Source organism: Amblyomma americanum, chromosome 6 (genome assembly GCF_052857255.1).
Source record: "Amblyomma americanum isolate KBUSLIRL-KWMA chromosome 6, ASM5285725v1, whole genome shotgun sequence".
NCBI classification, from domain to species: Eukaryota; Metazoa; Arthropoda; class Arachnida; order Ixodida; family Ixodidae; genus Amblyomma; species Amblyomma americanum.
In genome coordinates this window covers 48,028,500-48,172,678 of record NC_135502.1, presented here as the reverse complement: position 1 = coordinate 48,172,678, position 144,179 = coordinate 48,028,500, and the positions used below count along the sequence as shown (strand labels likewise).

General features: G+C 45.8%; 1 protein-coding gene across 1 annotated transcript; it reads left to right on the top strand.

Moving 5' to 3' along the window:
- Positions 1-43,465: 43,465 nt before the first annotated feature.
- Positions 43,466-134,806, top strand: LOC144136762 (uncharacterized). The gene is made up of 8 exons (XM_077669362.1): positions 43,466-43,678; positions 89,618-89,826; positions 112,180-112,315; positions 124,130-124,263; positions 125,450-125,651; positions 129,678-129,811; positions 131,525-131,798; positions 133,089-134,806. Exons 1-8 carry the CDS (start codon positions 43,594-43,596, stop codon positions 133,187-133,189), a joined length of 1,275 nt encoding a protein of 424 aa, XP_077525488.1. The 5' UTR covers positions 43,466-43,593; the 3' UTR covers positions 133,190-134,806.
- Positions 134,807-144,179: the final 9,373 nt, after the last annotated feature.

Genomic DNA, 144,179 nt, shown 5'->3' with positions numbered 1-144,179 from the left:
GTAACAAATGCTTGCTTCAATAATTCACGGTGCATTAATTTATTACAGCAAGTGTCTTGATGCGTTCATTAATTTTTTTCTGTGGCGGCGACAAGTGTATAAATTACTTTATTCTGGATTGTTTCTCGTATTATTTTTCACCATGTTGGCGCAGTTGAACAACAGCAAAAGCGTAAGCGAATAAACATTTAATAAGGTGACAGCTATTCGCTATGCTATGCCATATTCGTACTTTAACGTATTAAATCTGCATATGGGCTATAAGAGACGCCGTACTGGACGGCCCCGGACTAATCTGGAACACCGTGGAATTTTTAGTCTACAATGACATCGCACAGCACACGGAGGTTTTTGCATTTCACCTGCAAGGAAGTGCAGCCATGAACACGATGATGACGACTATTTAAAAAAAAACACGAAACAATAATGGCTCTCACGGAGTCTTGACGCTAAACGAAGGTCGGCGGAAAAAAGGTTTAACAAAAGCTGAGAAAGCATAAAGCTTCGAAAAGGGGATCAAAGTCAAGGAATTTTCATAAGAACTGCTAAAACGAAGATTTATTGATAGGATTAAGAAAGTTTAATGCGTGTTAAATGCTTTGAAAAAAATGCTATAGCGAGGCCTCTTTGGCAGAACGCCTGCTATGCAAGGGGCGTATTTTTTTTTTTGGCACAAAGCTCGCCTCTAAAAATTTGTGACAGCACCAACTCAGTGCGGCGCATTGTTAGAGTATTTGAGTAAAAGCACTCCACTATGCGACCGCATGTGTCGACTACTCCGGCCAACCATGACGTCTCGCAAACAGTGCCTTAGCACTCTCATCTGAGCCACTCGGTATATGACGCGACTCCCCGGAATCAAGCCCCGTTTCCACCTTAGCGCGCACTCAGTCCCAGCACTTTGCTCGGTCTCAGACGTCCACCCTCGTCGCACGTGGCTCCCTTTTTCACCGGGGACCTAAAAATCTCGCTCACGCATTCTGGCCACTGCTTTCGGGCAGATGGCGGGGAGACCCCAGGAAAGCGAGAAGCCAGGCTCTCTCGCATCGGGTTATGCGCAGAAAACGGAAGAGGGCATGAATTTGCGAACGGCTTTCCAAGAGCCTCTTCGCATTCCGCTCCGTAACAGCACTGCACGGGCATTACTTTCCCGCATGCACCTCTTTGAGTTTCGACGATTTGTTTCCACCAAGCCACTTTTTCTTTTGCAATGCTGCACTTAGAAAACTCCGCCATGAACACTATAGGTTGGAAGTATGCGTGTGCTTTGATATTATCTACTTCGGGGCTTTATTTTTCAGCTTCCCCTTTTAGGGAGGGGCCTTTTTTCGCTCTACTTTGTCTCGTCGCGCTCCCGTTAAGTTCGAGAGTGTACGCAGGTGGGAGCATGCAAACGATGGCAGCGGAGACGGTGCTTGATGTGCGGCCCCACGTCCTTTTCCGAGATATTCCGTATTATTGCGCAAAGGTAGGGGGTTCCGCGGGAAAACTTTGGTATTAGCATTTGAGGAACAAGAGAAAACTTCCCCGCAGGAAATGTGGGAAACGAAGCCGCTTGCATCAACGAAACGCACCAAGTGCTCCCTCTCGGATACATAGGCTGCCCATAGGAGCTATGAGAAACGCCGTGTTGCATACAAAAGTGGGTGAGAAAGTGCAGACGCCCACTGCGGCGAAGTGCAGGTGCAGTTGAAAGAGTTGGGAAGCATACGAAATTCGCACTGACCGCAGCTCAGCTGATACGCAGCCACTTCGGTGCGGGCCACGCATTCCGTGCAGGGAAAACTCGGATAACGGTGCCCGCTGGCGTCCGCTTCTATTTTTGCGATATATTCCAACTCGCCGAAAGTCCGGCGTGAAAATAGTCATTCGTGCGCCAGGATGTTCTCCGAAGTGATGCTCTACTTGCATATGGTACGTGTGTCTGTCTGAACCTTTTAGCTACCCGTGTGGTTTCAGAAACGGTGAGGTGTTGCAGCAACGCCGTCTAGATTCCCTATTTTAGCAGGCACCTCGATCGCGCCGTGATGACTTTCACTACCATGCTCTCTGAGAACGCTTAAACTGTGGGAAAAAAATATGCGAAGAAAAAGCAAAATAAATTGATCTAAAGCTGAGGACTTAGCGAAGAGGCCAAAATAGAAGGTAAAGTTACACATACAAAAATGATATACTTGTAGAGAAAAAACTTAGCACGCAAATTTTAATAATAATAATAATCGTTTTTGTGGGAAACGAAATGACGCAGTATCTGTCTCATATATCGTTGGACACCTGAACCCGAGAACTCGAACCCGGGAACTCCGGATGAGTAGCCGAACACGAGTTCGCGGGTTCGAACCCGACCGCGGCGGCTGGGTTTTTTGGAGGCAAAACGCTAAAGCGCCCGTGTGCTGTGCAATGTCAGCGCACGTTAAAGATCCCCAGGTGGTCGAAACTAATCCGGAGCCCTCCACTACGGCACCTCTCGCTTCCTTTCTTCTTTCACTCCCTCCTTTATCCCTTCCCTTACAGCGCGGTTCAGGTGTCCGATGTATTTTACTTCAATTTCACGCAAAACCTATGGTTGGACTCTGCCAGTAAGTGTCAGAACAAGCACCAATGATTTGGCGCATACATCATTGACTGTTTACAGAAAACTTCTCTCACGTAAGACTGTTTCGTATTGATCGGACAGGAGCCCTGGAAAACGAGGGCCAAAAACATGCACACCGGCTCATAACAAAACGCACAGGAGTAAGTTCACTGGGTATAATCGGTCGTACTAGGTACGTTCTTGGATCAAAAACTTCCTAGTGACTACAGATGGCTCCTAAAAATAATTTACACCTGCTATTACACGCCACAAAAACAGATATTAGTGTATAAAAACACCCATGCATGATTAGCAGATCAGTAGACATCGGCGTGAACTGCCTCAAGTTGGCGCTCTTATAGCCGGGCAGGCACGAGGTCATTAGGGTATTGAAGAGAGAAAGTTGACTATTTAAATTTTAGCGGAAAGCGTATACGGTGGATTACCAGCTAGAAATTTTGAGAGGAATGATTGCGTCACGTCGAGAACAGCTTAATAATATAATAATTGGTTTTTCGGGAAAAGGAAATGGCGCAGTATCTGTCTCGTATATCGTTGTACACCTGAACCGCTCCGTAAGGGAAGGGATAAAGTAGGGAGTGAAAAAGGAAATGAAGAAAGAGGTGCCGTAGTAGAGGGCTCCGGAATAATTTCGACCACCTGGGGATCTTTATTATTATTATTATTATTATTATTATTATATTTAACGTGCACTGACATCGCACAGCACACGGGCGCATTAGAGTTTTTCCTCCATAAAAACGCAGTCGCCGCGGTCGGGTTCGAGCCCAGGAACTCCGGATCAGTAGCCGAGCGCCCTAACCACTGAGCCACCGCGGCGGGTAACGTCCAACGATATTTGAGACAGATACTGCGTCATTTCCTTTCCGAAAAACCAATTATTATGTAATAATTATTATTACACCCGTACCGCGCCGTAAGGGAAGGAAAATCTCTCCCATTACGGCGCGGTTCCGGTGTCCACCGAGATGCGCCATTTTTCGCTCACGGCCGAAGACGACACCGGCTTTTCTACGACACGAGCTCCTTAACGCTATCGCGTTAAAAGCGGAGAAATCAATCAGACTGATATATCGGAGCTCTTAAAAGCAACTAGCCATAATTACAAATGATGCCCCTCGTTTAAACTGCCAATAGCTTTAGAGCGAAACATTAGAGGTACTGACGCGTCTTTTTGTGTTCTTTTTTGTGTGCTTTGAAACAAGTTTACTTGCGTAGCAGTTATGAAAATTCGCTCAAAGCACTCGTGCGCAATGGGAAAAAATTTATTGCAAACGACTTCGTGCCAGCAGTTTCGGTCTCTGTCGGTTCCAGCTTTTTGCTACCCCCGGAATCTGCTATCGATACTGAAGCACCTGAGCTGGGGCAGCGGAAATAAAGGATAGCAGGCAGAATGAAAAAATGTAATGAAAGAGGTGAGAGGACAGGAAGAAAGGATAGGGGGAGAGGTAATATACACAAACTATTGACACTTTAAGAAATGTGTCCAGGTTGTGCGCGTGATTAGTTCATGATGGCGCACAAGCGCACAGCACTATGTTGGCTACAACTGGAGTACGGCGTCCAGTTGTTAATCGTCCAAGGTAGAATTCGCGGAGCGTTCGGTCACTGCTTGTAACTACCTGGCGGAGAACAGACGGGACCGAGTGCACTTTTACTTCACTCGATTCGGGTGGAATGTTTAGCGGCTGGGCGGACAACATTCAAAACAACATTGAAATATGGCGGTTCTTTTTTAACGCGGCATCGTTAAGGAGCTCGTTTCGCAGAAAAGCCCGCGTTGGCGGCGTTGGCAGTGAGCGAAAAATGGCGCATCTCGGTGGACACCATGAACCGCACCGTAAGAGAAGGGATTTTCCTTCCCCTACCGCGCGGTACTGGTGTCCAGCGAGAATTGTGAGGCAGGCGTCATTTCCTTTCCTTAAAACCAATTTTCATTTCATTTTCCTTCCCTTACAGCCCAGTTCGGGTGTCCACCGAGATATGTGTGACGGGACACGCGCGGTACGGGTGTCCAGCGAGAATTGTAAGACAGGCGTCATTTTCTTTCCTTAAAACCAATTTTCATTTCATTTTCCTTTCCTTACGGCCTGGTTCGGGTGTCCACCGAGATATGTGAGACAGGCGTCCTTTCCTTAAATTGTCCAACGGGCCACGCGTCGCGCCGTACGGGCGATGGCGTTCGGTGCACCTCTTGGCGACTCTGCAACACGCTGTAGCGTCTCACTCTTAAAGACGAAGCTTAAGCGTCCTCCAAATTGTTCTCTCTTCTTTCACTCCAACATTCCTCACTTCCCATAGGTACGGTTCGAGTGTCCACCTTGATGCGAGGCAATAACTGAGTCATTTCCTTTCCTGAAATACAAAATTTCCAATTTTCGCCGCGGAGTTACCATGACTTCCTTTCCTGGTGGTGGTGGTAGTGGTTTTATTAAGAATAATAGTAAAAAGGAAGGAAAAGATTTTTGCTAGCCCTTGCATCTGCCATCGATACCGAAGCACCTGAGCTGGGGCAGCGGAAATAAAGGACAGCAGGCAGAATGGAGAAATGAAATGAAAGAGGTGAGGGGACAGGAATAGAGGATAGAGGGAGAAGTAGTATGTACAAACTATTTACACAATAAGAAATGTGTCCAGGTTGTGCGCGTGATTAGTTCATTTTAGAGGAATTAAATCACACACGCGCACAGCACTGTGTTGGTTACAACTGGAGTGGGGCGTCCAGTTATTAATCGTTCAAGGTAGAACTCGCGATGCGTTCGGTCACTGCGTGTAACTACCTGACGGAGAACAGACGGGACGTCAAGCCCGTGTGTTCGAGGAATGCACAGAGGCTCACCAAAGTTCGCTCACGAGTGCGCGCACTGCCCTGCGGCCACAATAGCGTCTTGATGGAGTCTGGTAGTATGCCCCGCGCCCTATGGACCTCCTTCACCCCGCGACGTCACGAAGATGCGGTGGCGCTGATGTTAGCAGCGACTTTCGCATGGTAGGCAAAACAGGTTCCGCTTTCCCGTGCCTACCGCAGCTGCCGCAGTTACCGGCGGCTGCTACAAGCCTGTGCACTGCAGAAGCAGCATATATTGACCAGCTGCGTCACTGCTGGATTCGCGTAGTGGCATAAAAAATATTAAATTAGCCTCGATAGGTTTCTTGCGCATAAATGCCGCATTCGGAAACTGGCTAGCAGGCATTGGGCCACGGTAGTAAAGCGCGAAGTCTGGGAGTCGATAGGCACTGCCACTCAATGCACTTAATAGCATGCAAGTTACTGCGTTCATTCACCTGAACTTCAGGATAGTAGGCTGATAATTGCTCAAGGAAAAAAAGAGACATATGTAGCTGCACACGTACTTATCACCTTGAGCCGGAGTGCACGGGGCGCCGAAAGGTTCACTCGCCCCCAAGGAATGCGTTTTTTTTTGTTAATAGCACACCATGTTTTAATGGCGCGTTTTATGAAAGTTAATATTTACTTGAAACTGTTTCTTGATATGACGACGTAATTATTTCATTCGAGTAGAAAGAAGTCTGGTAAGTTGTGTCAATCTTGCGCGGTCGCGTTGGTGTGCTTAGAATAGCGTACCTTAAGTGTGCTAAACGCCATTTTTTCATTGCATAATGCATGTATCATGTTTCATGAGGTAATACGTGATCGCGAAGCTTGTTTGGAAAGAAGCAGCCGCAGGCGTGCTACTAACAGACACGTGGCGAGATTGAGAGGGGACGCGGCATGAAAAGTGTTTTCGTTATTCATGCATGCGATATGTAACTAAACTTGGCGCAAATATGAAATTCCTACGCTAGTTTCAGTCATTGCTTTTATTTATAGCTATACCTGGTGGAGTTCTGGGTAATTATAATTAACACCGTCGTCAAGTTCCCCCAAGCTAGGTCTCAAATAACTGAGTAGATAGTGCGCAGTTTTTTATGCCAGCATGTGCATAAAGCCCTGTTCTGTACGATGATGCGATTAGTTCTTTTTCTATATGATCAGTGCTTATGCATGCATAGTTACATGAAAATGTTTCTTACAAAAAATAACTAACACAATAATGCACGTGTAGGGAAAAAAATCGAGAGATTTATTACGCTCCTCAACGTCTCAGGAATAGTTTGCGACAAATGGAATCATTTGATTTTCATGCGAATTACGAAGGTGAGTGATCCAGTCGCAGAAAATGTGAGAGGTCAGAAAACGAACCTCGTTTATGGCATCTTCGCTTTCGCTTTGGTCAAAGAAATGCGGCACTGAAATCAAAGAAATTACCTCACAATTTTTGACGACCACACTTCTAAAAAGCGTAATTTATAAATTTGTACTCAATATTTTGCTATAATTTTTCGTCACAAAACTAGATTTCAGGGCTAGGAAAGAAAATAATTCTAGAAATCAAAAATTTTCATCAAATCGACCAGCTTTACAAGTGCACAAGTCGACCTGGCTGGTTCGTGGTCATGCGGCTAAAAACAGCGCTAAGCGAGACAGGGGATCAGGGACACGACGCTGTCCCCACTTTTCGCACAGCGCGACACGTTACGTATGTCAGCAGACGATGAGCGCATGTCTGCTCCGACGAAACAACGCCAGCACTTCCCCTCACTACTGTCCCGAAGTAAAATCATTCCGGCTAGTGCAGAGTGTCAAAACTTGTTTTATTCAATGCCTAGCGCATAAATAAACGGCAGGAACGCTTTCTACATGTTTACTACTAACCATATATACAATACACAGTGGCAAACTATTTCTCTTTATAGGCCGTACGTGGACAACGCGAGCTCGTGTACTTCGACAAATTACTAAGTTGGAAGCATCGACCATTGCTATGATTCGCAGAAACTGGAAATGCGCCTACAAGCCTTGAAAACCCGCGCACAACACCTATTCGCGACACCACTCCCCGACCTTTTGCCTACCACGAGCTCGCTAGCGACTGCAGCGCCACCTCGTTTGTTTACAAACATGCAGGAGGTCCATAGGCCGCGAGAATATCGCGACGAGCATCGGCGTACGCGGAACAGCGAAGGAGCAGGTGTTCTAGTGTTTCCACTGCACCGCATCCGTCACACACATCACTCGTCGCGATTCCGTGACGCACCCGTCGTTCCCCGGGCCACACGCAGCCAATGCGCGCGCGGAGGATCATTGCACGTTGTGACCGTGTAAGTGCGCGACAGCCGGTGACACTGTCGATGCGCTCACCTCCCGCGATGCGTTCCGGTCAACAACCACTACGTTCGGTGGCGTCACAACAATTCGAACGAGTGCACATTTACTTCACTCGAATCGGGTCGAATGTTGAGCGGCTGCGCGGAACACATTCAAAACAATATTGAAATATGACGGTTCTTTTTTCCCTCTTCTTTCACTCTCTCCTTCCCCACTTCCTATAGGCACGGTTCGGGTGTCCACCTAGTTGTGAGACAATAACTGTGCCATTTCCTTTCCGCAAATACAAAATTTCCTATTTTCGGCGCGGAGTTACCATGACTTTCTTTCCTGTTAAGCTCCTGCTTCCCAACCTGCACTACAAGCCATGAATCCGCACTCGGTGTTGCGCCTACAGATCCGGAGTTCCCGGTTTCGAACCCGACCGCGGCGGCTGCGTTTTTATGGAGGAAAAACGCTAAGCCGCCCGTGTGCTGTGCGATGTCAGTGCACGTTAAAGATCCCCAGGTGGTCGAAATTATTCCGGAGCCCTCCACTACAGCACCTAATTCTTCCTTACTTCTTTCACTCCCTCTCTTATCCTTTCCCTTACGGCGTGGTTCAGGTGTCCAACGATATATGAGACAGATACTGCGCCATTTCCTTTCCCCAAAAACCAATTATTAATTATTATTATTGCGCCTACAGGTTTTCATAAACACGTGTTGAAGTTTCAATGCATTTTATTCAAGATTTAAAAAAGAAGCCTTACGCAATGGCCGTATCTCTCAAACAGAAGGAGATTTTGCCAAAAGGTCTAAAAATCCAGTCTAATATTTTAGTTCAAAAAAAGAAAAAAGCTAGTACGTCTACGGTGGTTTCATGCATATGCCTAGGATTGACACAACATTACCGTCGGCTACAATTGCATTACGTGACGAGGTCTGTGTAGATTTGATGATCTCTTTTGCATTGACAGATACATGATCAGAGTGAAGCTTAACCGAAAACAATTGCTGATGACCTGTTCTTCCAGGATTATATGAGGATAGCGCAGAGACTCGACTACTGATCCGGAGTTCTCGGGTTCGAACCCGACCGCGGCGGCTGCGTTTTTATGGAGGAAAAACGCTAAGGTGCCCGTGTGCTGTGTGATGTCAGTGCACGTTAAAGATCCCCAGGTGGTCGAAATTATTCCGGAGCCCTCCACTAGGGCACCTTTCTTTCTTCCTTTCTTTCTTTCTTTCTTTCTTTCTTTCTTTCTTTCTTTCTTTCTTTCTTTCTTTCTTTCTTTCTTTCTTTCTTTCTTCACTCCCTCCTTTACTCTTCCCTTACGGCGCGGTTCAGGTGTCTAACGATATACGAGACAGATACTGCGCCATTTGCTTTCCCCCCAAAACCAATTATTATTATTAAAGCGCAGAGACCTGCATCGGAAGAGTGCATCCACTAAATGCGCCTTTATTCATGATTAAACCTTGAGCCCTCGTGGCGGAGTGATATCGTCTCCCCTCAAACGCAAAAGGCCCTGCTTCAATTCCGAGCCTCGTCGACACAGGTTCTTTATTTTTTTTTTATTCTGTGGGTGTGCGGGGGTCTCACCGAATGCGTTTGGTAGAGGTGAAGCGCAGTCTCTGAGAAGGCGCGTTTATACGCCGGCGTAACGCGCCCGCGCGCTGCACGGCGACGTCACGTCGGCCAAAGCGCGACCCTCTATACTCCAAATGCGATTGACCGTCGACGCGTTCGGCGGCTTCGGCGTACTCTGACTGCACTGGCGGAGACTTGGAGCACGTCTCTATTTCGCACCGACTGCGCCAGCCGCCGCCGGTCCGGCCACACCGGTTCGGCTCCGCGGCGAGGTGCACGTTGCGACGTCATATGCCTCCTCGGAGAACCGCCAAGGCGAAATCGCAAGTTCGCGGCCAGTAGTTTTCGCCTTAAAAATTGTGGCTCTAATTCACGCTGTGAAGGTGGTTGGTCAACGAAGCTGTAAAACCACACACAATTTTACCCATTGCGACGTCACTTGAAAATACTCACACGTGTCTCTACAAAGTACATATTACCCTTTATTACATCCCAACGACATTCGTGACTGCTTTATGATCAGTATGATATACACAGATTTTAAGTTCTAACCGACAAGCACTGCTTGTTCCTATCAACATCACTGCGTTCGATCACGTCAAAGTAATTGAAACGAGTTGGTTGGTTGGTTGTGAAACTTTATTTCCAGCGGATATAGAGGAGCGACACGAAGTCGCCCCCCGCTTAAACGGCGGCCGCTATCCCTTGGGCAGCGGCGGCGTCTTCAGCCAGCTGGAGGAGCTTGATCTGTATCCCCGGCTCGGGGCTGAGCAATAGAGCCTCCCAATGAGCCGAGTCGGTAATGAAGTGACTCGCGGGTAGGGACTGCGGGCAGTTCCAGATCATATGATTTAGATCGGCTTTCGCATCTCAATTTTTGCATTTGTTTGAGTAGAGTCCTTCCGAATAGAAGCTACACAATTGGGGATTTGGATAAGTGTTAGTTTGAAGTTTACGCCAGGCTTTGGCCTGTTGCTTGGAGAGCGTTTTATCTGCTGGAGGGAATCTGCAAGCCTGTAGTGCTGCAGGATTTCTCTGTAAGAAAACAACCTGTCCTTGCCAGAGTTTAGGGCGGGTGGGCTGCACGACCCAGCTCGGCGGTACAGTTCTCGAGCTAGGTTATGAGCCGCCTCATTACCAGCAAGGGAAGCATGAGCAGGCGTCCAGTTTAGGCGAATGCGCCGCGTGGGCTGATACTTTAGCAGAATCCGTGCTGCTTGTGGGGAGATTCTTCCAAACGTGTAGTTACGTATAGCCAATTTTGAGTCGCTGACAATGGTTTCTGCCGAGGATCCCACAATGGCTAGAGCGATGGCTGTTTCTTCTCCAACATGTGTGTGCTGAGTGCGTATAGTGCCCCCAGTTATGAGTGTACCACGTTCCGTGGTGACTGGCAAGTTTCTTTCTCAATTTGTGCGTAGCGTTGCAGCACCTGTGTTAGTGAGCGTGACGAGAAAGCGACGGGGCGGCCGTCTTGGATAAGCACTGCACCAACTCCCATTTGGAACGAGTGCACCTTCACTCGATTCGGATGGAATGTTGAGCGGCTGCGTTGACAACATTCAAAGCAATATTGAAATATGGCGGTTCTCTTTTCTCTCTTCTTTCACTCCAACCTTCCTCGCTTCCCATAGGTACGACTGGGATGTCCTCATAGATTTGAGACAATAACTAAGCTGTTTGCTTTCCACAAATACCAAATTTCCAATTTGCGCCGCGGAGTTACCATGACTTTCTTTCCTATTAAGCTCCAGCTTCCCAACCTGCACAAGAAGCCATGAATGCGCACTTAGTTTTGCACCTCCAGGTTTTCATAAACCCGTGTTCAGGTTGCAATGCATTTTATTACAGATTTAAATAAAAAGCATCACGCAATGGCTTTACCTCACAAATAGGAGGAGATTTTGCTAAATGTTCGAAGGATCCAATCTAAAATTTTGAGTTCAAAAATAAAAAAACTAGTTCGCCTACGGTGGTTTCATGCGATTGCTTGGGATTCACACAATAATACAGTCGACTGCAATGGCATTACATGGTGGAGGCTGTACAGCGATACAAGATTAGAGCGGAGCTCCACGCTGTTAAGGTGGTTGTACAGCGGAGCAGTAAAACGACACCCAATTTTACCCAGTGAAAGTGGTTGGACAGCGGATAACCCTTTATTACTTCACGAGATTCACGCCTGCGTTTTACTTAGTATGATATACATTGATATTTTAAGTTTTAACTGTAGAGATATTCTTTGCTAAGGTTAAATCAATGCCTGAACCATAAGTGGTGGTTGGTGTTCCCATTGTTCACACGTGCCTTATCATCCATCATGGGGCCTTGATGCTTGTTTTGAGCTTTTTCTTAATGAAAACGAGTACTGAGCTCTATGCGCGAGGCTCGGAAGAACTCGCTCTGGCAAAATGAAATAGTGCCTTCTCAAGGACAACAACAAGAAGATTCCCTTCACACAAAGATATAAGCAATTGAAAATATTAAGCACTCAACGTTAACATTGTTTCCGAGATCCGTATGCAGCACGCTAAGCGGAAAAGCAAAAGCTTGAAAAAGACGAGAATGTGTCATCGATTCTGTAATCCCGAAATGCGAAGACACCCGCATTTAAATGCGAGAAAAAAGGAATGAGTGCGTCCCATATATTTGCCTATAAAAAAATTCAGAGGGCCATCTAATTATCTTACGTGTTGACAATGCCATAGGACTGAAAGCTATTGACGCCTTTACCAGAAGTAACGTTCCTTCACTTCTAGCGACGTCACTTACCTCCCGCCGGTGGGAATTATCCGCCCTAGTTAGGGCTCCTCCCTCCAGCCAATGGTAAATTTTATGACCTACACTTTTTTTTCCCGATGAGGCTTTTAACGCGACAAAAATGTACTTACGCGCCACAAATTATAAGCAAAATAAACTATTTCTGCAATATTTTAGAGAACGGCTTTTGAAGTCGCATACGGCAGCATGTGCCTCATCTGTCTTTACACCTCACGAAGGGGCGCGTTGCAATTTAGTGAAAGTGTCACTGGCCCCCGTTTTTTCCATTATTTAGCCACCACGCGAAAATAACAGGATGAACAGAGTAGAAAATTAGGCCAAGCCATGAAAAAGGGTATAACAGGCATGCGTGGGCAGGCGCTACCTTCAAGGCCGTACGGATTGCTGGCGCTGTGGTAGCGGCGTGAACGAGGTCAGTGGGACGCAAGCTTCAGCGCCCAAAAGCCCTATCCATACTATTTTGAATTTTCCGCTTCAAACCCACCCGGAACGCGTAGTAAAGAACTAAGACTGCAAATAACTAAGACGAGGAAACAAAGAAAAACAACCTTCTCTGAAGTTTCTCCAGCGCGCTGGATCAAGCGCGACGTCTGAGTCCCGCAGATAGTAAAGCTGCCTGCCGCCTAAATGGTCTTCTTTTCGCATCGGGCGCTAATGTTATGACGGCGCCTAGCCCCACGCGTTTCAGAAGCCCCAGAGCCTTCCTGGATGCTGCAGCAGCGCCCCCACATAGAAGGTCTCACTGACTTATTTGACTTTGCTTTTAAGGCGTCCATATCTCGAAAGCCTTGCGTGAGCCCAGTGCTCAGCGAAAGTAGAAAAGATGGATTATCTCTGTCTCTTCGTATTCCCTTTTATTTCTTTGTCTTCTTCCTTCTAAGTGATGGAGTTGCCCCAACGCGCCGCAGAAGCGGTGAAAGCACATGAGAAGGACAGCCTATATATAAAAGGCGGAAACTTCCATTCTCCCCTCGCATACATATTTCTTCTTTCTTCGCAACTTTTGTCTTTCGCTCTGCAGAACGAACTTTGCGCACGAACTTCTGCGCACGCGCGACTATGACGGAAAAGAATAAAACAAACGTGCGAGACAAACTGAAAGACGCTGTGACGTATAATATTAAAGCCCGAGACAAGATGAATTGCTTTCGTCGGCAGGGGGATGCTCCTCGAGAACTTCCGTATTCAAATCGACAGCGTAGCGTGGACCCCGGCGGCGTTTTGATGCCTGCGCGGCTCCCTCGGCGCTGCCTGTGGGGCCCGTGCGGGATGCGAGCGTTTTTAACAACACTCTGCTCTTGCCTACACCCAGGAGGCATCTGCTATGACTCTGAAGAAACGCCTTTCCTGCTTTTTCCTTCGCTGCTGAAGCTCGCCGCGCTTCGTTTTATAAGCTTCGCTGTCTTTCTTCTATTCGTCCTACGTTTGATGCCGGACTGTTGTATGCTTTCATTATTGTTTTGAGTTTTTGTTAATCTGTCTTCCTGACAGTCAGCGGGAAGTAAATAGTGCGGCGCCGAATGGTATCTCGAAATTTGTAGAAAGTCAGATTAAATCGTGGCCTCAGAAGTCGCTCGATAAATTGCAGTATTGATGGTCGGGCTAACTACAAACAGTTTCGGCAATAACTGCTCCTCTCGCGAAGTGGGGATGCGGGCGGGGCCTGGTAGCAGCTACAGCATGGCGGCGGACTCAAACCGACTCACAGCATACAGCCCCTAGTGTACAGCGGGCGTACATAGGACGACCTGCCAGGGATTAGGCGCTAGAGAAGTTAGCTGGACGCCAAACATAAGCCCCGGACATGCCTTTACATCATGCACCAAACTCCTTCACAATTGCCCGTTTCACATCCTCTTCACGCTTATTCACATAAGGAAGCTAGCTCAGCGTTCATCCCTAGCACAATGAAGCCGAAGAAATGAAGAAATGAAGAAATCACAACAGTATTTCTGCTGCTTCCTTGCCACGAGGAGGAGCAAGAAATTTGCTGCTTTCTTTCTTTATAATGAGCTGAACAACCACAAATAGTCTCCGTGTTTGTGTTGCTCTTAGGTGTTGGCCTCGTGCTTGAAAAATTCTTGACAATTATCGAAGTGCCAGATACAAACTTGAGAATAAGTGCTATTTACGGCCTTGGTGTGAAAAAAAAATCTGCAGCGTTGCACTGTGCAGAAAATATCTCTATTTGTACGAAAACAACACTATTTGGATTTACGCAAAAACCCCGGTGATGAAGCCAGAGAAGAACGATTAAGAGCGTTCTAAAAATGGGACCGTGAGTCCTATAATTGAACTCTGACTTGAACAGCAGTCGATGGTGAACGAAGGAAAGAAGAGGCAAAAGGACTTCATTTTAAGGAGAGAATATGTTGAAAAATTATGAGTACTGTAGAGTCCGAAAATTCGTGTTAAAAGAAGCTAATTATTCTGCTGGTATAGTTCAAGCAGTACAGAACACAAAAACACACACTCACAATGCCGAAAACGGAAAAGCTTTCAGGTGCCATGGACATGACGCGCGAAACTAAAGCAAGAAAACAGGTGAAGATAATCAGGATTTGCTGAAAAATGTTAAAAACCCACGCCGGGGTCCTTGCAAAGCAAGTCTGCCACAAATAGAACGCCATCCACATCTGAAATAGCTAGAGCTCTAATTCAGAGCTGTTGGTAGTTTTAAAAGCGGATGCACTTTACAAGAGTTTTCACGACAATTAGAGCTTGTTTACAGCACTACTGTGAGGAAGCGTGCTAGGCGAGTTCTGTAGTTGTAAAGTTGGCTGGCTTCGCCCTATGGCCAAACCCCCTGCCAACGGTAGCGCATGTCGTTTTGAAGTGGAAATTCAAGACAATTGTTAGATATTCTAGCGCTGAAAATGGGAGCTTACTCTGTGAATGAGAGGCGCACTCACGCCATGCAATCGGGCACCTTAGTGAGGAGGAGAAAAAAAATCTTTATTCGAGTTCAGTTCTAAAGCCCAGTGAAAAGGACCGCTTGCTCCACTATGCGAAGGGCAAAACATCTGCGTCAGAATCGGCCTGTTGTGGCGGTGTGTAGGAAGTGGCGTAGAGCACTGAATGCAGCTTCAAAAACACGCATAGAACACACCTGCTTCTGAGGCTTTTCACTAATCGTTTCAGTTGCAGCCTTACAACATACTCTCGCCCGCGCTTGTAAGATGTCAGCCCAGGTTTTGACAGCTTATCGTTGCCGTCACTGGTAAATAATCGAAAGGATCCAGAATCAGTGGATGGCTGTAAACGAATTTTTCCAAAGCTAGTTAGTTTTAAACTTTCTTTTTCGTTTGACGACTTCAAGTGTTTTCAGCACTAACAAGCGGCGCAAACTATATTGAAACGAAACGTATCTGACCTCCTGGAAGCAGCAATGAGTGTGAACATCATGCGATTACGGGTGTCACGCAGGTTAGCAGCCAAGCTCTCGCAGAAACTCGAAAATCTCATACAGTCTTTCGTTATAAATCGATCTATGAAGAGCCGCCAGGTAACAAAGCGCGAAGAATCATGTACCACTGGTCAAGCGACCGATCGAACCTCGATTCTTAGCTCGAACGGTTCGTAGACATGAGTTTTAACGATTAAGCTGAGTCACCGGCGCAGCCCGCATTATAAAAGGAATAAAAAAGAAAGATAATAAGGGCAAATGCGCTCGCCGATCATGATGCGAATTAGAGTTCATGGCACTAGTATTGGTGTCTGAGGTTTAATGTCCTAAAGCGACACATGGATCATAAGAGACGGCGTAGTGCAGGGCTCAGGGTTAATGTAGACCACCTGGGGCTCTGTAATATGCGCTTATATCGCATAGTACAGGGGCGTGTTCGCATTTTCACTCCATTTAAATGCGGCTGCCACGTTCCGATCCCACGGCTTTGGAATCATCAGCTGAACACCAAACCAACTGAGACACCACGGCGGGCGAATGGGAATTTCTGTGCCTCCAGCCATTTACTGCACTGCTGTAACCGGTTTTCTTGTTTGTGTACCTAGTGACAAGGTGGGAAAAAGCGCGGTAAAATCTTGCGACGGAGAGAGTACAAGCTATACCGCTTTGAAGAAAAAAGATGCCATGCGCCCTTTAGAATATTCTAGAATTGTCAAAGCTTTTCCAGATTTATTTTACCTTCAAGTTGAACCACGTATGTCGCTTAACGATAAGACATATCAGCTCGGGCGGTGGTGGTGGTAGTTGTTTGTTATTAAAATAACAGTAAAAAGGAAGGAAAAGATTTTTGCTAGCCCCGGCATCTGCTATCCATACTGAAGCACCTGAGCTGGGGCAGCGGAAATAAAGGACAGCAGGCAGAATGGAGAAATGAAATGAAAGAGGTGAAGGGACAGAAAGAGAGAATAGGGGGAGAAGTAATATATACAAACTATTTACACAATAAGAAATGTGTCCAGGTTGTGCGCGTGATTAGTTCATGTTAGAGGAATTAAAAAACACGCGCACAGCACTGTGTTGGCTACAGCTGGAGTGGAATGTGCAGTTATTAATCGTTCAAGGTAGAACTCGCGGAGCGTTCGGTCACTGCGCGTAACTACCTGACGGAGAACAGACGGGACGTCAAGCCCGTGTGTTCGAGGAATGCACAGAGGCTCACCAAAGTTCGCTCACGAGTGCGCGCACTGCCCTGCGGCCACAATAGCGTCTTGATTGGAGTCTGGTAGTATGCCCTCGGGCAAGGAACTAAGAAAGACACAGAGCTACCTCTTACACAAACACAGGAGAGGTAGCACGCTGGAGAAGCGCGCTTCAAGTCCCAATGCCGAATTCTTTCACGTTGATGGGCATACGTAATCGAATTATCAGTGACGCGGGAAATGATTATTAAAACTTCTGCAACATATCCACTGAGTTGCGCATACGCTTTTTATAAAGTGCATACCCGCATCTCTAACGATAAAGAGCGTGGAACCTCGCATATATATTTTCTTTTTTAGGGTGGCGGTGAGCGTGCAGGTTGAATGAGGGGCAACCGTTTTTTTCTTTTTTGTGTGTCGGTGAGGGGCTGACACTTCCTGGACGTTCCGAACGGGCAATCATTTATGCGAACCGTCGCCATTTCGGGACGGAGAATCATCGCTCTTTCCAACAGCGCACACTACAGATGTGTCCCCATGCATGCAAGCGCGGTTGGCGTGTACTAGCTGCCATCTGTTTAGAAACATTCGAGCCAATTATGAAGGTGCTAACCATGGCTGGCGTACAGCTTCCAGGAGTGAAAGAAATAAGTGTCGTAACTGCACGAAGTAGTAATCAGCCTCATTAATATATATCTCCCTGAGTAATTTGCCAGCAGCAATTAAGAGTATATAGGGGACTTTTTGCATCCAGAGTACCGAACGCACTCATCACCATTCGACCGCTGCCTCAGTAATCGTATAGACTCCGCCTCATAGTCATCTGATTGATACACCATTATTATCTCCTTGACATGGACATACTCATTAAATTAGCGTAATTGTATTCCTAATGAGTGCCTGAAATAAAGCTTTCTTTCAAGGTGAGGTATTGAGACAAACGAAAAAACAACCTGCTGAAGCCATCGACCGCTTAGTGATTTGATTTCAGTCTGGCGAGTTCAATAAAAGGGCCATATGTGGAAACTTCCCCAGTGGAGCTGAATATCTTTTCAGAATGAACTTAGCCTACTTCGGCGCAACGAAGCCCCTTGCACCTTCAGTCTTAGTGTCTTTAAGTAAGCGTAAGGAGCTGGAAGGAGGTAGCACTACCGCACTGCGGGGATAACTATATTGGGGGTTTCTCTGTTGGTGGAGTACCGCATGTACCGTATTTTCCGGTGTATAAGACGCGGTTTTTTTCCAAAAATCTTGCTGGTGCGTCCTATACAAGGGTGCGTCTTATATGCGAATTTTTCGTTTTTTTTTTGCGGGTTCAGAAATTACTCAGGTTCATGCTCAAGCTTTTTTCACCGAAAAAATGTCACTACCAATGATGCGGTAGTAGCACGGTTAATACTTCAATACGGGGACCGCCGTGCGCAACTTTTTTTAGGTGAACTTTATCATGAAACGGCGGGGATGACGACTTCCAGAATCGCAAACACGCGGTCGTTTCGGAGGCGCAAGCAAAAGTAATGTGAAATTCCCAAAGATGGCGACAGTCGCGCTTCTCGACATTGTCAAGACAAGCCAAGCCGGCGTTCTTTTTTAGTCATTCTTTGCAACTTCGCAACCGTGTACGTATTACGTCTGTGTTGGTGACTTAGGCGTGTGTTTTCCACTACCTACACCTGTCGTGCTCGGTCTTACTACAGTATGCCACCGAAGTTGCGCAAGAGCTACACCGCAAAGTTCAAATTATCTGCGGTCGAGTATGCTACCGAAAACGGAAATCGGGCTGCGGGCCGCCATTTCGACGTCACCGAGAAGATGATTCGCACGTGGCGACAGTCGTCCGCCAAACTGCAGGCGATGAAGAGCGGAAAGAAGGCTGACCGCGGGAAGAAGGCGCGGTGGCCTGAACTTGAAGACCGGCTCCTCAAGTGGGCTCTTGAACAACGGGCTCAAGGTAGGGCTCTGTCAACCGTGCAGTTGCGCTTGAAAGCACGCACTTTGGCGAGTGAAATCGGTGCCGCTGATTTTGTTGGTGGGCCGTCATGGTGCTATAGATTTATGCAGCGCAAAGCCTTGTCAATAAGAGCGCGAATGGCAATGTCTCAACAAGTACCAGACGATTTCGGAGAGAAAGTGGAGAAGTTCCATGAATTTGTGAAGAAGGAAGTCGAAAAGAATAACATCATCGACAGCCACATCGTAAACATGGACGAAGTGCCTCTAACATTTGACATCCCTATGTCAAAAAGTGTCGCTCATAAAGGTGATAAGACTGTCACAGTACGAACAACTGGGCACGAAAAGTCTCACTTCACTGTCGTACTTGCGTGCTGTGCTGACGGAACAAAGCTGCCGCCGATGATAATTTTTAAAAGGAAAACGATGCCAAAAGAAAGCTTTCCGCCTGGTGTTATTGTCACAACTAACCAGAAGGGCTGGATGGATGAGCAAATGATGGGAGTTTGGCTCGAAAAGTGCTTTTCGAAGCGCCCGGATGGATTTTTTCACTCCCGGAAAGGCCTTCTGGTTATGGATAGCATGCGGGCGCACATTACTGACTTGACACTGAGGCAAATCAAGGCGAAGAACTGTACCCCTACAATAATACCCGGTGGTTTGACGAAGGTTCTACAGCCTTTGGATATTTCCGTCAACCGCAGCTTTAAATCTGTTTTGCGACGTATTTGGGAGGCGTGGATGACGGAAGGCGAGCACAGCTACACCGCAACTGGACGCATGAGGCGCGCTTCTTACAGCGAAGTTGCGAAGTGGGTCCATGAGGCCTGGAGTGCTGTTAGAGTGGCAACCATAACTGCAGGGTTCCGGAAGGCTGGCCTGCTAGCTTCATCGCCAACCGAGCACGACGACAATCAGACCAGCGGTTCTGAGTATGAAGAGAATGCTTCAGCCGCGTTGCCTCCAGAAATGGGCGAGCTTTTTGAGAGCGCATCCGAAGATGAAGACTTCGATGGTTTTAAGTAAAAATAAAATGTTGTTATGGACATATGGGAGAGTTCTTTCGTCGTATTTTTCTTTCTTTTTTGCTAAAACGTGGGCGGGTATGGCGTGAGTGTTGCCATTTGCGATCACTTAGCGTTGCTTAAGAACTTCTTACAGGCCGCCGCGGTGGCTCAGTGGTTATGGTGCTCGACTGCTGACCCAAACGACGCGGGTTCAATCCCGGCCGCGGCGGCTAGAATTTCTTTGAAGGAGAAATTCTTGAGGCCCGTGTACTGTGCGATGTCAGTGCCCGTTAAAGAACCTCAGGTGGTCGAAATTTCCTGGGCTTTTCACTACGGCGTCTCTCATAGCCTGAGTCGCTTTGGGACGTTAAACCCCATAAACCATAAACCAAGAACTTCTCACAGATAGGTAGGTAGGTGGGTAGGATAACTTTATTTAGCTCTACGGAGCTTTTATGCGATCAGATGAGTCCACCCATGGTTCATTTCGCGATGGTCGATCAAGCGTGTTTAATTAACCCTGACTAGCCTAAGTGGGTAAATTGGGGTGCGTCTTATACACGGGTGCGTCTTATATACCAACTTTTTCAATGAGAGCCTTCATATATGGCGGGTGCGTCTTATACACCGGAAAATACGGTACTACAAGCAGGTGTAACGTGACGGAGCCTTTCCGCAATGAATGACCGTCCAGAGACCTGTCTCGTTGCTGTGTTTAAAATTGTGCCCTAGCAGAAACAGGATTGTTGATCATAATGCCCCGCCGCGGTGGGTCAGTGGTTAGAGCGCTCGGATACTGATCCAGAGTTCCCGGGTTCGAACCCGACCGCAGCGCCCACATTTCGATGGAGGCGAAACGCAAAGGCGCCCGTGTGCTGTGCGATGTCAGGCACGTTAAATATTCCCAGGTGGTCGAAATTATTCTGGAGCCCTCCACTACGGCACCTCTTTCTTCCTTTCTTCTCTCAGTCCCTCCTTCATTCCTTCCCTTACGGCGCGGTACAGGTGCCCGCCGAGATGTGAGACAGATACTGCGCCATATCTGTTCGAAAACCGATTTAAATTTAAATTTAAACGCAAAAGGCACCCATGTGCTGTGCGATGTCAGTGCACGTTAAAGATCACCAGATGGTCGAAATTATTCCGGAGCCCTCCACTACGGCACCTCTTTCCTCCTTTCCTCTCTCAGTCCCTCGTTCATTCCTTCCCTTACAGAGCGGTGCAGGTGTCCAACGATATATCTGTCTCACATCTCGGCGGACACCTGAACCGCACCGTAAGGGAAGACATAAAGGAGGGACTGAGAGAAGAAGAAAGGAAGAAAGAGGTGCCGTAGTGCAGGGCTCCGGAATAATTACGACCGCCTGGGGAGCTTTAACGTGCACTGACATCGCACAGCACAAGGGCACCTTAGCGTTTCGCCTCCATCGAAACGCAGCCGCCGCGGTCGGGTTCGTACCAGGGAACTCCGAATTAGTAGCCGAGCGCGCTAACCACTGGCCACCGCGGCGAGTATTAAGCGGTCCTCTAGCGCTGTCCTCTAGCGATAAAAGGGAGTGCTCTAGAGGACAGCTTACTCCATTTTTACTCCTTTCTGTTTAGTGTGTACCTTAATAACATGGACAGCGCACTGAAAACAAAAGGCGTTGGCGAAGTAGTACAAAACAATGCGTCTCATACGAGTACGTGAGATCACGCTGCATACTGCATAAATGACGTGAGTATAAGGTTGGGCAAGCGCAGGCGTTGTGTATTTGCGTAGTATACATTCGTTCTTTGTAGTGGGAGCGTCTTTTACTGCGAACAAACATGGGACATAACCGACCTGCGAAAATCACCGTGTGTGAGCTGAAGTCCTCATTTCTGAAACGCGGCACTCTGCATTCAAGCCTGAAAGGTGGCAGTTAGTGAACGTTTCAGTCATCGTGGTTCGCTCTCTCTCTCTCTCTCTCTCTCTCTCCCCTGCCCCCTCCCCGCCTTTCTTATATTAAAAGAGAGAGCCAATATACTGTGTTTCTATCCAGGATTCGCTGTACAGGTATCACAGCCAAGCACAAGTCCTCCTCCTCCTCAAACTCGAAACTATTGATGTAAAGGACGGCAACGCCGAACGCGAAGCGCGCCACGCAAAGGACTACCGCGCAAGTGATTCACCTGCCCCATTGAAATGAGCTGGTTTTCTGTCTGGCAGCCTTTGTTTTCTGTTTTCTTTCTATTACAAATATTAAAAAGAAAAACAAGAAAGAAAGAATAGTTTAGATCGCTTACGGGATTTTATTGCGCCATACTAAAGAAAAACTCGAGCAAAGTGGCCGCTTTTGCTTTGTTGTTTTTGTTTTCATAGATGCGAATTCGTCGAGATTAAGCGTGCAGTGATTGCGCAGTTTTTTGTAGAATAAAATTCGCTGCGATCGATGGCGGCCTGTGTGCACTGGCCTACCGAGTCCGCAGCCTTGCGTTGCGAAATCATCTCCGTTACTAAGAGCGGGACGTTCAATAAGAATTCAGACGTAGGCGAAGGCCCCATTATCTGGAACTATAATTGGTACAAATTAAAAAAAACGAAAAAGAAGTACTTTATGCTGCAGGACGCATCCACAGTCATTGTCGAGCGAAGTATGTACATGTGACGCGACAGACCGCGGCAGGCGCACAGCATTTAGGGACTTCTCGATCGATGCACTCGACGCGGTGGCTTAGCGACTTTGGCGTTAGGTTGTTGAGTCTAAGGTCGCGGATTGGAATGCCGACCGCGGGAGAGCATTTTGATGCAGGTCGAACGCAAAATCGCTGGAGTGCTGTGAGATGTGAGCGTTCGTTAGTAATAATAATAATAATTATAATTGGTTTTGGGGGAAAGGAAATGGCGCAGTATCTGTCTCATATATCGTTGGACACCTGAACCGCGCCGTAAGGGAAGGGATAAAATTCGTTAGTAATCTCAGGTGGTTGAATTTAATCCGAAACCATTGACTACGGCGTCCTTGATAGTACAGGAGTTCCTTTGGGACGGTAAACCCCATGTACACCAGCCGGCAGGGTGGTTCAGTGGCTATTGGACTCGGCTGCTGACCCGAAAGACGAGGGTTCGATCCCGGCCACATTGGTCGAATTTCGATGGAGGGGAAATGCTAGAAGCCCGTGTACCGCTCGATGTCAGAGCACATTAAAGAACCCCAAGTGGTCGAAATTATCCGCGGCCTACAACTACGGTGATCTTCATAGCCGGAGTCATTTTGGGATGTTAAACCCTATAAACGACGGGAAAAACCCCATGTACCACCACGACCGCATACCGCCAGATCGCCGCAAAACAGCGTTCCTGGTCCAGCTTTGCGTAACCGTTGCTCAAAGAGGTAAGAACACCCAAAGTGGAAAGTAGAGCCAGTCGTATACGTTATCATGTGATTCAATACCTGGGCATCCTTGTAGTACACCCAGGAAGGCGCCAGGAGCGTGAGGTTCCGGAAATGTATGCAATGCGAGAGCATTGGGGCGCGGTTGGTTTCACCGCGGCAACAATCGAACCAAGGTGCGGTAACCCAGCTGGAATGAATGCGTTGCATAGCTGATGCCAAAGTAAAACCAAAACAAAAATAAAACAAACACAATGAACGAGGACTGCTCGTGAGCAGTCTTTTTACTGCTAACGCTCTCTACTGTTTTTACTTACGACGGCGTTAGATAACGTGTAAGACAAACTGCGTCGATGCCGCTGCTGTCGTGTCTGCATATACGTGCAGACATCGGGCGCGCAGGCCTGAAAGAAGCGAGTACCACCAGACTTATTTCGAAGTTGTGCAACCCCCATGGTGCCGCACAAGAGCTAATATTTCAGACAACAGGTGCAGAAGGCACACGGCGGCGCAAGGAGCACTGAAGAACGAGGTAACCTCGAAAGGCAGAAAGAATGAAAAAGAACGACAAAAGAAAATGGTACGAGGCCTTTATGTAACCTCCTCGCAACAGTTCCAACTCCTTTTCTTATTTCTTTCTTTTCGGAAAAGTGCGCTGCAGCGTCTTCACCAGCTGCCACCGTTTAAAGGCAGGCGTGCGAAGGCAGCTCAAAGGGGAGCATTTATTCTTCTTACGGAGGAAAGTTCCAAAGCAGAACGGATACAACTTGCCGAGGAGCTTCGAAGGGACTACGTTTTCGGGAATCGATGGGAGTGCTCCATTACGACCTCTCGAACATGAAAATGCCAAGATGTATTTGCTGCCCTACGAGCGCAGCGGATGTCATTTGTAAATTGCAATAGATAGTGGCTCTTAGAGGGCCAGCCACGTGGAGAAGGCCGTGCTTTTTAGCCTCAGTCTGGGAGATAGAAGTCAGAGAGTCCACGTTCGCAGAGCATATAGCGTTGCCGAAACGTCGAGCAGGTTGTTCAGTGTTCAACGGGGCGCTTCTCTTCTGTTTTCTTCAATGCTGACAAGAGAGGCGGTACTTTCAACTGGATGTGGTACTTCGTGGAACACGTTTTTCAATTTCAAGGCACACTGTACTGCTCGTTGTTGGTAACGCATGTTATCAAGAAGCTTCCGTGGGGAGCGGATACTCTTACATTTTTTCCCCGGTGAATACAAATAGGAGGCAGTTTATTAGAATAGAAAGAGGGGCTAGTTGGTCTTGGTAAATGGAATGCATTTTTTCAGCGCAAAATAGACAGGACGTAGCACTGCGCCTGTATCTTTCCCATCCAAGGAGTTGCGTTTTCTAAAGAACCGCACAGCATGGTTTCCTTCAGAATGAGCGTCATCCAACCAGCCCACCTTGTCCTCCTACTGGAGCAAATTCCTATAATTATTTTTTTGTTTCCGTTTCTAAAAGCGAAGTGCGGGGCAAGCGTTTGTGATCTGGCAGTTTCAAGTTTTTTGTTTGTGCATATACATTTGTGGTCATGTAATTGAACTATCAGTTTGAAGTTCAGAGTTTGTCCTGTGTGTGTCTCTTTTGTACGTCCTTTCTATTTTGCGCTGCAAAGTGCATTTGAAGGCAATTTATTTTTGCCTCAGCTAACATTTCAGCTTGGAAAGCAATTCTTTTGTATTTAATTAGTGCATGAAGCTCTGAAGGAAAGAAATGCGGTATAAGGGCTACCTTTTTCCGGTACCCGCCGAGGTGGCCCAGTGCCTTGTAGCATGTTCTATCTCCGGCCTCAGCGTACCATTGCTTGCTTGTTTATTTATTTAACGCAGTTTTATTAATGTAGCACATTAATACGCAGCGCCTGCTAGCCTTCTTCATAAAAATAATATACGAGAAAACTTTTCATACGGTCACACCTGACCGGATTGCGTTTCACTTAACGCGGCACCTTGGTCAGCTAATCGCAACCACCACCACAAAATTGAGACTTCATTGTACTTGGTAGAGCTGTACTTCTGTTTCCGTCATCAAGTATTATCAGTCAATTTTGTAAACTAATACCGACGGGATGTATATTTCGACTCTCGACATGTAGATGCTGTGCTGGTTGAGCTCGTGAATGGCATGGCAATTTAACAGCGTAATTTCACCCCAGACACATGCGCCAGCACGATTGCAGCCGTCTTGAGCGATTCGCAGAAACTTGCATAAACCTTTTTTTCTTTCTTCCTTATTTTAACATAATTATTTTATCCTCTTTAAAAAGTATTGCCCGCTTCTTCGCGGAAAACAGTCGCCTTCCCAGTAGCAGGAATCAGCATCACGGCATCGCAATTGAGTTTAATACTAGCAGTTCCTGCGGTATACGCATACACCATTCATGCCCGTCTAATACTAACACCGCTGACATTGTAGAAAATTATTACTCGACCGCCGACTCAAAACAAATCTACATAAATGCGCGTAAGGACCGAAAAAAAAGGTACCAAAAGATTGGGGAATCTAACTGCGCAGCCTACATTGCTTGGAAGGTGCAAGCAATCGCTGCCGAGCAGTCGAACTAATGAGCAGCATACGAGCTCTGTCGACGATGCGGCGAGAATGGCGATGCGCACGCACAGATAGCGGAGAAAAGTCGTTTTTCACGTAAATGATAATGCCGCCCAACTTCCTCCGTTCCCTCCGTAGGCTATACGGTCTTTGCGTGTTCGCCGAAGCGTTCGTACAGCGGGCGCAGCCATTTACAGAAGCAGAATGACTCGGCAGTGAAGCGAATTCCCCGCAGCCACCGACGATTTAAGCGACTGCGCCGCTTTCCCGCCACTCGGTTACACTTTTCATTCGGAGCCGCCCGTTTTCTTGTCATTGCATAGTCCGAAAAAAACAAGAAACGACAAAATCTTAGTCAAACTACGACAGACTGTCTGGTCGTTTTGTCGTAACGACAAATTTTCTGTACGATTGTATTTTTCTGTCGTATGTCTACACACCAAGGAGCAGCACAATAGTACAGAAAATTGTGTTGGTACTACAAATACTTCTGTTGTTACTAAATGTCCGTGGCAAAAAAAAATCTTGATGAGTACAGAAAATTTTGTTGGATTTTTCGACAGGGTGGTGGCGTTTACGCCTCCTCCGCCGTCCACGTATAAGATCGAAACGGCGTTAGCTCAACCTTGCAATTTGCGTTATGATTCCAGTATATATTTATATTTTAAAACCGATTTTGAAAAAAAAAGAAATTTGCAAATTATTTCATATACAGATACTAGGCATACGATTTTATTGGTTTGATTTATAGGGTTTAACGTCCCTAGATGCCAGGTTATGACGGACAGCTTTGTGGAGGGCTGCGGAACATTTCGACCACCTGGGGTTCTTTAACGTGCACTGATATCGCACAGTACACGGGCCCCTAGCATTTCGCCTCCATCGATATGCGACCGCCGCAGCTGGGCTCGAACCCGCGTCTTTAAGGTCAGCAGTCGAGCAACATAACCTCTGAGCCTCCACGGCAGCCTGTATCCTTATCTTACTCATTATATCTTTGTCTATGTCCTGTATGCCGCTTCCGCTCCTATTTTTGGAATTGAATGTCGTACGCCTACGGAGACACCTGCTAGCTGCGGTCGCAAGGAAGTTGCACTCGGAGCAATATCTTCTTTTTGTCTGATAATTTATGTTCCCTGCTGTACGGGTTAGAACCAGCAGCTCGACAATAGAGAAGAATCAGCCGTTTTATCGCCTTTTCGTGACTTGTAATCTTTAGGTGGTGGAACTGAATCTGTCGTGCATTTAACGGGCAGCCATAATACATCAAATGCTACCTTTCTCGCTGAACGTCGCGTGGAGGTAACTAAAGACTCGCCGTTGAATGACCGAACTTTATATCAGTCTACATCTAAGCAAAAACTAAGCATGATACACGGGTAAGTTCTTGTAGAATTAATACTTTGCCACTACTATTAGTCGCATAAAATACCAGCCATTTCGCCTTCTGATACTAACTGCAAAATTATCACCGTCCGCACTTAGTTTCCGCACGAGCTAAATGGTCGTTGCTAGAATTAAACGCTGTAGGTGTATTTCCACCTTACCCGGGTCTGGCTTACAGTCCCATTTCTGGGCAAACTTAGTGCCCGCAAAAAGAAGGTCAGTTAAAAAAAAAAGAACTTCTTTAGTAAATGGCACATTAGTGCAAACTATTCAGCCAGACTGAATACAACTGCTGAGTAAGTCATTATTCTTGAAGCAAATAATTAAAAATTTAGTGAATTAATCTTCAATAATTAAGGGAGAAAATACTGCTGACTAGGCCACGCGGCTCTTAGAAGGCTTCAGTTAGTTTCGTTGGGATAGGACACTCTGTATTCTTTAGGAGCTTGGTTACTCTTAGATGGGACATCTGGCATATAGGAAAGAGGTCACCGAGCTATGGTGGCCACAACATGGCAGCTGGTCACCGTTTAGCTGTGCTTTCAGTTTTACAACACAGCCTACGGCAATCATGACGTAGTATGATAGGTAGTGTCTGCTACGAGCTTATGTTCATGCAGTAGTAGACAGAGCATTGAGTGAAGTACTACAGAGAGATCTATACAATACACCTAGCACAGGTCTTGCATATGCATAGGTCAGGTGAAGACTTGCACTGGTGAGTGGTTACTGCAGACTAATACATGTGTTACACAGACGTTTTCAACGACAGTTCAGTTAACCGCCAGTTGAGGGTTTCAACTGCCGTTGAACTCAACTAGAATCGCCAGCTGTTACACGAGCACTTCGCGTTCAGTTCAGTTAGCACTCTAACCACATGACCTCGCGTCTAGAGCGAAGTGCAAATAAGAAAAAGAGCAGTGTGTGCATTTTTTTCTTGTTGTAAATGATCGTAGTCTATATATTCTTTAATATAGTGGCAATTCTTTTTGTGTATTTTTTTGCTTTGCGGTAGAAATTTGCGGGTGCGAAGCACACTGAGCTAAGACAATCCAGTAAGAGGGCAAGTTTTTCGGTCCGTAGGTCACCATCTTGTCAGTTGGCCGTTCAACTGGGATCCCCAATCTCCGTCGAACTCAACTGCCGTTGAGATTTCAACGGCAGTTAGCACTGCCGTGTAACACCGCGAACTGCCGTTCAGTTCAACTGAGAATCAACTGAACTGCCGTTGAAAACGCCCATGTAACACGGGTATAAGCCACCTAGCGGCTCCGAAAGTAGTCGAGAAACATCATGCGCACAGTGGCGACCAAGATTTGCTATTGCTTCGCAGGAGGCATAAGTCGGTGTAGTAGTACACTTTGGGCCAATTTATACAATATCCCAGGATGCGTATGCCGCATACCTGGGATATATAGCTGGCCACTAATACCAACTGGAGGTGAATACACGCGCAGTGTTAAGCGGAAACCGTATAAATTGATCCACATTGAAGAATGACACACTCTCCAGACACACTGTATCCACAATGGCGATGTGAATCGAGTATCCGCCTCACGAGCGCACCGAATGTGCAGGGCATGCGGGATAATTGCACGAAACGTAGGGGCGTAACGGCGAACGGCAGCTACTGCTGCTCGGGTTTCCCGAACGACGCGAGGTCACGCGCTACCGGAAGGAAACTTTCTTGCGCCCGCAAAATGTTCCGGCGATCAAACGGCCATCAGAACGGCTAGTCGAGCCATCGATCCGCGGCTGCACTTCGGAAGCCGAGGGCCCGTACCGCGCCACTCGGCTGCCGTGGCGTGCGCATGTCGGCTGTAATTACATAGGCGGCCGCCGCCGCGCTGCTCTGCTCCCATTCTTAACGATGGACCTCGCGCACGACAAGTCGCTTGGTTTATATTGATGACGTTATTGCCGATACGCTGTACGCGCCGTGCGATGTGATCGCGCGTCCTTTCGAGCGCGTCCGAGAAATTGAACGATGCAAAAGCCGTGCACGTTGAACGCATGATTCGCGCGCTTCCAACAGCTCAATAGTCGGCAAAGCATTGGTTGTGATTCCAGCGGTACAATGGAGCTACGGGGAGAGAACGGAATAGAGGATATGCCGATGTATCTATAGAGCGTTACGATTATGCGAGGTAAATTGTCAGGAGCAGATCTCGTACCGCACCGTACGGCTTTTCCTTTTTTGCGCATGCTCAAACAGCTTGCTTAGTGGAAAAGAGCTTATTTCGTGGTTATCGGTGGGAAAGCGCACTTCGTGCCGCGAAATGCTAAGAAAATGGTCCAAATAATTCGCACGCCAACTTTACAGCTCTGATGATGACTGCAGCGCTTGCTATTCTGATTTACGCTTGCCACTCTTCCACGTCAAGACCAATAACCGTATGAATAACGAAATGAGAAGCTTGTATGCAGAAGGTTACGGCCTAAAGCTGAAGTAGAAAATGAACTACTTTGGTAGGAAATACTGCAAGAAGAAGCGGAGACCTTTATTCATAATTTCTTGCTTTAAGCACAATTTCCTTATAAGTGGAAAACAAAATGACACTGTTATTTTGTTCAGCTTAATAATCTTTTAAAGGAGGTATAAAACTGGCGTTATAATTAACTTTAATTAAAAGAAAAACTTAGCGCAGCGCACGTCATCGAAGTGTACATGGAAGCCAGGTTGGTATCTTTGCTCCTGAAACCTGTCAAGGTTTTTCGAAGTACTGTAGCAGCCATGATATAATGGTGAAAAAGAGGCAGGAGGGGATTATTCTCGCAATAATGACACCATTTACCACGAAAAATGTTGCCATTTGCCTAGCGGTTGGAAAAAATTTCGCACCACCAAAATAACAGTCTCTGAGAGCGTATTCCTTGAAACCGACCACCCAACAGCCTCACGTCACCATTTTCTTCCGAGACGGACTTAGTGACAACTGAATTAGGACCGGTAATGCTGCCTTAGTGTGACCCGTGTCCCGCATGCATCCAAAAAGTCGCGAACCTTCCGAGCCTGCTCACCTCTTATATATTTCTTCTAGGTTCCGGAAGAAACGTCCCCGGATAAAATGTCTCCGGAAAGGATGCCTCTGGAAAAAAAGCACCCAAGGGAAAAATATGCCCATTTTCGAAGCGAGGAAAAATGTCCCCAGACGTGTGCCACCAAACGACCTTTAAGCTCCCTGTGATTTGAGCACTCGCCTCGCATGCGAGAAGGTGCATATTCAATCCCCGGTGCCTCCGGGTACCCACCGGTTATTTAATGAGTACAAGCTTTCCCTCGGCCTGGCGCGGAACTTAAGTTACGTGCAGTACCCGTACGCAGTGCTTTCGAAACCGGGTAGTTGTCCCCGTTTGTGCTCTGCTAAAACATAATGGCTGCAGAGGTGCTTTAATTGTGCACCGTTTCCCAGTAGACTAATGCCAGAAGCTTCCCAAGAAATACTAGACTTCTTTGATACACGATGTGCTTCCTGTGCCCACAGGCGGATAAGCAGAGCAAAACGTGGTAAAATCCTCCAACTTATCTGCATGCGATGTGCAGCGCCCACTCGGTTACTCTTGATGGGGGACACAAGTTCAACATTCATGCAACGTTGTACTCTAGAACGACTGCACCTATCGGCATGGGTGTGATTAAACAAAGAACCGATTCCAGGTGTTCATCCCTCCACTGGTGCTGTGCCAAACGTAATGGACGTCATCGTGTACTCTGAGGGCTCCCAGATAGAGCAGCGATTAGAGTCGCCATTAGTCTTGAAGTTTTTAGAGGACACATACCCAACAATTCTGGACAAAAAGATTTTTGAGCGGGAAACCATTTTTGAACGTAATTTTTTTATATAATATAAAATTTTGCTATAACAATCAATGTATCCGCTATAACCCGACGGCAGTCTTTCATTTTTTTCTGTATTAATGTTATTGCAAACGTCAAAAGTGCTCCCCATTGGTTTCCTATGGCAGTCTTAACTGTTTAATGCGGTCAATGGAAACACTTGAGAAGAAAAATTTTGCGACAAATCAAAAGAGTAGACCAGTACTCACAATATTTTGATAACAGTATCTTAAAATTTTCAATTTTCAAAAATTTTTTTCTGAGAATGTTGAACATGTGGACTTTTGGAACAGTGGCACAGCCACTATCATTTAAATCACTGACTCAGGCGGATCGGTTGACGACAGGCTACTTTAAGTCTAATCCCGCCTGTACACTCACAACGCCAACACCACCCACCTCGGGGATTCCATAAAAAAAAAAGAGATGGTGGTGGCGGAAAGGAAGCGGCCGAGGGCGAGGGCATCTCTGGATCGTTCGGCGCTTCAGCGAAATCACCGGCGGAAGGGCTTTGTGGCGTGGCTTTTCTTGGTATGACATGCACCACGTGATCATAGCGTGATCTAATGCTGCAAACTACTTTATGCTTACATCTAATCTCAAAGTCGAAGGGTCTAATAAAGGCAATTTTTTGTCTAGTGCATTCCCGAAGAAATAATTTTTTGGGTAATTTTTGACGTGGGGACTATTTTTTCAAGTGGGTGCTTTTTCCGAGGACTTTTTTTCAGGAGACGTTTTCACGCGGACATTTTTTCTTACACGCATTTATTCTGTTTCTGATACTACTGACTGCCTCATCCTGTCGAAATTTGAATGCAGAGTGTGTGGACGAAAGATTACGACCTGTAGTTTGGTGCTCGGTATTGAATAATATTTGAGATGTTTTTACTGCAATTCCCTTTAGCAAAAGCCACCTTTGAAACAGTGCACACGAGTCGTAATAGTCGATGTGAAATATTTCGGGCTGTTATAAGACGGTTCCCCGCTTACGCGTTGAGGGAGGTCGTCCTCAAATGTAGGCGAGCGCAGGTGTCCCTGAGAAGGGCAATGCCCATGCGTGACTCGGAAGGAGGCGGAGGAGGAGAAAGATGCAAGGAATATTTTGGAGGAGGTCGTGTGCGCCGGAGCAGTGCAATAGAGGGCACTACCGTACATAAAAAGAACCTAGGCATTTAATAGCGGCCGCCTGTGGATCATGAAACACGACGACTTTCGCACTTTGTGTGATTATTTGCACACAACAGTGCTGTATGCTCACATCTGATCTTTTCTTTTACAGCGTTAGCACATAGTCTTGTAGTTGCATGCGCAATGGTATGCGCCTAGCATCTGTATTACAATGGCCGTAATCGTCGTTTTATTTTGCGTTCTTGGATATTTAACAGGTAGTTGCGACATCCGCGAGCGCGAATTTAGTTTGCGGCATTCTTGTCATGCTTTGTATAATTTATATAACTGAACAGCTGTAAAGAACAAACGATTGTCGATACTCCAGCAGCTCCCACGGATAGCAAGAAAAAACAAGAAACGCGGCAGATCTAGCCGTGCTAATTCGAAATTGTGTCTTCATGAATTCGCTGACCTGTGGTTTCTTTTAGACGCAAAAATATGAATTAGGCAAGCTATAATATGACTATCAGATATCAACACAAAAAGTATCGTCGGATACAACTCAAGAATGAACCGACTTTCCCCCGTCAAATGACCTCCCCCCCCCCCTTCCAGTCAATGGCGTCGGCCGATTCTCATGACTCTGACAGCGTGACAATGCCGGGAGTGGCGTAACAGTGCGGGGAGGGGACTGTCCCTGGCAACAGAAGGAGAGTCTGCCACTCCCTGCATTGTCACGCTGGCAGGCTCTTGAGAAACGGCCGACGCCATTGGCTGGAAGAGGGGGGGGGGAGGTCCTTTGACGGGGGAAAGTTGGTTCGTTCTTGAATTGTATCCGGCTATAGAAAAGATGTATGGACAATAACGGGTAGATACCTAAATATACACTTGATCCCATAATGTCCAGCTTGCGCGCTTCATTTTGAACTCACGACCGGGACTACTCAAAGAAGAGGATTTCTGCACAACGTGCATATAACAGGCCGAACAAGGCCAAGGAAAAAACAAAGAAGCTACTATCCATGCATTCCGTTATCTAGAAATAACTCGATTAGACAATTTTTTGTTTGTGCTGAAAGACGAGGTGTCGTCGCAAGTACCTTAAAGGCTGGACAAATCTTTTCAGCTCTTCTTCCTCCTTTAATGCCCGTGAGCAACTGTGAACTGCTGTAGTGGCAGCAATGATAACCGCCGGCATCGAGAACACGCTGATGCGAATCATAGACGAGGCAGCGAGTGCCATCGCAAATGCTTCGAAATCCCCGCGCCTGTACTCTTACGGCATGAAACGACCGAAAGCTACCTTAATGCACAGAGGCAATACAGGACCGTGTATAGAGTGTCGGTCGAAATTCGAACACTCAGTGATTCATCTCGCCATCAGCGCTTTCACGTGCGCTGATCTCAAGAGGTTCCGCATTTGAACTAGGCGCACGCGCGAATGCAGCGCAGAGAGGGCTTGAAGATCGTTCTCTGTCCGTGGCGTTGTTGCTTTATGCTCCGTGTTATGTTCGCCGGCCAGTTTCAGTTCCGATTCACTTTCGAGTTTAAAGCCCCATTTTTCTTTGGAACTGAACATTGAAACCAGCCCGGCGTGCCGCTAATAACCGGGACTACCGAGAATCCGGCACCAGGAACTGCGAATTCTAAAGCCGGGCAGAATTTTCGCGGCTGCTTGTTCTCGCACGCGCGCGACTCCCAGGGAAGTTGAGAGCAGTCCCCGTGTTTGGGAAAACACTCGAAGCCCGGAACACTTGGATGCAGAAGAGCGCGCTGCTCGCTTTACTCACTGGCGCTCCCACTTTGCGCGCGTTGGCGGAGCCGCGTAGATTCCATTATGAGCGTGAGGAAAGGAAAGAAGGAACGAAGGCTTCAACGATGTGAAGAAGTGAAAGAGGCGGGTTGCTCTCTTTCGTTGTTTCGCCTTGTCTCACCCGCTTTTGTGGGGAGTAGTTTGAGAATATTAAAGCCACGCTATGTGAGAGCTCTCCTCTTTGCCCAAAAGAAGTTCCAAATGCTGAATGCGGCAACGAAGGAGGAAAACAGGACTTATATAGATCAGCAATACCTCACGTATTGGAAGAAATATCGTCTCTACGGTTAATGCTGCAGAATGACGATCTATTCCCGTACTATTTCCGCATTATAAAAGCCTCGTCGGGATAAAGTCTGACGTCGGTCATAAGATTCGCTCATTTCCTTGAGGAAAGTGACGTCACCAGACCGGAAGTGACATCACTTCCGGCAAATGCATCAACAGCTTCTTATGCTTCCGCATTGCCAACACATAAGGTAATTACGTGTCCTAGTCGATGTTATTATATCGATAAGTACTCAACTTTATCGCTTTCAATTTGTTGAATTTATTCCTCTTAAATAACAAAAACTGCTTCTGTTATGCTTTATGGATTATGGGCGTTTAACGTCCCAAAGCGACTGGGGCTATTTAGACCATCTGTGGTTCTTTAACGAGCACTGACAACGTACAGTACACGGGCCTCTAGAATTTCGCCTCTATCGAAATTTGGCCGCCATGCCCAAACATTTTTGTGAGGGCTGAAAAAACTTCTAGGTGTCTGAAGATTGCCTGTCCACATTCTTTATTATAGAGAAGAGTTGAGAAATAAACTTTCTCAAGTACAATAAAAGCGAGAATAGAAGATGAAACCTGTACCGGCACGTAAGTTATATGCGACCAGGCGGGCACAAAGGAAGGAGGTATAGTGGCCGTTGTCAATCGCGCATTTAAAAGAAACGAATTTACAAACTTTTCAGTTACGGCACTTAGTGCGGGCGGCGTTCACACTGGAAATTACAGGTGGTCTTGTTGCTTGGCTGTTGCATTTGGTATAGCTTTCTTTGCCTGAACGCTTTCAAAGATATCTGCCTTCAAAGTTCAGCTGAATCTGTATAATTATGTATGCCACGGAGTTACGAACGCATTGTGAGGACCACGGCACTTCAAGTATCTTGTTTTGCGTAGCGTTTATAAACGTACGCATCATTTTGACCGATATGGGAGCTGTAGAATTTTATCGCAGTATTTATTATTCGATGCTTAGTAGTATTAGCTAAGTCTTGATACATATTGTATTCTGCGCTTTAAGCGGCAATTGGATGCCAATGAGAAAACAGCGGCCTGCGTATGTGCGGTTTGTCGTCCCGAAGCGGTATGGGGCCTTACTCGGGCGCCGTAGTGAAGGGCACCGAGTGCTCTCTGGAGTATCCAGTTAGCTGCGACGAACGGCCTACAATTTTAACGATTGCATGACATTGAAGTGCTCCGTATGGCTTGGCAAATACGACTTCCTGCCACTTTCAGAGTAGCCCCACAGTAAACTCAAGGAGAGGATTTTGCACGCTCAAACTGTGTGGGTTGAATTTTGTAGTTTTTTAAATTTTGAGTTCGTAGTTGTTCACAAGGAAAACAACGAACTATCACTACATTGCTCTGTTGAATTGCCACACGCATATAAAGCTGAATTTTACCGAAATTGACGCAGCGTTTAAGTTAAACTGAAAAAAAATTTGCATTCGCTTGCCCTCTAGCACAAGAATTGTGTGGGCATTGTCTAAACACACTTTAAAATGATCCTTTGGACTTGCCCAGTTCAATGCGGCACAGCCAAGCGCATCGTAATTTTTACGCTTCGCAGATATCAGCAGTTCGCGCTTTAATGTGTTATTAGTCGCCGTTCTCCCTCACGTAGACCTTGAGTCTACAGCTCACGTCGACACCTCACATTGAACATCCTTTTGGATATGAACTTGCATAATATCCGCCTTGATGTAACACACAACGGTAAAGTTCCTACGTCGACCATATTTTGCGGATGGATCCAAGTTACGGAGGCGTTCAACAGGCGAGGAACAAACCAGCAGTCCTGTCAGAACGCGTCTCGATCGGACATCAGTTTTGCCATTATCTCTACGAGACCTCGGACCATGCGACGTCTTACACGCAGAATTTAAAACTTTCCTTGCTGTTAAAATATTAGCCTTCAGACAACAAGCGAATCAGACGCTAGCACTGTTAGGATGAGTTATAAAGTATTACACAAGAAATTAATTTCAAAACGGGCTATGCAACAGAGAGATGTCGACCGTTCGGCTCATTTTGCGAGCAGCAGATATAAAATTTCATAAAGACGATTTAACGGTGCAAGGGTATTATAGTCAAAGAGCGCCAATGATAGCGTGTTCTTCGTCTGAACGAGGTAAAGTCGAGGACTGCATTTTTAAAGCTTTGAATTTAATAGAATCTGAGCATAAGGCCCGAAAAAGCGTATATCCAACAGAAAACCAGCGATTTAAAAATTAAAGCCACGGAAGGCGGCCAGGTTGTTCGAAAGAAAGAGCGGAAACTAGGTTGTGAAAGCGACGTGAAAGCGTCGAATTTTCGCCTGGAAAAGATTGAACCGCAAGCCATCCTTCGATCAGTTTTTTTTTAAAAAACTCAATCCATGTATGTCTTGTAAGCTTATTTCGGGTTCATCGTGACAAATGGCTCAACCCCAGACGCGATTATCTTGGCCGATGAAACACACAAAACATTCTCTGGTCAGAAACAACCGCAATAAAGAAAATGGCTCTTTCGTACAACTTTACGGGCTCAGCGACAGATGGCAAACTTTTCTGCGGAGAAAACCACCGTGAACGTAGTAGCTTCCCGTAAAAACTTACCACGATGATCCTCGGAAAACTTGGCCTTTCTTTTACGATCATCTGACTCGCCGTTTGCCTAGCAGTTCCCTCTTCAATCACTACTTTCGTGTTTTTCTCGCTTAATGCGGTGGTCTTTTCTGTTTTAGTCAATAAGGCCGGTTGGACTCTCCCTCGATGACCGTCTGGCCGGTGTCTCTTAGGAACATGGGGTGAGGAAGACGGATCAAAAAATCGATCGCCCGCAGCGGGTATCTGAAAACGCTCCGAGTCCCAAATGTCGTTGTTCCATCACGTACGTAGAACTTTTGTTTTCTCGCTTGTGCAATAACCTTGGTCGCTTGAAGACGCCGTTCCTGATAAGGTCCGAGTCGCTGCGGTCCTGTAATAAAATATTGCAGACCTCTCATGAACCAGCGCACAGTTGTCAGGTGATGTTTGATGTATCGGTGCAATTCGAAAAAAATGGGACTGCGGGTCCCCCGATGTGTTCGTTATGCGAGCACTTGAATGTCAGCTTAGTACGATCTGGTGGTATTCGGTCACCGCAATGAATTTAAGCAAGCGCACAGCTCGCAATAGTGCGCGTCCCTAAAAGACTCAGTGAGTAAGGTACAGTGATGAGCACCCAGGCTTGCGCAGCTGCACATCAAATCCATGTTTCAGTATATTTACGCTCAGAGGTCTTTTCTAGACCACACTTCGCCTCTTCACCCACCAAAAGCTCGCTTAGAAATTGCGTTGGGGTTGCTGAACTTATAGAACAGCATAGAAGCCTCACTGGAGCAAAAAATCGGCAGCGAAGGTGTGGTGTTCTCTAGAAAAATCTTGATTAGCTGGTGGGCAGTGACGTCATCAGAAGCGTCACCCCTGCAGAGAAAAACCAGTGGCTGGCGGGACATGACGTCACCAATCAGAGAGTGACGTCACCAGCCTGGAACATGCTTTCTGACTGGAGAAAAACTACGTCACTAGACTGGCAGTTACGTCACCAGAATAGGTTTGTCTGTGTGACGCCTTCACCGGGACAATAGTCCTCTCCTGTATTTAGAGCCTCCACCTCTTTTTAATACTGGCCTCGCTGTTTGCGACGGCGCATTCCACGACGTTTATATATAGCCATATTTTAACGTGTTCGCACCACTAGAAGTACAACTTCTTGCGGCAGCCAGGAGCGAACTGTGTCTGCCTTGTCATTAACTGCATGTGAAGCGCTTGGCATGCCACCGATGCTTTGTCGTTGCTTAACAACATTGCATTTGTATTCTTTAATATAGTGCAGGTACCTGCGCAAGCAGAACAAATGAGAGAGAGAGAGAGAGAGAGAGAGAGAGAGAGTGAAAAGCGTACTTTTTGGCTATCGCTATGAGCGTTAGAGCTTTTAATTTTCCTGCAAAGTCGCTCCCTCTTATTCCCTTTTTTCTTTCACAAATTTTCGAGCAGTAAAAACGTACCCACCTTTTGAAGTTAAAAACATGGGCGTATTTTCTTTCAGGTGTGGCAATGCGCGCATAGAAGCTGTGTAATATCAGCCCCAGTCATCTCTAAGTTAAGGTTTGGTCAGTGCTTGGCCGTGCGCAACTTTGCTGCACGAGAAGTCACGAAGAGGTAAAAACGAAGTAGAGATATGCGTTGAAATGAACCAGCAAGCCCGAGTAGTCTTCAGACAACGACAGTGATGATGTCTGCGAAATAAAAAAAGTTACAGACAAACAATGCGACTCATGCAGCGGTCTATGCGTTAGCATTAGACCTCGCCCTGGCCTTTGCGTCTCTACCACTGCTAGACGACATTTGCGTTTTGTATTGAATTTCACAATGGATTCTTCGTATCAGCAGGCTTCTCGTGCTGCTGGGTGGGTGGTGGTTGGACGTGGAAGACGCATTTTTGCTTGTGGACGCCTTGACGTGCACCCCCCCCCCCCCTTTTTTTTTCCGAGAGGAGGCCCCATCCGAGCCCTAAGGATGTCGGAAGGTGGAGGCTTCACACGGACGGACGGACGGACAGACAGACAGACAGACAGACACAGACAGACAGACGGACGGACGGACGGACGGACAGACAGAGTAGGCACCGCTGCTGGTGTGTATGGAGCGTGCGGCTGGCGGGGTTTGCAATGCTAACGCATTAAAGAACAACCACAATGGTCTTCTTTATCACCTCATCGTTTTGTGTTGCGTTGGCTATTACTTTTTGACAAATAAGCTATTCAGTTAGGCGCCAATACAACGAATTTTCGCAATTGCACGCAAAGTGGCCTATATACGCTTGAGTCCAGCTTTAATCTTGAGGGTCATGAAAAACACCTGCTTGTCAGTGCGCCAATGCGCACGCTATGCTAGCGCATATGCCATTCAAAAATCGTCACAAATCCAGTGTCCACTAGACTCAGGCATGCAGACCACTGAATAGTTTCTGGAGCTGGCCGCAATGCTCGCCGCGCTGTGGAATTCTTTTCCTCTTACTTGGGGATTCTAAAATGCTGCTCGGTCGGTACTTAAGTCACGACTACCATGATCCATCTAGTTGGACCTGCGGCTAAACAATAAAAGAGTACTCGTCTAAAACATAACTTGCGAAATAGTTCCAACTCTACCAACTCTGAAAGAAGTCTATTAGCACGCGTCGAAAAAAAAAAAACCTGTCCCCAGGCGAAATATGAGAAAAAACCTCGCCCCTAAGAGCAGCAGAATGCGAAAGTATCGTCTTTGACAGGAATCATACCCAGAAATTGTGTACCAAAGCATTTTTCAATGAAAAGAAGTTTATGAGAGTAATGTTTCCAAATATTGTAAGATATCACTATAAAAGGTCATTATAACCGCAGATTGACCATCGACAGGCTGGCATTTTTTTGCTATTAACATTTTTGCTATCGTGAAAAACGTTCCCCATTGGTTCTCTATGGCAGTTGACTGCTTAATGCAAACGACGGAAAAACTTCAAAAGGAAGATTTTGGTATGCATCGGAAGAATGGACCACTACCTTCAATATTTCCGTAACTGTGCCTCACAATCTTTCGATATCCAATGTTTTTGTCTATGAGTGCTGGTCATATAGATTATGCTGGTTTTTCGCATTTAGTGTTTGATTCGGGCTTTTTCGCATCGGTGGCGGTTGTAAGACTCGATACACCTTTAATAATAATAATAAAAAGTGTTTAGAGCCAAGTCTTCCAACCTCATTCTTTGCAACCCGGAATGGAACTTGCTCGCAAAATATTCAGGTTCAACTCCAGCAACGAATGCTCGATGGCAGGGGTTCAAAAAAAAAAACACGAGAGAATGCATTCGAAAATATAATTTTCAGATTTGTAGGCGAGCGCTTAAACCACTTGGCCGTGCCGAATGGAGTCGAAGAACACTTACTTGTGTGCCTTTTTTTTTTTGCGAAACTGTGAATGTGAGGCTTATAGCAAACAGTGTAGTACAAAAATTGGCCTTTGAACACGATCAAGCTGGCAGATTTATAACTGTGCAGTGTCGTCGCTGATGAAGGTTTGCAGCGCTGGGCAATGAGTTTCGGTGTCTCTGCCACGATGACAGTTTTAGAGACAGCATCGCCTCACCCAAACGCAGACTCCATTTGAGGACGCGCAATGGGTACTTACCAGCGGCAGCCACGCGCATAGAGGTTTGAAGGCTACCGAAACTTAAAGCATCTCTTAGAGTGAGGCGTGCACTTTGAACGCATAAATAGCATAATTGAAGCAGCGCCAGTTGCGGATTTTCACACCTGTACAGGCTATCTTCGATGGATATCCATACGCGCGTTCGTCGTGCATGAATGTTCACACTTTACTCTTTTAAGCAATAGCATAGATGCCTCATTGGAACGAAGATCCGATGACCGCCGTCGTCACACCAGGCAGAAGGCTGCACCTGCCACATTCAACTGCCTTCCTCTCCAACCCGCCGCCTCTTTCCTCCTGCTCCCTCTCTGTCTCCCCTCTCTCTCCACCCTCTCCTTCTCCACTTTTTAGGGAAAGGAGCGAGACGCAGGGCTTAGAATGACTCAGCTAATATAAAAATGACTAAGAATGACGCAGCAAAAAAATGATAAAGGAAGCGGTCAAAACAAGAAGGTAATCAGAAGTGTAATATAATCAGATATGAAATGGAATCAAGAGTGGAATAGAATTAGAATGGGAATGCATTCGCATGTTCTCCGCATCAATCCAATTGATCACCCCTAAACTCATTCTGTACCGTATAGTTTAAGATTTACGGCACCCTTAAAGATCGAAAGGTGTCAAAATGTGAGGACAATGGTTCACCTTACTTTACACAGATTCAGTTACTTTTCGGTTACTTTTGGTAAAGACTAGATTAAAGACTGTTAAACGAGTAAACTTTGCGTCTCAGCGGTTGGCTCATGCCTTTGTTGACGCACTCTTTCTCCTTCCTTGTTCACACTGCCAAAGGTCTTCACCGGCTTAACCCATTTCACGAAATGAATAGAGTACGGTGGGCCAGCAATGTACTCATCAAACGCCGACCTACGCTGCGGCTGAGTGCGACGCTCCGAAACTGGTGGGCGGTGCGCAACGCTCTCATTTCCCGATGGCTCCGACTCCGCTGCGAAGCGCTTTGGAAACGCGTCGTTGAGCAAGCGATGGGGCGCAGTGCACATGTGAGCCGGCGCTTTTGACAATAATGAATTCAAACGAAGCGACGCCCCCGAATCGCTCCACGATAGGTAGACAGTTTCGGTGTCGAGGCGGCATTATTCGGGGCACGTCTCTCGAAGGAGTGAACAGATCGCTCAGGGCCAGAGAGTGATGTCCCGTTATTACGGGCTAATAACTTACCCTGCGCTTTCACCTATCCCGACTATCTTCTTCGTACGTTTCTTTTTTTCTGCCTGTCATGATGGGAGCGTGCTTTAGAACAATTACTGAGCCACGTTCTAAAACATACGGGACGGGAACGCTAAGCGACAATTAAATTGCCAGGGTCGCCCGCAAACATAATTCACTTAGTGGAATAGATAGCAAAAAAACAAACAAATGAAGCATCGCTTTTTCTTTTGGGAACGCTAGACAAACCCTGGAGTGTGTAGAAAAAATGCCGCCTGGAGTGTGCCCTATGTTGTAATGAATAAAATTTCTTGAGACAGTCTATACACTGTCTATAAACTTTTGACTATTACGTATATAGACTTTCTAGGGACCACTCCTATAGACTAGTCTATAAGCAATGTAAATCGTATAGACAGTCTGCAGACAATACGAAGATTTATGGTCATACAGTTTTAGTAGATATTTTTCCGTGTAAATTCTTCAAGCTATGAATAGACAAAAGAAAATGTCTATAGGAAGGCAACAGAGTCTGTAAGAACAATATAGACAGTCTCTAGACCATTTTTATAAGGGTAACGCAGGCGAAATTCGAATGACGCTACGAAGAGGCAAAGGTCCACAAGAACCAGAACTTCCGGACTCGCAAGAAAAAGACTGCGCCGTTCTCAGCATGTTGCGGCTAAGACGAGGGGCCAATAAACCACAACTGCACGCTGTTGGGTGATGTCTCATGCCCAGCTTTCCGTAACATTTGACATCTAGCGCCATCTGTTGGCAGTCAGTAGCGAACGCCGCAAAACTCAACGGGGATATTTTAAGCGCGTAATCTCGAGAAAACAAGAGAGTACCCAGAGATGTTTTGCGAACATGGCAGTTATCATGACCGATTCTTCCTGCTCGCTGCAAAATCATACGTATAAAATGCTCTCTGCGCTTCTGGGGCCTCCCGAAATTCCGTGGATTAGAAATGAATGTTATGACAAGGTGGGTGCCGAGTGTGTTTAGAAGGACTGTTTTCTTAACGACATTTTTAGCTTCGGTACCGTCCTTGTTGTGCACTTATGCTCTGTCTCGCTTAGAGAACATTGATGAATGACGATCGACAGACACATGTGTGAAAAATGCGACGCTCATCGCGCATATAAATGTGCTACATTGTTTTTCGAGCTCGATCCAATTTACGTCATCTAACGATCACAGGCGTCGTCAACCCAGTTCCAGCCAAGTCTTTATTGGAGCAATAGATGACAGATGATTAGGTAACAAAGGAACACAAAAGCATGCATCGCTGCTGAAACGGGGCGTAAATCTCTATACATCAAGCATAAAGTCATAAGTTCTAGCATGTTTTGGAGCAGTTCGTGTTCCATGCGCTCACGGTGTTTGCCAAGGGGCGACGAAAAGTACTCGGACCCCTCACAAAACTAAGAACTGTGCACTAGTCTTCGCTCTTTGTACTGCCTCCCTTTCTAAGCGCTGCTGATGACCTGCGTTTGAGATGGCGGGGATGCCAATGCAATGAAGATCCAGGGGGCTATCATGACAGCCGGTGATTGTTCTTACCAGCGACATTCATTTTGTGCATAGTTTTCTTCATGTACGGAACAGAGCCGAGACCTTTTAATAATGTAATAAGAAAGCAGAAAAGAAAGAAATAAAGAAAGAAAGGAAGAAAGAGAGAAAGAAAGAAAGAAATAAAGAAATAAAGGAAGAAAGAGAAGAAGAAAGAAAGGAAGGAAGGAAGGAAGGAAGGAAGGAAGGAAGGAAGGAAGGAAGGAAGAATAAAGAAAGAGGAACATGATCCATCGTGCTCTTAGCGCTCTAGAAAATCGATCAATATCATCTGGTCCAGCTAACCATGTTGCTGCATAACATGCCCCCGAGTTGAGTGGCTGATGCGGGCAAAAGCTCTCGCGTTCAGCTTTTTTCCTACCTCGGCCAGCGGCGGTCCGAGCCGGGAGCGCAGTTCCCGTGCTCGCCGCATGGGGCTCGGCGGCGGCGCACCGGGCGGCCCGAGTGTGACCCGGAGTTTTTCGCGCACGCGGTCGGCGCCTTCGCTGCGCGCATCACACTCGGCCATAGGGTGCGCGCCCGCGGTTCGACCAGTGGCGCGGCGCACTCGTCGTCGGACTACTGTCCTCGCGGATATTCGGAGGCCGGCCGCGAGCGTGCGCGCCCCTCCGCTCGCATCGTGCCATGGGCCTCCGGACCTGCTTCGCCTCCGCTGCGCGCTGCCCATGCTGGGCGCTGTTGGCGCTCTGCCATGTCATCGGCCTCGCCGGTGAGTGAACGACGGCGCTTCCTGGGCCGATGCGCTGAAAAGTGCGCGCGGATGCGCGCTTCTTTACTTTGTTTCGACATTTTTTTTTTGTCCGTGCCCGAGGCAACACAAGTGGAACGTGCGTTTGGCCTAGTTACTCACGGCTGTTTCAATACTTGATTTTTTTTTATCGCTCTTAATACAGGACGAGCGTAGACAAATAGGACAAGGCATCAGTGGAAGCTCTGTGTGTCTCCTGTTTCTGTGCAATTGTTTTGTTGTGAAATAGCGATAACAATAACTTTATGAAAATTCATTAGCAACTGAAGGCGTTCGTGAAAAAAACGCTTCTAATGTCTAGAGATAAAGTATAACCTGTCAGTAAAAATGCTCGTTAGCTGCCTGTCGTGCTTAAGTAGCTGGCAGCTTCCTTATATCACGAGTCGTATGGAGAAAGAACGGCATCAGTAAGCGTTACCAGTGTGGTCAGGTTTCGCTTCTCCGTGGTAGCTACTTAGAATTATGTGCAATGCTGTCACAGAAGACTGCCTAACTTTAAACCCCAAAGACACTTCAGTCCATAATGAAAGACGGTAATGTCTTCGAGGTGGTCGAGACGATGCTTCATTAATATATGCGCTTCATTAATATATGTGGTATACATGCCTGCAAGAGTACTGCTGTGGGAGAGGTAGCGTGTTGGAAATTGTTTAGAGTAAAGCTAATGACTGGTGCCTTCAGACATGACAAAGGAACAATCTGCATGTGTGCCCCTCCATACGTGTAGGGCAGCCTACTGGGCATCGCCTGGTTAACCCCCTGTCTTTGCGTTCTTCTGTTTCTCTCTCTTGATAAGGAGAGGTTTTTGGGAAATACAATGGCTAGGAATGCATGTGTGTGCGTGTGTGTGCGTTTGGGCATGAGCGTGCGCGCTTGTGTGTGTGTGTGTGTGTGTGTGAGAGAAAGAGAGAGAGAGAACTACCTTTGCAGCAGCACAAATTCTCTATGACGTCCTTACGAATGAAGGGAGTTCTGAATCAAGGATACAAATGCGCTCAAGTTGAAACGGCTGGGTAATGAGTTATTTTTGTTAAATTGATTAAGCATTTCAAGTGACTTAGTTTTGTGAATTAACGATCTTCATACTGTCTAGAAATAACGAAACTCAAACAAAGACGAAAATAAAGGACTGGGAATATTTTCCAGGCTATAAAAGTTAAATAGTTTGCTTCACGGGCACTTGGAATGCTTTTGAATAACGCGAAATTTCAGAATTGCCATTCACACAAACTGCTTCATTTTAAGGGTGATCAGAAATGCACACAAGGTTCTCAACCCCGACCTCTCTGCGTATACTTAATGTAGCTCCGTAGGAAAGCGCACTTACCTAAGTGTTTATCAAGGCTGTTCCTAGCGTGTGCTGAAAATTGATTATTTCCCGTGCGCGGCGAAGGGTCGACTTCCGACCGCGATATATACCGTTTTTCGCTTGATTGTCATTCATGCATTTTATGTTCTTTATTTATCTTTCTGCACACCACAATTATTGTCCACAGTAAGTTAGGAATTTCATCATTGTTCCCGAGGCTCTGGAACCACCGGGACTGGAAACCTCTATTATGCTTTTGCACTTATCATGCATTGTAATGTTTCTTATTCCGTCAGATTTATCTCCAACATTAGCGGACGGCCACACCAACGGCGTGCGTAGATGTCATTAGGACCTAAATTCCAGAATTGGACAGAGAAGGAGACAGGACTAAAAGCTCGTAAGCTTGACAGAGGTCCTGCCCCCTTTATCAACTTGGCAGTACAGTACACAGGCAGAGATTTTCAATTTTCCAAATAAACACTGAAACAAAATAACAATACAATTTGTAAAAAAGCAGCGCTATGCATTGCAGCACAAACATAGGTATTAGAAAAACAAATAACTGGTCATGGGGAAACGAAAAAAAATAATAACAGGTCTGCAGGTCTGAATTTTCGCTGATAAAGTAATTTTTTTTACTAGATTATACACAACCCGTAGGTGCAAAGCGTGCTATCAGCACGTAAGCGTAAGCATCACAAAACTTCGTGGTAGAACAGGCTTTGGGAATTTAATTCCATATACGGCGCTATTGAAAAACAAATGTTGTATAGTCCGCACCTATAAATAGTCTGCAAAAGCGCAGAATTTCAACTTTTAAGCATCTATAGTCCGCGGACTGCACATCGAAAATCGCGGTAGTTTTTTTTTTTGTGACAAAAGGATGGCGCATAAAAAGAGCCGTATATATGTACTGAACTCACAATGTCCGCTGCAGATCATACGTGAGTATGTTGCTTGTCATTTTATGTAACTGCAATTTTTCCGTACGCAGATCGCGAAAGCTTATATAGAACATAGTGCCTTTTAAAAACACGGTGAAGAAATTCACAGAGGTTATCGCTCTAAATTGCGAGTTCATCTCCTTATGTACTATTTCTGACCATATAAATTTCAGTGAATCGTTATCCTTCTTTTTTTGTGATAAAGTCACAAATTTTATGTGCTTTTTGTCTGTTTCTTTTCACGAAGCTTATCAAAACTGCGCTATACTTTATGAAGGCAACTTCAGCTTCAACGGCACGTGGGCCACGGAAGCAATGCAAGGTGATCCAAGCGAACTATTTCACCTTCAAACTTTACCAGCTAACGTAGTACGTAATCTGCTGTAGATCGTTCATTTTATCTCTCGGTTTATATCTTCAGATGCACTTAGCAATAACAAGCGCAGTTTATTAAACGGAAAAGCACAAGCCTATTAAGAGAAAATACATTACCTTTTTTCTACGCCACACACTGTAAGCTACAAATTAAAAAGAACTGAATATTTCTGATTATAAATTTCTTTTTTCGACTTAGAGGCGTGTTGACAACAAGCGTCTGCAGATTTTTTTTTTTTTACTGCTGAGGTGAATACGTGGGTTTCTCTTTCATCGCTTCCGTTTTAAACAAACAAGTTGAGCCTTTATATGCTTTGCAAATGCACTCCAAAAGCTCTTCTTAGTGCTGTCATGGGCCTCGCCAGCACTACAGAACCGCACGCTTAATGTTGCTCCACTGTGGAAAAAAAAAGCGTTATGTATCGTACCTGTCTAGGGGAAATGGGAGACATGTGCAGAATGGATTGCGGTCTCTACCTTACTGCTTCTCGCGCAACGCACACCGCTGTCCCGGTAGTTGCCCCGACAACAGTGCTTTTCTAAAAAAAAAAAAAAACAACAATCGGAGTAGAGTCACCTAAGTGTTGGAACTCGTTTAGCATAGAGTTGCTAATTACCCTACGCACTTCCGTGCGGGATGCGCAGTACAAGGAAGTTTCGATCTCTGCCACGTGATGGAAAACCATGGAGGATTGAGGTGTCCCCACGGAACTATGCATCTAATTATTTGCGCTTCTCACTTTCAACTGCGGTGTGAGTGTGACTAGTAATTAGATTCGCACCACACATTTATGTTGTTTGTGCCCGTTCTCGTATGCGCTGAAGGAAATGGCGGAAAAGAAAAACAAGCCATCAAATTAACTGCAGTGCCGGAACGACACGGACGAAGAATATGTACTGAAAAAAAAAAAGTACAACCCATCCTCTTTGTGTAAAAGAAATCCAGCTTGCGTCAGAAAGCGAACTTGATTTGCAACGTGTAATTTTGCTTTCATCGATTGCCATTGTTCTAGAGATAGAATGAAAGTAACGCAAGGAACATCGGTTTCGTCCTTTGTCGTTTTGATGTATAGTACGTTTCGATTTCAAACACAATGAAACTATCATTGAGTAGTTTAGAAACCACCTTCTAAAAATACTGGTCGATTTCAGGATCTGCCCCGCAGCCGCATGGACTGCACCTTGAAATAGAAAAAAAACGTCCAGCAATTAAAAATGCTTGAAAGAATTACCACGACCAAATGCGCCTTTCAAATGCACCGTTACCATAAAGCGTTCTGGCGAGAATATAAAATTACGAAGCAAAAAGCATTTAAGCTTGTGCCCTGTGCGCTACACTCCCTTCATGCAGCTATCGAGTTTAGTGAAAAATACAAAGAGCTAGATTAATGTCCCGCTACTAAACAGCGACGCTTGAGAGGTGACAAGATTAAAGTGGGGTGCCTCTTGCGGAACTTTAGTCTCGCGAAAGAGGTCATAACTTGGCGTATTATGCAACGCCGGTGGTAATAAAGCAGCCCCTAGCGGGCTAAAGCGCCGACACGCAATTTTATGATTTGCAAATGTTAACTCGGCTTAACAAAGGAAAAACAGGAAGCGTAACAAGCATGCACAGCGCACTGGTTAGACAATGCCTTGGCGCCGGCGAAATTGCGGTGCCCGAAAAAAAAAAATAACAAGGTGTCCTTGCGGGCAGGAGTGCCCCTGAGTCGTGGCATTAAAAAAAATACAGGAAGTGCTGCAGTGAGAAGACCTGGAGTGGCTATTCATTAAGAGCGACGCAAACAAAGAAATAGGTGGTAGAAATGGAACGGTGGCTTTTCTGTTTCCACGAGGCCCCGTGCTAGTACTTGAAGGGCATCTTTATAGCGCTCAGCTAAGCAAGAAAGCTTATTTCAACCGAACAGAAAGAATGTGCCTCTCTGCGAAGTGATTAACGCAGAAGAAGGGGTTTAATATGACAGCAACAATACCAGGCGATGCTTATTTTGAGGCGTTGCTGTTCTTTTCGCAGCAATCAGTGCAGTTTTGTACACGCTGCCGGCTGGTTCACTCTCAGCGAGCAAGCTTCAAGATGCTTTGTTCGGAATCAAAATTATAAATCTAGACGCTTTGTTGCACACTCAAGGTGGTTTTTTCTATGGAGTGCACACCTTTCGAACTGACAATTTATGCTGCTAGGTAAGACGGTCTGTTCAAGGATTTAAATACAGGGCATTTTTTCCACTCTACTTCAAACAAGAGGAAAAAGAACAAAGGACAAAAGACGCAGTGAGCGGTGAGGCATGAAGAAAAAAAGTACATTGTTCATAAGAAAAGCACTTTTATCTTTTTTCCTTGCAGCTTTCAGGAGGTGTATAATAGAACAAAACGTTAAGGTGCGGACGAATACTACAGCAGCAATTTGCAAAGAAAACGCCGTCTTGAAGCCACCGACGTACTATTTGCGGGCAGTGAACGCATGAGGCATTTACTGGACAATGCGACTGCTTTGCCATCTAGTACTCCTGTGATAGAGGCCTCGATTTAAACACGATTATACTGAAACTTCGCAAGGCTGTGTACATTAGTCCTCTGCCACGCCAAAGCGCCTCAGTTCACTCTCAGTTATTTTTCCTGCATCTAGTGATATAAGAATTCATTAATTTCTGATAAATGATAAGATAACACAATGTAGGAATTGGGTTATTTTGTTTAGGCGTCTTTGATTGAGCTGTAATTATCATTCCGCGACAGTTTCGACCGCTTTTAGAACGTTGCCTTCTGTTGCGCGGAAATTCTGTGCGACGAGAAAATGTGGCACAAAGAGCCATAGCGCGAAGTTCGGCACAGAATCTCCAAGGTCATCGACTTCAGTACTTCGTGCTATAATCCGCTCATCGTATATTAATCCTTCGAGTGTTTCGCATGGAGATCGAAGTCCCGTCATCAAGCGAGGCATTCACTGCGGTGAGGAAGATCTCCATATTTGCCACACGCGCGCTCGCACTAAACTTAACGCGAGTGTACGATTCCACACAGCTCGGTTTTTATACGGATTTTCTGGCGCTTTCCAGAAGGCTGGCAGCCTTCCCCCCCCCCCCCCCCCCCCTTTTTTTTTTTGAAATAGACCTGGCTCAATTTCTTTGCAGTGTTTCGCAAAGTTGATTTTTCGAATTTAATAACCGCCCACAATTTTATGCTGATGCATACTCAGTATGGGAGGGTTGTTATGCTTTTGTTCGGCAAGCTAAGTCAAAACGAAGCAGGTACCGGCGTAGGTTCATCTTAAAAGCGCGTCTGTTTATAGCTGACAGACGCGGGGACTGCTGTCCAAATTTAAAGAAAGATTCGTACCAGAAATTGCACCAAGCCGGCAACTAAGCAGGGTTATCCAGACTGCCCTAAATGGCTCTTTAATTGGGTTCTGCATAAAAATAGCCGAATGTCGGAAAGTAATACAGTACACCAAGAGCTACACTTGTCATCGATGACTCAGTTGTTAGTGAGCTCTTAGAAATAGATTGACAGACACTCAATGTAAGAAAAACAACAACAATCAGCGCTGCTGTAACTATGAGCCTTGACTTGTGTGCGCTACACTATTAAAAAATCCTTTTACACTAACTATTTCAGCCCAATTTTCTGTAATCTTACAAATACATACCTCGTACTTGGTTCACCACGTAATTACACTTTCACTGTGCCATTTCCCGCTTGGCAAAAGTCACGGAAAAGCCCACCAACCCCCTGGCAGTGCTACATTTTATGGCGCAGTCTCCCTTGTCCTCGTGTAGCTATATATGTCTACAGCCCTACTGGGAGCGCAACAGCCCGCACCATAAACTCAGTTATAGAGAAGGTAAAGTCGCGAGCGGTGAGCAGCGACTCAGTGGAAACAAAGATGGCGGAGGGGGGGGGGGGGGGAAGCGGGGAAAGTGCGTGTCTCTGTAGCCGGTTATGTCCTCTGCCAGCCAGTAAGGGCCTGCGGATGCGGCTTCCGGTCGTAAAAATAAAACCTTTATTACGCACGGCTTGCAACGGTGATAATGACCTGCGTAGAAAAGCCGGTAGGCGCACAGCGACTTGCGCTTGCAATGAACCAATGGGAGCGAGAGGCGACACAGGAGTGCCTCTCTCGCGGCCCCAAGTAGTGCGCTGCTGAGCTCGAGATCGCCGCTTCAGAGGTGGTGAGCGAAGAAGTGTGTTTTATGCAGACGCTACTCGGGAGCAGCGTTTGGAAGGTGGAATACGCCAAGTTCTAGGGCAACCCTATTTTCAGCGGCTCGATCTTGTGCTTAACCAGGACGCTGCACAATGGTTATCCGATGCTTTCGGGTGGTTTCTTTACTTCGCGAAATGGGCTAACCAGCTAACCTGCCTTTGGTGTGCGTAATTTTATACTAGAGCTCTTTTTTTTTCACTTAGAAGCGAATGATCTGGCAACGTCAATTTCCGGAGCACTACAACAAAGCTACTTTTTTTCGCTTGGAAGCCAATGTTATTATTACGTCCATTTTCGAAAATTTGACCGTTTTGCTCAGAAACCACAAGAAACATTTACCTAACAAACACATATCTAATCTAACCAGCGCTAGCGTGCAACCTGACATACGCTCACCTTTGATGTTCCGAACTTTTTTGGCAAACAGTATGAAGTAGAAAAAAAGGTTGAAATCGAGGAAGAGACGCGCAAAACAGCTACGCTTCCCACTGCCTTGGGGAACTCCACCATTACAGCAGCATCTGCAGCGCTGCACCGTACTGCGCTGCGCTGTTCTGTCGTCGTGCTGCTTTGTCGCTGTGCCGTTTTGTCCGGCGTGCTGTTTTGACGCGTGCTGTTTTTCCCTGTGCTATTTTGTCGCCATGCTGTTTTTCCAGTGTGCTGCTTTGTCGCTGTGCCATTATTTCCTTGTGCTGTTTTGTCGCTGTGCTGTTTTATGTGCCATGTTTTGTTGCATGCTGTTTTATGTGCCATGTTTTGTTGCATGCTGTTTTGACGTGTGCTGTCCTTTCGTGTCCCCGCTTGAAATGACTGAAAAAGTCTGATGTTGAGCGCGATAAAAGAAATTTATTAATGTTTTTTTTTCATGATTATGCATGTCTCATTATGACCTGAAACCATTAAAGTCAGGAGCGTTATTGGTTACTTATTAACGCTCTCCGTAGAATAGAAACTCATCACTTGCCACACAGAGGGGACAATAATAATAATAATCGGTATTAGATTAAACTTCCGGCTACCATAGTTCTGCACTATAACTAGAAGAATAAGAAAGGGGTGGAGCGCATTTGGCAGGTTCTCTCAGAACATGAATGTCAATTTACCAGTATCCCTCAAGACAAAAGCATACAACAGCTGTATCTTACCGGCGCTCACCTATGGGGCAAAAAGGAGGCTAACGAGAATAGTTCAACGTATATTAAGGACAACGCCGCGAGCTATGGAAAAAAAAAAAGTGATAGGTTTAACGCTAAGAGAAGGAAGGGGGCAGAGTGGGTGAGAGAACAAACAAGGGTTAATTATATCCTAGTCGAATTTAGGAGGAAGAAATGGGCTTGGGCAGGGCATGTAATGCGAAGGCAAGGAAGCTGACGGTCCCTAAGGGTAACAGACTGGATTATAAGAGAAGGCATGCGTAGCAGGGTGCCAGAAAGTTAGGTGGCCGGATGAGATAAAGGCGTTTCCGGGGATAGAGTGGCCGCAGCTGGCACAGGACTGTGTTAATCGGAGAAATACAGGACGGGCCTTTGCCCTGCAGTGGGCGCATTCAGGCTGATGATGGTAGTCCTGCCGGAAGCTTGGTGTTTCAGATCTGTAATGCGCTAGCCTTAGAACCCTCTTGTCGGAAAAATCCGTCCGTCCTTCCACTGTTCTGTCCGAAGCCTCTGTTAGCAGGCTGCAAAGTGGAAAGAGGGAAATCCGCCTGTAAACTTTCATATGTGAGGGGAGGGAGAGAGAAGACGAAGAGAGCGTGGGAGGTGACGGATGGGGGTGGTGGAGAGTGTCGCGGGGTACGGTGTGTCACATGGGGATTGGCGGACTGAATCGAGGCCCCCGCTCGCACAGTCTGAACTCTTCCGTGGCAGCGGCAGCTCCGTCCGGGGCGAATACTAAACCTATATCAAACTCTGCCGCATCAATCGCATTGATTGTTATAATTAATTACTACAGTAGGCATCACTGTGATTACCTTCGCCAACACAACTGCCACCATCATGACAATTATCCCCAGCATGTGATAATTAGGCGGGTTCACTGCAGTATACAGGAACCTCCAAACGGCACCTAATTTATACCTGACATCAAACGTTTACGGGGCACGCGAGTTGCGGAAAACGTAAATTTTGTGGAAGCCATTGCATGTACGATGAAATGAAAACTTGTAGCGTGTGCATTACGAGAGAGAATCTGCAGAGCCCCGGCCATTTTCAGACCATCTGTCCAGGCTACAAGGCAATATTACTGTGTGACGACACTTGTGCCCCACAAAAGTTTTGACTCCGGGTGTACCTGTTCCTGGTTCGCCGCTGCCACGTTATTTGAGCAAACACTGAGGCAGTTAATTGCCCTGGGCTGGATAATGAAATAAAAGTTTGCAATGCGGATCTTTGGCTAGTTGGTATTGCACTTTTCAGAGACACTCAGCTCTGGTCCTGTCCTGTTTTTCTTCGTCCTGTGTTGTCTTGCTTAGACAACGTTAATAATCACTGACTGCAGACGCGATTTTTCGCAAACTTCATCTCTCGTTGTTAATGTAGTCCTCTTAAAGATGCGCCGCATACATTAAATATCTTCCGCAGTACGTCGGCAAACATTTCATAACATTTGTGTTTGTCGCGTTAATATCAAAACTAAAAGAAATTTTGTGTAGCATGCTTGTACCTTATATGATAGTAAGTCTGAATGACTGCGATCAGCTTTTTGCCTAAGATAGGCTCACAAACTTCACAAAGACGCCCAATTTCATTATTTGTTGGTAAGGCGATAGCATAAACAACTGTCGATTCCTTCACCGGAACTGACGTCACTTCCGGTCTGCTAACGTCACTTACGTCCAGCCAATACGAATGTTCTCGTCTGCTGACGTCTCTTGCCTCCAGACAAGTGGCGAAGTTTGTGACCTACAGCTTATTTTTGCACCATGGTGCTTCTAATACTATCGCAATATTAATGTATCTCCTCCTCTCCTTCCTTCTTCCGCATTTTTTGTGTGTCTTGAACGATGAAAGAGTGAACGACTGCCTCAGAAAGAAATTACGCTGATAAACAGCGCACAGTTCCGTGCTGCGATCGTTCTTAGCGTGTTCAACACGGACACTGCTCTGTCTTCTACTCGACCTTCTTCATAACGATAGTTAAGACAACTCTACTCGCATTTACTAGGCATATATGTTAAGATTTTCAGAAGAAAAAATCGAGAATGCAGCCCGCTGGATTTTGTTACACGTGTTAACCTAATAAGAACTTGGTCGACCGGTAGCTCATGGGTATCAAATATTTTACTAAACCTAACGAGTTCTGTCAAACACACGCCCTGTTTTCCGTCCGAAACCCTAGATAGTGTTATATTTGCCTGGAACATAAAACTGCTTGTCTATACTGAACTTAATACATGGCGCTGACTGTGGAGCGGAACTGTTTTCGAGACGAGAGCATTTACATATTCCATTAAAACGTTGCTCATGTACATTGCTCTGAATGCCTGGTAAGTCGATGCGTTAGCCCATTAAAACGTTAATGCGGATATTTATATGGCAATTCGCCTCCATTCAAAAATGCACCCACCACGGCATGAAGGACCGCTGTGGCGTTGTGGCAGTGGCTGGGCTTCGGACAGCTTAAAAGTAGAGAGTTAGCCGTCCCTACAAAGTTCGGTCTTCGGTATCAACGTTCGCTTTTTCCAGAGCTGCATAACCGTACGAAACGAGTAAGGGGAAAAACACATAAGAAAAAGCCGCGGAACAGAGAAACGGCTTTAGGAAGCAGTAAAGTTTTCATTTCAAGCAGGCTGCATGAAGTACACGTGCAGGGGCTCCGTGAGCGTGTTCTAAATAGGCCACACGGAATGTCGCGCGTGGCGGGTTTAACTTATAGCTGCTCAAGCCGCTGTTGTGCACAGGAAGCATTAATTAGGTAGAGTTCGCAATTTCGCCCATTGGGTTTCACCCTCATTAAAAATTAGACAAACTGCCAAGGTGCGAGGAGAACGGCAAAGCCATCGAGTCATTTAGGATTAAAATGGTTACCAACATAGTCAACCAGTCTTCAAGAAAATTTTTTAATACCTTCACTTCACTTCTATAGTCTCGAGCATAGGCATCCTATTATCCAGAAATAAGGAAACGATTACTGTCACCAATGTTCACTTGCTTCCGACTCGGGTTCACTCCCGACTCAGCCATCACCACATCAAAGCTAGCGCAAGTTCCGAACAGTTACCGTTGGCGGTCTGTTATGGGCTGTGCATATTAAGGAAACCACAAATTTGCAGGGGTGTGCGGTATGTAAAGTGCAGCAGTAGAACTTTCTGACGGGCTAGTTGGTACATCTCTGTTAAACAGCGTGCGCTAACAGGACGTACACAGGAAACTTGGAGACAGAGGAAAAAGCGCTAGGAGGAAAGATGCGCTTCTTTCCTCTGTCTCCAAGTTTCCTGTGTATGTCCTGTTAGCGCACGCTGTTTAATAGTAAAGTCCAGCGTGCCAAAGCAGCATATGAGCTACGAGGAGCAAAGTATTCGAAGGATCTGAAACAATCTCGAGTACCTCGGGTTGTTTTAGCACGCACTGAATTCGCACAACTGAGGGACGATTTTGCATTTTGCCCCATTCAACTGCGGCCGCTGCGGCAAACATTCGGTCCCGGGACCTGAGGATCAGCAGCCGAACTTCAAAGCTACTGAGCCATCGGGGCGGGTAATGATAATATAAATTCTTAACCATCGACCTTCAGCTATCTAAAAAAACGATGAGCCCGCAGCGAGCCTTATCAATTGTTGAGTTTTTATTGGAGATGTGGGAATGGCTACAATTGTGCGGACTGAAATTATGACTATTATAATTCCAGTGATATAGACTGCTTCCAGTAGCACCTGACGCTGATGAGCTCGCAGCTAAGGAGACCGAATCACCAATTGCAAGCTGGACCGGCTGTCCTTGGCTTTCGTTGGCTCACAACCTGATGACTCGAATGTGGGAAATGACTCACAAACATTTGTTGCTGTCACTCGCTGGATTTGTGTTCGAAAGAATTGCACGCGGCAGTGAATCGACCATTGTCACGGAGTTGAACGTATGGAGCATACTGATTCATAGTAAGGAGCTTGCAGCTGTGAAAAGCGCGTATTTTCAGGCTTAAGGGCCTAGCATTTAGCTCTCGCCCAAGACGGCAACATAGATAAAGTAAACAAAAATCATTGGGATATACCATATACCTTTACACACTTTAACACTGAGCAACGTTTTCCGTCAAAACTGTAAGGTCAATGCAGTTTATAGGGCCAGCGGTTATCTGCGGAGCGCAAGAAGTAGATGGTGTTGCAGCCACCATATACCATCATTAGCGGGCTTTTTTTGCAGCTGTTTTGAATTCTTTCTCATAATGCTTTCTCAGATAGAAATTTCAGCAAAAGCATTTAGAGTAAAAAAAAAAAAAACCCGCCACCAAATCGTAGACGCGACCAGCTTCTCGAACTGCCCTACTCGAGACTCGCCGCTGATGGAGTTGGCGCAGTTTTTTCGGTTTTCACCAATGCTGAAATATTAATTTGCTGCAGTACTACTCTCGTGTTTTCTGTTCGACGTCGACTGAAGCATACATTTATACTCCAAGGATTGTAGTAGGACAGAGAGCAGGGAAAAAGGAGGTGAAAGGCAAATTTTATATTTAACACAAATTTTAAGTGAAAAATCGATAACACCGGCCTTTGACGCCAGGCTAGATAGCATAGACAACAAAATGGGCGAGTTGGTCTTGCAATGAAAAGCTGACTAAAGAAGCATGGCTAATTGGGCTAGCCGGTAATTCAAAGCAGAAAAGTCGGAAAAGAGCTCAAATATTTAGACTGCTGCGCAGTGGTACTTGTCCTTATTTTCCTTGGCCTAAAAGGTGCTGTCTGCTCGAGCCCTTGAAAAAAAAATTTGTGCTCGTTCTTCCTCCAGACCTTGTCTAAAGATGTGTTGTTTGCTTGAGTCTTCAAAAAAAAAAAATTGGTGTTTATCTTTCCTCTAGTCCTTTTAGAAAATTGTCTAAAATTTGTTGTTTGCTCTAGTCTTCGAAAAATTTTGGTGTTTGTCCTTCCTTTAATCCTTGTAAAAAAATATGCTCTTTGCACTACTCCATAAAATTTTGGTGTTTTTCTTTTCTCTCTTCCTTTTCTAAATATTTTGCTGTTTGCTCTACTCTTCGAAAAAAATAATTAGTGTTTATCTTTCCTCTCTTCTTGGTCTGAAAATTTGCTATTTACTATAGTCATTGAAAAAATTAGGTATTTTCTTTCGTTTAGTCTTTGCTGGAAATCTGCTCTCCGTTTTTGGTTTTGCTGCCTTGACTGAAAGACACGGCCGAAAGCAGAAGGATTCCATTTCACGCCGACTGAAAACTATTGATTTATTCAAGCGGCTTCTGTATGCATGTTGTAGGAGGTAGTGTTAAAAAAACCCCATAAAAACAATAACAAAAAAGGAACAGGACGAATCTCTAGCACAGGGAATCACTCAACCTAATTTAGGAACTGCTTTTTTTTTTTTTTACGGAAAGAGAGGCCGATTACCGCCTTGCGCATCCGTCACCAAGATATTTGATTCCACACGACTTTAAAATGCCAGCGCACAACATAATGTTGTTGTGTTTTGTAATTCTGGAATCTTAACTTAGGATAGCAGCCGCAATCTCTTAGTGAATTCAAAGGTTATCTGAAGTGACTTTTCTTATACTTTAGGACTGCTTGAAAAATCGTTCATTTAAAAAGAAGCTTGTCTATCCGAACGTTGAGGTGGTAATAATATTTAATAGGCAGCGCCTTCGTAACAGTTTGAAAGGATTCCTGACGCTTCTTTTGGCACGTACAGGTTGTCTTCTAACCGTTCAATTTAAAATGCAGATATGTAAGGTAAAATCTGGCTGAGATCATTGTGCTTGCTTGCAATTATTTTTAGGCTGTGCGATATACTGCTAATATTTAAAATAACTGCTAAATTTTTGTTTATTTTTTGATGCATTCGATCATTGTCAGATTGTTGCATTTTGATTTTCTCAATACACTTCCGGCTAGTGAACGAAAAACTCTACAGGAATAAACACTTGCTGACAGCCGTCCAACTCAATATTTGAAACTAGTGAATCTCGTGAGAAAAAGATTTACTGCTGTATTGTTGAAGCCATAAGGGACAATGTTTTTTTTAATTATCTTCGAGTGCGATTAATTAAACTCTATTTACTGCTTATTGTTTACAGGTTGAAAAGATCACTCAAATTTAGTAGGCTTGAAATGAAGGCCAATAATAATAATAGCAATAATAATAATAATAATAATAATAATAATAATAATAATAATAATAATAATAATAATAATAATAATAATAATAATAATAATAATAATAATAATAATAATAATAATAATAATAATAACTGGTTTTTGGGGAAAGGAAATGGCGCAGTATCTATCTCACATATCGGCGGACACTTGAAGCGCGCCGTAAGGGAAGCGATAAAGGAGGGAGTGAAAGAGAAAGAGATGCCGTAGTGGAGGGCTCCGGAATAATTTCGACCAACTGGCGATATTTAACGTGCACTGAAATCGCACAGCACACGGGCGCCTTAGCGTTTTGCCTCCATAAAAACGCAGCCGCCGCGGTCGGGTTCGAGCCCGGGAACTCCGGATCAGTAGCCGAGCGCCCTAACGACTGAGCCACCGCGGCGGGTCCAATATCAAGAAAAGAAAGCAATCTTCAACAAAAATTTCATGCGCCATACATGCCCAGTTTTTCTGAATATCCAGCTACTTGCGTCTCCTGTTGGCTACCAGTGGAGAACTCCTCCCAAATTGACTGGAAATATTTAAAACCTGTAACTGTGAAAAAAAAAAGTTTAGTGTGTCCCGAGAGATTCTGCGCGAACATGATTATAATAGCCGGCTCTTGCTTCTCGCTGCCACATGTGGCCCTACATAAAACGTTTCCCGTGATCACATCGAATATTTCCGACAGACACAGAAAATCAATGAGATGTAGAGAATAGAGTCTTGCTGGACTAGCCCGTGACAAAGACGAAGGAGTGTTCTAGATTGCGGTGCGCGGCCGCAACAAGGCGTCGTCATGCACAAGGGCACCCGCGTGCCGGAATGCCGCTGTCTCGTACGCTGGAGAGAGTTAAGGTTTCAAGCACCGGGTACACCGTGAGCGTGGTTTGCCTGTTCACGTCAGAGTGGTGATCGTGGAGAGCATCCGGCTTCTGAAACGGAAGCTTCGGTGGACGGCCCTGGCTGTGCCGTAGTGGTTGAGCTTCCGGCTGCCAGAGAAGTACACGTAACGGCAGGTAAGAGAACTAGGGCTTGCTGGTATCTGCGCTGAGCGAATGTTGCACTGGCGCCCCGCTTAACAGCTGGCTCCGGAGGGGTGACCTACACGTGCGGCTGGAGGGAGGGCGCGTATGTAGTGCAGTGAACAGTACGAGGCAAGGCTGGAGGCTGACAACGGAAGGACCTCTGCGCACACCGGCAGAACGCGGTCGCAAATAAAGGAGCAGAGGGCTTGCGCCGGAAAAATCGGGGAACGCGGTGGCGCTGGATGTGTTAGGCAGCGACAGCAAGTCGCCATCGGTTGCGTCGAAGACGCGATCGGGCAGCAGCGACACTGGCTTGCTTGATGGCTTGCTCAGAAACCTTGAGGCAGGGGGGGGGGGGGGGGGTTTGTCAGAGGAGGCACAGGGACGGGAGGAACGAAGTCATCGGATGGCCGCTTCGGATGCCGATGCGTGCATGTTGTGCATGCTGGGAGCGGGGAGCGAGGCTTTGACGAGGAAGGTCGCAGAGGAGCCAGGTTGGTGTTGAGCGATCGGTGTTGGAGGCAAGGTCTCCAGGTGTGATGGCACAACAGTGAGCAACCAGGGAAGGATAGCGCCACGTGAACTGGTGGGATGCTGGGAAGAGGAGACATGGGAAACTAGAATGGACTGAGCTGGAAGCATGAGCACCTCAGCCGGCGAAGAAGTCAGGCGGTTGATTCCAGGGTGCTGCACATGGTACAGATGTCCCAGAAAACGGGGATGATATGATGGTCGGTACAGGAGGAGGGACTGGTTGCGACAATAGCGGGTCTGAAGAGCGTGGCCGTGTGTGGTGGTTGCAGTGCGGCCAAAGAGATAGCAACCGCCGTTTGAGGAAGCGAGGGATCCGTACAGAGATGTGCGGCCGGATTCATCCGGACGGAGACGTCTTGCAATTTGTCCGGTTGCTCTGATGAGGGCACACGAAGGACCTGGAACGACGCTACTGACGCCGCAGGAATCTGAGCCTGGAGGTGGTGCGGATTTCCGAGACTGCCTTTGCACAGCGGAGGAGATGAAAGTGTGCTCGACCGAAAATCGACCTGGGTGAAACGCAGCGATGCCGACGTGCCGCTGTTCGGTGCCGGCGAAGGCTAACTCGGTATTTCTAGGGAGGCTAAAATCAAAAGTTGCAGATATAATAAAATCTCGGTCTACGTTAAAAAAGTCGCTGTGTGGGCGAAATTCATATCGAGCTCTCTACTACTGGATGCCTCATAGCTAAAAATGTTTTGACACACGAGAGACAGAAAGGGGGAAGTGCAGGTCAGCCAGACTATGGTTACTCTAGGCTACCCCCCACTGGATGGCAGAAAAACGAATGTTAAGGATACTTAGGAGGATACAGCAATCATAGCAGACATAATTTAAAGACAAGCATGAGGTTTCCTGACGTGTTGCAGTGACTGGTAAGCCTTCTTCTTTGCTGACGATCGATGCATTTGGCACAGGAAATCCACTCACCATCAATCATTTATCATTACTCCACGAAGCGCGGCTCTGTAGATATTGCGTAGTGGGTAACTATATGGAGATTACCTTCTCAAATCTTCGCTTGGGCTATGAGGTAAGCTGTAGCAGATGACTGCACACACTGCACATCATGGGAGTCATTGCACTTCGCTTCCATTGAAATGCAGTCACTGCCGCTGAGCTTTGATCCTGCGACCTTGCTATCAGCATCCAAACGCCAAAGCCGCTGAGCCACTGCAGTGGATTTTTTAGTTTTAACCTTTCGTAGGACAGAGCGAAAGATGTCCCATTTGCGACTAGTGCGGAAAACGCACAACGGTGCACCTACGTAAATTTTTTTTTCTGAATACTACTGAACTATCAGACAAACCGCTGAGCCTGTTTTTTTTTTTTTTCGCTGATAGGCTTATTTGATGTTCTGTGTGTTTTTACGAGCGCGGGTGTGCAGTTCGACGCGGCATATTTTGCCGGGAGGAAAAGAATGTTTTGAGCCTTTTCTATCTGTGAACAACCTCATATAACTCTCATGAAGCGATTTTGAATTCTAATGGACGCTTTCTTGTACGTTGAAAGAACTGAGGTATGGATACGTACCACATCAGAGGTCTTTTACGATGTCATTGGTACGAATGTGCGCCACTATTTTCTAGAAAACTAGTTGTAGAAATAGCTTGAAAATTATGCCGTGCAAATTCTAGAGACATTTTGAACTCAATTTTACCACGCATGTGAGACATGTATACAGCTTGCGAGGGTTAAACAATGATATGAATGGCGCGTGAAATCTTCTGCGACCGCAACGGTTGTCACCGGAGCCAGGGTGTGCGGTACGGGTGAGGTTTTTGTGGCACTTCCTGTGAGAAGCTAAGGCTATGATTTTCTACCTCTTTGGATGTTTGCTCGCTACGACCAGAGCTGGAGCGACAGGGGATGATACGCGTGAATTGGCGTGCATACCTGGTTTCGTGTCAAGGATACAAGTCATCAATGACCTCTAGTTTAACTAGAGAAAACGCATTTTAAAGAGCCAAAATAAATATCGCATGCGTATGCTTTCCTGGAGAGCACCATGCTGAAGAGTATGTAGGATGCATATATTTCGGAATTGTTTTTTTAAACATGCAGCAAAACTACAGCTACGGGCTTGAACCTACCTATAACCATAACGCTAACGCCGACTGTCTACTGAAAAACTTTATTCACAACCGTAAGCCACACGTCTCCCCCAACTTCGACAGAGGACTATGCAAACTTCCATCGTCCTCTGGTTGCCCGTTTTTTATTTTGTCTTTGTTTTACTAGGAGGTACTTACGTTACTTAGAGAAGCGTCACATATACATTCGCAATAAAGGTGTCCTACAAATGGCACACGAAAAAAAGGAAGTCGTTTCTATGCAGCTACAAGAAAGCAGTGTCAGAATAACTAACAGCCAACAACGACTTGAAATCAGCAAGCGCCTGCTTCTCTTTTGTGGAAGTGCTGCAGGAATTAAAGCCTGTATAGCAGCAAGTATGGGGACTGAGCCGATATATTCACTGATTTCACATCGCAGAACGCGAGTTACAAAGGCCGTAGGCAAATCCTCGTTTAAAACAATACGTTGAACTGATATCAGTATTCGAAATTGACTATTATTTTGCATAAATCGCATTCCCGGCGGTGGTTGCAGTTTACGAATTAGGAGGTAGGATGCGCCTAATGTGTGCACAGTCCTGTAACCTAGCACAGTAGATGTGCAATAGAAGGTCAATAAATATAAGTAAGGTGGAGCAATATTTTAGAAATGCATAAGTGGCTCAGTGGAGTTGAGTTGAGTTGTTGTATGCTGCAGGTGGGATTCTTATTCTGCCGGCAATTGCTCCACCGTAGCGTCACTTCTATGCTAATAATGTCCTAAAACCTGTCGGATCTACCCCGCTGTGCGCACAGTCACTCATAATAGCACATATTAGACTCTCGCAGTCACCAGCTATGCACACATTCACTCCACACAGTCAGTATCACATTTATCTTGTTATGGTAGTTTATTGGTGAACTTCAGCTGGTTCTTTGTTGCTGATGAAAGGCGGTAAACTATTCTATCCTATGTAGTCAATAAATCACGACATACGCAGCATTGTGGTTCCCAACAAGTTTTTTTACAGGTAAAGTATGCTGGAATTACTTGGCCCACAAAATGTTTGACAAAAACAGAAAATTAGCTAGCAGATGCGTGGCAGACAGCCTTGATTAATACGTAGGTTAGGACTAGGTATCAATAAAGAAAATAATTTGTGTGTAGTTTTTCGTTTTATTTCACATAGGACACCGTCTGAATCTTTTCTACGCTCATAACACAAAATGAAGGATGACGAAAAAAAAACAACCGCGCCAATCAATGAGCTCCCTTGTAGCCGTATGAACTGTTTCAGAGCAAAAACAGCTCATAGTGTTTTTTTCTCTGCAAAGTATTTCTACTATAAAAAAAAGCACAATCTGAATTATGGTCCAAACTGGCTGCAGCTTGAATACGAAGCGACCAATGAAGACATAAAACGCGTTGAGATCGGGACGACCTTGTTAGTAGACACCATGTCATAAAAAAAAAGAAAACAGCCGCCCACCTTAGCTTAGTTGGACACGTGCACAGCAATTGTTGCTTTTGCTTCAGCAAGACTTTATCGATCGCCTTCTAAAAGGTAGATCTCATAGAGATGCGCTTATGTGCAGTACATTTTCGTAGATAGGTTGTGCGTGTTGTTACTGGCTAAAACCTCTCTTGGGGAAGCCACAAGATAAAAGGTGCCCGCGATATTCCTGAACTTGCAAGCAATTATTAGCTTGTACTGAAGCGGCCTTTTCGTTTATAGAAGGAACGGCTTCTTCTCTCTAGTCGACTAAAACTGTGCAGTGCAATGGACGCTACAATTGGCGGTGTGATTAGGGGCAGAAGCGAACAAGCTCTAAAAAGGTAAAAACTGCTTGGATGTGAGGTAGCGGGGAAACTTGGTTATCGTATCATTGTTAAATGCGAGTGTCTGTCACTCGGGCTGTACTCTTGTAATTCAAGAGCTCGCAATTCACCCGCAAACTTTCGGTCGCCAATCGTGTCTTTAAAAACGGTGCACAGTTTAAGGAGAAAAAGATGTGCACGTGTCGGATTGTCGGCCAGTGACCAGTTTTTGCTCGCGGCGTGATAAATGACTTAGAGAACGGACATGAGCGACGTACCGACCGTGCATTTATTGGGGAGAAGCGAGTTATTTTGGAGTTATGTTTGAGAGAGGTCAGCCTCGTGTACTAGATTGATTGACCCTTTACGCACGAAACCAAAGCTGTGCGCTATGTGACACAGTGCAGCGGAGAGCTTTGTATAATTTCGGCTTTATACCTTTGCATTTCATTTTAACAGGCACAAAAATTCGAGTTGAAGACGCTTTCGCTGTTCGCGGCTATCAAAAGTCTTGCTGATCTCCACGCTCACGTTTACATTAATGTGGTTAATGCTCCGATCTGAAGGAAACGGTTAGTTAGTAACGTGTCTTACTGTTCATTTTGCATAGCCTAAATGTGTTCATTTTGCGGTTTAATGCTACTGTTGTGCCAACATCTGTTAATATTACGGACGTGTTGTGGATTGCTGCGTGTACCGCGTACCGTGCGCATATTCCGTTTTGCACTATGTTGATAAGTAATACTGCTTTTTTCCCTCTGAGGAAAACAGCCGATAGCACCCCACTCAGGCGCCAAACCTTACTACCATGTTTGTGTAAGTAAATGATGTTCACAGCCGCTTCCCGTCAGGGAGCGACGAATGATGAGCGTTAGCATGGCACCACTTACAATTACGGGCATTAGTGCCACTGCCACTGGACAAACACAAATAGCTGCAGTAGCATATATGAATGTTTGGCGGATTTGTGGCTGAAGCCAATTGTAGTCTGCATCACGGAGTTGATTATACTAATGCGGCCAACTAATCGACCTTAATCGATCAATTAATCCACTCTAATCCACCTTAATCCAATTTCTGGGGTGGACTCACTTCGAAAATTTTGGGGGTCCTTTGGAATTGTGGGCCAACTTGAAAATTTGGCGGGTCCTCAGATTTTAAAGTTTGCTGGTGCCCTATGATTGGTCCGCCGGTGGTCACGTGGTAACAATGACGTCACGAACCCCTCAATCGCATTCATAGATCGCGAGGAGTCCTCATACCACTACTGGCGCAGTCATGCATCGCTTAAGCGATGGGCCGCTATCTCGGCAGGTGGCTGTTTCCAACACCGCCACCGGTGGGGTTTGTGAGAGCCAGGTTGCCCTTCTAGAGCTCTCATAATGCTCCTGCGTAGTGCCAGGGTGGATACGTGGCAAACTACATTCAATTGGACAATGGCGGAGAGTTTTCTTACAGTCCGGTGGGCAGGTTGCCACCTGTCATGCGGGGCAGGGTGGGATGTCCCCAAGCAGCACAGGTAATATGCCCAATATTGGGAATAGAGGGCTTCACACTGGTCCTTTGTAGGAGCGGCCTTTGCCAATGCATTTCCAATATGAACGGATTAGCTTTGCTAAGGTCACATGACCTTTCTCAACCAATCGGGAATTTCGTGACAGAGAAGCATGAAATTGTTTGTGCGGCGACGACCTAAATGCTATGGCATTAAAAGTTTGGAACAAGATTCCCACCTTGTTCGCACTCAGAATACGCATGCAACTCGTCAAACCGTTTAACGGTGGCGCTGGCCGGAACATTAATCCGGCGCAAAGATGAGACTTTCGGCGAACGTTAATTCTACAGTTCGACAGTGTTCACAGCGGTTAAGAAGGGAACGGCTTGATCATCTCATGGCATCAAGTGTCGAGAAAATGTGTTCGCGAAGAATGAGGAGCCATAAATAAATATTTCTCAAGAAAGTGATCTAGCTGTTTGAGGTAAGTTGCCGATTTTTCCTTTTCTGGTCAGTGCGCGCTGCTTCGCTACCCTGTGACTCAAGCCTTAATATGCAAAGTCGGGTACGTGAACTAACTCATCCCAACTTTGTTGAACTACTGGACGTGAACCTTTCTTCGTTGTTTCATAATTCTGGAGTTATGCCCGCTGGTCTTACTAACGTCTTTTCAATGTTCCATATTATCACTAAGCCGCCTTTTTTTCTTTACTTCGATATGCTTCGATTCAATATCCTGCAAGCATTTTTGCTACTTAATCCGTGAGGTGTCTTTCCCGCCTAATAACTCTTTACGCAGTGCGGCCCACATAAGAAAGTCAAGACGAGAATAGGAAGGCATCGTAACAGGAGTGCAGCTGTGTGGTTACGACTGTTAGCAATTTTTTAGGCTCATGAAAATCCAGGAAATGTCCCGCACTGTAGAAGAAAGTCATTAAATTTTGCGGAATATTGTGAAAGCAACTAGTTATTGTCGAAGCAACTTTCATGTTTCGGCTAGGCATCCCTTTGAAGACACGAGCAGAGCGTTTTAGAAGGGTACGAGAAAATGCATACAATATGCTCGGCAAGCGAGACATACCTGAATTATCATACGCCACTACTGCCACTTGGATTGGCAATATTCACATGTGTTCGCATAAACGAGGAAGGCGTGCATAGAGACAACCAGCCTGCAGACTGCCAGCCTCCTACCAAGCTCACGATTCATCAGCTCAGTGCCCATTAAACCTCTAAGTCGGGCATCTTTGCGTATTTTGAATGTGAATTTTATCACTCCTAAGCGTTATTTATCATTTTATTCAAAGTCCCAATTTTCGCAGCAGACCGACGTGTAGAAATATGTCTCACCTGTAATAAAATAATTATCACCTGTGAGTTTGAGTGGTGTGTGCGGCTACCTTCAGGGTAGCCAACCGGAAGCCTTTCTGGTTAACATCCCTGCCTTCCCCCCTCTCTTTATCTGTCTTGTGAGTTTGAAATGCAAAGACGAGAAAATAAATGTCCTAAAAGGCCATCAAAGCTTGATTTAAGTCTGAATAAAACGTCTGATCTTCGCATATCTATGCGACTACCTTTAGTGCACCACAGTCATGCTTTCTTATTCACCAGTCTGCCTTGGTGTGATCCTTTTATCGAAGCGTTTTCTACCTGCTTATTAAACATGGCAGGCATTCACGACGACAGCTCGAGGCAAATTCTGCTCATCATCGCTCAGTTTCGGAATGGCACGAACGCCGCCAGTTCATCTCTTTTCAAACACGTCACGCTCCTCCTCAGCGCCGGAAGAGGTCGCGTCGGTGGCTTCGTGTCGCGCATCGCAATTTGCGAAGATGGAACGCAGACATTACGAAATGGATCTGGCTGTATGGAGTTACCCTTTTATCGCGAACGAACCAAGCAGGAGACGCTTTTAACAGGAGCCTCTTTCCCGGCGAGTCACCCGTGCTGAAGACACACAGCCACCTTTTTTTCCCCTGCCGGGTGCAGGGCGGGTCTGGTATAACGACCTGCTAGAAGTGTAAACCTAGACATTTCCAAGCCGCTGAGTTGACAGCTTCCTTCTTCGTTATTCCATTGACTCATGACTTCACGTCTGCCCTTTCACGAACTTTGCGTGCTTGTTTTTACGGCTTCGTGTTCATGGTACATTTGTTTTGCGTGTATATTTTCGAGGTTGCTAGTTACACGCTTTGCCTGATGTTCAAATTGTTATAGAAATTGGTAGCTATAATGCATTAGCGAAGTCTGTATCTCACCACATAAAACGCCTGGAAATTGCACACCTGAGCTCATCCTCCATACATTTTTTTTCGTCGTACTACAAGAGGAGTTGCACTAGATATTCTGACATACTGAGCGTGTGCTGGCGCCATCAAACTTGCTTTAGCTCCTAGTTATAGTGAATTGGGGGTTCCAACTTTTCGAGAAATAAAGCTACCAAAACGTAGCAAGTCCTTTCTATTTAATTCATCTTGTATTCTTTCATGACAAAATGGAAAAATTTAGCGCTATTATGTCTACCATCAGAACTTAGTACGCAGCAAGGAGATGATAATACAATCTTTCTTCAGATGTTAAAATCCTTGCCTCAATTATTACGAGACGCAGTGACCTGTTTAAGCCTTGAGTAAGATGGAATGGTTTCATCCTGAAAAATGCACATGGTCAATGTACTAGCGCCGATCATGGAGTTTGTTTTCGACCAAACCCTCACAAAACGACGGTTCAATAATCATAAAAAAACCCTTTTTGCGCGCAACGCAAAGTCCCTTGTTGGGTAGAGATTGGTCTTAAAATTCCATGCAGGCGCTACAGCGCCTGCATGGAATAATTGAGCCGAAAGGAAGTGTCACATAGAGCAGGCGTGCTATAAAGGGCTAGGTATTCGCCTCTTTATTGCTTAAACAGTTTTCACATACTAAGCACCAGCTCAATGACCACATAATTGTTAGAGCATAGTAAAAAACGTCAACCGCACTGTTTTAGCGTAAGACACAATGATCGGTTCGCACGTAAGATACCCAAAGAGGCAAGTGGAACGCTGATGTATATGGCGCCACTGCCTGAGGGGTGCATTCTCTTTGAATTCTTCTATTAGCACAACTATCGAAAATTTTCAGTGATTAATTTGACAAACCATTAACTACCCGCGACGCGGCAGCGCGCATGGAAGCCTCGGTGTCGCTCTTACGCAGATAAAGAACACGTTCGATGTTCATGGGCATACGAGCGCCACTGTCTGTCCGTGGATGTCGCCACGTCATGTCAATGTGTGATGCTGCTTACAACCTCATGTGGAGTAGAACACACATCGGAACTGTTTCTCAATTTCTGAATTCAGTACATACTCTTAAAAAGTATTGTTTAGCGCCTTCGGTTGAAACACAGACACGAATATTTCATGATGAAATATTCGTGTCTCGAAAAACCAATTGCCTAAAGGGCAGAACGCAAAAGAAAACCGGAAATTTGTTGCCTCAAGCATGATGCGACGTGTCTATGAGAAACGCAGAAAACCACGCTTACAGTGTGCCGCCAAGAGAGAACCGTCATGTCAAAACAAAACGCTGTAAAACAGCCACAGTTCCACAACCAATACTTGCGAACAATTTGTGAGTAAAAACAGGGGAAATTCTGCGCTATTGGCGCGGTAGAAGCTCGTTGCGGACAGTCTTTCTGTATCTGCGACCTCGCCAGTCGCAGGAAGCGGCGTCTCCAGCGAAGCGCAGGATGGCAGAAGAAAGATTGAGGAAGGAAGTGAAACAGTCAGAAAGGCAGAGGGCGAAAGCTTCGGGGACGAGGCTACGTCCCCAAAGCAATACTGCTTAGGCAATTGGCCGAGCTGAGCGGGGGGTTCATGCCCTCGAGCGGCTGTCATGAATCATTTGCCCTCTAGAGGACCACGCCCGAAGCAACAGCGACTGCTTTTTTCCCGATCCGCCCTGGACAGGGGGGCGTTCGCGACACCTCGTTTCTCGCCTTGCACTCCGTTGAGAGCCGGCGAAAAAATACAATATTACAGATACAGAAAAATACAGAAAGTCCTAGAAGAGGCGCTTACATAGATGAATTCGCGTATGAACAGTTTCTCATCTGCATATTTCAGTTGATCTAATTGTTTCGGGTTTAAGAGCGCTATAAGCTGGCGCGACAGTCGCAGCGAACGCAGCGTTATCCGGCGTTAGGGAACACATCGGCAAAGACGACAGGCTAGCCTTGAAAAAAAAAACAATAAGGCTTATAAATGTAAGTAATTTATCAGCGTGTTGAGAGGCACTAAAAGGGAGGGAAGTGATTCTCGAGACAGAAAAAGGGTGACAGAAAAACGCGAAGGTGCTGCCTGGGACTCGGACAGATAAATAAAAGAAAAGCGACGTAAGAAGCGAAGTTTAAAAGCTAGCAACTTCACGGTGAACTTCCTTTTGTACGTCTCCTTAAAGTCCTACGGCCAAGCGACTATTGCATACCTTTCCACGGACTTTCGTTCTTTTTTTTGTAGGTGAGCTCAAAGTAAAGATTGACGCTAGCAAGAAATATAGACTTTGAATGTATGCGAATATTATTCATAGGCCTTCTGCTCATAAAAAAAAAGATCCTTAATAATGGCTGGAGCAGAAAACGGATATGTCACTTTTAGGTCGAGTTCATTGCTTTAATGGTTCTTTAAATTTTATCAGGAGAATTGATGTTAGGGCCATTCCTTTCTTTCGACCCCTATTGAGAAGGACGAGTTATAAACACTTCCTTATCTTTACAGTGTCACCTGCGAAGTTTGAGAATTCCTGCCCCCCCCCCCCCCCCCTCTTTGCGAAAATTTTCTGGGCGACTTTAGATTCCGTGCTCCCAGCAGCTGAGGAGACAGGTAGCATGAAAATGAGAGCAAAACATAAGCGAAAGCTTTTCTATTTACCTGCTATCTTGGACCCTAGGGTGACATGCGAGAGCCACTTCCCGCTGAGGTTTCCAAAACATGCCATGTTCGCCTCTCTTTGTGTCGCTGCTAGAAGCGTTGGGGAATGCATGACTCAACAACAGCGAATGGAGAAAACACCATTAAGAAATTATGTTTGTCAGGGGCAGAGATATCTGGCTCGAGGAGAACGAACTAGTGGCGTCACAGAAGGACTTAGAGTCAGCTTTTCATGTGTTCATGTGCTAAGTAGGTGCGTGTTTAAAACCTATAGATTAGCGTCTCTGTCTTACGACCCGGGAAGTTACAGATAACTTTAAACACGTTTAATGCGCTAGACTTACGACAAATCAATTTGTGTCCCCTGAATCTTCTCTAAGAAAAAAAATGCTTGTACTTAAGAGTGAGCGGTGGTGTCAAGAACTGGAAAAAGCTTGTCCTGAAAGGTATCACCCATCAAAATTTCAAGCTGGGCTTGTTTGTTTATACACTGAGAAGCGTCTTTCGTAACGCAACGTGCCAACGTAGCGATTTCCTGTTGCCTGCTGAGCTCTTTGTCGGGTCCTTGAGTTGCGAAAGACCCTATTTAGTATCCTCAATTTTTGTTAGCCCAATATAGTGCCAGGTTTTTCATCTCAGTGTAGGAAAATGCGGTCCCGCTAAACTGAAAAAAAGTGTAGAAGTGAATAAACTACTCGGATGAAAAAATATTGTAGCTTAGTGCAGAACGGACGACAGGCGAAGAGAGGAGAGACGGGCTTTCTTACATCCGTTGTTCTTTCTGTGTTGCGCTACATTTTCCGTCTTTTTTACGAAATGCCAACGTGCACAGACGTATTCGTTACTCATTAATGCAAAACTTCCCACTACGGCGTCTTTTATAGCCCATGTGCTGCTTCCGGACATTAGACTCCGGAAACAAAACCAAAAGAAATCAGGCAAGAACAAAAAAAGGGGCCAGGAGAGCAGAAAGTAAACTTCTGATTCCAAAAACTCCGCTTCTACAACACTAACTAAAAAAACTAAAAAATAAATCTTCCTGGTTGAGGTTCCTGAAGAAGTACCCCTTCTCGGTGAATTCACACCGCATCTTTATTGAAAATTCTTCAGAGTCTCTTGAATTGTTAATTCAGTAGCTGCACTTATTTGTACTTTTTTCCTCTTCAGCTCAGCTTTTTCAGGCAACACCCATATTTATCAGATAACGAAAGAGCGTGTCAAGTTTCAGTGCCTTTCATCCGTTTGATGCCGCATATTTGGCTCCTTTTCCTCGTAGCTAGCATGTCTCATAGTTCCTTCCGCGAAGTATAAGACCAAGCTCCTCGCTCGATATAATAAAAAAAAAATATCGCCATAATATTGCTACAATAGTTCACATATCGCCCTATGGGGAGGAGCTGACATGGAGCCGCATTCTACAAACGAGTATGGTTCGATCCAGATAAAAGGGGGAAAAAGTGATGGCAATACAAAGAGCCACCCAATAACACAAATAGTTCCGCGCTGACATGGCCATGTTTAATCGAATGGCTAGCGCAAGTATGACAACAAACCTTCGGAAAGCCACAACAAAAAGAAACAGGACCTCTGTTCAGATTTTTTTTTTTCGTTCATAAGATGAGAATCCTACTGCCCACCCTACTCCGCAAACATACGCAAGAAAGGCGCTTTCAACCGCTGCTCAATAATTCATGGGGACTAGGGTCGCTCGTATGAGAGATCTTTTCGCCCCAAACACACCCTCCCTCCTGCCTCCGCTTAACGCCTCACATTGACCGTGAACTCCACAGCATCAGTGAAAGAAATACTCACGTCTAAGCAGAGAGAAATTCGCCCCAAGTGACAGCTCGTGTCGGCGTGGCGTGTAGTGCGATATCTCGGCGTAGTGTGTCTTGAGTGCCGTGCTTTCGACAGCATGCAGAATACATATGCATAATTTATGCCACGCTCTTCATGTTTCTTTTTTACGCCCTAGAATACTTCGCTGTTTGCGCATTCGGATGTCTATGTGTTTTAATTTTATCGCCTCCACATAGTTGTGTCCTCACGCTATCAGTTCCTTATGCCCTGTAGAGAAAGCCTTGCTTATAATCATGCCACCGTGGCTGAAAACATCACGAAGATGCAGTACCGGTTTGTAAAGTTAGGGTGCTGACCTAACAGGTTTTCTTCCAGTCGTTGGAGAGTCTGAACGATGCACCCGCCTTCTCCCATGTGTACGCTCTAGGGCCTGCAGAAGGCGCCTGCGGCCAATCTGACCAAATTACCGCAGCCGATGTTAGTCACCCGTTTTGACTGTACTCAGCTTACCGCATCTCTTGAACGCAATATGTCAACAGTCTGGCGTTGTAAAAATTTGAACTGTTTTATCAGAAGTGTCTTCACAGTCGGCATGCCTTTGTTTAGTTGTAGATGTGAAACGTTGCAAGCAAAAAAAAAAAACAATGGTGTTCTTCGTTTAACTTTTCATTCTTGTGTCACGTCTGGGACGAGGTGACAAGAGAATTAAAACGTGTACACATTTTTCGTGCAAGCTAACAGCGAGCGAAAAGAATATGAATGCCGCTGACATTCAATTCCAGTCTCCCAGGCACTAGAAATTTATTCGAATTATATTGATTTGTAATCAGTGTGAGGCTCTTTTTCGTCCACAGACTTTCGAACTGCGAAAATAACGACGGCTTTTTACATACTGTCATTAAGTCTTTAGTTAACTTTTTCACCGCAGCGGTGCCCTAGTCTTTTCAGCATCCGCCTCGCATGCGGGAGGTTCGGAGTTCGATCCCCAGTACCACCGGTGATACAATGGTTACCCTGGCCTGGTGCTCGGCTTATCTGGGGTGAAATGCTTGAGAAAAGGATCTTGGACCCCACCTTGAGTAGGAGAAAATACCTTGTTTCATGGTGCTCTTCGGCCATAGATGCCCTTGCGCCATAAATATCCATCATCATTATCTAGTTAACTTTAGAGCTAATAAAGCTTGCCTTGTTGTACTTTCACTATCGAGAGGAAAGGAAGGTTGCATAACGCGGGCATGTAACAATCAAAAGAACGAGAAAAAAAAGACCTGCACAGGACGTAACCTGTCTTGTGCTTGATTTTCTATGTTTCCGGTTCGTATGTTTTCTTTGGCAGGTTATTCCTTACTACGTTTAGGGGAATTTATCTTCAGTGCGAGGGTTGTCTGTGTTGAGATGTGCGGCCCTGGTGTTTCTGTTTGAGGGTGGCTACTTCCTCTTTGTATCTCTTCGCGCCTCCTATGAACTGCACTTCCACAAATGCGTGATTGATCAACGCGCCTGGGTGGGGGCTCCGCATCGTGGTCCTTGCCTCCTCGTCGGAAATTTTTATAAAGCTGCTTTCTTGCTGCCATCGCCTTATCGTGTAGGCGTTGCGGGTGCCCTTTTACTGCGTTATCAGTATTCAGCAAAAAACTGGCGGTCTGTATGTATGTGTGAGTGTGTACGCGTGTGTGCGAAGTGTGAGTGTGTACGCGTGTGTGCGAAGCCTCCACCTTGCTCCCCCATTAGCTTCCACCCATCACCTGCCTCCCACCCACACGCTCCAGAACCTCCACTCGGCATTTCTCTCCAGAAGGCCTCCACTCACCTGCCTATACCCTTCCAGAAGCTCCACCCCTGATCCATCCAGAAGACTGGCACCCTCCATCAACCTCAACACTCCACAAATCTCCACACACCAGAAGCCCATGCAGCGGAACGAAAAAAAAAGCGATGCCGAAATCAAATGCAAAGACACAATGAGAAGGCGACTAATGTAAAAGCGAAATGTATACCTGGCCGTTTCGTTGACTGCATCACGCAAACACCTAACAAACAGCTGTACAGCGGCGTATGACCAAGCGAGGGGGGCGAAACTGTATAGAAAACGCGCATGCGCACACAGCGCTTGCCATTCGCAGCCTGTTTCTCCGCTCCACTTGGTCACAGAGCGGGCGGTCGTTTGTTTGATGCACGCTTGATATTCTTATAGGAATAGCCGAGTGTACAGCCAGAACTGCTACCGCAGTTTTCGCGCGTCCCATACATGGCATGATAATAATAATTGGTTTTTGGGGAAAGGAAATGGCGCAGTATCTGTCTCATATATCGTTGGACACCTGAACCGCGCCGTAAGGGAAGAGATAAATGAGGGAGTGAAAGAAGAAAGGAAGAAAGAGGTGCCGTAGTGGAGGGCTCCGGAATAATTTTGACCACATGGGGATCTTTAACGTGCACTGACATTGCACAGCACACGGGCGCCTTAGCGTTTTTCCTCCACAAAAACGCAGCCGCCGCAATCGGGTTCGAGCCCGGGAGCTCCGAATCAGTAGTCGAGCACCCTAACCACTGAGCCACTGCGGCGGGTCGCCTCTGCGTTTTTAAATCATTCCTAACGCCAGTAACTAGCTGCTTTTTATGCAGTTGTGCGCATGCTCCGCACGTTTGCTCAAAGGGCCTATGGTCGCAATTTATAAAATTTGGCTTTCCTCTTAGCATTCGAGACTAATATGCGAGTTGAGTCCCATTCTGAAGCTAGGTTGACTATAGCGTATATACCTAGAGTAGTCTGGCATCATTCTGCCTGATAATGGAAGACGGGTTTTCCAGGAATACCATTCGTGCACGGCTTAAATTCCACGGTCGCCTTACCTTAGTTCTTTCAGATACGTCGCGACGTTAGGGACGCGCATTTGGACTGTTTGTTATTACGTGTTTAGCCACCACGAGGCTATACTACAGAAGTTTGTCAAGAGCCACCAGCACTTGCAAGGATGCTGAATTCTTTTCTTTGCTCTCTGCAGAGGGTCCAAGCTTGAAAAATTCTTGCTTCGCATCTTCGCGGCGTTGAAATTGTTTCAGAATGAACAAAACAAAAAAGAAAACGCACCAGATTAAAAAAAACATGTAATTTAGTGGTGTATAAGTTTCATTACCACTATTTTGTATGGGGCCACAGTTTCCTTCTTTTTCTTTTCCTCTTTCTGGAGCCTTTCTTTTCCTGAACTGCCTTTCGTTCTGGTGACAGCAAAGCGACAGAAATTTGTGGTGATATTCGATAAAAACGTTTCTATATCGGCTCGAGCACTCAACGTAGGCGAAACGAATCTGAACAAGCCACGCCGCTCGCTGTGATGCAGACAGTCGCCCCAAGACAAATCTGGATTGAAAATAGCTTATAAGAACAGGAAATGGAAGAACAGCTGCTCCCTTTTCGATGGAAGACTGAAGTACGTCGTGACGGAAGGGAGGAAGGTGGGCGTGAAATAGTATAGAGTGAAATAAAAGCCGCAGTGGAGGGTTCCGGAATAATTTCGATCCCCCCGACGATCTTTAACGTGCGCTGACGTTGCGCAGCACTTGAGCTTTTTTTTTGCCTTTTGCCTCCATCGAAACGAGGGTGCCGCTGCCACGGGTTCGAACCCGGGTACTCCGGTTCAGTATACGAGCCCATAGCCACCAAGCCTCCGCGGCGGTTTGGCAGCGCATGCGAGTGCGTGGCTTCGAGAGCCTGCGAGTGGGCAGAGAGCCAGCAGAACGTGATAGACGTGGCGCGACGTCGTTTCGATTGATCAAGCCGGCAGACTTTAGTTGCGACAGGCCGAAAATGCGCACACATAATAGGGCGCTCGAGGAGTCCCGGAAGAGACGGGCTACCAGTGAACGAGTGAAAACTTGACGTCAAAGACAGCAGCAAAGTGCGAGAAAAGGGAATTTGAACCATGCGACACTCCGTCTATAGTTATTGTTCTATGTAAACTTTTGACCATGGGTGAATGACCTCAGAGAAATGCAGTCGAGAGACGTGCATACATCAAACGTAATCTCAGTGCGCTCTAAAGTCACGTCTTTCACTGGCAAAGAACACCTTAAGGACATGAGCACCTCCTTGGTTCGTTCTCGGTGCCGACGAGTAAAGTATTGTAGCGATAGCTACATTACTGTAGCATTTCGAGCCTTAAGCGTGGCTGTCGTGGCTGCGCCGCCACGCTGTCACGTGGTTGGTCACGTGGTGTGGAGCAGCTGCCGGCGGTGCGGCGCCGTGGCTGATCACGTGATTCGTCACGAGGTTGGTCACGTAACCAGCCACGTGGTGCGGAGCAGCTACTGCTGCCGGCGGCGCGGAGCGGCGCGCCGGCGAAACCGAGCTGCCACAGCTGTGCGCATGCTTCGCGTCATGTGGGACGAAGATGAAAAAAGAAAGCCCAGCGAAACGGAGCGGCGAAAGACTGACTTCGCAATTAAACTGTGCAAGCTCCACTCGGCCAGCTGTAGCTATCGCGTCACTCCAGGTTTAACCAGAGCTAAACCACTGCCAATTTTGTTTCCTGCCTATTACATTTTTACATGGCGCGACTGTCGCGTGTTTCTGTGAAGCTTTTCACGAAGCGTGGATGCATTTTAGCGTGCGCGAGGCCTTTACTCATTTTGGAGTCGCTACGGTGGGAAGTTAAGCACGCGTTGGCGTGCGTAGTTTTTATCAATGTGAGTGGGTGCCTGTTAAACTGAGCCAGCACAGGTTGGATATGCAGGCTCTAACATGTGTGGGACCACTGCTATATTACCTGCGACTGGAATTTACAAAACTGCATAATTCACTTGGTGCTCGTCTTCCGCGGCAAGAAAGCCGTAGAGGTTTAACGTAGTTAAACCGAATAGACGTGCGAAAGCACGTGTTCATTTTTGAACTGGAGAGGAGACTTAAGTTCCTCCTTAAGGGTACGATGCGATAGCGTTAATCGGATAATTTCTATAGATGAGGAATTGGTAATTCACTTCTTTGCATGCATATCGCGGGGAGTCCTCAAGCGACTCCTGGCTCAGTGGTGCAGCGTTTAAGCGATGCGCCACTGCACTGCGATGGGAGATACTGCCACCGGTGGGGATTGGGAAGACCCTTGTTGCTCTTGGCGAGCAACCTCTCGCGCCCAGTCATTATTTTAACTGCCACCTGCAATGATGGCCGGTTTGCTCACAACACGCTAGGCAGGTTGGTTGTAATCATGCCAGTTTACGTGACCTAGGTGGCGCGATGTCCTCCAGCTGGCACTCCTTCTAACTTACCTGAGCTTATCCGAGTTACTCCGAGAGCACAAAACAAGATTCTTGCTCGTAGTTGGTAGTCTGTCGTGCGTTCGCACTGACAGAAAGGCATCGTGATTTAAATGTTGCTAATATTTTTGCAGACATTTAATTGTTGCGAGAATTTTGCGGTGTTTTCAGCCTAACAGAGTATTGCCGGGTTTAAAAGCTAAATATATAATCTCGTCATCGAGGATAGGTGTCAACATGAAAAGTTTGCCCTGAAGAGAGTATCACGTTCTAGGACCCCGAAATGCAACCTTTACAATACCACAAATACCATCAGTTAAATACAGCAACAATGAAATAAAATCGAAATAAATTCTACTACTGAAATGATTGAAATGAATCGATCCCACAGCTGCATTCGCTCAGCTTATTCTCTGTGTGTTCTCTACAACTAAAAGTGTTCTACAGTGGCTGATGATGCTGCCGCAAACCTTAATTAACACGAAAGTTTTGCGGTGCCATATAAGAAATATTTATGAATTGGGAGCAGTTTCTGAGCACCTTTACTGCAACGAAAATCTTCTACACCTAAAGTATATTTCAGAATACCTTATCGGATGTTTGTTTGCTAGCAGTTCTGGCGGTGCACAGTGAGAAAATTCTTGCCAGACTGCATCTTTCAGGGTACACAAAATCCTCGTTGATATCTTCCAAGCCTTGTCAGAAGGTAAATACAGCTGTCTATATCATCAGGGGAGTTAACAGAACGACCAGCAGTCCGTTCGCCTTTCACTCCTTTTAGCTAAATTCATTGAACGCTGTCACATTTGTGTAATTTTTAAAGCCATAGAATCCAATTCAAGCGAAATAATAATAATAATAATAATAATAATAATAATAATAATAATAATAATAATAATAATAATAATAATAATAATAATAATAATAATAATAATAATAATAATAATAATAATAATAATAATAATGATATTAATAATAATAATAATAATAATAATAATAATAATAATAATAATAATAATAATAATAATAATAATAATATATGGTTTTGGGGGAACGGAAATGGCGCAGTATCTGTCTCATATATCGTTGGACACCTGAACCGCGCCGTAAGAGAGGGTATAAAGGAGGGACTGTCAAGCGAAATCCGCAATTCAAATTCCACAAGGAAGCAAAACCAGATGGGCCAGTGTCCATGCTGCGTGTTCCTGTATAAAAAAAAACACGAGATGTGATCTAAGCTCCACTAGCTTCATGTGGAGCGAGAAAATTTAAATAATCAATGTTTTTTTTAGAACCGGGAAACTGGCTCACGACGATGAAAAGAATGCAAAACAATATGAAAATAATACAGACACCATCGAAAGCTCATGACAAGTTTTGACAGAGCAGGACCGTGATCTGACTAAGAACGAAGACGAATAAGAGAGAGGAAAAGAAAAATAAACAGAGAAAACGAAGAGAAAGAGAGAGAGAGAATTGAAGCGGCGAGAAAATGCGCATGCATTTTTTTTTTCGTTCCGACAAGAGTTTGGCAAAGTTCTAGTGCGCGCAATTTCGATGCCGGCTCTTCCCGCATATCATCGCTAAGAATGCGTCGCGCGAGCGAGAAAGTCAGCTCGCTGTCGACGCTGTCAGAAAAACGCCACGCGCTCCTCATCCGAGCTGTCGACGCTTTCCCAAGGGGGAGCTAGCAGCCGCCGCCGTTCCGTTGGCTTTGACGCGGTTTTACGTCGAGTGACTCTCTGTCCCGGGCGCCAAGCTGGCATGCGTAAGTGGATCGTGCTTTAAATAGGTCTTCTTGAGCGGCGAGCTGCGGCCCGAGGCAAATTTGCGGAGCCAAGTCGCTTTAGAGAAGTGCGTTTGAAGAAACGCGATACTTTGAGCCCCAAGTCTCTGCGTGCATCTGCCTTTAAATGCCTATCTCGGCCGTGCCTGCGTTCTGCCAGTTTGACGCCGTTCTTACAGTAGGTTTGGAGCTGTAGTAATGGAGGCACAGTGAAGTATAAGCTTGTGAAATAAAAAAACAAACTAGGTATCTTTTTTCTCCCCGTTACGAACACGTTCTAAATCCTCAGTGCATATACGGGAGTTTATGTTATATATATATATATATATATATATATATATATATATATATATATATATATATATATATATATATATATATATATATATATATATATATATATATTAAGGAAGACAACAGTCACCGAAACCAAGATGTAGGGGAATGTTTTTTTAAATTTCTAGTGCCAAAATAAAAAAATAAAAACATAAAAAAGAAATACATTCTCCTATGCCACTTGGTTTCGGTGACTGTTGGCTTCCTTAATGTGTTTGTCAAACGAGCCCCTCATTTCATTTGCCTTGTCTGCTAATATATATATATATATATATATATATATATATATATATATATATATATATATATATATATATATATATATATCCTTATCCACATTGAATTACTGGTGCAGGTGAGGTTCCCTGCTATCATTCATCCTGAATATACTACTTTCTGAACCCTACATTACAAGCGCTTGACTTACACCAATGTAATTTCGCAGGACTATTTAGATGATATTGAGGTGACATAAGAACCTGAATAAAATAGCAAATGGGGAACGTACTACGACAGAATGAGATGCTGTCCAATGAATTACTGCGGCTTCTACAGGAGCCACCAAAAAGAACACACAGTGAGTTTTCTGCGCATGAAGTAGGCCCATGCGCTGTTGACCATTTGGAGTAGGGTCAGTCCCTGGAGTGTAGTTGTTTCTGCTGTGGGATTACGCTGACGACTTCGCGAAATGTCCAGCGTCATAAAAAGTTCTGTGAATTTATAGCCACTCAGTGCAGCTGTCTGCGGGTCGAGCGAACTTGTAAACCTCGGCTTATTGCCACGCTCTTCACAGTGACTTGACAGGTCTATGTCACCTCGCCGGCAATAATCAGTAAGAGACTGGAGAGAATTTTCGGATTCGCAGGGCAGCAAAGGTGGAAATTGTTTTCAAGCTTGCAGGGTTTTGACTTCGTCAAGGCGCCATATTTACATCCCGCTGGCGATGTGCAGGCTACGACCAATGACATGCTAGAAGACTAATCTGTGACATTTGCCTTGGAAAGTTTTCCAAGCGGTGTAAATCACGAAACGCCCTAAAAGTCTCAGAAAAGTTGACTATATATGATAATATTAGTCCAAGTAAGCGATGCTGCTGATATAACCAGCCTGTTGTTTTCAGTTTTAGGCCGGAATTGCTCAGCTACCCGGCTAAGGTTCTAATTGTAAATGACGAGCATACATCACCTAAAAGTTTGTTTGCGTTAAAGGGAAGGTGAAATGCTTTTTGGAGAATTTGAGGTTCTAAAAGAAATGAAATCTATTATCTATGAAAATTAAAGGTAAAGCATGCCAAGTATTTTTTCGCCAGCATTTAAAATAATGACGTAATCGCCGATTGAAACCGCAGCGATAGTCAGGCTTCTCCTTACTACGCTAGAGAAGTGCGGAGAAACTCGCGATGACATCATTGTTGCCGAAATTTGGGATTTCCGCTGCCTTCGTCCACGAGCTGCAGTGAGCCTTCCAACACCGCCAAACAAGGCTTCGTGGGCTTAACCGTCAGCGGCGTTGGTTTAAGTCCTTGAAACAACCGTTTATTAGCTGGAAATGCAGCGCCGCCCTATGTGACGTCATCGTTGCGGCTTCTACCCATCGCTGCGCACTGCAAAGAAGCCTGACTACCAATGCGGATTTATTCTGCGATTACGTCACCATTTCAAATCCTAGCACAAAAATACTTCGCATGCGTTACCTCCAAGTTTCTCACATTCTACTCCTTTAAACTCGTCGAATTCCAAAACATCTTCACCTGCCCTTTAATGTAGATCCAACAGCTGCATTCTGGCAACTCTGGCGGCATGCTAGTGACAAAAAGTTGAAAAATTGTCTCTAGATGGCAGAGTAACTAGCCATGCTGATTAGACTAAAACTCCTGTACGAAAGACCAGCGTGTGTTCGGCAAAAGCAAGACAAATCAGTTCGGAGTCTGTCATTTTGAGATCTATTATATATTACTGCTCTCTACAGATGAAAGTTCCTCAGGTGAACTGTAGCCATCACTCATCGACAGTTTTATCGCTTTAACAGAGCAGGCTCTTCGTGAAAGCAGCTTCCCAATGCCCTCGCGCGTTGAACACTACGAGCCGAAGAAGATGCACTATACACCCCTTATTCTCACTCACGAAACCTAAAGTCCCTCCCTAAGGGGCTTTAACTAAACCCACTCATTTACTCTCGCTCACTCAACTGTCTCAATCAACCGCTCTTACTCATCTCACTCATTCACCTGAATGACTCACTCAACTCGCACCCTCCCTATTCTCACTCAACTCACTTACCCAATTCAATCGCTCTCACTCATTTACTCTCCTCACTCACTCTCCTCACTCACTCTCCTCACTCAACTCAATTACTCACTCACTTCACTCACATTACGAGAACGTTTTTTCTGGCTAGTTGGTGCATAACTGAAATGGGTTCATAGCGCAGAAAAACACAAGTTGTTAGACAAAAACGAGTTGTTAGTCAATGCGCTGTTCTGTCACTTCGTTCCTTCCTGTGTTTGTCTGTCTGCGCTATAAAATCATTTCACTCACTCACTCACTCACTCACTCACTCACTCACTCACTCACTCACTCACTCACTCACTCACTCACTCACTCACTCACTCACTCACTCACTCACTCACTCACTCACTCACTCACTCACTCACTCACTCACTCACTCACCATACTCACTCAAATCACTCTCACCTCACTTTCACTAACCCACTCACTCACCTCACTTACTCTAACTCACTCACTCACTCACTCCGCTCACTTACTCACCTCACTTACTCTAACTCACTCACTCACTCACTCACTCACTCACTCACTCACTCACTCACTCACTCACTCACTCGCCTTAATCACTCTCACCTCACTTTTACTCACTCACTCGCTCGCTCACTCACTCTAACTCACTCACTCGCCTTAATCACTCAAATCACTCTCACCACACTTTCCCTCACTCACTCACTCACCTCACTTACTCTAACTCACTCACTCACTCAGCTCATTCACTCACCTGCCGCGGTGGCTCAGTGGTTTGGCGCTGGGCTGCTGACCCGAAAGACGTGGGTTTGATCTCGGCCGCGGCGGTCGAATTTCGATGGAGGCGAAATTCTAGAGGCCCGTGTGCTGTGCGATGCCAGTGCACGATAAAAATCCCCTGGTGGTCGAAATTTCCAGAGCCCTTCACTACGGCGTCTCTCACAGCCTGAGTCGCTTTGAGACGATAAACCCCCCATAAACTAAACCAATCACATACTCACGCACGCACGAAGTCACACGCTCACTCTCACCGGCTCGGTCATTCGCATTAAATGGAACGTTTCTGTGCCTCGCACAGTTTTTCTTCGACACTCTCTCAATAGCTTCGCCATTTGTAGCTATGTTACTCGCTGTTTACTTGTGCACAGGACAGAAACGTGTCCTATTGGAAGCGTGTTATATACGAACGAAGGCCGAGAGGAAAAAAATTAGAGGGGCGGAGTTGCCGAAAGGCGTAGACCGTAATCATCGACAAACAAAGTTGTCCATCACTCCTCCAGAATAAGTTTTTACTGAGGATACTAAGATATTGCGTAGCTTCGTCGAAAAACGATAAAATAATTCACCCCCAAAAAACTTGATGTGGCTGGGTAAATGATCTTCCCTAATTTCTAAGCAAACACATAAACGCCATCTTGACAGATCTGTTCGGTCAAAGGAACGTCTCCCTCTCGACCCGTGTAAACACCGGTCTGCCCCAACTCGAGTCTTCCCTACTCGATCTCTTCCTCTGATGTCGACACCCTGTCGCGTTGCCACGCCGAAAATGCGTGCGACGCGTACGCTCGCAATCGATCACTCGGAGACGCGGCGGGTGTGGCGAAGCCAGGAGGACAGATGACGACACGCTTTTCCACCTGCCGATGACACTTCGTAGCCTTGAAAGGCACAGCAAATTGAACAATAAGCAAGGCGATGTTGCAAGAGATTGTGCAGGGATTCATTTCTTTCTCGCTTCTTCTTGTCATTGTCTAATTAACTGTTAGCTTGGTGGATTTTTATGCACTCTGTAGAATGTGAACGCGCATGTTATGTTTGCCTGCGGCAGTTTTGGCTCTCAGGGGTACAAGCACTGCCTAGCCCCGGGCCAGCAGGTGCTTACGAAAAATCTTTCAATCTGTCGATGCGCATACGCTTTTCAAATTCTTCGTATTTTTTGCTGCTTCATTACGCGTACAAATGCGGGGCACCTATTATTTCATGCAGTGATACACGTGCGCTATAAGGGCAATCATTAGTTTATTCGTAAGTTACGACTGAGGTTTTTGTCTATGAGTACCTGCATTCACTGCGGTAAGCTTTTTGTTACTTATGAAGGTAATAAGACTCTTAACGAATCTATACTGGGCTGTGTATCCCTGCAGAAACTTTAATAGCGATGTATTCTCTTATGAGCTGATTGAGCATAAGGACACTCAGCGACTTACTAAAGGTGGAAGTTGCCGAATTAAAAAATGTTAGAAGAAATATTCTCCCTGCTTTTATTCGCTATAACAAATTGAACGGCACGGTGACCTGCTGCGATTTTCCTTAGCTACGTCTCGGAGCAAGACTGAACCATACGTGAGAACACTAAGCAAGCAGATGTGTAGTTTGAAATCGCACTGCTTCTCTAAATCAGTGGATCAAGTGAGACATTCCTCTCCGGTACCGCCATGCTTTCCAGCTGTTCGCTTTTTTCTTTTTTTTTACAGCCAGAGCTGTATTCGCGACGTTCTAGGATGGAGACGCGCACCTCCCTCACACTGATCACGTGAACACCCCTGTAGAAAAAACACAACAGAAAAGTTTCTGTCATCACAACAGATTTTATGTAATATTTTTGACCGAAAACTTTAAGTAACAACAGATATTTTTGTTGTAAAAACAGATTTTTGCGTAGCTACTGCAGGAAAGTACTGCAGAACTACAGAAAACAATAAGTACTACAGAAAATACTACGGCACTACATTGAAGTACATAAAAATCTGTCCTTACGACAAAATTGCAAAAGATCCTTTTTTGAGAGGGGGGGGGGGTGTAAGGCGCCCTGTGACCCGTGATCACATGACCACTCTGCAGCAAGCACCCGGAGCCTCACGCTTTGTGCAAGCTGAGCCAACATGTGCTGTGACGCGCGGTCCTAAGACGCTGCCAAACGCTGCCCTTAAGACTCAGCACATAGGCGGAAGGTGGGAGCAAGCAACTGCAGTGCATGTTGCACATGAAGGAAGCAAGCGGTAGGGCAGCTTCCCGCAAACGCGTTGCCCGAAATCCGCAAGTCTGTTCCCACACATTTCATAGACGGAAGTGGACAATGCATGAGCCATGCTGCGCAGATCAAGGCACGAGCGCAGTACCTTGCTGTGACGAACCCGCAGAGTATGTGCGTCTGCGTTAACGTTACCAGTAGTAACGTGGCAGCCACCCGTGGCAGTTACAGGGCAGCCACCCGGACAGCCCCGCGAAGGAAGGGATCAGGAAATCGTTTACGCTACGGAGAATATCAAGAACTGCGCGACAACTTAAGTTTAAGACGTGAAAGTTTTTCCGGCCCCTTTTTTCTACTTGTTTGCATTCATTTGCAGTGTGAGTTTCGTATTTCTCTCTACTGCCGAAGAAACCGAGGAACTGAACAAAGCTCAATATTTTGAGCCCTGCTACAGCCCAATAGCGACGCTCACGTGACTTGAAAAACATTTATCTCAATAAAAACAACTTCAACCACGATTGCTACACCCTCTCAAACTGCTACAGTTCTTTCCATGCTTAACAAGGAAGAACGAAATCCAATATTCAAAATACCGCGGAATTAGAAAAAAAAACTTGCAGAGTGATCTGTGCTATGCCTGGGTTATCTTACTGCATTGAATGCGGAAGGTTATTTTCTTTTTTTTTTTGCAGAAAGGCAGTTTTTTCGCTCTTTTCTTGCGTTTCCATAATGGGAGCTCCCATAGAATCCCATGTATTCCTCGAGGCTATCATTTTGTTTGTTTATTATACTCCATCCTCATTTTCTTTCTTCTAAGGCCACCTAGATAAGCTTACATAGATAGCATGGATGACGCAGCTTCTTACCGGCACGGCCTTGCATGCAGTGTACGCTATATGTGGGCATCTATATGATGAACGCTTCTAAGGACTCTCTTCACTGTCACTCAGGTGAGCTAGGTGCTGGGTGCTATCAGGACGGACGAAAACGTGTAATCTACGAAAGGAAAGGCGTACTCAGGAAACCAAATACGCACACATTAAATGCATTTCACACATTCAAAGCAAAAACTAGTGTAAAGCAGCGCGCGCAAATATGGGGCATACGGTGCACGCTGCCAGAGCTGGGAGCGCTGGACACGAAGTGTAAGAACCGGCCGATTTAATTTTTTTGATTTGTAACGAGCGCTCGGCGGTTTACTGTACTGCTCACACCAACGTACCCTCCCGGGAACTATCACGAGCGACTACCCGGTATCCCTTTATTCAAAACCCGCTCCGTGTCGCCCAAGGGATGCTTTACGCGTCAGTGTTCCACATACTTTGTCCTGCAAGCGCCCTAATGTTCTACGTATGTCGCCTCATCACTTTTGTACGGAACTTGTGCCACAGCAAGGGTAAGCAGCGGCCTGTCAAAACTCCCGCTCGTCGTCTCTGTTTTCGTTAGCCCTACTTCCCACTCACCTCCTTTCCAACCCCACGTCTGCCAGCCAGGTGTAGCAAAAACAAAGCAAAACCAAAACATGCCTGTTCACAAAGCTGTCTGAACAAAAGGAATGCCGGAACAAGTCTCGGCCTTCCCGCGCGGTGCGCTTCTTTTCTGGAGCACCCGCACATCTCCGCTGTGTTCCGCACCCCCTGCCATACGTCTCCCCGTTTTTCCCCGTTTGATTTCCCCTCTGCCTTTCGCAGCCCCCTCCACGTCTCCGCCATACATTTTTCTCGGCCACGCGAGTCGGATGCCGAATCTCGATGCGTTTCTATGCACGCCGCAGGGAGAGAGATGGATTTCCTGCCGACGTACGCGCGTGCACTGAATACATCATGCGGGGATGAATAATCGCTGAACCGCGGAGACCAGCCGAACGCCACGTGCGGGCCTGCTTCAGTAGCGGAGCGTGCTCTGGAGGGAGGCGCCGGCGAGCCGCTGACCGAACGATTCCGCGCGTAGAAGGAGGCGGCAGAGGCCCAAGGAGGAGGAGGGGAGCGGTGTTCTCGAATGGGAATGCCATGTAATATTGACGAATGCAAAAGCCACTCCCCGAGACACAATGGGCGGGTGCAGAACCGATATGCCGCTGCTAGCGTCAGGGCTCTTCCGCGTTGTTGTGTGTTGTACCCCTGGCCCTAAGGCAGAGTGCTTTCGCCGTGCCTTGTCCGACCGGAGCAGCAGTCAAAGGGCGCCGCAAGACCTCTGCTATAGGTGCTCTGTGAGGTCAGAGCAGAGCACACCAACTGCGAGCGAAGCCGTGCCAGAGACCGCTCAGCTGCGGCACATGTGGATGAGGCCGCTGGCTTTCGGTCTCATTGTGGTGTCTGTGCACGCGACAGTTGCTGGTGAATGACCCCGGCTCTATATGAAGATGATGATGAATAGGGAGAGCAAGAAGAGAAAGAGGATAAGGAAGATCAATAAAATGACGCAGAAGGAAGAATTCGCATGACAGGATTGATGCGATGAAATCGGGACTTTGTTTCTGACCAATTTTTTACTACTATGGGTCCGCAGGGGTCTTCCTCACCAGTCATTTTCGGCTACCGGCGTTACAGTAAAATCAACTTTTCATAGTATAGCCATCATCGTCATCAGCCAAAGTACGGCCGTTGCTAAAAAAAGGCCCCTTTAATGCCTCTCCATTTCACACTGCCCCGTGCAGCTGCGGCCCACCCGTCCCCGGAAAGTTCCTAACCTCATTCGCCCACATAATTCTTTGCCGCCCCTTGCTATCCTTGCCTTCGCTTGGAGTTACCGTTACCGTAAGGGACCATTCGTTATCTTCTCTCGTCATTACGCACCCTACCCATGCCTACTTCCTCTTCATTTCAGCTAGGCTATCATTGACACGCCACAGTTTTGCTGATCAACTTTGCTCCCTTGAAGTCTTTTAACGTTATCCCTAGCATTTTCATTTCCATAGCTGGCTGCGTTGTGCTCAACTTACCTAATCAATGCTCAACTTACCTAATCTGTCCTCAACTTACCTAAACTATCGTGAGACGTTACCCGCTGGCGTTCATGACATGCTGGAGCTAACTAGCACTCGCCGTCGCTGACACAGGTGTACGCACTGAATCGCACTAATCAGTGTGTCTAATCTCCAGGCCCGTAATCACAGATAAATGACGCTCAGCATAACTCATGCAATTGCACGCATGCTGTCGTCCCATATGCACGCCAATCATACAGGCCGTGCAATAACTTCGAATACCGCAAAAGCGCTAATCACTTGGCGAAAATCTCTCTTCCTCACGAGGCGAAAATGCAGCGCATGTGGTCGCGCGCACATTGGCTGTAGTGATTCACATGTTGCGTTTCAAATCATTCAAAACAATACCCAAGGCCACTTATTCAGAGCTCAAGTGAGTTTACGATCACATTCAGGCACTCGGCTGCTGTCACGAAGGACGCGGGCTCGATCCCGGCCGCGGAAGTAGAATTTCGATGGAGGCGAAATTCTAGAGGCCCGTGTATTGTGCGATGTCAGTGCACGTTAAAGAACCCCATGTGCTCGAAATTTCCGGAGCCTTTCACTACGGCGTCTCTCATAGCCTGAGTTGCCTTGGGACGTTAAACCCCATAAACCAACTAAACAAAACCTATTGTTGGCTCATATAAGCGCATAGCCTTCAACGAGCGAAAAAGGTTGTGACATATCGAGAGGGAATACATTATGCCCCAAAATAGAATAGCGTTCCACTAGCGAGGCTGTGCCATGAAGGCCAAATAGCGCTTCAGCAAGGCTTGGCGTCGTATACAGGTCCACTTTTGTGCAATAGGGTAACCATACGGTCCAGCTGGCGTGGATCAAACACAACTTAACAAGCCACGAAAACAGGAACACAAGAAGAAGTATAGTACAAAGGACAGCGCTGGACTAACAAGTGATGTTTTAATGAAAGACAGCCTACGCCGCAACCAAACAACGCATGCGTATCAGGCACAAAAAAACCAATGTGGCTGAAGGTGAGCGTTTTATAGGTTACGTTCCATGCTGGTGTTTTTCTATGCCCGATACACATGCCTTGTTAGGTTGCTTTGGCAGGCTATCTTTCAATAAAAGTTAGTTGTTTGTCCAGTTCTGTCCTCTGTACTACTTCTTGTATTATTATTTTCATGTCTGGTTACTTTTTTGTGCATTATAGATAATAACGTAATTATTACGGCTAATACAAAATAACATGATAAAAGCTTGTCAAAGAACTGTTTTTGTTTTCCGCGGTGCTGCCCCGGAAGCAGGTACCGGACTCTCAAGCCAACACTGTCTGTCCGGCATGGTCACGTCAGGCACTTTTGGGCCATTTTGGTGCAGGTCGCAAGACAATTTTGTACCTTACTAGCTCTGCATGCTGCGTTTAGTGAGCGTATGGAGCACTGAAGAAGGTTCCACTGCGGCGACAGAGAAATATGCTTTCATTTTGTTTGCAGAAGAGTATGGCAACGGTCCCAAGGCAACGTAATGACCTGTAAATGTCATTACGAGGAACTCTCGGGGTCAGGTCAGGAGAGGGAAAAGGTAAAAAAAAGAAAAATATCTGGCAGCAGAAGGGCTAAAGCAAAAGCTCATCAACTATTACTAATTGCTTTACGACTGGTAGAGCTGTTTTGTTAGCAGTTCGCTCTCAAGGTACGAACGATTTAGCGTTGATTGCTAGAACTATGACACGGTACTGCTATTTTTCTCTGTCTCGCTGAACGTATATTATCTGTTTTACTTTCTCATCGTCATGGTTCCTGCAGCTCTTGTGTTTGGCTTAGTTTGGTCATGCCTTTCATGGGTTCCGCCTTCGAGCTCAGCTTTCCCAGTGATATTTAGGGCTAAAACTACGGGAACAAACGTGTGTCCTAGCAGCTGTTCATATGGATTGTAATTTTGCGCAGCGGAATTACAAAATGTTGTCTAAATTGCAATTTGAACTTCCAGCTGGTCTACTCAGTTTTAAACTAAATTTAATGTTCTCTGCATTGAGTGAATCAAAGGGCGTTTCTGTAGCATTGCATCGAAAGCATTTTGTTCCGTTTCTTTCGGACGCTTTCGAATTCTTTGCGTAGTTGCATATCACGCTGAATTTATTCCCGCTTCTTTGAATCCCGTTTCAAACAAAGGTCCTAACCCGCACCAGTAAGCATTCGCAGCTTTGTTAAAGTCGATCGTTTTTGGCTCCTTGATGGATCTTTCATGAGACTGGGATTCTTTTAACCGTTCACGGCACTGGTCTCAAGTGCCTTCATGCCTGCTGCGCCGTCGTTATAAACGAAACTTCAAGCGTCAGAGGGCATCAAGGTGACGCAGACTGTGCTGCATCATGGGCTGCATTAATGTGCTGCCGATTTGTTAAAGAATGCACTAAACTACTAAACTCCTTCTTCTCCCCTTAATACAATTCCATAGAGTGTGACATTCTTAATGTAACCAACATCAGCCTCGCCGAAGGTCCCTGTTCATGGATAACTGTACACTTCTTTTGTGCGAAGCGAAAATGTGGCCACAAATAAAGAAAAAAAAACTAACGACGTGCTCACTCTGTCTGCAGGGTTGAGCGAGGGCCTACGGCTGGTTCGGCTGGACATGCCAAGTGCTGTCATACGAGGCGATCCTGTCTGGCTCAACTGTTCCTTCGACCTGGAGGCGGACGACCTCTACTCGGTCAAGTGGTACAAGAACCACCGCGAGTTCTTCCGGTATCTTCCCAACGAGAGCCCACCGGGACAGGCCTACAAGCTCTCCGGCGTCTACGTAGACGTGAGTAGACCGCCACGCTTTTCAGTCTGATGGTAGTTCACCGCGCACATATCGTCCTGCTCTTTGCTTACCCCTATACCGTACAGTCGCGACCAGAAGACCTCTAGGCAACGCTAGAATATAGACGCAAATTGATATTGGAGACATGAATTGCTTTAATATAGACCGAGGCACGGTGACGGTTGCCAGCGCCGGTCGGTTCGTGTTGTAGACGTGAATATTGGAAAGACACGTGAGTCGAACAATAGTGCTTGATTCGTGAGGAAGAAGGGGACCTGTCACTGGCGAAGTTGCGGCCCGCTCGCCATGCGCATTCTTGCTTATCAAGCGGCGCTAACGTGACAGGTATGAATAAGTAAATGAATAGCCAAAATCGTGCATTTCCTTTGGCTTGGTGGCGCGCCGGAATCTGCCCTTTATTAAGGGCTCTTAGGTATGACAAGACTATCCGGGCTTTCATATGAGTGGGTGGGCCTTTATCGGGATTGTGGAGATCAGCTCTTGATTTTACCATTTCCGCAAGAATGGCGTGAAAGGAAAATTGATTCACGTTTCAGATCAGAGGCTAGGTGGATGAAATGTCACCAGAGGAGAGCGGTAGGTCTTGAAGTCGCTAGGATGGTAAATTTGGTAAGTTTTAGGGAAGACGTCGTCGGAGTGGTGCAGTGGCAACGCCGCTCTGCTGATGGGTACGAGGACGCGGGCTGAAATCCCATCCGCGGGGGCAGCATTTCGATGAAAGTTAAACGCCAAGACGCTTTTGTGCTATCCCATGTCGGCATATGTGAAAAAAATCTACCGTAACATATCTTACCGCGCCATACCATACCATACCATACCATACCATACCATACCATACCATACCATGCCATGCCATGCCATGCCATGCCATGCCATGCCATACCATGCCATACCATACCATACCATACCATACCATACCGTATACCGTACTATACCGTGCCACATCATACCATACCATACCCTCCTCTCCCCTCCCCTACAATTACTATACCATGCCATACTGTACCATACCGTACCGTACCGCACCGACCGCACCGTACCACACCGTACCACACCGTACCGTACCGCACCATACCGTTCATGCCATGCCATGCTATACCATGCCGCACCATACCATGCCACCGTACCGCACCGCAACAGTTGTTGCCAAAAAAAAAAAAGAAAACGCCGCAAGCTTAAGGCTGTCATTATTGAAAGGAAGACCTTGGGCTCAGTGGTCTGCTGTTAAATGCGTATACGCTCAGCTGGTTTCGGGTTCTTTCAATGTGCGCATTAAAATGCAATGAATTCGATTTCAAACGAAGTGAACATTACTAAACGACTGCTACTAACCTGATGACGATCACCCATGATCCATATGGGTATATATCACATTGAAAAATAAGTGAGATTTGGTTCGTTTGTTAACTTATGGGGTGCTAAACAGCCTTGCCTGAAGGTGCGAAACGATGGGATGAGCGAAGTGGCAGCAACATAAAAAACTGGAGGGGACACATAAAATCCGCCTTAAGGGTATGACGCGATAGATATAATGGATTAACGCCCACATGTGCCGAATTGGTCATTCTCTACTTTACACGCACAGACCGCGGGGAGTCCTCGTACCGCTCCTGGCGCAGTGGTGCAGCGGTTAAGCGATGCGCCACTGCCCTGGCAAGTGGCTGTTTCAGAAAAAAGCCACTGGTGAGGCTTGCGAGACCCAGGTTACTCTTCTGGAACAACCTCTACCGATTAATCCTTAATTTTTCTGTTACCGGCAACGGTGGGCAGTTTGCTCGCAATACGCTGGGCAGGTTTTGATGACGTCAGAAGGTCACGCGGCCTAGATGGCAGGTGGGCCACTTGCTTTTCACCCACAATGCCACCACTACCACCGCTGATGACGACGACACCGTCGACGACTCCAAATTTTGCTGCAGAACGGGACCATTAACGCTATAGCGTTAAAACGCATGAAATACTCCGTTCGTAGACTTTATCGGGGTAACTACTGCACACTTAGAGAAATATGTGTTTCCTTTTGATCTAGCGGATTGAACGGACGTTGCACAAGAAAATAAGAAGAAAACACTTCGGGCGATGGAAAAATCTATGTCAAACATGCTTTGACAACTCCCTCCAATTGGGTTAGTAATATTTAGACTGCATGGTTCGTGGCGCATTGTGGATTTGATAGGCCTTTTTCTGTGGTATGTTTCTAAAATAGAGCTTGCGTCATGACACTGTAAAGGATAGCTCGAAAGGGCAGAAAGCTCTTTGCTTAGAGCACAAGCCCACAAGCTCCTTATCGACAGTTGAACCCCGAGGTATATAGTGCCGTTATTTAAAATTGATGCGTACATGTTTTCTTAGATGTGAATATGTTACCGCGGCTTCACGTGGCTTTTCAATGGTCGCAGTTAAGCAATGCACCTTACACCGGATGATCTACCCACCACGCTCACTACTGTGCGGCTGTTTCTGCGTTTCAGCCACTTAACACCCCAGACTCTAAAACCTTGCGCTCTTTTATCATTTATTCTCCTTGCGCGGAAAGAGCTTTGCTAGCTTTAATTGTATTCTGGACCAATCACTACTGCATGAACCAGAAGGAAAAGGATGGCCCATCGATTGCCAAGTCCTGTTTGCTCACCAGGGAATGTTTAAAAAGTTCCTCACAACCTATTAAAACCGCGTTATTTTTTACATCTACGTCCGGCCGTAAGCTTCATAAAATGTACCCAAGGCTACTTTAAGATTTGTTGAAAAAAGCATCGTAGGCGCACGAATGCAATCATTTTTTTTTTATTAACAGGCAAAGAATTGAACTTGGGACTTGTAGCATACCACAGGAGCATTTTATAATCCCTTGGTTTCTTACTTTTATTCTCAAATGTTTGCTTTCTTTTCTGATTAGCTTGTATCTTTTTCAAACAATGTAGAGAACCTGATAGGCACCAAATATATAATTTGAAGAATTGCACTGGTTAACTCGTCTGTCTCATGAAGAGTCGGCGTCATGCACTGTCACGACAATTCAATATAGTCTACAAAAAACAAATCGTACATGAGCATGTCTGCAAATGAACAAGTAATGAAAGAGACCATGGCATGCATGGAGGGTGGCCTGCAAAGAGTGTCTCGCAAGTTAGTCTGCAAAAGCAATCAGAACAGTTCACTGCCCGGTACCCTAAACTCTGTTCTGTGCGACTCGAACTACGTCGATCAGATCACAAGGGCTCTCATAATTTTCTTCTTGCTAGGCCTATCCAGCATTGCACTGCAGTGACGTCACAGTCGTCAACATCAATAATTTTGTATTAAGCAGTATCTTTAGGTTAAGCAGCTGTTTACTACAGAGGGCACTCTTGAAAACTGCGCTATCCAAGTGGGCGTGCGTACTTGTCACATGACGCGCAGTAATCATTATACCAGGTGTTTTTCTTTTTAAAAGACCCAGAATAAAAAAAAAATACTGTTCTTCAGCTAAAAAAAAAAACTTTTTGCGGCATAGTAAGACCTGTGTTTGCAGAGATAAAAAACAAAAAAAAAACAGGCGAATCACGCTAACTAGTAAAGCGATTAACAAACTTCCGATAGTTAACTTTTTAACGGTTACTGCTAGGCACCTGAGTGCTGTAGATTTGTAGCCGACGTTAGTAATAGCCTTATCAGTTTATTGAACATCGACAACGCGATTGCCCTCGCCGCTGTGGCTCGAATAATTTGGGCCATTTAGCGCGCCATTCGATAACCGCGCTTCTAAGGGTTCTGTATAAGACCCGCTTGTTTGCTCTGTTTTTATTTATGCCGTTTCTTACGAAGTCAAGAACTCTTCATTTCTCCTTTATCGTGACGTTATAAAAATAGTCAAAGAAAATACGTTCTATTAAGGATGGCTCGTTACTCCAATCAGACTTATATGCCCTCTTTAAGCGGTGCTCGAAGAATTGTATTACTCTCAATTCTTCCTAAAAGAAAGGTTGTCTCAATTACGGCTAAAATGCACAGCCTTCAATATTTGTATTCTGTGAATAGTTCGTCCTGATCTAGGATTGACAAAATTTATGACCTCGGTGTACTTTTCGATCACAGGTTCTCCTCTCAAAGTAAACGCATTGCACTGCGGTCAATGGGCATACTTGGTTTCATCTGCAGGCTTTCGAGATATTTCTGTGCCCCACTTCCTTTCTAAAAGTTGCACACGTTGATACACTTGCTGATTCTGGACTATGCGGCTATTTTTTGAAATGGTACTTTCAAATCGAAATGTGACAAAATCAACAGGGTTCAACGAAATTTGTTACGCATATTTCAATGTCATTTTTCTTACACAACATCGAGCTCTTGTTCCAGACTGAATAACTAACCGCATCTCACTTCTCTTTAATTCCATCTTGTTCAGGAGGATATAGTTTTCTTGCGTGAACTCCTTTATGATCACACTCTGCGCTCTCAGCCTCTCCTCCTCCTCATCATCACCAGCAGCCTGACCACGCCTACTGCTGGGCAAAGGCCTCTCGCATATTTCTCTAATTAAGCCTATTCTGTGCCAACCGAGGCCACCTTATCCCCGAAAACGTCTTAATCTCATCCGCCCGCCCAACTTTCTGCCATCCTCTGCTACGCCTGGCTCCTGTTAGAATACAGTCCGTTACCCTTAAAGGACAACTGCACCATTTTCTGAGAATTCCATGATATTGAATGATTCAATTATATATAGGCTGTAGGTAAAGGATGCCAAGTGTTTTTGCTCTAGCATTTAGAATAGGAACGTAATCGACGATTGAATTTTAGGCTTCTCCTGAAAACAGCAGAGAAATGCGAGAAAGCTTGGTGTGACGTCTGGGAAGGTAATAATAATAATTGGTTTTTAGGGAAAGGAAATGGCGCAGTATCTGTCTCATATATCGTTGGACACCTGAACCGCGCCGTAAGAGAAGGAATAAGAGAGGGAGTGAAAGAAGAAAGGAAGAATTAGGTCTGGGAAGGTATGATTTTAAATTACCGTTGCCGTCAACCACACCCTTCGGTGACTCAGTTGATGCTGCCAAACAACTCTCGGCGGGCTTTGTCTTCGGTGGCGTTGTTTTTTGTTTGTTCAAAGCAAGCTTTTATGCGTTGGAAATGCACCGGTACCTTCAATGACGTCATCATGCCCCCCCCCCCCCCCCCTTCCCCCCATTTGGCGCTGTGTGCTGAGGAGAAGCTTGAATGGCATCGCGATTTTAATCGGCAATTACGTCACCATTTCAAATGCTAGCCCAAACGGACTTTGCATGTTTTACCTCCAAGTTTCACACATTCGACCCTTCTAAGCTCATCGACTTCTAAAAGCCTATGTAGTTGCCCTTTAACGACCCACTAGTTACATTGCCTTCGCATTACATACCCCGCTCAAGCCCATTTTTTTCTTCGTGATTAAGGCTAGTATATCATTAACCCGCGTTTGTTCTCTGACCCCTCTGCTCTCTTCCTATCTCTTAAAGTTACACCTGCCATTTTTCTTTCTATACCCGCTGCGTTGAGCTCAATTTAAGTTTAACCATTTTCGTTAGCCTCCATGTTTGTTGCCCCGTAGGTGAGTACTGGTAAGATACAGCTGATATATACTTTTCTCTTGAGGGATATTGGTAAACAGCTAATCAAGACCTGGGAGTACCTCCCGAATGTACTCCGCGCTATTCTTGTTCTTTTAGTTATTTCACTTTCGTGATCCGAATCTGCGGTCATTACCTACCCTAAATATACGTATTTCGTATCTTCTTCCAGCTCCTAGCGGGTATTCAAACCCTTGGCCCGCGAAAAGCGCAAGAGAGTGCAGTCTGTTTCAAGTTCGCGTTTCTGCGCTCCCACTCCCCTCTGCACAGAATGCAAAAGTCGTTCTTTTTGTCTTCATGTTGATATTTTCCAAAACTGGCTTCCTTCGTCATTATTTGAAGCTCATAGCATCCCAATCTGAGAAATTTGTTTTTTATGACGTGCAACTACGCCTTTCTAGCGTACTGCTTTAGTTCATTTGGGCATTCTCTCCAGTTCAATTTTTGTTTGCCTTATATCTTACACCACTTTTATGTGTTTTCATTAATTTTTTTGCTCCAATGCCATGTATTCGCCTCTGATTGTCTGAAACGTGTTTATCGATTGCATTTTTTGTATGTATTTAACCTTTAAAGTTGAACGTCGTTTTTGTTTTCCTTCTTTCTTGGATGTTTTTCATACGATATTTACCTGTGATTCATATTTGTTAGGGATTTAATTCTGTACGGCACCCATTTCTTACTGAAATCCTCGTTTTATTATGTAGTTCTATTGGCTACCTCTTTATGTAAAGTATTTGTGTGGATTTTATTTTCTTATTTGTGCTGAGTACTAATACCAAATATAGTTGCTCCTGCGCGCGTTGACAGTTGACTGATTGACTGAGGGAAGGTATTATACTATTTGTCCCTACCTGCTTAGATTTCATAGACAGTACGTATGCAAGTGCACTGTACTTTATCATTGCCGTTTCGTCTGACCAACTTTCTTTATTTTTCTACGTCCTTTATCACGTCGTGGGTTTAAAGAGAAGGAAACATTCTATACGGGTGGAGGGCTCAATTTTTATGCTCGCATTTTTTCTACAAAGCGATAAAAGGTTTGCGGCTAAGCTTCTTGAAAAAGCCAGACATGAACAATATATTGTTTTAATGTGGTGTGTATTTAAAAAAACGAAAATGATGTCCAAAAATAAATAATTTTTTTTACGTTTTTTCATAGAAGAAGCGGGAATTTTTTAAGCATTTATAAGCTGCAAAATTTTCCTAAACAAATTTATTTCTGAACACTAAGTTCATTAAAAAGAGTCTACTAATAAAGTGCGGAAGTAAAATTGTGGCGTCTTGCAGATGTAAAATGTTTTGAATTCTATGAGAGCCCGAACACCGGCAAGGGAAGTCAGACATGGCGGTCTGATGAAATCAAGTAGGTGTCACTGATTATAATCGAAAAAAGAAAAGACGCTACCGGTTTCTTGTTCACGGTGAGCAAGACATGAGCAAACACAGGTGAACAAAAAACCGTTACGAGTTTCTAAAGGTCTTTTCATTTTTCGACCATGGTCAGTAACTGCTTATTCATTTAATCATATTTTGTACCTTGCACCGTCCTGGCGGGAAGTCTCATTTTTACCGTACGTGGCCGAATTGGCACTTCAACATTGAACATGAAACGCGAAGTAATGCTAATGACCTTCAAAAGTGAGAAAGTCAACCGGGTATCTTTTTAATTGTGTACTTCGTTCCTTTTTTATTAAAATTAGATATCAATGCATTCTTCAGTTTTGATTTGATTTCTTTGTTCCATTTTTCAGAGAACATCATCTCGCAGTGTTTTTCAAGAAATATTCGCGCCGTATACAATCAAGGTCTTGCGGTATTTAGTTGAAGAAAAGGAAAGCTACATCATGCCCGCCACACGAACTTACCAAATTGCACTCCGGGCGCTCGGCGCAAAGTGTGAAAATTGTTCACAGGAATTGAGGCGGAATAAATGGAAGTGCCTCGCACTGAACGAGCTCCTTGCATCAAGAACTACTCTCCTTTTGCATTCCATTTTTCTCACATCGTTTGCCAGGCTGCCACCCTAGTGCTTCTTTATGCAGCAGAAAAGAAACAAAAAATTACCAGGAGAAAATATTGTTCCACCACGATTCCTTTCCAGGGAGCGGTCAATTGCGTTGCTCACTTGAGATGCTACTGGGCAAGTGAAAGACTTCTTGCAGCAGCGATAATCAGAACGGGAATGAGCGTTCGGGGTTAGCACATCAGACACTTTCCGCACCTTTATTTTGTTATTTTCGTTAGACTCTATGTTTGTCGATCAAGGGCTAGAAATAAAATATTAGGACTCCTCGTCTTTCTTGTGAATGAACGCACTAGTGGCAGCCGGCATAGCACGTTTTAACACTTTGTGCGAACCCCATTTTGCTTGAACATGTTTAAAGGCTTGGTCCAAGTAAGTCTGCATTCATATGTGCGCGAATCAAAGATGAGACTACCGCAAGGATGCATGCGATTGTAAGGAGGCCACCATAAGCGCAAGTTCAAGAAAGAGCACGATGTGGCTAGCAAGCGCCAACACGCGCTAGAGGGTTGAAAGTCACAGGATACATGACAGAGTAGTTGTGGCCACGAGTTGGCCTGTTCACGCGTCGCTACGTCGTCAATAAATGTGAGCGCGTTTTTTCGCACATAGATGGACACCGACTTGTTACGTAAGGAAGATGTGGTGGCGCTGATGTCGTCAGGTAGGGGTAGTAGGGAGGAGTATACGGCCCATAACCATGCGACCAAAGAAAAGTTTTCTAAGTTTTCTGATTTCACTCTGTATCTGTGAGGCTGACTCCGTTAATAAAAGTCAAGAACATGGTACAGAATGTTAAAGTAATTTCAGTCAAGGTCTATTTTTAAAGCATTGTGTGCGTCCAGAAGTTACCACCGGGTTCGAGCGTGACCCGTAAGGAGAGGTGTGATTGAAAGTTTCCAAAATAATTCTCTTCATTTCACACAGAATCTGCGAAGGCAGCTGTTTTTCAAACAGCTGACAAGTACTGCTCAGAAGACTTCGACGGCCAGCGTTTGTTAACAGGTGACGAGTACCCTTACGAAGAGCAGGAAAACGTATGCAACGTCGTTTCTATGTTGTCAAGTTTTTATTTAAAACGCCGTAATAAATGTGGGTTGTAATGCCGGACGTACCGCTCATATCACCTGGGCGCTTAATCAGCTGGGTGTTTCTCTGAATCACACAAGAGAAGCTCGACATGCCTCTGCTTGCTCTACATTTGCTCTCTAATACAGCCGTTCGAACTAGACAGCTTTTCAGAGGAGGCAGTTCTCAATTCTTAAAGGGCCTGAGAAGCGACCCACGAACCGCAGTAGACGACGGCGCCATCGTTACTACCTGCCGCCTTCGACGTTCTCCAGTGACTGTAGCTTGCGGCATCCATGAGCGCCACCTGTTTGCAAACACGTTGTTGGCCTATAATTGGTGATCCGAATGGCAATTCGGATAGCAGCGGTTTTGTGTTTGCGTGATCGAGAATTTTAGCCCCTGTTGTCCACCTGTATTATACAGAGTGTTTGTTAAGAATAAAATTGTATGTAAAATATATGAGATAACAAAATGATTCTTCGACTCTACAGAATATTGGTGTCCTAGTATAATCAGTCTTCGGGAGTAAAAAGTTACTTGAATTTTAAGATCGGGTGGGCTTCGGGTGTCTCAGATAGTGTACTGAAATCATATAAAGAAAACAAGGGATGTTTATAAGACGATACCTTGTTATGCCTGTGCTATATATTGTGAGCTATTTTATTGGCCTACTATTTAAGGACCGATAAAAGGGGGGGGGGGGTGCATATGAGCGATATATGCACTGTGAATTATGATTTTGATGGCTTGTTTTTGGAGGTGTAGGATGTACGATAGGTAAGAATGATACGCATATTCCCATACAGAGACGCAATAGTTGATATGACGGTGAATAAAGGAATCGTAGAGCGGGGTAAACATGGACTGCTTAAAACAACCGTATTAACTTTCGACATCTACCAACCGGGGCAGATGGCAGGTGGCGCTGCGGATGCTGACGATGACGTGATACTGAGGAACGAGCTAATAAAAGCTGGCGCTCTAAAACGCTAGTTGACGTTGAAGATTGATTATGCTGCGCTACTGCCTGACCAGACGGCATTCCGTAAAACCCTGGACTACGTAATATTGCTGTCTGTTGTTTGTTTTGGGCCGGTTATCTTGAGCGGAGAGAAAGCATTCGGTTTCAAATGGGTTGTGAATACGTCCCCTAGAAATCACTCAACTGCGCAATGCTTGTTACTGGATTTGTTGGTTCATGCTTGATAAAACTAAGTGCACAAACCAAGAGAATACAAAAGCACAAAATAGCGCTCATCCCGCTCTCTCACTTTGTCCGCCTCTCGGTTTTGCACTTGCGTTTTTCTCGCGAGCTGCGGATGTCATTTGAAGATAATGACATTAAAGATTGTGGCCACGCGCTTCAACATGGCAATTGCGCCCTGATGCACTTCTATGACTAAGTAATGAAAGCATCTACTTTGACAGTGGTGTTACGAAAATATTGAAAAATTATGACGTGCGAGACGTGCGGCTTACTACGACCGACTGCGAGCTCTGGCTTCCAGCTTTATTTCAAGCTTTGTTTAAGCTCCGGTGCGCAATCGTCGCCGTGATAATCTGCCTGACCGCCGGCCGGCATCGGCTTAGTGTACGATTTCGGAGTTCCCCCATGCACGTCCACTCCGTCGAAATAGCAGCGGAAGGGTAGGCGGCTCGTCTAGAACGACTAACAAAGGGAACCCTGCGAGCACTGGGGACTCCAGTGCGGGCGCCGAATGCCTTACCCTGTCATCCCTTTCGTATGTGGAGGATTTATGAAATCGCTTTCAGCGCCCATTTATCACGTCGCCGCGTGCTTAGTTTGCTGCTTTCCCTGCCGGTATTATTATACGTGGTGTGAACAACGTGCTATTCTGCCCGAAGGATCCGGGCAGGTGCTGGCGGGCACTGGGTCACTCGCATTCCCCATCTAGAACCCTACCACAACGCCCACCTGTGCTGTTGCTAGGGGGCAACACAAGCGTTTCGAAGAACGAAGACCAAGGAGGACTGTCTAACAGAGCAGCGTCGCTAATCTAGCTAGAGCATGCGGTTTTGTTTAATGTGGTTTGTTTGTGGTTTGTTTAGAGCATATGGTTTAATTTGGTTTTGCATTATACGCTAACGCACCTACTCCTCATCGCAGCCTCGTAGGAGTCAGACGGTAAGAGAATGGCGCTGCATGACTGAAGGATCAGATAAAATTAAGTTTTTTATTGTTTCCTCGAGAGCTTCACATGAGCTATCAGATGTGCCATAAAAGAGGACTTCAGAATTATTTCGTCAGTCTTGGCCGAATGCTACAGGTGTATTGCCGAATCTGGCTTTTATCAAAATGCAGCCTTCGCAACTGAGAGAAAGTTATGATAAACTTTTATTGTTGGTTTATGGGGGTTTAACGTCCCAAAGCGACTCAGGCTATGAGGGACGCCGTAGTGAAGGGCTCCGGAAATTTCGACCACCTGGGGTTCTTTTACGTGCATTGACATCGCACAGCACACGGACCTCTAGAATTTCGCCTCCATCGAAATTCGACCACCGCGGCCGGGATCGAACCCGCGTCTTTCGGGCCAGCAGCCGAGCGCCATAACCACTCAGCCACCGCGGCGGCAAACTTTTACTGTATAAAACAAAACCGGAGTGGATTGTGGGTGGAACCTCAGCCAAGCACTGCAAAAAAAAAAGTGGCACGCCGCAGAATGGCACTGCTACGGGGTCACCGATGAACTCCGAAGAAATAAAACCAAGAAATTAGGGGCTAGGCATTTAGACTAACGCGCCACTTCAAATCAATTTTAGCTTTGCGAAACTCACACAATGTCAACGCGAATGCAAAGTGCAGCAAGGGAACAGGCGTAGCATAGCGGAATTCGTTAACAGTGGTTAGCGAACTTAATCTGGCCCCTCGTTAAAGAATCAGAAAACTGAAGCGGCTTATGCTTTCAATATTTCTATTTTTATTCCCATATTTAGCGACGTGGTTTTCTGAATATATTAATTTCACCTAACGTGAACGTAGGCATTGAGCCATGACAGCTGCGCTCGGCGCTTGGAACCGCACAAATAACTAAAAGGATAAAATAAACGGAGCCAACGAGAATGCGAGAAGCCCAGAACGACCGGATTAATAATGTGCGAAGCGCAGGCAGTGGCGATGACAGGCGCAAAACTACTCGGAACCGGGAGTTGCGCCTTCAATAATTAATTGACCGGCGGCTGTACCTCTTCGCCCACACTTGCTATCCGCAGCGCCGCAGCGCGGGTTGCAAGAAAACTCACGAGTGGTCTTTTTGCCGAACCATTCGCTGTCGTTTACCGCCGTCCACCCGAAGATAGAGCTAAATGAACGAGTCTGCGCAGTCCAATAAATACTCAACTTTTTACATGCATTCGCAGTTGAACTATGCATGCCGAATGAACAGAAACCGGAAAAGTTCGAAAATATAGCGCGCTATTGAACAGGAGCTGTTGGAAACCGTATATGAGTGGCATGGCATTTCATGGACAGCTTTTAGCTCCATTCCGGGGATTCTGCGCTGGATGCGAGCTGACCCCCTGCCTTTCATCTCTACGTGTCTGTGTTCCTTTTCTTTTTTTTTCTCTCATTAGCGCTCATTTTGGACTCCTCATTATGGAGCGCTCGTTAATGCTCTTTGAAGCCTCGGCATTCAGACGCGAAGGCCGTATTCTTCGCAGCTGCGCGTAAATTAAACAAACTACGCCCGACTGGCTTGCTTTAAACGGCTTACAAATGTGCACCGAAGCAAGCTATTCGTCGGCAGCCGCAGCGGGGCGCTTTTAATTTGAGTCCCTTTAGTTGGGGCTCTTAACGAGGGACTATTTATTTTGGTAGCACGTCGGCGCAATGGAAACGAAACGGCGTCCAGAACTGCGGCTTTTTTTGCATTAGTTTTACTAAATCCTGAGGAGATAACATGTTCGTTAGGAGAACGGGCAGGTTAAAATTTATGAATTCTAGTGTTGCATTATTATTATGTAGTTTTTAATCTCCGGGCACCGGAATACGGTAGAAATGAACTAGTTAAGACTTGCTAAGAAGCTTTAAAACCACTAAAAATGCTTTAAAAGGCACAAATTCAAAAGTGCGTCGCATGCAACGAGAAACTAGACGTTGAAATTAATGACATTTTGGGCTGAATTGAAGCCTTCTTAATGTGCCCCTGAAAAAGGCAAAAATAAAATCTAGACGGGCACCAAAGATTTTCATTTCAACCACAAGTAGAAGCTTGACCAAACTTGTTCATAAATAATTTTATTCCATATTCACTAACATGTTGACCTGTTACGTCCAAAAGCGGCGAAGCTCTATGAACGTTCGGCATAGGCTGGCATACGTAACTGTTCAATGTTGACAGGCTCGTTATCTTGTCGTTGTTAACGGAGCCCTTGCGAGTTACGCGGAAGATTAAGATATATATGTCCGATGCGGAAAAGTTCTTGACCAGTACCGACCAGCGATGACGTGGGAGAGGCGGGCGATTCCTGAGGAAGAGCTCCAGTGACTTTGCGAGTAGGCGAACCCAAAGCGGTTGCCTTTGAATTGCTCCTCAAAGGACTGGGTGCCACTGTCCGAATTCGCTTGCGATCTATGCCACGAAGTACCGAATTTGCAAGCACGCATGCCCGGGTCTTGTGGACGCTGACGCTTTGCCAGAGTTTCACGCTCAAACATCCCTGAATCTTGTCGTTGTCGGCGCCTTTGTTCGACTTCACGCACCCGTAGCTCGTCGTTGTCGTGTTTGTTCACGGCAACGTTCTGGTATTTCTTCTGTGGTGTAACGTTTGCGCTACTACAGGCTTGAGAATGAAACGAGCACCGAAGAGGGGTCTCGTTCAAGAGCAGGCCTTGAAACGGATGTCCGTCTTCATTTGACCGTCTCCTTGTAGCTGATATGTCAAAGCGCGAGGCATCATGTATTGCTCCGCTTCATCGTCATCAGGTCATGTAGTCCGGTGGCCTTGCTATATTAAGCCTCCCTGTAAAACCTTGACATCGGGACCGTTTTTCTGATGAATCATAGCAGCTTTAAACAAGGTGCGTTTGAAAGCGCCGATATATGGGTCGTTATTTATTGCTGCGACAACAGGTATGTGCTGGGCGAAGTTTATTGGTCTCAAAAAGCACAGGCCATCAGGAGGTCCAAGTGTAATGCTTACTTATTAAATGTATACAACTCGTTTCTGACACTGGAAAGGCATTCTGCAAGGACACCTCTGGACACGGAGCCACACTCGTATTAGTAAGGCCATCTCGCTTGCGCTCGTGTTATCAAAAATGCAGTCGGTCCGTAGCGAACAAATTCATCGTGCCATAAATTTCCTTCAGTTTACCGGCGTGTTACTAGTACACTTGGGACTTGATCTTAGAATGCAAGAAAGAAAGGAAGAAAGAAACAAAAAAAAAGAAAGAAAGAAGGAAAGAAAGTAGAAAAGAAAGAGGGAATGATAGAAAGAAAAGATGGTTCATCGTAATAGTGTCAGTGGTTACGAAGATATATGGCCGAAGGTAGCAAAAAGCGACATTTAGCGCTATATTTTCTCCTTACGCTCGCGCTTTAATGTTCGCTGCAGAGATATACGCGCCATCTAAAGATGTGGAGGTGACCATTTGCGCGTGGGCGCTTCCATTTGAGGCGTTATATATAACCGCCCCGACGCAGGCTCAGGGTCGACGATCTATCTTGTAGCCGGTACTCCTACACTAGCGCAAGAAAGATGAAGGATGGTACGCAAATGACGCTGGCGGCATGCTTGCCGTCACCGGTACGTCGTCACTTTTGAGAATACGCGGACAAGGCTGAAAACGAGCGCTTGAGGCGCAAGAAAAGCATATACTAAATGGACATTTCTTCTCGCTGTCAGTCGAGGTCATGAGATAGCGGTTTAAAATGACAAGTAAAGCAGCACGAAAAAAATAAGTGCTAAGGAAGATCGAGAGAGCCTAGACTCGAGAAAAAATTCTAGAAAAAAAGCCGATAATGCCTTTTTTGTCATGCATATAGACGTCCTTTACAGATTGGTTGTCTACTTATGCTAAAACTGAGCGTCTTGTTTTCCTATCACCTCCAGCCGGAGAGGAGTCATCAATCAATGGAGCCATTTTACTCCCATCTTCACATTCTCTCAACGCCTTAATTTCTCCTTATGGGAACTAATATATATTTCGATTCACGAAGGCATTTGCTTTTTATCCCCTGAAGCTCAGCCTTTACTGTGGTATGGAAATGCATAAATTCCTTGCTGCATGCTGATGCAAGGGCGTTTGCTTTGGGCACAGCCGTTGCATATATGCCGTAACGAGGCTTCTAAAATTCACGGTGCGAGGCAAGGAGTGCTGTCTAGAATTACGAACGCTGTTAGCCAGTGACTGTGCTTTTGGATGAGCACGAAAAATTGACGTCAGTCCTGACGAATTGCGAGTTCCGTAAAGCAAAAGAGAGGAGGCAATTTCCTGCAAAACGCCGATCGACGCTTTCAGGCGGACAGCTGCCATTTCAGGCTCGAGCCGTGTTCTAAATTCCTCACAGTACATCTTATCAAGTGGGGCGGGTATTGCCAAACGCGTGTTTGGGTGCGGCAGTACAGAGGATCATTGCTGGTCAGGGGCTGACTAGACTACTCTAGGAATGCATGCTTGCCGCTCTATGCTGTCGTGGCACACCAAGCAACATAAAGTGGAGAGCATGGCCCAACAGTCCCCAGGCCATTCCTCCGTTCTTCTGTTAACTGGGGCTCTATTCGAATCCCATGTGGGGTATCGAAACTATCTTCTTCCTCACCTTGTACTTTTAAGTCCGTTGGGATAATAAGAATAACCGTTCCATCCACACTAAAAAAAAATTGTTTACTGACTTGCTGCATGGTAAATGGTGGGTACTATCTTAAACTATATAAAGACACAGGTATTCTTGGCTGTAGTCATACAGACTGTTGTCATAGAGAAACCTGAGGAGGTGACATGGCCGGATGGAAAATTAATGAAAAGCTGCCATTGAAGACCTGCAATTGCATTTCTGTATTGAAAGTGCCAGTAAAATGGTTCAAGATCGAGTTTTCAAGCGTCACATTACTTCTTTCAATATAAAATGTACGCTGGAAAGCTTTGAACAATTGCGATGCTCTGGTCGGGTGGCTTATAGGGAGTCAATATGACGGATCGTCCCTTTTGGCGTCCCGGAGCCCTGGTGCTGACACGCACGCCATCTGTAAAGGTGACTTGTTTGATATTTTGTAAACCTGACAGCGTAATCATGGCCTGCAAGTTTCAACTCGATATTCATGTCACAAAATGCAAAGCACGTATTTCGCCCCACTTACGGAATATAGCCCACGGAATGATTTTGTTTTTATTGTTATCAACAGTTACTCTGTCACTGAGCCACAGAGCCCGATACGAACTCCTCATTTGATATCAATAAAATGTTGACACCAATTGCAGGCGGAACGGCCAGGAAAATTAGGGTTTACCGATCTCCCAAGCTACTAATGCCACCTCACCAAAAGAAAGCGCAGCCTATCGAGATGAAGAAAAACCTGTAAGTCGGAGTAAGGCACCTCCATGCCAGCGCCTCCGTCCGGAACGGCGACAACCATTGTTCGGTTTTTAGAGGCCATTTTGTTTCCCGAGTACTGCGTAGGTCTCTGGTCTGGACTTCATCCTTCAGAATTTCCCTCTGAAGTAAAACTTCTATTCACGACACTTGTATTGAACGGCCAGCTCGCCTGGACATCCGAAAATGTTTCCTCTGACATAATACTGCGCAACCGCGAAAACAAACATTTGAAACAAAATGGCGCTTTTGTCATCGTCCTAAAGGGCGAGGAGCCTACGTAGGGCGAATTGCAAACGCCACTGCCGCCACGCGGTGCAAATGGCGCTGCCTGAACACAGCCTTCATTGGGAAAAAGATCGATGAACTCATATCGCCTCCGACCTAGGAAGCAAATGGAGGAATCCGAACGGCGTAATTGGCTGCTCCTAATAAGTTACCGAGACCTACGAATAAACGCTCGTTGGCGCGACAGGGGGCTCGTAAAGGGTGCCGAGGCCTGTGACATGCATTAACTCGAATGCTAACCCGACACGCGCGCCCATTGCATTCTTAGCAGGAATCGCATTCTCATGGCCCGTATAGCCTCGAAAGCGATTGTTTCGGCGTAGTACGTGTAATATCGCTAAGTAGCAGAGAGTTCTGGCGTCGTAGGAAGACTGCTTACGCAGAATGGCTAGCGACTCTAACTCGGGATCATCACGACATAGTAGATGCGCTTTCTTTTTGTTCGAATTACATAGAGAACACAACTGGCGCAATGCTCAAAAAAGCTGCCCCTGTTCCAGGAATACAGCCGCACCAGCTAAGTGTAATTGTCTAGTGCACTCCAGCTGCATTTATGCTTAAGTATGTGGCCAGGTTTACTTAAACAGCTTGCCGTTAGAGTCTCGATTCGAGGCCGTGCAAGTTTAAAGTAAAGGGAATAACGTTGTGTTGTGTGATTATTACAGCGGTCAGCAAAATTCGTTCGCCGGCTTTGTAACTCTGCCTTGAAGGCCTCTACACGCGCTTTACGTGAATAAACGTTTTTAAAAATTGCGTTTTCTCATAAAAAATGAAACTAAAGCGATGTGGCCATCTGATACTGGTCGTAAGAGCATGAAAACCGCGCTATAAAGAGCTTCTCGACCGCATGCATAGACTATAGAGAAGCATTGGAGAAATCCATCGCCGCTGGCAGGAACACTTCGAAAGAGCACATCCCAGAATTTGAATGCAATGAAGTATGTTTCAATTTCCTTGTTTTTCATGCCATCTATTTCCAGTCAATAAGGTACAGCCCGCTGAGAGAACCTTATTACGCACTCCAAGTATAAAGCAACGCTGAAAAGGATAAAATGCAAAAAATTAGAAATGTAGATGATTGATGCTTGCTTCGGAATGTGTTGTCATTTCGTGCTAGTTGATTATACAACGGCAGCGCTAAAACCACGACAGAGGGTTAAAAAAAAACACTCCCTCGAGGGAAAAATATAAAAAAATACCTATAAATTCCTCGAGCTCCTCTATGCGTAGCTAGGTCCTCAAAGTTTATGACTCAAAACGAAACACACCGCCCACGGGCGCGAACGCAATCTCATCGACCTGACTTTCGAAGCGGTAAGAATAAAACCAAATATCCACCTCTTCAAGTCTATAACTTCCGAATCCAGCACTTTCCGCCGTTTTTTTTTTGTTTTCGCTTTAACCATCCATGGTTCTGAGTGTTTCTTCCGTTGTCATCTTTCGTTCCGAGTTCGCTTCATGTTCTTCTGTTCTTTCCTTCGTTCTTTTCTCTTCGTTCATGCTCGCAAGGCCGCGTCGCTATTCCTGCCCCCTCCTTCACCGCAGGCGCCGCGCCGTGCTTCCAACGCCCACACCCATTGTTTCAAGGTGCGACCCGAATGAAAGGCGCCGATGCACCGACCGTGTTTTCTGGAGTAACTTTTCGCAGCCAGCCAGCCCCAGCGCGTACGCTTTGTTGTCTGAAGTTTGCACTTGAAAAATCTAACCGTTCAGTGTTCTTTTTATTATTGAGTTTATTTCTCCTTTGCTCGGACTGTTCCCTCGAAAGGCATGCGGCGTTGCAGGCCAGCTCGGTGGTACCCAGGGATGGAGGGTGAGCGTAAACACTGCCGCGACGAGGATGCAGCGAAGTAGGTCCCGCTGTGAGCCAAGCACGTAGCCCGGGGAAGAGCCGAAGCCATTCGCAGAAAGCAAGGAAATGCCTGCCGTAGTTTAAGGACAAGAAAAACAAGAAAAAACAAGAAAAAACAACAAAAACAACAAAGGAACAGAGAGAAGGACGATGAATAGTGGGGAGCGCGGCACTCTCCGTACGAGAAACGTGGGGACCCTTGCTCGTCATAAATCACGAGGGCATTGTTTGTCTGCATGTTTCTCGGCCATCCAGGCGTGCGGACGTTTGAGAGAAATGTAAGCAAATGTGAACAAAAAGGATAAAAACAAAAGATAACGCAGGACAATCACCGTCACGTTCCTTCACGTATACGCGTGCCCATGGGCTGGCCGCGGTGAATACGAAAAAGTGCATGAAGTTTGGAGGCTTGGGGGGGGGGGGGGTGAGGCGGCGTCCTGCGAAGATGGCAATCTCTTACCCTGCCCTGTGGAATACATATCGCCTCGCTTTCCATTTTCTTCTTCCACTCGGCGTGAAAACGGCGACAGCTCTGCTGCTTTTCACTGTTCTTTATTTTTTTGTCTAGAGTGTTGCCGCTAGACACGTTATGCCAGTTTTTAATACTTGCTTTCTTAGTAGCGATGCTATATATTTTATTAAGCACGGGGTGAAACTCACCGAAAATGTAATGACTCTGCACGCTTGATATTCTCGACTCGCTTTACCTGAAGTTTTTTCGTTGTGTACGTATATATTCATTATGTCATTAATAGTTCCTTCCAATAGCTTATACAGTGTGAAAGGAGAGTTGTCACGTAGCGGTGAAAAATTTATGTTTGAATTCCAAATTACGTGCCGTGAAGCGTAGCTCACTGAGTGACATGATACCTTAACATCCGTAACGCAGAGAGGAACTAGGTGTTTGCCCTGAAGGAGGAGACGAATAACTTAAAAGAAATATCTTTCTTGCAGAGTTGCCTTGCTGGTGAGGAGTCACAAAAATTTACAGGGACACCAAATTACCTTATGTGTTTACAAGGCGATGGCATTAGAAATTGTTGCTGTCTTTACCAGAGGTGACGGCACTTCCCTCCGGTCACTGGGTGATTACTATGCCCGACGACACATGCTTACGGATGAGGCTTTTAATGCTTTTTTAACACATCATTCAAGAAGAGCTATGTCGTTTGTCCAGCACAATAGCCCCAGTAAATGTCTGCTCAGGATAAGCGCACGCACATATTAAGCACGCAAATAACTTCACTTGAACGATGGTCTCTCTTGTTATGTTGTGGGAAGCATGTTTCGGGCCGTCATTGTATTTTTTTTATCCTCGCTTTTGAGGATAGGAAACAATTACTACGGTCACAATGCTGCTTCATGTGTGGATCACATAATGCGAATGCGTGCTCTGAGAGCTGCTGCACAATAGTTATGATGACGCAGTGCTTCAAGACATCCTATATGATTACCGCGTCTGTTGAAAGAGCCCTTTAGTGCTACAATAAACGCCAATGACCTCGGCCTGTTGCGTGCTACGAAGGACCAGCAAGTGACTTCGTTAATGCTTCAGGTTGACCGGAGCTTCCCCAGAAACTTTGCGTCTGCGCCTTGATAACACCACACAGCACAGTGCCACTGCGTAAAGAGGAATGGGATGAAGTACGTGACGAATTAAAGCAAACGCCTGAGCCTGTAATCATAGAGCGGGTCTATCGACCATTTTTTTCGCCGGAGTCGACCGTTTCTCTGGATTATGTTTGAAAGGAGACGCACACGTGGCTCGAATACCAATCGCCCCGAACAAAACAGTGGTGCTCAAAACGTGCTGACAATGACGTTTTTTTTTGTAGCATAGCGAGAAACCATGTCATCACTATCACTTAAGTTCGCTTACACTAATGCCACGCTGCTATTGCCTCTGACTTAAACGTTTTGAGCTATTAGAGGGTGGGCTGAATTCGCCGGTTCAGGAAGTGATCAAGCTTTCAGCCCGCTCGGATTTATCTCTGGCAGTCTCACCTTGGATGCATCGGCGTTGTACCACAACACATGTTGCCCTTGGCATGTCTGGGACCTACCCAATCACAATAGGAATGTAATTAACAAATTAAAAAAAAAATCAGTTTTGTGGCGACAGCGGCTGAAGAAAGGGTACTTTGTACTCATGCAGCTGATTGTCTTTCATGCACGGAAGTAAAGTTGAATAAATAAAATTTGTATCATATACAAGCTGCATGCCTTAACTACTTTTTTGTGCAATATGTTTACCTGCAAGAAGGAGAATTTTGCACACTAAAGTCACAGGGCAAACCTTAGTGCAGACGTCTGGTTAGGTCTAATCATGACCATTTAGGTGCTATTTAACCAGCACCAAAAGCTCAGTACACCAACGTTTCTGCGCCCGAATGCTTCTAAATGTGCTTGCCGCAGCTGTCAGCAATGTCGTCATGTTGTGCTGTTGACGAACACACTACCATAGCCACCTAGAAACGAAGTTGACAGGCTACGTAGAAGGAACCGGCTCATTGAAAAATTCCTTGTGGGAGAATTTGAGCAATTGATTACAAGAGCCTTTTATTGAATAACAACTTGTCCTTACCTTCGACACATTAACTTTTTCAACTGAGAAGGTCCCAAGAACGTAGTGTAACTTTATTTTGTACCCGTATGGTTGCCGCTGAGGCGGATGGTAAACGGCAATTACTCCCTTCACTGACATCACCACCACCGGTGATTCTTCCTAAGATGTTAACCCAAAAGTACACTATTCAGTGCGTGAAGGCAGTGCCAATTCGCTGAAAAATTTTCCGCCTCACGAGCCACTTATAATGACTAGAAACACATATGAATTAATGACCAGCCAGGCCATCGATGACTACCGTGGAAGACCTCATGATGGCCGGTGCCGTTACTCTGTCGGTTGAAGCAGCAAATTAGACTCATATCTATGACTGGGGTTCTCCGGCCTGTCCTATACTTTTCGGCGTCCACGTCGCGCACGAGGCGAGATGGAAGTGATTCCGAAGACGCCGGGCTCTTAGCGGCCTGCGGACAGTCTTCGTGGCAGCTGCCGTGGCGGCCTGGCAATGCTCCAGCCGTTACGTTAAGGGTTGCGTCCACGGCAACCCAGCGGCCGAGTGACCGGACACCCGCTGATTAATGGTGGCGCACTTATCGCGTAACCGTTCCGGGTCGGGGCTTCGAAGACCCGGACTGGTACCCAGCCGAGACTGATAGCGTCAAGAACTACTCTTACGACAGAGCTGCACGTAATGATCAAGGCGGGTACTTTACTCGGTCGGAAAGGCACTCTCCTTACGGCCAGCCGGTAAAATTCGCTTCAGTAGAAAGGACTGGAGTCGAAAACCTACGCTTAATCTTGTGTGAACCGATGGGCTGTTCACTTGAAGACCAAGCAATAATTCATTCCTTTCTGTTTGCCGAAGCCGAAGGCTTAGAAGCTTGCCGTGGTGACTAAGTTTTGACTACGGGAGGTTCAACAAGGTTGCCTACTTCCCATAACGAAGTAAGGCTTCCGCTGGCGAGTGTGAACTGGCGACTACGTTTACTTCATTAGGACGGTGCAACCACCATACACCATGACTGGATAGCGAATATATGAAGGTATACTAAGAGGCATGCACTACATCCGGACTGCGTCACTCTCGACTTCAAGAAGCAGAGGGACGCAGTCAAGCAATATTCATTTATTCATTTCTTCCAATTATCATCACACGCGTGCGTAAGGGAATTTTAAGCACCACTGCGGATGTGTGTTCGTTACAGTTTTTTCTCGTTAGACAATACTGAATAGCCTGGAAGTTCGTTGCTTACGATTTTTTACACCGCCAGTACTTGTGTCTGCAGACGCAAAGCAAGAAGTTATCAAGGCGCCTGGTTCTAATTCTTCCACTTCATAATCCAGGTGCAAAGCACCTTCGTCACATTTACTTACTTCGTGGTTGTGGGCATGTGCAGGCCAGTCGCAGTTCTGTCGGAAGCCTGTACCTGAAGGAGACAGACCTCAAGTCGGAGGGGCTCTACGCGTGCGAGGTGTCGGCCGACGCGCCTTCGTTCCAGACGGTCCGCTCGGAGAAGGAGCTCAAAGTCTATGGTAAGTGCTAGACCACGTTTGGATTTCAAATGTTCCAATAGGTTGCCGAGAACGGCAACAATTTTTGTGCGCATAGTGTACACGCCAAGCTGCACATAATTGTGTTATGCGCACAGCTCTGCTCACAGTGCAGAAACAAAAATTGGCGACGGTATGAATTTTGGCAAAAAAGTAAGATGCGTTCATGGTCCAATTGGCGAGACAGCTAAAATTTCTCCCCATAATCGTACATCTCGACTGTCTTCTCGACTCATGCATTATATCTCCGTGCATGACATCGAGCAGCATTGAAGTTGAGTCCAGCGAAGAAAAAAAAAGGCATATTTCTTTGCGAGAATTCAAAGATTTCTAGGTCGTGATAACAAATATAGTTTAAATTTCCAACCCTAATACCAGCAAAAAAAAAAGACTCTAAACGTGCGCAGCGGAACTTTGAATCTCGAATTGCTCTGGACTACAGTAGACGAAAAACATTCTACCACAGTGACGCACGAATTCAGCTTCTTACCGGAGCCCTCCACTACGGCACCTCTCTCTTCCTTTCTTCTGTCACTCCCTCCTTTACCCTTCCTTTACGGCGCGGTTCAGGTGTCCAACGATATAAGAGACAGATACTGCGCCATTTTCCTTTCCCCCCAAAACCAATTATTATTACCTCGAAGGCGCAAACGGAGAGCGTAGGATGACCTCGGACTGCACTCACATGCCACGAAATGATTCATTTCGTGGCATTTCCCTGAGTTGCCTCATCGGAGCAGGGCTTTTCGTTTTCAGTACCAACAATTATTTAATGTCGTGTATCTCCCATTCGCTTCGGCGCTGTGACTATGTAAACGCTAGTTTCATCGTTCTAACGGCATTTCATTTCGGCAATTTCTTTTCTCTCAGTAATTTCGTTACTATTCCGATGAACGCACAGTAATATGCGAACTTTGCTGTGGTGCCTAGCAGCGCAGAAGCGACTGCCTGTACATCTCTTTTCTTGAGAAACGCGCTTTGTCGGTGGCAATTTTTCTTTATTGCCTTGTTCGTATTTCTATTGGAACTTCAACTAAACAATAAACGCATCTTCATCATTCATGCTACAGAGAAAACAAAGGAACTGAGGAGGCACGACGGAGGCGCAATTTTGCGCCGTCTCAGAACCACCAAAGCTTAAACTCAATTTCGCGTCAAATTTCTTTACGCCGGCATTGTCTCTCTCCCTGAGGCTGTTCTGCCCCAATTGCGAGATTTGACAAAGCGCCTTCCTCGATGCGCGCATTCGGCAGGGAGCGAACGATGCCGGAAAAAGAGAGACAAAGACAAAATAAGACACAAGGAAATAAGAAGAAGCGAAAAGCATGGCACTGCGTTTCATGCATGCGTGTGCGCATTCACCGTGAGAGCATCCAATCTGATTAGATTTCGGAAGGGACGCTAGGCCGCTGCGCCCTCGCGCAACCGGCCATTCAAAAAGACACCAACGCCACAGGAATTTCTTGCTGAAAACGCTGCTATATTGGGGCCGTGTTTATCCAGGTCGCGGTGAAGTAATTTGTCACGCCTTGTGACCCTTTGTCTCAAGAGTGTTTGCGCAGACGTCACTTTAATGTTTACAACTTGCTGTCATGATTCCAGGGTTGCCAGGACTATCGTCATTGTTATCCTGCATGGACGTCAAAGTTTTTCGCTTCACAAGTCGTGCAGTACTTAAAACCTTTGCCATTTTATCTCTTCTCGACATTTAATTCCGCTACGGTTCATGCTACAAATACGATTGTTTCTAGTTAAACAGATGCCTTTAATAACGTGCTGTGCGTAGTTTTGTGCACTGAATATTGCTTGATAAGCGATGGTCTGTTAGGCTAGCATATTAGGTTCAAAAGGGAGGAGAACTCCACCTGGCCAACAGAGAGTTATGCTGGAAGATAAGGCTGATATTCGTTGAGATAGTGTGGCCGAGGTGGCTCTTGGACTCCTTCGTCCTGCAGCAGAAATATGAGATGATAGTGATGCTGTTTTCTTTGTGTGTTTTATACGCTATAATCTTAAGTGTGTTACTGCAAATTTCTTTTCAGCGCGACTCTTTGAAAATATGTAGTCTGCGCCATTGTCAGGCACCAACCTGTCCTTATATATTCTACTGTTACAAATAAAAAGATACTGATGACTTGGACTGCTATAGTATTTTTCTACGGCTGTTCGCAGAGGCAAGAAAAAAACTTGCAGCTGGACAGCTAGACGCATGAGTAGTGGTCATGCCACCAGAAAAGCCATTGGTATGCTAACAACAACATACGCACACATCAATGCTAAATCATTAATGCTAAAATTTGTTCGACTGCCAAAACAGCAGTGGTTACGCATGCTTCAGGGCTGTAAACGACGCTTCACTACAGCATTAAGGAGCATGGCCTAATAACTTGATACTTTGTTTTGTTGCCTTTACCTTTAAAGCAGCTTGACATACAGCGCATGTACGTGTGTTAGCAATTTTTAGAGCCTGCCTTAATTCGTACAGTCCTTGCGGTAATATTTGTTACGTGTAGGCGCTTCGTTGCTCAAATGGCTGTGAGATCCGACAACAGTTACTTTGAACGACATGAGACAAGGGAACGTGCTGACTCATATATATCTAGTAAGATAGGTATACAGAATTATGCAGCTTCGTTGACTCTATATAGAAGAGCTTCTAATAATGAGTCGGCATTAATTTCATGTTACCAGAGCAATATGCGCCTTACATGAATCGCTTGTTGAGCAGCCAGCAGCCAAACTTCAAACACTCGCGGGGGCGTTCACCAAGGTTCCGTATCCGTTCAACGTAAGCGAACCGTTTATATCATACCGCGAACTCTGAACGCTATAAATCGAAGCATACGGGACATTGACCGCAGAATCGCGCTTAGATAAGGGCCACTTTCTTTAAGTTGTTGGCTGCATAGATAAACCCTTCGTAAGGCGGGTTATCGAGCGCATCGGGTGCTTACAGGATGCGCAATGGCTTTGGGAGGAAACGGGCAGGAACCAACGACGTGGGAAGCTGTAGGTTCCTTTAAGAGTCAGTGTGGGGCCAGATTGCGTCCGTGTTTTTATGCACGTAAACGACTGTACATCCCACACTGAACACGCCGCCAGTTGCTCTCCCGGGACTACTTTGAATATATGGATCTTCATGTACACCCGTTTACGATCTGTGCTTCCTACTTTTCGGTTGTATCGTTTCTGAGAAGGCAAACCCCTGGCGACAAGCTAACCCCTGGGTGCTAATTACTTGTGAGAGTGGGGTCGAAGGTCCTACCCCGTCGTGAACGCTAAGCGTAGGCAAGCTTCGTTAATTCGCTCCTTATCACCGCCTGCACAGCATAATATGGCACCCGGGAGAAATATTTTGGTGTGGCTTCTAGTGACGCTGCATTAGTTAGTGCTTGCTTCTAAATGCACTAACGAGCCCCTAGGGAGAGCTGTGGTTAGGAAGCGCCCTAGCCGCTTAATGTCTTAATTGCAGCTAAGCGACTTGGAAACTCTTAGCTGTAACCTTAAATGGGGGCTTAATTACCGCAGTCTATTTTTTATCCAGTGATCAGGTCGATATTGATTTAAGTACAGCGTGAGAAAAAAAAAGAACCGTGGTTCCAAGGCGAATGAAAAGCCACCCGCTATTATTATTGGTAACTGGACCGTGACATAAAAAAAACAACAAACATTATTTGTTCATGAGAAAGAGCACTAGCATGCTTCGTTAACTTTTGTCATCTCCTGTACACGATGTCTTGTTTGTCTTTTGCGCTACACTTTTAGGGTCACAGGAACCGTTTTACACCGACTAGTTTGGTGTATGATCGGCTGAACTTTTAGGCCATTATTTATAGTTTAGTTTAATTTAGTCATAGTTTGGCTAGCTAAATGAAGTTTGAGACTTGGGTTTTGGAAAGTAGATTATTATTGCTAATCTTAAGTTACCAGCATTTTTTTATTTCCGCGGTCTGAAGAAGAAGATGGTTCATTTGTTGAAGCCCAGCCTTTCAGCCTTCTCGATACATTTTTTTAACACGCGAACAAGACTAGCCTTGCTTGTGCTACTCTTTGCTACTCACAAAGAGTATCCTTCTTAATCCTTTTTTAGGTGTCCAGAATGCATAGCATCTGCCATTCTGTCATATGAGAATTATTATATAAGATGCCCGCAGCCACTTCACTAGTGCTCTGCTGTTCAAATGGCTCACCTTCATTGCTGAACCAAACAGCTGTCTGTAACAAGGTAACCAAAGGCCTACTACGAGCAATGAGCGGACATGAGGCTTGTGTCGCAAGTCGTGACATGGTATTGTAGTAGACAGCGCTGTTTATTAGAATCTCACTAGGCCTACTATAAGAAAAGCGTTTTTGTTTTTTGACAGCAAAAATACCCCTGTTCCAATATGCGATAATTTTTCGAGAAAACAGCACTTTGAAAAAACTTGCATGGAATGTGTATCTATCAGTGACTGGTTATTGCGCAATGGCTCAGCGGTTTCAACGATCACGTCGTATTTCGGATACAAGACAAATCGTAAAGCGCCCGGAACGGTGATCAGGGAGCGTCTGAGTAGCTGCGAATCTGCATTTCAAATAGCTGCCTGTTTTCTACAGTTATTCTTACCTTTCAGAGTTGCCCGGTTGCTTTTTGATGAGTATTGTTTTCTCTCTTTCGAGAATTTTGAAATGCAAAGTAGAACCTGCCGAAACACCGCGTCGGCATCTGCTATCGTTCGCGCGGTTGTCGAAAGAGTTGGACTTACTGCGTTTTCCATGTAAAAGGTATCGTAGTAGGGAGCTCCGCTAGAAATTCGGGTTTCTAACAACGAACCATTTGAGGCTGGTGTATTGCTGCATGGATAAAACATTGAAGTCATTTGGTTGAAATTTTTCGGCATTTCTATAAGGCAGGTAAAGAAATGTAACAAAACAATGAAAATGGAGCCAACTAAACACATACCCAGCATCTTTCGCCCCACTTTCTTTCAAAGAGGACCAAAAGTGCTACTTTTATATCTTTTTATACCCATTTATATCTTCTCAACTTCTTTAGCACTTATATTTTTTAGTGTGTGTGAACGAACCGACTTAAAATATCTGTTATTAAAGAGTAAAAAAATTTTCTCGCTCTCAGTTGTCTTGGTTTAGGTAGCGAAGCGCCAGAGCTCAATCTATTATTCTTCTGAGAGTGCTGAACTACGTACTATCGCGACCAAAAGTTTACTGGACGGCAGTGTGAGGAAAAAAAATTTGTCGGCCAACTATACCAAGATTCAGTAACCCAACAACTGAGGACCGGGAGGCGGCGCTTTCCAGCTCACATTCGGAGGACCAGCTTTCGCTGGAGAACCGGGCAAGAGCGGAGGAAAAAGCTAATGGGCTCCTAGAAGGAGGGCCCACCCAAGCATTCTATGCATTAAACGTTTTTTCTCTCCCTCGGAATATTCAAAATATACACTCGCCTGAAAACTGACCAGGTTGGAGGGGACGTGCACGTTCTATACGCTAGTAACAATACCACGCCACTGGGTGGTGAGGCAGAGCTACAATGTGCATTTTTTCGAGAACAGGCGTTCCGTAATATTTTAGCCGGGATAGTATTTTGTGTAGATCGACAACCCTGATCTTTCCAGGCACTGGGATTGAGAGCACCATGCTGTAAAGTTTCATCCCCAGCAAAATTGTTCTTTTGTGACCTTCTCATTGCATGATGCACACAGTACTCGCTGCAACATTATTGGCTTGCCAGTACAGTAAAAGTAAGACTAGTAATTGAGAAAGTAGCAAGGAAAGACAGCAGTCTTTGGGAATGGGAACACTACATGACTGTGCACGACTGGGGCCAGCTGTTTCTGACATTAGACACTGAACTCGGAGAGAGTTTCTGGCTTCACTAAAGGATCCGCGAGATGCTTGTTAGCCTAGCTGAGAAGAAAGTTCCCTCGATGACCACACTGCAGTGACAACTTCCCCGAGAAACGTGTTGATTCTTAAGAGATATGAATGTCTATGCTCGGACAATATAAGAGAACGTGAAACGAGCATCTGTGAACGAACCAAATCCGCGATGCAGCAGAGGTGCGGGTAGAATCCTATCTCTTCAGGTTTCATCTTACTACCAGACTGTCTGTGTGTTAACCTCCGCATGAGATGCACGAGTACTCGATGTTTACTAAAGGTGTTTTAAGGAAAGGCAAAAAACTGCAGACTGTTACTACAGGCGACGCCATCACGGAATCTTCATGTGCGATCGCAGGTCAGCGTACAGCGGGCCCAACGTAGCATGCCCAAGTATTTCTGGTTAGGTTAACCAGAAAGGCTTCCGGTTGGCTACCCTGCAATGGGAAAGAGAATGAGAGGATTAAAAAAATTGGCGGTGGTTTAGCTCTGGTTAAACCTGGAGTGACGCGATAGCTACAGTTGGCCGAGTGGAAGTTGGTTACGGGACCAACCACGTGACGAACCACGTGATCAGCCACGGCGCCGCCGGCAGCTGCTCCGCACCACGTGACCAACCACGTGACAGCGTGGCGGCGCAGCCACAGGGTGGCGACGCCGCCACTGCCACAGCGTCGCCAGGCTGAAGGCTCGTAATGCTACCGTAATGTAGCTATCGCTACAAAAGGGAAGAGAGAAGGAACGGGAAACACAGTCACAATCTGTCAATCAAGGCAGTCGTTCGTAAAAACAAAACAGTGCCTTGTAAGCCTTTATGGCAGTCGACTGTTGTGATCTCGGACCGATGATCTTGTCCTCTTTGAAAGGGGAGGATGAAGGCGGTCCACAGCACAGCGCAGCTTACGTCTTTCGTTCACAAAGACAGGGCACTCACACAGGAGATGACTGATTGTCTCTTCGCAGACACAGTTTACACAAGGGGTGTCGGCTATCCCGATCCGGAAAGCATATTGATTTGTGAAGGCAACGGCCAGCCATAGACGCGCCGTTTTGCTGCTTCGCGACGCGCTGTCATATGGAAGACAGAGGCGCAGTCCCGGGTCCAATGCCCTGAGACGACGGTTGCAGAACTCTCCCGTGTTCCACGCTGAAAGTGTGAGCTTCAGCCTTAAAGAACGAAGCCCACACGCTGCGTCAGCTCTCGTTACAGGGATATTGACAGGGATCCCGTCGTTGTGGACAGAACGGGCAGCTCCGTCTGCCTGGTGATTTCTATTAATACCGCAGTATCCTGGCAGCCACTGGAAAATCATGTCATGCCCTTTCAATGTGGCATCGTGGTACAGCTTGCGGACTTCTGCAACGAGTTTTTTGCATGACCAGCGGCGTAGGGCAGCTTGCAAGCCTTGAAGGGCTGCTTTAGAGTCGTTGAAAACTGTCCAGTCATGTGGAGATTCCTGACTGATGAACTGAGCTGCATCCCGTAGGGCAGCTAGTTCCGCACCAGTTGAAGAGGTGAGATAGGTATTATAGGCTAAAATAAAAGATGGAAAGATATTGAGCGCATGAGTTGGGTCGAGGGCACGAAGAAGGATTTGTTCTAGATTTGTTCTAGAACATGTCGCTCTGTGTTATCGGCCTACTAATCGTGAGCAATCCGTGAGAGATAGGGCGAAGGAAGAATCGAGAGATCAGCAGTCGACGCGAAATGATTGCCGAACGAGGTTTGACTGTGCACCGCAACGAAAATGCCACTTCCGCTTTATTTCAAGTTCCGCTGGATTTTAACCTACAGCTCACTCGCCGTTAGAAGCCGCGCTGTGCTGACAAAAACAAAATTGACAAAAATTTCTAGCTCGAACGACCAATCCAATACGATCCCTCGCTCAGGGCCTGCTATGCCGGTAAAATGTAACTACGTTACTATTTATTGCGCAAAATGTTAAACTATTTCCCAGCTTGTCCTCAAGGTTCGTCTACCGAGAGAGAGTGTTCGTTGGACACTAAAGCGACGAGAGCTGTGGCGATGTACGCTTTATTCTTACCAAACCAGTTCGAGAAACACAACTGAAAATTTTCTCTCGTCACGAGAGAATTTGCGACATTCTAGACCTGGAAATTTTAGCAACAGACATTTTTGTAGTAAGAACATAGGTTTCTGTGGTATTTTGCTGATTCTTGTCGTAATTGCAGAAAAACACCACAGAACTACACTGCAGTGGCACAGAAAAATAAAATCTCACAGAAAATTCTGTCATTACGACAAAACGACTGGGCACAAATCTGTAGTTTTTTTTTCGGCTAGCAATAACGTGTAGAAATCATTGGACGCTTTCATTGAACTCGAAGTAGCTTATTGGGGGTGAACAGCTTACCTCGTTCTGCGAATATTAAAAGGTGCCCACAAAACTGCGTTACTGTCATGTACTCATTAAGAACCCGCTGAGCAAACACAGGAAGGACGCGGCCGTATTGCCTACACGGCACTCCACGAGGGAGATGGCGCCAATATTCGCGCCCAACATGTATTCTCCTGATTAGCAGCCGTACGCATAGATATAGCAACGACATGCAACCTCCTTCCAAGCTGAAGCGATACTTATCACTTATCCTTTCCGACACAATAAAAGACGCATACCAAAAACTAGAACCAATTACGGTAAACAAACAGTTCCTTATCAAATGGCTTCGATTCTTAATAAACTTGAAGGTAACTTGAATTTCGCATCTAATATTAGCACATTCAAAAAGCACATTAAAGATGTCCTAATAATATCAGGTGTTTTGTACGGGGAGTGACGAGTACATATGACATGCATACTCAGGATGTATCCTTCTTTTGTACTATGGTTTTTTACTTTATTTTTGTAATAAGTGTCCTTCAATGTATTGTCTACTGAACAAAATCTCTGTATAATATCCTTGCATTTTTTTTGTACTTATTATATTGTGTTAATGTTGTGGTTATAATAGCATAATTTACCCACATTTGTTTTAATTATGTGACTTACCTTCTTGTTATGCTCAAATTTGTATTGCACTTCCGTCGACTGCAGAGGGACAGAGGCCTCGTCAGGCGCCACAGCCTTTAGCCTCTACCCCTGCAGCAGATGCTGTAACTGCTCTGCTGAAATAAATCTTTCTTTCTTCAAAAAAAAAAAGTCGTACACCCCAGCTTCAGAAGCAGGCAGGTGCTGTTTTGCTGAATAATCACGTTCGTAAACAAAACAAGGAACACCAACTAGCGGTGGGAAAGTATCAGACTGGGCCCGGCTCCCGCGCGTTACGTCCGTCACATTGTTTCCCAGTGAGATAGCTCCATATTACGAGATTCCAAGTCCCGGAGACCAACACACTGGGGAAAAATACGTTAGAAAGGAAACAGGTTGGTAGCTTATTAATCGTGTTCTACTTTCAGCAAAGTGCAAGTTTAATTGTTGTGATTGTTCTGGCTGGATGTCGGTAACCAAATTACCGCGGCTGAAGGACACGCGTGCCACTCGCTCTCGCGATGCTCACGTTTCTTGGGGTGCCTGTGCTGTCATCACCGCTCTTGCTACTAATGCACGGCCAGCGCCATTTACAAACTGTCCTTGTACGGTCCCTGTACACGTCTTTGCCGTGAAATTCTGCGCTAATGCGTTCAGTGGTATTAGTGGGAAGACCATGGTGGCTTTGTTAGGTAAGACTTTAATAAATTGAAAGAATAGTGGCGAAGATAACCTGTGCCATCTGTGATTCAGAAACTCGAGGGTTTACCTTGAAGAAACCCTGTTAAAAGAGGAAGAGCGGTCGTGCACTGATGGTCAAGGCAGTATTAAGGCCTAAGCGAGTGGAATACGGAGACGCCGGAAGCCCGCAGAAAGCGGACAAAAGAAAACAACAGCCGTGGCATCATAAGTAAAAACTCCTAGTTTACAAACTTTAGCTAATATGGCACGCAACTCAGCGACTAAAATAGTGCAATCATTTTGACGTGCACCAATTCTAAAATGGCAAGTTCAATATGCCGTGTGGGAACCCACCAAGAATGGGGATAATCTTTTTGTGAACCTTCTCTACGCCGTGCGCTGGAACACACAGATTCACGGCCGATAGCGGAGTTCAAGGTTATTCGACACTGGCTGCGGTGGTCATCGGCGGTGAGGGCCTGCCAGGTCCTCCTGCGGTTAAGAGTGCCGAGTCTGCACGACAGGCTGTTATCTTGCCGAAGCCTTTTCTTCTTTTGTTTTTCTTATCACGCCCTTTCCTTCCTCACCTTTATATTCGCTCATACCTATCCCTCAGTGTAGTGTAGGAAACTGGTTTCATCTACGGATTAACCTCCCCGCCTTCCCTTCTCCTCCTGCGTCAAAATAATGTAGAAAATGACCAGTGAGGACTTCTCATGTGCTTCCGTATCTGTACCACGCCTCACTTTCTATTCCTTAAGCAGCGCCCATTAAGGACTCTTCTTATAGATAACGCTTTCTAGCTGGAAGCCACACGCACGACTAAATATAATCTTAAAGAAACTTGTTGACTGGCACAAGTAAGCAGAAAAAAAGATCTCTGATTATATCGCTCAGCAGCAAAGCTTATCATACCAGCAAAAGAGCGGCACAGTGATACCTCTGCACGAAAGTCATCTGCTATTCTAACAATGTGACTATTTTGTAGCCTTAATAATATTTTAAAAATGATTTTTTTAAGACTTTCTTTATGAAGGAAACAATCTTGCGCTGAACTTGATTTATTCCGTCACGTGTAACTCTGACTTCCACTTCCCCCCTTGCATTATCGTCTCTCTTTGTATTCGTCCTGTTCGCTCTCCCGTCTTTGGAAGCTGGTTCATTACACCGGTAGAAAAGGCAAACAAACATTTTGGCCCAAAGTATTGGCCCCTACATGAAAGTATATATTGTTCGTAGAGGTAATATTACAGCAGTAATATATGTGTAATGTTAGTGCACTGCATATATTAAGTGCTGCCGCTTTGAGAAATTTGCAGGCCATGCAGTTTTGCGCGTTAGAAGACAACTTTCCAGTGTTCTTAAAGGTATTGCAAAAAATCTTTTAGTGACTCCGTTTTATTTACTTTATTCATCGGGCTGTTTACAATATATGTAGCATCAAGGAGGGAGCAACAAATTGTGATACTTCTGACTCCACATATTTACTGTCTCACGGAAAAATGAAGAGACTCGGATGCGTATGCGGCAGTGCCATACTGTGTTCTTTTTATGTTAAAAAAATCATATGCCGTGGTATCGTCATCATCATCATCATGGCTACGCCCACTGCAGGGCAAAGGCCTCTCCCATGTCTCTCCAATTAACTTTGTCCTGGTATCTCAAAATAAAAATGATAGATGAAGGGAGACCGAACACAGGGTTGTTAAAATTTGTTCGCACAATGTTATGGAGCTTAAGTGTCCAAATTTCTGAGCTTGTTTTGTGAATATCCGAATTTTCTTACATTAGTGTGTTTTATTGCACACCGGAAATGATAGTGCGGAGACGCTTCTGGCCAAGAGTGGCTTTACGCCTAAATACAATAGCGGATGAAATGGACCCCACGAAGTTCTGTGCCGTTAATTCTTGCTGTTTCAGTGAGCAACCAACTATGCCACGGCGCCAAGAACAGCATTAATTTTTTGAGGCACCATTAGATTTTTTTAAACATATAAGTGATTATTGTCCCAAACGGAGGCAATATTTAGAGCTGAATATGCAATTTTTTTTTTCAGTGTAAAATGCGATTCGTTTCAGTGCTTCCTGTCTCGCAGTGAGAGACAGAATAATGAAAGCAGTATCGTCAAAAGAAAGTCCCACATTACACGTACAAAAACGTGCTCCAAGTTAGAGGCAAGTTCTTTTTTCGTGTATTTCAAGTTCTTCCCCTCTATCTCTCTCCACTTCCTGGCTTTCTTTTCAGTGCTGCCAAAAAAGGGCCCGGAGATTCGCGGCACGAAGCCGCACTACCGGGTAGGAGACATCGTGAACGTGACTTGCCAGGCAGGGGCATCCAAACCACCAGCTGTGCTAGCGTGGTACATCAATGGCGAGCAGGTAAGTACATCTTGGTGATCATTATACAAATATTTTGGGCAGAAAATACATCACAATTACTTAATAGTACTGTATAGTACTGAAAAAAAGGCTTCACATCTACCAGCACGGAGAAAGCACGAACTCTGCAATACTGCGTCTGAATATAAGCTGGACACAAAATATTATTGAGCCAGTAATTCTGGCATCCAAATCAGGTATTTGAAGAATTATGTAGGAATGCTGTAGTAGAATGCTTCAGTGCTTCGAATCAGGTCTAGCCTGAGCAATGGCGGAAAAAGTAGTTAAGCTGGTGACGCAGCGTTCTAGTAACCAAATAAGGATGCACTTATTCGAAGTGTCTTCGTAGAAAGCCGGGAGACGCTGTTTATTTATTATAGAAATAGGCTGGTTACCGATCATAATGGAATTCGAGACTCAACCACGAGGCTCATGCTCGTTCAATAAAGCGGCATCGGCTAAAAGGCCAGCAGAGTAACAACCTTCATGAGGATTTAAGATCCAAGCACATGTTTAGATTCACAAGAACGCTGGGCGATCGATGCTTGTGACATGCGTCACTGAGCTTGACTTTGGATACGCCCGAAGTAAAGTAAGGCAGCCAGGGCCACGTACGAGAGCTGATATCCTGTTTAACAGGTTTAATTCAAAAGAAACCGCAAGCTCGCAATCATATTTTCAAGATTCACGCTCTCATCAAGAGCAGTGGCGACTTAAGCCAACGAAATAGTTTAACTAAATGAGAATATTCGTGTTTACCTTCTGCGAGCCCATATATGCTTACATGGGAAAGGCAATATTTTCGTGAGTATGAGATGATGACCATTATCATCATCATAGTAGCATATATACACTAATTCCACAGCAAGGCAAAACACTTATCTTTCTGAAAACCCACGTCCCGTACTATGCTAGCCCTCGCTTCCCTACCCTGGAAAATATTTTAATCTCTTTCTACTGTCCTTTACAACGCGTACATTCCCACATTCCGTAGTAGCCACTCTGTTGTTCTGTCATGATATGCGTTCACCAGTCTCAGGACTACAAGCCCTCCCCCAAGTATCCCATCTACAGCCAGTGTAGCTTCTCAGAATACATCGTGCGCAGTGACATATTTCAATATATTTTTTTTACGGTTTCTCTTGGCATGTTAATGGTTGCTTCCATTTCGGCGCTTTTGCCACAGGTCCCGCCCAGATATGAAAGGATGAACCCTATCCTCCGGGACGAGGACCAGCTCTACCACTCGTCCTTGGGCATGACGTTCACGGCCGAGCCGCAACACTTCACCTATGGCATCATGAAGCTCAAGTGCACGGCCACCGTGTCCGAGGCATACACGCTGTCCAGCGAGGAGACAGTGGCAGCGCAGGATGCCAAAAGCACGCGTACGTTAAACGATCTGAAGACGAACATAGTGGTTTTGGACAGGAGCGAAGCCCCCTCCCCTTTTTTTATAAATATACTTGAAGCTGCAGCAGCCTGGAACGTAAAAAACACGACATGAACTTTCTTCGCCAAAAGTAACAGGTTTTAGCTTCTCAACACTATAACGGAGCCTTTAGGGCACCCCTAAAGACCGCAAGGTGTCATAACGTAAGGACAAGGGTTCACGTTACGTTACTCAGGTTCATAGCTTAAGCGCTGCCATAAGTGCTTCGCTAGGTGGCTAAGGAACAAATCACCATTGGTCGGTTACTTTTGGCAAAGGAGATACCTAAATTATATGTCTACAGCACACGTAAACATCTCTGACAAAAAATTAACAGTTGTTTTCTTCTAGATTAGAATTCTCAAGGGGAGAGATTGTGGTAAGAGCTTCGATTACCAGACTAAAAGGACAGCGACGTCGTTTCTACATAAATCACGCACTTGGTGAATACACAGGTATCACATAAAAAATTGAGCAGAAAAGATATCTTGTCATGCGAGAAGGTGATGAAAATCAGTATCTTCCACCCCGTAAGTGTGGTGTTTATTCTTTCCAGCTTGGTTAAGAAAAGGGCACAGGTATACACACTGAGGGAATTTTTTAAAAGCTCTGCTGATCAATGTAGCGCGAACAGTAAAGAGTGTGAATCCGGGAATATCGCAGTGATCGGTATCGAGAGAAATCTATAATACTACGAGAGGTATTTCAGCGTGCCTTGCTTGTCGTGCCAGCGCGATTTATTCCGTTGATTCGGAAACACGTGGCCCATAAGTGCTTTCTAGCCAAATAGTCAAAGTGTTTTCTATTAATAGAGCGCTGTATTAAAATGTTACCAAAATATGTGTCACTGCCTTTAGACTGAAAGTGAAACCTGAACAATAGAAATAATAATTAAAAAACACGCGCGTGCTTGAGTTTGCAAGCAAAAAAGAGCTGATCTTATAACATTTTGCCACCATGGACAACTGACATGAGGAATTCTCACACGTTAATATAGACAGATAAGGGTGAATGAGTTTTCAAGCCCCAGAAACAACACTCTAGGAAATAAGGTACGCAAGCCGTACAGGACAGCCGCGGCTTAACTTCGACCTCCTGGCGCCCACTAATGAGGGCTGCAGTATCAGTGCACAGTCAAACAGACTACCCGGTAAGCTCTGTATAAGATAAGGCAAGTCGTGTAAGTTGCAAGAAAAACAAAGATCACCGTGTATTAATCATCTTCATGGAGTTATGACTTATGAGTTATGAGAAGAGTTCACGTTTTCAAGTGGTCTTTTCTTCGAAAAACAATAATATTTTACAACAAACTTCATGACTTCTCTTATCTGCTCTTCTCTGGTGACTTCTCTGCCCTAGCAGTCGCATGGGAAAGATAAAGTTCTGCGGGCGACGGTAGTTGTATCCTAACGCTTCATCGGCTGATATCGCTTGCGCGTTGCCTCGGTTACACATTGATGCAAGTTAGGGCGAACAGATAGATAAACTCACGCCCTGCTTTGTCTGAGTGATCTGTGAGCGCCGGTAACGCTGGATGTGCCGGTCTTCGACATCGCTGCGGATTTCCTGCGAGGGCTTCGCGTTCAACTCAATACGATTGGCTGCCTTGAGGCCTTTCTTTCCACCATTAATGCCGAACTCCACCACCTGCCCTTCCCTGATCCGACAAAGGTAAACTTTGGCGTCTGGTGCTCAATTGCGGTGTGGTGAACGAAAATGTCCTCATCGATGTCAGTGCTGTGCTGTTCGTCACGTTGAACCATTTCACCGTACCACGCCCGTGCCCCCGGTGAGTCGCTGTGCACACGTGGTGCAGCGCCTCCCCGTGTTAATGCGCTGAATCTCGGCAGACTTCTCGGAGGAAGAGAGCGTCCCGCGTCGACTGGCAGTGTCTTTAGTAAATGCAGTCGGTGTCTTGGGTGCCCAGGATAGCAGCATGAATAAATTCGTGCAGGCCGTCCATGACATACTTCCTAGATGCAGGCGAGGGCCACATAATGTTGCGCACCTGGAGAAGGCAGAGTTTGTCATAAATGTGTGTGGCGATGCCCTCACCCCGAGCTTGCTGCAGCGACCGCATCTTCATGAATCAAGCGTCGTACGCAGTTGGAAGAGTGGCGAAAGAGGCGACGAGAGCTGTGCTCCATGCCGACCAGGTGGTCTTGTCTTGGTGGTCTACGTTTTTGATCCAAGCCGCAGGGTCAGAAGGAAAACATGAAATTTCGGAAGGCTCACCGCAAGACATGAAGTCTGCAGCGCACAACGGCCATTAGCAATGGAAGGTACAGACGAAGTCCTTTAGCCGACGGGAAAGCGTCGAGATGGCCTGAGCAACGCCCTAACTAGAATCCGCCAATGGGGCATGGACGCCGTTATCGGAGGGCGCTGATTTCGCCCGAGGCGAGAAAGCTGGCCAAAAAACTTCGTGCCCGCTGCGGACCATAATGAGGCCTTAAGTTCCGGGATCAGCCGACTGCGCCATTGTAAAGGAGCTCAAGGAGCGAACGGGGTCGGTGTTGTCCTCTGTTGGAATACCCACGGTGTTGACTTGGACAGGGTGCTTTACAAACTCAAATAGGAGATACATGTTTACTTGGTTAAGTTAGGCGGTGCTCATAAGAACGCTTTCCTTCACTGTATCGCTTCGGTTGTTGTTGTTGTTTCTCTTGAGCATGGGCGCGCGTACCCACAAGGGGGATTGGCCATGATCAGGCGGTGACTACCAGGGCTAATTCTTGCCTTGCTCACGGTTCGCGCGGTTTACTATCCGGCGCTCTCCCAGTTTCTCTGCGCGCGCCGCCTAGTATTGTGGACGTGCATAAGAGCTGATTTTTACTTTGGTTGCCACTCAGCCTCGCTTATTGCCGGCAATCAAGTGGTGTTATCGCTCTCCGTTTTGTTTACTCAGTTTACTTAGAGGTGCACAGCTACGCTTTGTTTTGTTATGGCCGCGTGCGTCGTTTACTATTCTGGCGATGACGGTAACGGTGTTCTTAAGCGGGTGCAACACGAGGACGCTTAATGGTACTGAAGTACCAACCGCCCTCAATATTTAAAAAAAGATATATTCTACCGAATTGTTCAGTTTTGTTCAATCTGAAAGTCGAACGTAAAAGGGCTAAAAAGACAACATGAGCAGCATGTGTGTGTGTGTGTGTGTGTGTGTGTGTGTGTGTGTGTGTGTGTGTGTGTGTGTGTGTGTGTGTGTGTGTGTGTGTGTGTGTGTGTGTGTGTGTGTGTGTGTGTGTGTGTGTGTGTGTGTGTGTGTGTGTGTGTGTGTGTGTGTGTGTGTGTGTGTGTGTGTGTGTGTGTGTGTGTGTGTGTGTGTGTGTGTGTGTGTGTGTGTGTGTGTGTGTGTGTGTGTGTGTGTGTGTGTGTGTGTGTGTGTGTGTGTGTGTGTGTGTGTGTGTGTGTGTGTGTGTGTGTGTGTGTGTGTGTGTGTGTGTGTGTGTGTGTGTGTGTGTGTGTGTGTGTGTGTGTGTGTGTGTGTGTGTGTGTGTGTGTGTGTGTGTGTGTGTGTGTGTGTGTGTGTGTGTGTGTGTGTGTGTGTGTGTGTGTGTGTGTGTGTGTGTGTGTGTGTGTGTGTGTGTGTGTGTGTGTGTGTGAGCGCGCGCGCGCGCGCGCGCGCGCGAGAAAGAGAGCAAATAAAAATAAAATTCAGTGTAGCATGGATTGAGCGTGTGATTGTGTGAATGAAGGGAACTATGAACATAGAAAAATTACCGATGACATGGCTGCGAACACAGCCGCTAGAAAGTACTAGCCGCCCTCCTACAAAATAACTCATAAAAATGCCACGAATTAATCAATAAGAATGGGGCCAGGACGCTGTGTTCGGTATTTCAAACGAGAAGTAATCAACTTGGGTGAGTTCTTTGTCGCAGCAGTCCTGTCTCTACGTTTGACACTATAATCCGGGAAAGAATTCTTACCACGTTCGGCCGTAGCTTATTCGCTCTCATTATTGCCGTTACCCATCCAGGGTCGGAGGATGACAAGCCCTCGATCACCGGCGGCCAGGCGAGCTACCACGTTGGCGACTTGGTCAACGTGACCTGCAGCTACTCGCGATACGGACGGCCCGTTGAACTGCAGTGGCAACTCAACGACAGAGAGGCCAGTGTTGCTCTCGTTTTGTTTTTAAGTGCCTCTCGACCGTAGTTAACTACGAGTGGACTAGTTATGAAAGCAATGTTCTTAATGGAGACTAGATATACGCGAAGTAATTGTATCGCATAATTTGGGGTATTCCATTCGGTACTAGCGCAAAACTCTGCAATGATTGGCTGCGAGGTCATATTTCGCACATCTCCTCAGATGAAATGGCTACACGAAATACTCGCAATAATAAAGACTTCACAAGGTAAACATTAAGCGGCTTCGTTTCTAAGCGTATACACGTGCACATCGAAGCCGAAGTGATAGAGGTTAATTAGAAAGTCACGGTGTTAGTCCGTTCATAAAAGCCTTCCATATGTCTTCATTAGAATAAGTGAACGCTCGTCTGCGCTACTTACTAATCGATGTCCGTCAGCACTCAGCTAAAATGAGGACTAAATGATGAGGTGAGTGATCAAACAGTGCCCTTTGTTTTTGTTCTGATGTGTTAATAAAACCCTGTCGAGTTTTGCGTCCTTGTCGAGGTTGAGGAAAAGGAAGGGAAAACTGTAGAAATGCTCAGCAACGTTTGGTTCAAGTTTACAGTATGCCATGTTTTGAGCAGCGGTGAATTCTTGTGAACGCTGAAGGTGGACTGATAGTCTACTACCACCGAATTTATTTCTAGTAAGAACTCCACATCTTGATACATATTGATAATCAAAGAGCTTTGGCACGCACCAATGAGAGCGCCCTATCAAGGTACGGCTAGTAGCATACGGTCCCTTAGTCTACATTACATTAAAGGCTGCAAAGGTATTCCAGTAGGATGCGCTGTGGGGCTAGTTGGTTCATTGTCAGGGTTCTTTTTAGAGCATGCAAAGACGACACAGTGAAGGAAGAGGAGAAGCGGCATGTACTGTCTTTCTCGTCCTTTAATATGTCGTCTTTGTGCGCGCTAAAAATAACTCTGAGCTGAAAACGGTCGCAAGCGAAGCCATTCAAATGCCCACATGGATGCTGTTCATTTCTATAAAGGTGGCAAATTCAGCTAGCAGTGGAAAAAAAATGGATTCACTTTCAGCTCGTGAGCAGCGTCTCGGATACTGAAAGTTCCATGTTAATAGCTGTAAATGAGGAGGAGGGAATTAAGCCTGACAACTAATCCGACACGATTACGTACACTAGTTCTTAACACAGTTACACGACTACGAATTTACTCCAGTAGAGATCTGGTTGCTGCGTAGTTCTGTTATTAGATCTTGAACGCCGCAGTGGTAGATGGGTGGGCACTAACAAAACTTGTTAATAACAAAAACCAAAAACTCATTCAACACGCCGAACTGGTCAAAATTAAAACGGGATGCCACGTATATCGCAGTGGGTGCAAAAGAAGTGTTGTACCACACAACCAGACGCCAGCAGTCAAAAGCTCTTAGTAGGTTAGCTAGTAAATAAAATGAATAAATGATTTTGTCTGCGGTGCTTATTATGCGGTATGTGGGGTTTAACGGATCTCATACTGGAGGGCTAGGTATTAATTTATACCCCATTTTTTTCGTGGTGAGCAAGAAGAACATCAGAGTGAAAATGGCAACCAAGGAATTCGCTAAACGATTTTCAAACAAAGAGGCACATTTTCGACAACAGGCAAACATGTACGTTTTCTCAAATAAAATATTGCAGTTTCATCACAATTACAAATAGACTCTAATAATGTGCACTGCGCAGGTGTCGAACCGGTACCTGGTGCACTACCCGACCCAGCGGCTCGAGTCCGGTCTGCAAGTGTCCTATCTGGGCCTACGATTCACCGTGCGACCGGGCCACTTTGTGCACGACGAGATGCGCATCAAGTGCACGGCCACGCTGCAGGGCTCAGGCAGGGGTCCCCCGTTGTCTTCTTCGGCCGGCGGCGGCGGCGACTCGTACTCGGAGAAGGAATTCGTGCTGGGAAGCAGCCACCGCTCGTCGGGGCTGCATGTGCCGGGACACTACGGGGCAGGTGCGTGCATGCCAGGCGCCGATGGGGACATTGGCGGTAGAAGAAAACGTAGTAGGTAAATGTTATTCGCACTGCGGAGAAGTACGGTGCGTTGTTATGCTCACTGCCATTTAATATGCTGGACAGGATAGAAGCGACCAGTGTAGTTGGAAGCAGCGGTTGGATTGACTGGAAAGAAGGCGGATACAATATAAGACGACGATGGTGCCATAACTGGGGAGTATATTATATTGATTGCCTTGATAGCATTGGGTGTAGTCGGACTAGCATTGACAGGAATTCGGGATACGCGCTTCTAGTTCCCTTGGCTGCCGCCACGTGGCGCATTGCTTTGAACATTGAAAAATAGCGCCTTGACGTCATCCGCGATGTAAGAAAGAAAGATATTGACAGAGTGGCTGCAGAACAGAACGTGAAAGGCCGTCAGGCCTAGCGGCACTGGTTGGGCGCTGTCCTGAATTCCTAGTGATGGTTGGCGCGGATTCGAGGACGTAGCAAGAAAACTGCGCGTTTAAACGATGTGCAAGCGCACTGTGTGGTGCCGCTTCTGTGTTCCGCATTAACGTGGTGTTTTTATTATGTTCCAATGTATGTTGCCTTATTCCTTGCCCATAATTCTGACGGTTTCGATGTTAGGACAATGAAATATTTGTAATCATTTCGTGAAGATAATATTACGATACAATTTAATGCCCTCTGAAGAGTTTGTCATCCTGAATATCAACACACATGGCGCGCTTTCAGTGCACAGACACGCGATGTATAAATTGTTGGCAGCAAATCACGATTTCCGGAAGATAATTAAGGCTAATTTATCCGGAGATTTACAGCTGAATAGGAATTGAAGTACTGGGGAAATATTATAGTGTAAGGTTTGACGCCTCTACGCTTTGACGCTGTCAGCTTCATTTTTGCGAAGTTTGCAGGTGGGGGGCGTCATTTTTTGTGAGGAAGCTTTGGGTAGTGAGCTATCAATAATTATGTGGTTAATAATGCGTCACTGATTACACAGCGCGACAGCAGTTCTCAAACATTCCACTTAAAATTCCTAATGAGGGCGCTTCTAACTCTGCAATGCACAAGCAAGTTTGTTTTATGCCTGTCCATGTGTTCAATAAATTTGAGGCACCAAGAATTTTCGCCTTGCCCTCTACGATAATCTCTGGACAGAATACTTTTGCAAGTAACTTTTCATTCTCATATATTTTCCTTTCTTAATCTCATATTGAAATACGTGTTTTCTAAAAAGCTATGGTGTCGCACTTGTAATTTGCTAACTTTTTTTTTCAGTTGCTGACTCCAGTGGGTCGCCTCCACTGACGTTTCCTACGTGCCTCACCCAAAGTTCTGCTGTGGTGCTCATCCTGATATGTCTGCGATCAGCCTCGTGAAACAACCTTGGTTAAGAATCAATTGCTTTCACTAGTTCTTCGGACACCCTACCATCATCTGGGTTTGCATGTTTTTACAAACATCGTGTTTACACTTGTTCTATTTGCGATGTGCAGACATAATTTATACGGCTGTCCCGATGATGTACATAATTCAGTGCCTTTAATTCGCGCTACCAATCTCACTGTTGATATTGAGAAACGTCATAATGGTGTTACAGTAAGGTAGATGCCCGAGAAAGGAAAGTGTGCGATGCGATTCTTCCTAGTGTACAGAAAGGAGGAAACTGCTTTTCGCACGCTTATTTTCATTTTGTGGCTGCATTCACACCACCTATTCATGTCCCAGAAACGAAAGTGTCAGGGCAGTTGCGTGTCAAAAAAGTTAGTTTCTCTGACCATGCATCACTATTGTGACGAGGTTGAGAGAGCGGAAAGTCGTTCTGTTTATTAAGGAAAGAACGAAATATTCGCAAATGGCCGCTGGCAACCTACAGATATTTAGCAGCGAAGAGCGGCGCTCATCTTCGCCACTTTGAAAGGGATATAACGAGACCCTTAATAGCCGTATACCCTTATTCATTGATGTTGGTGCTGATTTATTTTTAGCCTTTTACACGACACGAGAAAAAAATCTAACAATGCTCCACATTGGTGTTTGTGAGAGTTAAGTTCGCTGCATCGAGGCGGAAGCTACTTATTTTACTTGCAATTCAGTGAAACGCTTGATATGGTGAACCGATGTGTTTGTAATGGCTTTGTATATGTCGAAGTTAGCCATTTTCCAGAAACTAATGCGCTCGTTTTAAAACATGGGCATATCTGGTGAGTCTTCACTTTTGAGCGAACGTTTGAACTCTGGTCAGACGTTTGCCGTCTAAATGTTGACATTTCCCGGTCAAGCAGTGCTGGCTTCTAAATAGAGATGTCAGAACATGGGTCTACTCAGGATTACGTAAGTAGCAGTCGACAAAGTTTTCATAGGTAGTTTCTCATAAAAGTAAAGGATTAGTTGCATTACCTCATCTGTAACAGTTCGATACTCTTAACTTATCTCGCTTGCTCATAGTGTGATCTTATCGGGAAATATTGAATCACTCTTTGAATCAGAGCATGACTGCGTGGATGGACTTGTGACGAGACTGACGTGGTAGGTTTACGTGGAAAGGTTCTGCTCCGAACAGAAAATAACCGCATGTAGTATTGTACTTGAAGCCAGGCGTTTTTGATTATCTCAGAAGACGTAGGTTTCTTAACCCACGCACACAGAGTTTTCGCATCTGTATTCCCACTGCCAAAAAACGTATCAGTGCTCTTTGACGTGCTTCAACAAAAAGGGGTATTTTACGATTTACTTTCCTGCCCTAGCCACCTTGCCATGATATTTTGCTGGCTGAAATATTTTTCGGTGAGAGTACTGCTGAAATTGAACAGAGAACATACTAAGGTTTGTATATTTTTGTTTTTAACCCTAAAACAGTCCACAAGTGGAATAATATGACTTTGTGCAAACTTTTCAGTGGTGTAGAGTTTTGTGGAGTTTGGTACATTCTTCATCGTCACTGTAAATACCTGTATGTAAAAAGCTGTACATAAAAGTTTCATTCGTTACATCTATATTATTTGCCTCTAATTGTTGTTGTTGCATGGGCAGCGTCACACTACATGCGTTGGTAGTAAGAATAAGAAGAAGAGAGTTTAGATGATCATACTTGCATTAGCGTTGACATAACCCCAAGATTAACAAGCCAGGAGGGCAGTGGGGGGAACGGGGGTGGTAAAAGGTGGTGGTGTTAAGTGGTATGTAGTGTTTGACGCCCCAAAGCGACAGATAGGTCGTGAAGAACGTCGCAGCGGAGCGGTCCGGATTAACTTAGACCACTTGGTGATTTCGTGCGCCGACAGCGAACAGCACAGGGACTTTCTTCTGTTTCACCTCCATCGAAACGCTGCCGCCGCGGTCGGCAAATAACGAAGCCGCGCCGGGTAGGAAGGCGTAATAGTCGCTGCGACCAGCTGTAAAGTAAGGATATCAAAAAAGCGGGGCTTGCGAGACACAGGAACTGCGATTATTACAGAGGCTACTCCATGAGCGCGAAATTTGTTATAGGCAAGTGTGACCCTGAAAAATTTCAACCCGTTTAAGTCATCTTAGATAACCTTAAACAGGTATCTAATGAAAAAAAAAATGGCGTGCGAAAGCGGCCTAAAACTTCGTGCTCTGTATGTAAAAAAAAATGCCCGCTGATATTGAGTTCTACGCGTTGTTTCGGACAAAAAGGCAGCTTTGATTCTTACAATTTATTTATTTATTCTATCAGCGATTGCGTCAGTGGACATTACTGTGGAGATGCAAAAAAAAATGCAGATCACATAAACAGAGACAGTCCACAAAACTAAGCTGCTGTGTCAACCCAATAATCAATAACAAAACAAGAATGAATTCACCAGTCACAAAAGTAGACAGAGCACAGAGGAACTCGAAAGCGTTATTCAAACCTAGAAAAAGAATAAATTATTGGAAAAAATGCAGGCTGTTTGAAAGCATTGCGAATTGCCCTGTGCAGAAAAGGACTATGAGGTACGTCAGTCTTGCATGTTGCCTCCTGTACCATGAATATGTGGTTTACGAGGTCTGAGATATAGTAAGGTGCAAGTAAATATATTGCCTTATCAGTGCGGTTACTACGATGATAAACAACATGAAATAACTAATTCCGTCTCACAATGACATGTTGCCATCTGTAACTTACGCAATCTTTTTTTTTTTGAATCTCTTGCGCCAATATATCCGTTGTAAATACCGGAACCAAGAAAACCGGTCACAACCACAAATCCAGAAGCTAAGTACTGAAAATTTTCAAATTTTTTCTTTGTCTTGCACTACCACACGGTACGAAGCTGCGTACACATAATCAAGAGTAGTCTCTGTACCTTAACACTTGTGCAAAATGAACACCTAAGTAATTACACTCTGAATACCAATTCAACTTTAGCGTATTAAAATTATAACCACTCACGTGTGGAATGTGCTCCATGGTAAATGTCATCCAAACGTTGTTATGTATGCTTAACAACATATGCCATTTTAAACATGATTCGCAGAACCTGTAGATGTCACGTTTAAGAACATGTACTTCATCCGTACCATTTATTTCCCTATGTGTATGCAGTCATCGGCAATAAACGAATCCTAGATTGGACGCCATAAGTAACCTAATTTTTCTATAAGAATAAGAGTGCACCAAACACAGATACTTGGGGTATACCAGACGTGCGCATCACTCATTTGAACACAGGGTTCCACAAAGTTGTTCACAGTGTGCAAAAGGACACCGTGCAGTGCGCTAGCGACATATGGAAGTGGCGCAGGGTATGAACCGATATGCCACCATGCATGAACCTTCATGTCAATCGCGTCCTATTTCCGGTGCTTCTATAAGGTATATTGAGCCCAAAAAGTTGCGGCCAATGTGATCAGCGCATAACTGAGCTCGCCTTTTGAACCCCGTGAGCAAGTGTGTGGAGCATCCTACTTAAATAACCGTCAGTAAATAGTGATGCAAAAAGTGTGCCATTTTTATTAAAAACTATAATTACAAAGTAGATACTTTTGACTCGCGTTTCCTTTCTCTCAAGCTGAAACAATGGTAGCAGATATCTGTTCTTATACCTACTCGAGGGCTTCTAAAATACCAAACAAAGGTATCTTGGTTTTGGTGGTCGTCCGATAATCAAAGAATCAAAGAGCTTTGTCGCAAGGAGACGTGAGGTTATGAACGGGCGCTCATTCGTTTGGATGGCGAGGGCAAAAAAAAAAACGAAAACAAGATTACATAAGCAGTGCGGATGGCTTTGAAAAGGAAGAAAGAAAATAGATAAGGGTCCAAGGAGTAAGGGACGTAGAGTTCAAGACAATATTTCACTTAAGGCGCAGTAGTCCATAAGATTAAAAATCTTCCATCACCTATGACATGTATTGTGCGCCCCAGCAGGCGAGTCGCCTTTAGCAAGGTTTTGCTGGTTGATTCAAGAGCCATATATATCGATCTATTTCCCTTACTTTTCGTTTTTTCCTGCTTTAGCATGGGCTCACTCTAAGAGAGGAAATCACTTCGTTGAGTAAAAGTTGCTTTGCAGTGTGTTAGAGTAAACACAGTAGCCGGTGTGTTCCGAAAACGACAGCTCCATACATTTCAAGAAAAAACTTACCCCTCCCCCCTCTACCTGTGAGGAAATCGTCCAGAATTTAATCTTGCAGCTCTCGACGCAAGATGACCAACACATGGCACGTCGTACAAGAGACAACTGCATTGTGCAACGCTTGATGATAGCTATCCTAGGAAAGCCAGTCAACAACAGATTGCGCCACCAAATTTGTCAGAGAGAAAAGTTTGGCAGATATAATTTTATCTGTTATTCAAGGGAATCTGAACAAGGCTGTAGCTGCCTTTGTGTCTCAAAACATCAGCGCACGTGAGATTAGTTTCGTCTGATGAAACAATCCAGCCAATATGAAAATGCAGTAGATTGTGCCCTGCGGACCTCACGTCTAAGGATACGGTGTTTTACATTTCTTCACTAAATACAGCAGATCATCCACAATATTTTGCAGTAGACCACAGTAGTGGGCTTCTTCATGTTTCACTTGGCCTAATCGGGATGTAATTGGCTATACTGGTTCGAGGTCATCGCTTTGGTAAAGTCGAGAGTACGACGGAATCCTGTCTTACTTTTGGTGGTGTCTTCATTTTGAACAAGCCCCTAGTGTTTGCAGCCAAAACGTCCAGAAAGGCCAGTTTTTGTGTTCGTTGTCACTGTTTCTTTTTAAATATGCCTTCGCTCAAACAAAACACTGTAAACTTCTTGCTTACTGAATAGCAATCCTTTCTAAACCCCGAAATTCGAGGGGAACGCACCCCACTTAATGTGCCACAAACGTGGTTATATAGAGGGTGTGAGGAATATCGGGAGTAAATGCATTTATTAGTAAGAGAACAGATGTTATAAATTTGTTCTTATTTCCCTAAACTGGACAGCACTGCGCTCTAGGCCTACATCGGCAAAAGAAAGGCGAGTTAAGAGTTCTCTGAGGACTTTTTTCAGGTTTCAAATTTATTAAAAAAGAAGCACAAGTGTGAGGTACATAAATTATTTAGTACAAAAGGAAGTCCAAATGTAGAAAATGTCCGGCGGTCCTCCTGTTATTATTTGTATATATGAAGCAGATAAACATATACCGGATGACAACTACATAGGCGGAAAACAGGTGTAGTGGGAATTATTAATCACAACAAAATTTAGTTAAACATGTCGAATGCTCATAACTAATTTACGTGTCCTCCTTCCTTGCTCGGGTTTTCTGGCATGCCAAGGCCTCGCTAGACGGCCAACATGACTTCGAAGGAGAAGAGAAAAACAACTTTTCCCTCTGCGTGGGCATCATCGCCTTGGATCTTTAGGTGGACTGTGGAATTTTAACGCAGGAGTACATTTAACGGTTACAAAGGAAATTTATAGGTACTCCAAAACAAGTTACATGCATGCACTGACAAGCATGAGTGGCTTATGTAACAAAATCAAACAAAACACTGACTAGATTCACGTACTACTGGGGGAAAAAGTTTCCGAGAAGCGAGTTGTAGGAAATAAATTCATAATAAAACTGCGCAAAAGGTGACGGACCAGTGAAAGGAGAACACAGGACAAGCGCTGACTCGCAACTAAAAGTGTTATTCTTTAAACCTCTATATATATAGGAACACACAAAGGCGCACAACGCATAAAGGTCTACAGAACAAAACCTTCAGTTGCGAGTCAGCGCTTGTCCTGTGTTCTCCTTTCTCTGGTCCGTCGCCTTTTGCGCTGTTTTAATACGAATCCATACCAACTAGCCCAATTCAACGTTTTGGTCAGCTCTAGGAAAAACGTTTATTTCAGCTCCATCTAGCTACCCAGTTGCATGATATTGTGAAGAGAGGAAGGAGCATTTAGGACTTTAATGCCTTCATACAATATTAGGCGATTCCGTAGCGAGGTGGCGCTACAATAACCGTTTTTCTTAGAACTCGTGTCCCGGAAACTTTTGACCCCAGCAGTATCTTGACGAATAGGCGTGATCACTACCAAAAGTAAAAGCTTCTTATGAGCGTTAAATACAAAGGATGGTACAGAGGGAGCAAAATTAATGTGCTGGTCTAGCTTTTCCGGCCATAGTACATGTAACCTCCCTGCCTTTCCCTTACCACTTTTCTCTCTCACTATCAATCGATTTAGGAGGGAGTTGGAGGGGAAGAAGAAAGGTTTGCACACGCATACGACGATTTAAGTCATAGGAGGGTCAGGGCTCGGGCTAGTGGGTAGTCAACACGAGTATCCATAGCGCACAAAATTCAAGGGACACAACACGAACGCTCGTGTTGTGTCCCTTGAATTTTGCGCGCTATGGATCCTAAAGTCATAGGAGCAACTCGCGAGACGTAAAAGACATACGCTACCACGTACGTTCAGAAAAACAGGCCTTTCGTGTTCAGAGCCAGGTCAAGGTGAGCGACCGATGCTACGGCGTGCTGTGCACCCGTGCGGGCGGGCGTCGTCCCACATTCTCGGCGACAGGCTCGCTGGCTCGAAAATGACGCCGAATACTCGGACCTCGCCCAGAAACCGGATGCCCCCGGGCAATTGGCCTCAAATGCGCGAAACTCAAGGCTTTGCTCTTCTCTGCATCGAGTAGTGCGCCTGACGGCCACATATTCAAAAAAGATTCCCGCCGCGGTGGCTCAGTGGTTAGGGCGCTCGCCTACTGATCCGGAGTTTCCGGGTTTGAACCCGACCGCGGCGGCTGCGTTTTTTATGGAAGCAATGCGCTAAGGCGCCCGTGTGCTGTGCGATGTCAGTGCACGTTAAAGATCCCCAGGTGGTCGAAATTATTCCGGAGCCCTCCACTACGGCACCTCTCTCTTCCTTTCTTCTTTCACTCCCTCCTTTACCCTTCCCTTACGACGCGGTTCAGGTGGCCAACGATATATGAGACAGATACTGTGCCATTTCCTTTCCACAAAAACCAATTATTGTTATTAAGGAAGGTAAAAAGCCTGTGCGTCCCGCAAAAGCAACGAAATATAGAAATCGAAACACTGCCGTGCCCGGGAAGAGGAAAACCTCGAATAGTGAGGTGGCCTTAGAATGCACGGAGTAGAGGGTCCAGTAAGAACACGAATAAAGCAGGGGAGAGAGGTCATCCTTACCGCACTCCTCGTGTCACGCTTGGATTGCCACAATGCTCACCATTCAATACCAACCGACCGGACAGTCCCGAATACAGGGTGGCTATTCAGCTTACAAACTTCTCTGGGGAGCCCAGGCAGGAGAATACCGTTAGCATCGTATTTAACTCTATCAAATGGTTACACTGGTCGAGAGAAATGAAGCAACCACACCTGAGCTCTTTGACCTGAGAGTAAGCGGACGGGTCGCGTTTGAGGGCCAAAGGCACGAAAATACACCCTCCAAGCATTAAAGAACTCTGAAGTGGGCTTGTGTCAACGTCTCCTACGTCTCCAAAGTTAAGGCGCTCTGATATGATGATGGCGATGAGTTTGTAATCTGCATTTGCCAAAGTGATTGACCGCCAAGAGCCTGGGTTGAAGAGTGGTTTGTCTCTGGAATTTAGATGCTGTGTCCCGATGAGATGGAGGATGGTTTCTCGCCATCTACCAGGTAAATATTGCCGCGAATCTTTGCAGTGCTTGTTTGTACATTCTTCAAAGCTGCCGGCACGCCGCTCGATCGCTTTGTTTGCGATGCAAGACGCGACCAGATTTATCTCGATTGATCGCATCCAGGCAGAGCTGATTCTACGTTCTTCCAGAAGGTTCAAGCAACTTTGCTTTATCTCGAAAGTTCGCTATCAGCTTTAAATTGAGCACGGCCGACAGCGGCGGCAATTCCGTTCGAGGACTGCCGAGCACGCTTGTTGCTGCGCTGCGGCTGAGTGATTCAGTCCATTGTGGGCGCAAGCCAGCCCAAATAAAGAGTTTTGTTTAGACACCACATTCGCAGCATTTCTGCTCTTCGTACTGCAGTCACCACTTCGTGACAATATTAAAAAGTGCTGTCAAGTCGTCTCCAAGCACAACAAAGAATGAGAGTAAAACCCTGCGAGGATTCCATTTGAGGAGGGAGCCAAAATCGCCTTCATCCGAGCCAGTGCCGCATGCACCTCCTCTTTATTTGCAGCGCCGCAGAGTGCGTGTTCGTTTATTGCCAAGGCCAGGTGCGAGCAACACATCTCCTGCATCCTACTCCGGAGGTTCTCTACACTGCTGTGTTCTGTGGCGAACAATTTCTCAGTGAGCTTTGAACACATGTGCTGTGTCTGATGGAGCAGTGGAGTGCCGGCTGTTTGCTAACACCCCGTACTCAACTCGCAAAAGGCTACAGCCACCGGTTGACCGTCTCGAGCTCGACGAAGCTGCTCCACCGCTATGCGAGAGGATGGTAACGTATCTGTTAGACGATGTACACGAGGTCTGGTACAGGGGTCTGTAGTACCGATTGCGCTGCACGTCGAGGCACTCGCTCATGAAAGGCGTCAGCGTTCCTCCCTCCTCGTCAATACGTATGCTTCGTATGACCTCATTGATCCTGACACATCTGGCATTACTTTCTTTAACCAGTACTTTGCACCAATGCGCTTTCAGTTCATCCCATCCGTCCGAGGATAGGTGGTAAATCTTCGAAATAGTGGGTAACAGCGCTTGGGGGATGGAGGCTAGGTTAAATCCATCTTGTGGGAATGCGGGGTCCATCCTCCACCTACTCTGGTCGAGCGACCATCCAGAAGCGGCGTTCAGTCGCAATGAGAGAGTAGCATGTTTGCTGATGTCTTAGACGTTTGGAGGAAATTTGAGGATTCTGCAAGAACCGAGACGCGATAGGAGGACGGGGGGGGCAAATAGACGCGATCGAGGCGGCTGACGGAGGAGCCTCGCCTCCATGTAGCCACGAAGTCTTCATCGTTAAGCGCAACCCCTGCATTCGTGAGTCTGAAGCGCCAGGCTAAACACCCGAGCTAAATAGCCGGGCGCGGTAAGTCGACACGCCTTGGCCTGCGCCACAGTCGAAGTCCCCAATGAGCACACACTGCATGGTCAAAGTGAGCACCCATGGCTTTACAAAAACCGTTCGTCACACTGCGCATGGCAGGGGCATACACATAAATGAATCGAATTTTTCTATTTTCTATGCCCGTAATTATGGTGCATCCATCGAGGCCATAAGTGATGTGTGCGTTCCTTCTGCTCGAATTTGACGTAAAACGGACACCAGCGCCAAATGAGCGAGAGGCAGTCACAGAGAAAAATGCGACAACTTGAAAGCGCTTACGAAAGGATAAAACACCCGCGGGAGTACGGAAGTTGCACTCTTGTAAAAGAAGCAAATCTGCACCAACTGAGCTTGCGAGGTGCAAAACGTACCGCTGTTTGGCAGGATCACGAAAGTCTCTGACGTTAAAAGCAATAAAATGAATTCCTGCCATCATGTAGTAAGGAAAAGAATACCGCAAACGCGTGTGCTAACCAAAACAAACCAAAACTATGGTGTGCCGAATAACTCACACAAGCGTTCGGTGTGGCGGGCAACGCGGCACAGGCGGTAGCAACCGGCGATGGGGAGGTGCTGTACTCCGCGAATGAAGTCCCCTGGGTACAGCAGCGGAAAGATCCTTCAGGGGGTGAATGCCTGAAAGGGGTGGCTGAGTCCTCTGGATTGACGGTTTTCACGACGACGTGTGGAACACGTCGTTCGCGAGTCAACAGCAAACTCGCGCTGAAGCGTTCCGTCGTCAACAGCGACAGCTCCAGATGAAGCGCGTGTGGCATAAATGTTTGATGAAGGCGCACATCGACACCGCCGTTCCTGCACCAACGAGCCACACCGGTGCGTTATCGCTTTCACTGCCGATGCACGAGCGCCGAGCTGCTGGTGGCGCCGGCGGGACCCGGTTGCAACCGGCCTAAACTGGACGCGCTTCGCTGACGCAGCAACCGCAATGGAGGCGGTGACGAAGGAACTCGAACGGCCGAAGTGGCCGGTGGGGCGCCTTGGCGGAGCCATGGTTGTTATGAGCCGTGGTCCGAGATTTTCACCTAGAGCTTTTTGTTTAGAGCCGCGGTGATTGTCGAAGGAGCACCCCTGTCCGACGACGAGTGCTGACGCTTGGAATCGTCAGCTGCGTGCCCGTTATCTGACGGCCGTGCTACGGATCCTCATGGATCCGGGCGATGCGCCTTTGGAGCACTCGAACGCGCAGAAGGGAACACTGGGATGGCGCCGGGTTGTATTGTCCCTGCTTTAAGACGGTCCCATGGCCGACTTGGTTGACTTGTCAAGAATCTTTCTGGGGGGCTCCTTAGGCTCGGATGACTCGTTTCCAAGCCACTCTGTTCACGCTGTACTGCCGTTGTCGGAGACAAGAGCAAGGTTGCTTCCGGGCTCGTCACATTGCATGGGGCAACCGGTGAATGGGCGGCATCAGATTTCTCTCCTATGAATGCCTCCCCTGCATTTCCATCTGATGCAACGTTAGAACCTGCCTCGTCCAAAATGACAGTAACTGTGGCCATGAACGCCGCGTCATCGGCATTGTCGGGGCGAGGAGCCAGGGCAACCTCTAGCGGGACCTGTGTGGTTCCTTCGAGGCCGCGAAAGCAGCCGCGTAGGAGTGCGGCGCGAAGCAGTCGGACGTTATGTGGCTTCCGCCGCAATGCTTGCACGCAGCCTGGCAATCCTCTGTCTCGTGGCCATAAGAAATGGAGCGGCCACGCGGGGATGCCGTACATGCGGCACAGAGATTGCCTTCCGTGCCGCACCGGGAGCACACCATCTTCATAAAGCGGTATTCGAGCACGGTGCGGTGTCCCGCGACGGTGATGAAGTTCAGCGGCGCCCGCTGCATGTTGAGTTGCACCATTCGAGCGCCGTTGTG

Bases quoted from the DNA above. Each gene is read 5' to 3' on its own strand.
- LOC144136762 (XM_077669362.1), top strand. From the start codon at position 43,594: ATGGGCCTCCGGACCTGCTTCGCCTCCGCTGCGCGCTGCCCATGCTGG. The intron at 112,316-124,129 runs GTAAGTGCTAGA...CTTTCTTTTCAG, and splicing joins GAAGGAGCTCAAAGTCTATG to TGCTGCCAAAAAAGGGCCCG. The intron at 129,812-131,524 runs GCCAGTGTTGCT...TGCACTGCGCAG, and splicing joins GGCAACTCAACGACAGAGAG to GTGTCGAACCGGTACCTGGT.